This window comes from Perca flavescens, chromosome 24 (genome assembly GCF_004354835.1).
Source record: "Perca flavescens isolate YP-PL-M2 chromosome 24, PFLA_1.0, whole genome shotgun sequence".
NCBI classification, from domain to species: Eukaryota; Metazoa; Chordata; class Actinopteri; order Perciformes; family Percidae; genus Perca; species Perca flavescens.
Genome location: NC_041354.1, coordinates 3,977,805 through 4,107,211, shown reverse-complemented (window position 1 = coordinate 4,107,211; position 129,407 = coordinate 3,977,805). Strand labels below are relative to the sequence as shown.

The following is a 129,407-nucleotide window of genomic DNA, read 5'->3' as shown; positions in this document are numbered from 1 at the left end:
AAAAAAAAAATAAGTCCATTACACTTTACATATAGTGGCCCATACTCAAGTGTAGGCTATTTAAATATTACAATTCTATATATTGTTTTGTAGATATGTTTTATGCGTAAATAGGATGCCCTATGTTTTATTATCACCTTCAGAGTTGCATTTGCCTTTATAACACACACTTAAGTTCACTTTTTACTTATATATATATGTATATATATATATATATATATATATATGTATATATATATATATGTATATGTATATATATATATATATATATATATGAGAGAGAGAGAGCCTACACATGTTAGATAATAATTAGTATGTGTATATGTGGCTTTTTAGACGATTAAACCAACTTAAGGGTGTGTATACTCTTGAGGTAGGCCTATAAAATAAAGTAATGTACGCTTTTACTGTATCACACACTCAGTTGCTCTCCACTTGCAATGGTGATATGTGTGTCATTTAAAAAAAGGCTAATACAGGCTCAGTCTAACCTGGTGGAAAGGTTCATGTACACAATGGTTCCCCTGCTCTCATACTGTATTTACTCCACGTGTCGAACGCATGAATATGGATTATTCCGAGCTGTTCTCCGCAGGGAGCCTTCCTCTTCCACGGATTTCTCTCCGCTGCAGAAAAGACGCTCAGAAAGCTATCCTTCTGTCTGCTTGTGACTGCTGACTTCTGATCATTATTAGTACTGTTATTTTACAGTAAGTATGGCGGCTTTATTTCTTCGATCCGTGCCTTATTTGTGGTGTTGTCATCCTGGAAGCAATGTGGCTGCGATGCAAAAGTCTGCTTCACTTTATTATTATTATTATAATTTTTTTTTCTTTAGATCCTAAACGGCAGCAACACACGGATGAGAAATAAAGGTGTCTATTGGGTTCATGTAGGTCTGTATTTAATTTGATTTCAATTGAGTTAATATTATTTTTTTTGCATTTTTATTTCGGTCAACACATTCAGTTGAGGCGTGTTGGGGCCTATATACACATCCATTGGCTATTCTTGTGTTTAACCTGTAATGTATAGGCCTAATTATCATTATTATTATTATTATTATTATTATTATTATTATTATGCAGGCTTATATATAAATATAGAAGATAGAATTGCATTACATACGGGACACAGAATATAACCAATAACTATTAAGGGCAGTATTTGAAGAACCAACAACATCACAAGCCTACATGTAAATGATCTTCTCGAGTCGTTTGGTGGCATCAGAAGAAGAAGAAGAAGAAGAAGAGGAGGAGGACGTTATAAAAGATGACGTGACTCTCGGGGGTTTCCTCTCTATAAATTGTGAAGGTCATGGTTTTGTGAGCAGCGGGATGGATAGGTAGAGGAGAAGGGGGGGCTCAGCCACACAGAGGTAGAATGTGCCCCAGTATCTCATCTGCCTGTCTGCATTTTCCAAAAGCACATAAAGCCTGCTGGAGCTTTCTTTTCCTCCCTCTTCCCTCCGTCCAAATGCGGATTTAACGCCTTTAATTCAACAACATGACTTATTAGATTTCATTTACACTTTCATAACTGACAGTCTTCTTCTTAAACGTCGCTCATTGTCTGCTTAGACAGGCCTATTTAAAGTCAAGTGAGAATAAACCTTTCAACTTAAATCCCTTTAAGAGGAGGACCCCTATAATAGTCCTAGTCCTAGTGTTTATAACATCTGTTGTTCTCATAATGTTGTTTTTTCTTTGTAGTGACGTTACGCCGTTTATAAACCCGATAATTTTCCTATAATATTCACAATATTATTATAATAGCTAATAATAATCTAATTTTCCTATCATTCCGATAAATGCGTTTAAGTAAAAGTACTATTATCTACACTGTAACACTCATAAATGCCTCTATAAACTCATAACATATATAACATTCACAATTTCCATATAACTGTACTATTCTACTCCAATTGCTGTGTTTTAGTAAACTAATATTACCTTAACTTTAACACAGTAATACACAATATTTTTGTAAACTTATAATATTGCTATAATATTCATTTTTGGAACTTGCTCACTTTATGTTTGTTTTATATACTTTACTCTTAGTATATAGTGAATACTATACTGTACTTTATTAGCACCCCACACACACACGCATGTATTATAAGTGTATACGTTTTTATTATAAAGTTCTATAGGGGAAGTTTTTTGGAGAAATAATCCTGGCTGGGTCAGTGTGCCGTGATCGACGCTGATCACGGCACACTGACCCACGAATAAATAAAAACTTAGAATAAAATAAATAAATCAAGTAGCCTACATATACTTATCTGTGTGTTTTCTCAGCAGATTTTGAGTGGTTTAGCTCGGTTTCTAATTGAACTCAGTCGTGTTGAAATCCGTCTTCAGTACAAATTTGGTGGAAAAGGTGCAGCAGCAGTAATAAGCAGGCCCACACTGAGCCACTGACTATAGGCTAATACATCTCTATAGTAGGCCTACAGAATCCGTGTCAGGGGGGCGACATTGGCTTTATTTCCTGCTCACAGAAATCTTCGCCTTCTCACAAAGGAACAGGACACAATTTAGTATTTGTTTGTTGCAGTATGTGGCAGAAAATAAATCAGCTTTAATAAAGGAATCGCTTCAATAAACGCATTTAAAGCAGCGTATTCATGTAGTTTTCAATTATTTTCAAAACGCTTTAAAACAATAATCCCTTAATGATTGCATTAATATTATTATTTCCACAATAAAATACTGCCATAATCCAGACATTTTCCCCCTCCTTGTTTGATGAAACGCACAGGAGTAGCGCTTCCCTGACCTTACAGCGCCACCCAGTGGCCGGTTAACCGACTCCACCAGCCAACCGCTCCTGTCCTTTATCTCCACTGGAATCAGCTGCTTTAATCTAAGTTTATAATAATATTACCAATGATGCTTTTTATTTATATTGCGCTTTTTGTAACACTCAAAGACACTTTGCAGAGTTTTTAAAAAGAAAATACACATGCCGCGAAAATGCACACACTAAAATGCACACATTAATCAAACATTAACAAGCAGTTTTGACTTGGGATTTGAAGATGGCATGTTGATGTAGTTTGGATCGGTAATATTTCAATTTTTAATTCTGCACAGAGTGTTGGCCACTGTACATGTTTTAAGGCCCTTTAAGGGTCTGTATGCATAAAACATATTCAGTCCTGAATGGAAATAGCTAAGTCTGTTTCGGTTAAACAATGCAGACAATTTTAGAGTTCCAACTTTTTCTACTTCCAACCAAGTGGATCAATAGCATGTCTTGTTTATTTTTATATCTTCTTTTATTCCAGTTGTTGTTCCCCACTGTTTCCACTTTTCACTGTGTCCAAATTGTGACATTTCAGATGATTTTGTGTGTGTGTGTTTTAAATGTGTCCTTCAAACTGAAGAAGTGAAAGAAAACCCACTTCAATCATATCAATTTATGTGATGAATTTAAGATCACAACTTTTGGAAGTGCAGGGTTTTCACAGGTTGGTGATGATATGTTGCATTTTGGGAAGTCATTTTATAGCATTGTCCTCTGTATCCTCTGGCTCACATGGGCTTTGGAGCATATCTCTGTTTCTTTTAAATGATGCTGGAGAGGCAATTTTACTTTCTTTTGTTGCAATTTTATATTCTGTTAAGATACATTCAGATTTCTGTGCTTTTTTTCCTTTTTAAAACACATCATAAACATTGTCCATCTCTATCTATCTATCTAAAGTATCTCTCTATCTATAGATAAAGATAGATAGATAGATAGCTATAGTATCACTTTATCTATCTATCTACATCTCTCTATCTATTTTTATATCTATATCTACAGTATATATCCATCCATCTATATCTATTGCTATCTATCTTTCTATCTATCTATCTCTCTGAAACAAAGTTAGAAAAACCATACACGTAAATAAGAACAGGTGTTTCATGGCTCAGGGAATGACATGCAAATGAAGTGAGGTCAAGTCCTGCCATGTTGTTCTCGTATATGTACATACAGTATGTGCGTTGGAGCCTCCATAACATTAGTTACACTATTCTACACAAACTGTACTCACTGTAGCTGTCCAGGGAAAAATCATGTAGCCTATTGCTAAATGTGGGGAGTTTGCATTCTTCAGACTGAGGACTCAGTGTTCCTTTATGGCTTTCCTAGGACAGAGTCACAATTCTCACTATTTCTGAAGTCATGTTTCCACCTTCACTGGTTGCCTGCGGACTGTTGTGTAATGCTTCAGTTTCTGTCTGAGCATGTTTTATTCATCTTCACACACACACACACACACACACACGCACACACACACGGTATATCTTGTTTCAGCCAGTCAATCCGCCGGGTTGCTTCACCCGTGCTGATAATCCCCACAAAAGACGGCTGGCCCTGCTTTATTGGTTGCCATGGGAACCAGGAAGCTAGTTAGTGATCTTTCACATTTACTCTTGTTGTTTATTCGTGTGACACGAGAGACAGCTTTTCTGTCAGAGCACATGTGTTTTGGAAAGCATTGTACATAAGACCTAATGCAGTTTGAGGATTATTGTGAGTAAAGGCCACTTTGTTGGTGCTGATGCTATCATAATCCCAGTTTGATAGAGCGGGTGCAACATTTTCTCTAGAAATGCAGTGCAAAAAAATGCATTATGTAAAACATTCCCCTTCCCGGGACCTAGTGGCATGTGTCCATAAAGTTCTCATCGAACACATTGCCTCATGATAGTAAGTGCGGCCTGTGATGTCAAACTTCTTGGTCCCTACCCATAGTCCCTCTCCCCCAAGAATTTGATCCCTGCATCCAGCCGGGTCCCGCATCTCGCAGCGAGAGCTCGGCTGCTTCCAAAGCCTTGTGTCAAAAAGCTGGTCAGCGTTTCAAAGAACTCCCAACGTTCGTGGAGAGACTGACGCCCTCAGCCGCCGATGGGCCAGTGCCAACAACCGCTTGTGTTGGCTCCGAGAACGACCGTACACAGAGAGGGATTCAGAAGTTGCCAAGAAATGACTTGGTAACCTCGAAAAAGTAGAAAAGAAGAAGCATTTCTACAAAGATGTGCCAGGACTTTTCTGGACGTCTTTCTTCAGCAGAGATAGAGTCTGAGGCAGATACAGTTTAGGCTTTGAGGAAGTGCTTTTGGGGACTTTTATGGCATTTTGTTGTCGAGTTGGATTTCAGGACACTCACATTTTATCACCTAAACGAGAAAACAATCTTTTTTTTGGCTTCCTGGGAGAGTTCCTTCGTCACAGTAAAGCATATATGTGTGTTTACAAGTACATGTGTGAATATGATTCTACATTAATGCCTGTCTGAGTGGATTTTGTCTTCTTCTGTCTGTCTGTGTGTGTGTGCCCTGTTCTATCCCAGAGAGCGTCCCGGGTGGTGACGGATCTCAACAGCAGACGGATCGATGGTCGGGGACAGAAGCAGGGGTCGTTGGTCCTCAGGGGTCCGCCGGTGACATCTCCTGCCGTCCGGCCAGCAGTTCGGGTCAGCTTTCCCAGCAGGCCGTTCGCTCTGGCAGCAGTTACCAAGGTGACAGCATGTCAGCACAGCCCCGCAGCGCCGCTGAGGGCGGGAGGGTGCGCAGGGAGCCCAATGCATCACCAGCTCTGATGGGTTTGTCAATACTGCTTAGATCCAGTGGGAGCCGGGCCCGTCGTGACACACACGGGGCCCCTCCAGAGAGCTAGCGCACACACACATACACACACACACACACACACACACACACACACGCATCCACAAATGCATATAATGTAAGCAAAATATGCATTTTGGCTTAGAAACAGACTTACACGAATCCCAGAATACACCCATCCATTTTAAATTGTGGCCTTATTTTCACACCAGCATTTAGGCACAAACATACTGTAAGAAAGACATGTAAAAATATCACCTGCATTTGATCATGATCATGAAGAGACTTGTACACAAACTTGTTTTTGTCATTTAGAAGGACATCGTAGTGACTTTTTGTCCCTAAAGGGACAATGAGCCACCATTATGTGTGAATATGTGAGTTTTGTCCCTACGAAGTACCCCTGCAAAGACACAGGCTGTACAATACATTCACATACACATTCACAAGTGTGCAACGTGTGTATTTTGGCTAAGAAACACACGCCATATACTTGCACATACGTACATACCCACAGTGCAGGATACACACACATATGGTGTTGTGGTTTTATTTGCATATCAACAGATTCACTTTTTGGCACAAAAATACAAAAAAGACTTTGGGGGTCGGGATCACATGTGTTCACTTACATGCATGATCAAACAGATACAAGCACATTGCACTCTTTTACATTAATTCCCTAGAGACTTACCCTAACCATAACCTAAAGCCAGAGATATGTCCCAATTCCATACTACATCTAAGCAGCTTTTGAGTATGCAGTATGTTCACACAGGCAAGGTGAAATAATTAGGGATACCTACTTAAAAAATCTTCAGCATGCAAACTAAAAACAGTACTGTTGATTGTACCTAAAAGCAGTGCACACAGAAATAGAAGTTTTACTCACACTCACAATTCTGGTGGGACAGAAATATCTCAGAAAGCATAACAACCATTGGGCTTTTATTTGTGAAATTTCATTGCCGTCAGACCGTGCACGCATTGCATTATTTCCATTCAGTGTAAAACAGTCATTTATTTCTTGCACACTACCTGCATAAACAGGATACTATAAAGATTAGTGTACATTCATGGAATTGGGACACCGATCTAAAGTACAGGTCTTAACCCTGAAATGTAATGGTTGACCCTGTGGGGACCTGGTGTTTGTGCACAAATGGAAAGCGTGTCCCCACAATGTCATTTAGAGAGGTACCCCTTCAAACACACATTGGCATGCACGTTGGCATACTGCATGTACATTTAGGCTTAGAGACACACCGTACACTCGCACGTACACATCGAAACTTGAGCAAAAGAAAAAGAAAGACATGAAAAACAAGTACATTCTCTCATTAGCATCAACACACACACACATAGCCATACAGTCCTGACAGACTGATTGTTGGAGGAGACGGCGTGGATTAAGCTTTTGGTGCAGGAGTCGAGAGTGAGCTGGCAGATAAAAAAAATGACTGTAGTGTGTGCTGCAGCGCCAGAGAGAAAAGAGAGAGAAGGAAAGTGAGGTGAAGGAAGAGAGAGCACACATCGGGTCGTCTGACTCTGTATCTCATTAACCAAAGCGAGAGGGGGCTTGGAAAAGCAACATCAGCCACGTTTGGCTCAGAGGGGTTTGCAGTGTAACCATTGCTAGGCCCGTGGATTTAATAGATTACTAATGATCGGCCACAGGTATTTCCAAGTTAGACATTAGACGCGGGTGCCCGAAATAAGATCACTTGCTAATCCGTACATTTTCACCTCTGCGATTCTTAAAAGAAAAAACACTTTGATATGTGAATAAAAGCAGGGTGTTTGTTAGGATGTATAGGGGGGGAAGGAGAGGTTTACAGCAAATCTTGTGCTGCTATCTCAGTGTGGCGAGGTGTTGTAAGTACTGAAGGAGAAAGTGTGAGGATATACAGAGCGCTCATGATTCCTCCTAGGCTCTATATCCAATCTGACCAATCCTCTTAGCAAGAGAGAGTTGAGCTCTGCCTCCCCAGAGAAGTCTCTTTCTTTTTTTTTCATTCCACCTATTATGTCAATGTTTAATGCCTAAGGATGGAGAGGTAAAAACACTATGAGTGGAGCCTTGGCAGAGCATGTTTACAGCCACTGTCACTTTCTCATGGTTGTTTTAAAAACTACAACCGCATCCGCAGCACCTTCCCCCTTCTTACCACAATAAACCTCAGCGTCTCAGCAAATGCCTGATTTAAACAATTTAACGTGCGGCGCCTGGATGCTCATCTCTGCGAGCGTCAGAACATGACTTACACATTAGCAAACACGGAGGTTGCTTGCACTCAAACACGGGCGCCATTCGAATGGCTTCCGCTGCCGTTTAAAAGCTTTGCTCGCTGAAATAAAAGTAATTAATTGGTGTTATACACCAAGGACATAATTATCTTTTCCAGTAACTGGCACATATTTAATTACCAGTAATTGTTCCCCGAGCCTTGTTCAAAAGTGTTGCGCGCCAGACAGTTCTGATATATTATACACTAATCCTGCACTTGATACTCAGTCAATTAGGATATGTGTGTCAAAGAGCAATCATGTAAACAGCACTGTGGAACACACACACACACGCACACATCCTTCTGAGACATGGCGCCTATGTGGGCCTTTCGTCAGTGTCCGCACACACACACATCTGCTCTGCTCCTTGTTTTCCTCCTCAGGGTACAAATCCCTACCTATCCCATTCCTTCTCAAGGTGTTAATGCCTGCCAGATTGGAGGAAAGTAATTTGAGATCATTTCGCAACAAAGGCCGCAGATACTGATTAACACGGGGGCTACTTTCTAGCCAATTGGCACGGCCCCATTTAAAAAGCGTCAGGAGCTAAACTTACTCCCCTGTGCCTTGGGGGTGTATGGGGCCAGAGGCTGCAGTGGGGCCCTTGAACATGAGAACAGGGTTTAATAAGTAAACAGAAGAGGCAGAGAACAGTGCTTCTGATCAGGGCTTATTTGCCCAGCCGAGCCCCTGGTACGCGCTACTAGCTGATTAGCCCTGCCAATTGTACCTTGTAATTGCAGTGCCTTGACCCCCTCTAGGCAAATATTAGATTTTAGTGGTTTAACCTTTCCAGTCGTCAGAGTAAATTGCCCAACCAGATGTTAAGGAGCCCAGCGGTAGTCTGCAGCCCTTCTGATCAGCAGGGGTGGAAAAAAAAACTTGCAGATTGAACCTTTTTCTTTTTAATATTGTCTCAATTTCCTCTGGCCTTTCAAGCTGATTTCTCTCAGCGGTTTCCTTCTCCGAGAAATGCTCATACTCCCACCCTCATCTCCTCCTCTGATGTCAGGTTACAAGCGAGACATATTATTTAAAATCAGTCCAGTCGCAGTCATTAGTGGGGGGCAAATGATCAATGAAAAGATCAATGGGAGATATTAACCCAGCAACTAGTCCCTTGGTTCAATCACTCCAGCAATTTGTCACCTGGCGAGGTACAGTCCACGTCCACTTAAACAGGTCTATCATAAAATGCTAATTATTTAGTTTACATGTAATGCATCTTATTCACTGCCCTTAAAATGCTCAAAATGTGTATGCAGTTTGTCATTGTGCATAATTAGAAGAAAACAGCAACTGCTACTGTTGTTATTAGAGTCCTTTGCTCATCTAAAATAGTTACATTTTTACCAATCTACGTTGCAACAGACTTTTGTGGTTTAGTTTTGGATGCAACCACTTTCTCCAAAAGCCAATTAACAACCTTTTTTCCTTCAGTAGCACGGGGAGAAGATTTCTTTCTAAGTATGCTACAATGCAGCGTATAGAGAACAACAAATTGCTGACAAAACAATGGGGTGTAGATGTCGTCAAACTGCCTAACATGCCCGCACGAGGTCAAACAAGCAGCAATCATACAGTCCCGTTCCTCGGATAAAAAACATTATTTTCCGCAAACTCCCTCTCTGTAATAAGCCAGTGATTGATGTGCGACTGCATGCGAGAACTCACTCCAAGTGTCTGTCCAGATGAAATGGGAACAATATGAAAACGTTCTCTGAACGATGGAATTTCCCTGACTTTTTAGATCCAGCCCGGCATTTAAAAAATCCACCCAGATATGCAAATCTCCCTCCACCGCAAGCCCAACAGCTGTGCCTGGTTTCCATCATTCTTTTGCAAACCTGTAGGTGTCAGTGAAGCCAAAACAGGAATTTGAGGAAGTCACAGACACTGCAGGACAGATTACCATAGACCTCCATCCCTGCTTCACAATATAAGCTTCTAATTGATTAACTTATATGCGGTATAACCTCAGAACTTAATTACTGCAGGGAAAGTGAATATGTGCGTGTTCCCCTGGGTGGTTTCTGTGTATTCATGCTTTCACACATGCTTGTTTGAGTCTGTGGGCCTTTAGGGATCCCCTGCCGCCTGTGCAGACTGAGACCATTATGGGAAACACTTTGGGACAGGACAGGACGAGGATGGTGGAGGGGTGGCGGCGGAAGTTTTTCTTGGGTCATTCCCAGCCATTTCCAGAGATCTCAGGTTTCTCTCCCGTCCAGTGTCGGATCCAGATCCTCTTCCTCCCCGACGGGCCGGGCAGGTCTGGCAGCTGCGTCTCCAGGCCCCGGCTCACCCCGCGCGTAATAGTTTCCTTCCTCCCCAAGCCTCTCACCTGAAAAAAGAGTTGGATGGAAATGGAAGAAGGGGAGGGAAAGAGTCATCTTTTCATCCCTGAGATGGACTGAAGTAACCCTTCAGCTGGAGAGGAAACCCAATACTGCCTCCAGCTCGCTGTCTGAGAGGACAGAAAGGAGAGGGCAAGGGGAAAAGTGTGTGTGTGTGTAGGGGGGGGGTAACCAAAGTGGTTCCATGTGAGAGATGGAAGTGAAGTCTGGGAAAGACGGGGATCGACACCGCGAACACCCCTTGCCTTTTACTCCCCCTCCTTCCCTACTCAAAAACCACCTTACAGAGTCCCATCCCTCTGATCACCAGCATCGCTCGGGTGCATTTCCTTCCACTCAGTTATGTTCTGTTCATATGTGATTGAGGAGTATCAACCCATCAGGTCCCTTAGACCTTTAGGAAGCAGTCCGCTAGTTTTACCTTGAATCAGAACCAAGCCCGGTGACGCTGCATTTACGCTGCACACAGATACAACTTCCCGGTTATATTCATTTTGCCTCAAGTTCTACCACTTTCCTATCTAAAGTAAACCTTAACTTTTAAGCCATAAGTGCTCAAACTGGAAATTTTAACATCAAAAATTTCTATGACAACTCTACATGCTGAGGAAGATCTTATGATACAATCAAAAGCTCCAGAAAAGCTACTAAATGGGCCTTGTGTTATTCTCAGCTGATTTTAAAGATGGGTCAACTTATTATGATACTTTGACTGAACCACATCTGTATATTGTTGTATTATGGTATTTCAATTAATTTTATTTGACCTAAATGCATTTTTTTCTGTTAACTTTGTATTTAAATTCATGTATTTGGCTAATTTGAAGCACTTTAAATTGCTTTTTCTGTTTTCTAATCTGTGCTTCGTCTTCTTTTGTGTCCTTGTTTTTATTCTATATTCACTTGTTCTTTGGTACTGTTTTCTTTTCTACTCTACTTTTTTTTCATTACCAAGTCTATTACATTTTCATCTGCCCTATTCTATTCTGCTCTACTCTACTTTTTCCTTTCTCTGCTGTTCTGTTCTTTTATTTCTTTCCATCCTCTGCTGTCGATCTGTTCTGCACTTTCCTTCTCATGTGATCTTTCTTTTGTTTCATCTTTAAAGTCTATTTATGTCTTCGTGCACTTTGCACGTGCTGTTCTGTGTTATTCAAACTTTTTTATGGTAAAGTCTTTCTTTTCTATTTTATTCTAATTCTGTGCCCCCTTTTTTAGTCTATTCAAGACTGTGCACGTCTATTAGATTCAGTCACAGTCAGCTCTGTTGTGACTGTTTTCTGTGTTTAATATGAAAGCCTCTCCGACTGCCTGGTGAACCTGCTGGTGCAGCAGCAGCTCCAGTCTGTTCAGGTAGTTTTCTCCCCTGTGGAGCCACTCTGAGGGGGAGGCGGCCTAATATCTGCAGACATCTATGGCCGCCGCCCAATCTGTTGCACGCTCCATTCATTTCACGCACTGCCAGAAGTGCTTTGTAATTATCCTGATATTGATGAAGGCTGATTCCAGCAGGTAATTGCTGGCAGTTCAGCTGTTTTTACGCATCTCAGCAAAATGTCTCTATCCATTACCACTTGCAAATTAATTTCCACTCAATGGCCATACTTGTTGATAATCTACAAATGTGAGTGTGTGTTTGTGTGCGCGTGCGTGTGCATGTGTGTGTGTGCGTGTGTGTGTGTGTGTGTGTGTGTGTTGTTTGAAAGGAGATGAGTAATCCCTGACAGAGCTCTGAACCATAGCATATAACTTGGTTTACCTCACACAAAGATAACTGTGGGTGTTAGCTTGACACTGCACAGTGGACCGTAGCACACTGCTGCACGTGCTGCAGTGTTACTCCATATGCATTTACTGTTTATTGAATTAATAGTAGTAGTGGCAGCACTCTATACTATAGTAACAACATAGTAGCATTAGAAATTATAACATTACTATATTATTACACTAAAGTAGCAGAATATTCGTAAAATAACCGCAAAGTTGCAAGAGGAAATGGGAAAAGGTATGGGAATATAGATTCACATGTAGATCTATGAAATGTAAGAAAAGGAAAGGAAATGGGAGTAGGAATAAGAAGAGAATGGGAACAGGAATTGGAGCGAGAGTAGAGTTGAAACAGTAATGGGAATAGAAATTGGAATAATGGGAATGATGTTATGAATAGACATGGGGAAAGAAATAGGAATGCAATGTAAAAGAAGTGGAAGTAGAGAGAGGAATAAGAGTAAAAATGGGAAGAGAAATGCGTATGAAAATGGAAAAAGGAGTAGTAGTAAAAATGGGAATAGGAATAACAAATGGGGAAATGAATATCCATAAGAAAGGAATGGGAATGATAAAAGGAAGAGGGATACAAATAGAAATGGAAATAGAAATGTGAATAATAATAAATAGGAATACAAATAGATACGGGAATTACATGACATTAAATAGATTTTGAATCACATTTGCGTGTCTCACCTCATGAAGGCACCAAGGTTATACATATATCAGTGGATGTTGTGTTTTACACTAGAGCAGTTGTGACGTTTGCAGAAGGGGTGACTCCTGAAGAAATTGAACCCCTTGTCAGTGTTTGTGTTTTTCTCTTCACTGACCCGCAGAGGGGATGGATCTCCTAAAACTGGCAGAGGTAGGACAACGCTCAATCACTGACAAGAACAGTACCATTCCTTTTTATGACAGACATTCTGCAGGGAAATGGTGCACTACAGACAACACTAACTACAACTATTACAAACGAATGAAAAGCCCAATTCCGCTTTTGATAACGTATCCTGATGAAAAGATGATTCATAAAGGAGTATGTCTATATATGTTGTGTACTGCAAGATCAACAGATGGTTCATAAATGCAGCTAAGTATACTAAAGATGTGATTCATGGTATAAATGACCACTTATACTTAAGTACACCATTTCTACATCCTGCTGTGATGTATTGTGGGGCGTATTTGAGATCCCTCACAGTGCCATGGGTAAATAAATACGCTTTAAAAGAGTAAATGAGCTTGAGCAAAGTGGCCCTTTGAGTCCCCATGTTTGTGGAGCAACCATAATGGATTCTTTAGAGCCGTGAACGGTTTATAGGCATGACAGCCATGTTTCGGCACGATGGGCTTATCCCTACGCAAGGCGCTAAGGATATTAGGGAATCAGCGTAAAGCAGCATGGAAATGATGACTGGAGCAAAGCCTCGGCTCGTTGGTATTATAAGCCTTCAATTCTCCAGCACTCCATCCTTGGGAAAGAGGGGGAAGGAGCGGACTTGGCACAGCTCCACGGTGCAACATCCTCTTTTATTTCTTGCTCCATCTCTGTTTTAGCCAGACAATTAAAAGGATGTCACTCAATCTGGGGATGGGGCAAATTGAGAGGAGGTCAATGCCGCCTATTGTGGTCTTTCCTTTTTCAAGACGGTGCTGGAATCCCTGTTGTCCATATGGAGAGCTGATGGAACAGTTGGATGAGAGCCAGCTCTCTAATGCCTGGCACTGAGGTACAGCCTCATATAAAGCATTGATGCCAAGCATGAAAACAGACGCCCGTAAGGTTCCCTAAATTAAATCCTTTTACTTTCGCATCATAGCACTGTTTTCAGTGCAAGTTCATCATTTTCACAGCAACTGCCAATGTTTGGTTCTCATTAACAAGGTGAATGCTTTCATTAACCAAAAAGGGGAATACATTGTGCAGTTTGCAGATCACAGTGTCAATCTACTAAGGCTGCACAATATATAGGCTGCGACACTCACATTTTTTGGTGTTAGTTGAAAGAAAATATCGGTAGACAACTGCACTTTAAAGTGGAACTGTCATTCTTTTTTTAATGTTGCCTTTTATATTCAATTCAATATTCAATTAGTTCAATAAAAGAAAGTTGGAAATGATTTCCTTTCATTTGTTTAGAATTCAACAAGCAATTTGTTGTATTTTAGCAGAACACACTTTAATTTATTTATTGCAAGTAATATCGTTATTGCGATATTCAATGTTATTGAATATGTTATTTTCCTCATATCGTGCCGCCCTACAAGCTACAACAGTAAGTTGCATCCAAGTCCATGGTGTGCTCACCAAACGAATATCTCCACCCTATCCACCCACGGTGGCTCACCTGTCAGAGACGGGCCACAGCAGAAGGATGATTAATGTCCCACCTCTCACCCCCCACTGTAAATTAGAGAGCATGGGTCGAAACTATTTTTCTTGGTGAGCAGCACGCTTGTGGCTAAAAAACGGGGCAAACACTGTTTATCATCTGCCTGACGACAGCCCTCCTCGGGGCAAATTAACCACGCGGCCATATCGACTGGCACGTGCCGGGAGTCAGTGCCCCTTCACTTTGATTAATTTCCTTGTGTTCCTGTTCCAACTCTATCAAAGTAATCTAAGTGAAGACACACAGCATTGATCAGTAAACACAGCATACTGTGCAGAATACACACTGAGAGGGAAGGAGGCCCCGATTACCGGAGTTTCTCCTCAAGTTTTGACAAAGAAAGTCCTATTTGCATGAATTATAATTGGCAAACATATATTTAATCGTAAATTAACTACAATTCAAAAGGACCTGATTTGGGGATACAGTGTAAGTTTGTGTCTTGAAATGTAGCTCACAACCGATAACTTTTCATTTCAAATGTTACAAAATTTCTGTTGCAAGACACAGGATAGTGTTTTTGACATCATACTCTATGATTCAAAAGTGATTAAGAAGTCAAATAGGTCAAACAGATCTCCATTAGAAAATATCCTAATTCTGCAGGCACATAGAAAGCCTACATAGATAAAAAAAAAATGTCTGGACAGTTTTATGATTTTGCTAATTCTGAGTTTATTCTTTCCGTCAGTATGAAGTGTTGTACATCACATGACTCAGGGAACCTACCCTTTCTTTCTGGTGCAGTGTAAAGTCACCATCAAGCATTACCTTTGTGTGAGCATGCAATTTGTGGAACTTCATGTGAAATTTGGTGCAAATACACTTATTCCTCAGTGAGTTACAGACATGTACTGGATATTGGCCTGGGCTTTTTTCTGGTACACAGACACACGTGAACATGTGTTGTTAAGCAAGGCACTTGACCTCCTGCTGCAGCATTAAGAATGGGAAAACTGTGGCTGGGTTAGCTCAGTTGGTAGAGCAGGCGCATATATATAGAGGCTTACTCCTCGACCCAGCAGCCGTGGGTTCTATTCAGACCTGTGGCCCTTTGCTGCATGTCATTCCCTCTCTCTCCCCTTTTAAGTCTTCAGCTTTTGTGTGAAAATAAAGACCTAAAAATGCCCAAAAAATAATCTTCAAGAAAAGCCCTGAATCATCGCTCCATGGAGGAATGAAGAGAAGTTTGGCAAAGGTGGCAGCTTGTGCTCATCTATTTAAGGAATCCACACAAAATGCTGTGTTAATCCATTTTTGCACTGCCCAGCACCGACTGCACCACATATGCAAAACAATCTGTTTTATGTGTAGCCTTGCCAGCGTGTTTGGCAGATGGTGACTGAGCATTTTTCATTGTGTTATTTCTGACAACTCATGTGGATCCGCTGCTTTAAATCCTGTGTTCCATTTACAGTACCCCTCCTATTGTCATTGATTTTTACATGTAAGACAGATGGTGCTCACATGCAGTTCGCATTAAACCGGACAGGGCATCAGAGCCTCACAAATGCAATATTGTTAGGTCTCTGGAGTCAAAGTGGTTTCACATAGTTGTGTGTTATTAGGAATTGCTTGTATGCAAAAAAAAAAGAACCTGGCGCCTGATATGGTGATCGTGCGGTGTCAACGTCTGAAATGTTGGGAGTAAAACACCAAATTATCATTGAACGTCTAACATCTAAATAAAGTCAATGGTCTCTGAATAATGCAATATCAATTAAACAGTCAACATACTTTTGTTAAGTGATCTTTTTTTGCACATTTCTGATAGTAAAGTAGTGAAAATGGCAGGTGAATTTAGTCATTTTCAACCTGCACGCAAATACGTTTTAAGTAGTTTTAGCATTCAAGATTGAGGCAATGGATGGTGTTGACTGACAACCTCAAAAGAAAAGGACATGAGGAATAGTTTAAGTATAGATTTAGCTTTCAACTGCACCATGTGGCCAGCATGTTTTGAATTTCCATAATCATGCTGAACAACACAAGTTTTCAATGAGCTGTGACATTGGGATGCATTGTGGACTGATGTCTAAGAGATGATAAAAAAAAGTTGCGTAATTGAAGCAGCCAAAGCACGTGACTATACTCAATTCTTTGATAATGTTCTGTCCTTTACACATTTTCTATTTCCTCATTTGTCTTTTGAGGCAGATTTTTAAAATTGTGTGGTCTGTTGTCATGTGGCTTAGATTATCCTTCTCTTCTTTTTCTTGTCATTTTTTACGGTTTCTTCTCTTTGTTTTTGTGTTTAAAGAGAGGTTTTTATAAAGAATACTCTTTAAAACACTTTCAAGCCCCTGGCCATATAGTGGCATACTGGAAGTGGATGTGTAAAAACTTTGTTTATGATGGTGTGGGTTTGGAATGAGTCCATTTTCTATTGTCATTAAAGATCACTTACTGTAAAAACATACAGCATTGTATAAGATAATACTAATACTGTGATACTTAGTGTTGTCTGTATTAATATAGCAAAATAGAAATATAATATAGTTTATTAGTTTAGTGCAGCAGTATAACTATAGACTGTAAATATTAATAATATTAAGAGTCTATGAGTATAACATTAACTACTAAACACAGATGTCAAAGCTGTTTTGCTTTATTTTAAAAAGCTGTGAAAACATTTCATTTTGGTGCATTTTGTATTACATGAATAATAACAGTTTTAATAAATCAATAAAAAAATAGTTACTAGGTTATGAACAATGATTGTCTGGAGAATTCTGGCTATATTTTCAAAATATTTGTTTTAATTTGTATTTTACAATTCATGTCTGTGACGTCTGAGAACTTCCGCCGGCGACGTCATCGTCGTCAGTAATCATGGCGGCGTCCTGTGTGCGAACCGTGGGATCGATTTTCGGAAAATGTAGGAATTGCAGCTCGAGTTTAAACACAGTCACGTCGAAGTTAAGCCGACAGGTAACGTCCGATTTTGACTTCGGTAAACTAACTTTTATATATATGTTAAACAAACGTGAGCGCATGGAAATTGACTACCATTCACAAACAGTGACGTCCTTGAGTTAGCATCCTCTCGCAGCTTCTGCTAGCCGAACCTGCTCGACGGATAAGTGAAATAACAGTCAACCAACGTTGTATTTAGCTTTATTATGATGCTATAGACTTTAAATGATCTTAATTGGAATAAGTGAACTCCTAACCAAAGTTCGGCTGGCTGCTGCTCCACATATTTAGCAAGTAAGCACAGTTTGCGTAATGTTCCATATTTCCTAACCGCTCCGGCTGTCCTCCTCCTCCTCAGGTCGTGAGCAGGCAGATATGTGGGAGCTCTGCCCTCCACAGAAAGAACCTGGCGGCTGCAGGACCAGAGAAGTTCACCATGGAGTTCATCCAGAAGCAGGTGGAGGAGTTTAACATTGGGAAACGGCACCTGGCAAACATGATGGGAGAAGACCCCGAGAACTTCACCCAGGAGGACATAGATGTAAGAGACAAGAGTGCATTGTGCTTTGTTATCTCTGAGTGTGTCTTTCACGTATCCACTGGCTTGTCTGGCTTCAGTTAGAGGGATAAGTGGCTTCTGTATGAATTAAGAACTTTTTAAGCATATGGAACTTATTTTAAATCAGGGGTGTCAAACTCAGTTTCACAAAGGGCCACACTGGAATATAAGAATCACATCAAGGGCCAGACATTTAGTTTATTCACATGCTTTTATTTCATCAAAAAAGTCAAGGATCTTTGACTGTATTATTGCATGTCTCATATAGCCTTCACACAGTTTTAGTCAACATAAAGACCCAAAAAAGTCAGCAATAAAATAACTTAGCCATCAAAGAAAAAAAGCTACAAAAAAGGTAGAACGGCGGAATATGACCCAAAATAGAGTCGGCAAAAGTGACAAAAACTTCAGAAAGAGCAACAAAACATTGCAAAAGCTACAAAAAACTAGGTGGGCCAAAATTAATTTCGAACCTAAATTGATATGCTGGACGGATCAAAATCTGCGAGGGGCCGGATTTGGCCTGCGGTCCTTAAGTTTGACACGTGTTAAATCAACAGTAAAGTTTCAAAAGTCAATGCAATTGATCTGTAAGTGAGGCTGTTTGATATTTGGGTAAGATGCAAGTTTTGGGTTGGGCTATTTTGGGGAGGACAACCTACCAATAATTCATAGGGTTAGGCCTGTGAAGGATACTTGAGGGAATTTAAAGACAAATCTATTATGAAAGCAATACAACAGTTTTTTTAGGGAATAGACAGTTGGGGGAGATACATCAAGAAACTCTAGATTACTAATATTGTGTAATTTGTTCTGCATTCAGGGTTGTATTGTTTCTGACAGCCTTGCAAAATTTAATCATTCTTGGGTAGCTTTTCTAAATAATATTTCAAGGTATTAAGTGCAATATCTGTTTTGATTGTGATTTTAAGCGTAAACATGGGCAAAAAAAATCCATATTGAATTGTGCACACCTAGAAAAGACCAAAACTAACCCAACCATTGTTTTTCAAAAACCTATTAAAAACACATCACTGAACCATGCTGTGTCACTGGGTGACATGTTCCTTCATTACGGAGCGCACACACACACACACACACACACACACACACACACTCTCTGTAGTTTATTTTGATCTCACATACACTGTCCTGCTGCTGGAAATACTCACTAAAGCACCACATGTGGATTGATCCGCCACTGAAAATAGTCCCCAAGAAATGCACTATTTACTCCTGTTTGAGTAAAGCTTTTCCAAATACAACAGTGCCCTGCTTTTTTAGTCTTTTTTAAACTATATATTCCTGGCCTATTCATATTTACTGTAGTAACCAATGGGTTTGTGGCTGAATACATGACAGCATGTGGAAGTTTGGAAGTATTTAGACATGAACTGATGCATTGTTGGTCTTTTCATGGAAATTGTTGACATTAAAAAACATTTTTATGGTGAGCAGGATTTGTTTCTATTGTTGAATTAGAGACGCGCCAAAAGTCTGACAGAGCCCATTTGTTTGTTGACCTCCTGAGCAGTTGTTGACAGGCAGGAATTACAATTTTCAGTCCCAGACAAACAGGTCTACAAACAGTTTTTACAACTGTTTTGGTGGACAGTCAGACAGACGGACCACCCCCCAGATAGCCTCCTCTGATGAGACAGAGTTTAAAAGCCACAAGTAGTTAAAGCATTTTAAACAATGATTAGGCTGCCTCTTTCAGGCTGGAGAGGTGTTGTGTTTTAAAGCCCTGTGGTCTCTTCACATCATCATCTTCATTAGCAATCGGTGCTCCACCAGCAGCCGGCAGGTGGGGCCACCTCTGGCTAATGTGCTGCATCAGGGATATTAGCAACGCCCTCAAACACACACCCTCATGCTTATTCCAGATTTTGGCAAACACATAAGCTCTCACCGCTCCAACCATTTAGCTTGATTTCTCACTTTCCCTCACCCAGTCCCCAGTGTCCCTCATAAATAATGAAGAGAGCTGTCGGCGCCAGGCTGTGAAAGCCAAAGCGACGGCTAGCAGCCCAAACTTAGATGTGTGGAGGGAAAAGGGAACATTTGGGGGGACTGGAGAGGTGCAGAGAGAGGCACCTGATAAATCCCCCAGCCCAGGTTTGGAGTCCAGACTCTTTAGGTGTGACGGTGCTAAAGACCCAGAAAAACTCAAGAGGATGTTTAAAAATGAATTATGAATGAAAAAATGAATTTAAAAATGAAGACCGAGGCCGATAAATATCTCTTATGACTGAAATATATTTGAAATTTTTTTTTTGAATTATACAGGACTTTAAAACATTTCTATTTTATTAAGCCTTTTTCAAAAAATCTATATTAAAATACCCTTTGGTGGGACTGCTAGTACCCAATGATTAGTTTGAGCCACAGTTAGACTTCCAGTCAGCTTTCTTTCAAAAACCATTGTGCAAAAGAAACCTTTAAGTTTTTTACAATTGGTTGATTAACTGATCAGTTCATTGACAGAAAATAAATCAACAACAGTTTTGATGATTGATTAATTATTTCCGTCCTTTCTGTCCAATGTCATTGTAAATGAAATATCTTTTGGGTTTAGGACTAGGGCTGCACAATTAGTATATATTTTTTTTTAATAATTTTCAAAGAAAATGAGCATAATGATACAACAGTTATTTCCTCTAATATGGTGAATCATATCGCAATATCAGTCAAAATAATCGCCATTAGATATCTTCCTCATATCCTGCAGCCCTATTTTGGACTGCTGGTCAAAACTAAACAGGACATTTCAAGACACCAGCTTGACTCTAGAAAATACTGTCTGACATTTTTCACTTTTTTATGACCTTCTCTAAAGTAAAAAATGAATTAACGGAAACAGTACTTGACAGAATAGTCGGCATTGACACTAATCGTTAGTTGTGCGCTATTATAAACTATCTTGTATCAGACTCAAAGGACAGCAACATCTGAATGAACACCGGAATTTAGGGTTGCAACTAAAGTGACATTGGAGCCCTGATGTGTGCAGGCTATTTATTTGTTCATTTCAATATTTGCTCACTTTCGACTCGGCACCTTCCCTCTGTGGTTTGAATGTGCATGCTTACTCCTACCTGCCGCTAAAGATTGTCATCATTCATTAGTCATTTGACTATTATTGAGATTATTAATTAATCGTTCTGTTTGTAAAATGTCAGAAAGTAGACAAACCAAAAATGTCTGTCATGATTTTACAGAGCCCAAGGTGAAACCAATTGTTTTTCTCTTAATTTGATCTGATTTAAAACTATTAACTGATTATTTCATAAGTCAATCAAGAAAAAAATTAATTCTCAACAATTCTAAGAATTATTTGAATCCTTCATCAAGTGAAAATAGGATTTTCTGCTTGTCTGTCTTGCTCTGTCGATGAAGTAATAATCGACCAATCAGTTCAGCACTTCTGGAAAGAAAAATGTGGTTTTGTAGCTTTTTAAAAAGCTCCTCAGGCCATCTAGCTTGATTTTTGTTGCTGGCCTGTTGAGGCTTTGTATCCCACTTCATTTGGTCACGGGTGACGGTTTTGATTTTGTCCCTGGGCTTGTTCAAAATTTGGCACGATTGACTTCACCATGTCTTTTGAAATTTGTAAAAATTCGACACCCTCCTGAGACGTGGCGCTGCTCGGTTTCCACAGGAGGCGGTTGGACTCTTTCTGCCTCTGTCACTCCGTCTCTGCTCCCTCTGGGATCTCTGTCGTACTGGGCTGAGGCTCGGGGGACACACACACGGGTGTCTTCAACTGTTCCCTGCGTCTCTCTGCCTGTCTTTCCCTTTTCCTCTTTTACTTTTTACCCTTTAACTCCTCTTCCTGTCCCTCCCACCTTTTTTTACACACACACACACACACAATCACACACTCACACACACTTCTCTCGACCAGCCCTTTTCTTCCTGCTTTCCGTCGTTTTGACAACCTTAAAGGCAGCAACCTGCTCCCTCCGTGCAGCACCTGCTGCCTCACTAATTGAACCGACAGAGAGGAGGAAAAGGAGGAAAATGAGTGGAGAGATGGCGGGATGGAGGAAGAGAGAGATGAACAGACTGTCTCAATAAGTGTGGCGGGGCCAGCACACTTTCTGTCTCCCTCTCTTCTCTCTCACACACACAAACTTACAGTGCCATCTGTAGCCCTGCTAATCACACACACACACACACACACACACACACACACACACACAGCAGAGGATGAACTTGGAGTGAACTGTTGGATGTCCACAGTGTCCTCTGCTCACTGTCACCCAGGCCAGAAACTTGTGCCTTTTTTCTGCTTGTTTTCTCCTCTAACTCTACAGCAAAACACACACACACTTACCCACATCACGCTCGCCTTTCATTGAACCCGCAAGCAGCTTGCGTGCCTCTTCCTCTGTCACTTTCACTGTCGTCCGTTGGTGTGACCTCCGTTGTTTGGACATGTCAGCGTTGTCATGAACTGCCATCTCTCAAACTGCCATTTCCTTTCCTGTTAGTTATTTATTTATTCATTTATTTTCTTCTCTCCCCCACAGAGGAGTATAGCCTACCTCTTCCCCTCCGGCCTGTTTGAGAAGAAAGCCCGGCCCCTAATGAAGGTAAAGTATTTCTGTGTGGGTTAGACTCGTATAAACTTCACTTTCCTACCATGTGTATGGCTGACATGGAAGTTTAAAGGCTGTAGATTCTTAGTTTCTAACGATATAAAGTCCTATCAAACTGATATTACTTTTATTGGCCGGTGTAACATTCGGCGACTTTCTCACATCATATGTCGTTTCCATTCACTTCCATAATAAGACAAGAAAATTCCACGTTGGTTCCCAACCTGGGTGTCGGAACCCACCAAAGAGTCCGAAGATAAATCTGAAGGGTTCACAAACAAACTACTTTTTCTGCTTTAGGTGCCAAATAATATTGAAACTAATTGTATGTACCACACTATGTTTTACTTTGCATGTAAATCAGTGTAGAAGAATAGCTTGAAAAGTGGAGATGGATTGGTCCAGTTTATGCTCATATTTAACGTTTTTACTCAGCAAATATAAAAATTACAAATAAAACACCATGAAATGGGCAGGGAGTTGAATTACATAAATACATGAATGCTGGATATTAAATAGGGCATACATTTCATAAATATTTGGGATATCTATGCCATTATTTGCATATATATCAGCTGGACCTGCTGACCTAAAATGACATACATTTCCATGCTTAAAGAGAGCAAAATATTTGTATCGTATTCTCTTTACATAATCCCCAGCAAAATGTCTATAATGTAATAATCTGCTGTTTTTATTTCCAGCATCCAGAGGAAATATTTCCGAGGCAGAGAGGTATGTCATCCGTGCCCTTGATTACTTTTTATTTTTATTATTCTAAATGTTTCCAGAATGGTGAGTATTGTGTAAACTGATTGACTGTCCCGTCTTTAAAGCTATCCAGTGGGGAGCAGACGGGCGGCCGTTCCACTTCCTGTTTTACACCGGCAAACAGTCCTACTACTCCCTGATGCATGTGAGTACCGCGGCACGGTCTGGTTTTTATGTGAGGTGGAGGTAAATCTTCATCCAGCTCAAGTCCCTGGTTCTTCCTCACCTGCCCGCCCCCTCCCCTCCCCCTGCACCCTCGGGTCGTATATGCTATTCCGACAGAGTGAGTTGAGGGAAGGCTGCGCGGTCCCTGAGGAGATTCAACGTTAGATCCTCTTTTCCACACGGAGAGCTGCAGCTGAATAGAACCGGGGTGAAAGAGAGGTGGGAGATTAGAGGAAGGTGTGGCGGAGGGAGGGAGGGAGGGAGGGAGGGAGGTGTCAAAGGTAGTCCGGTTTAAAGGCTGATTCTCTCAGGAATACCTGCATCTGCGTGTGCTCCAGCGCCAGTCTACAGTGAGCTGAACTTATTTAATATTCCAAAATCAGGCATGACCAATATTATGGGCCAATTCAAGGAGAACTCAAAACCTTGCCAGACAGAGCCAAAACTCCCTGCATCGCTCGTGCAGGAATATGTATTTTAAATGTTTTAAAGTATCTCTAATAGCCCGACTGATACTGGATTTTTCAGGTGTATATACTGTACACATTGGGCAATTTAAAAAATCCAATAACAATATATCAACCGATGGTAACGTCTTGACATAAATCATTATCTTTATATATCATAACATGAAAGACCCCTTGCCACCCACTCACACTCGATAGATCAAAGATATGTCTTGTCTCTGCCTCGGAAAAATTAGGTATTCGCTAAGAGGATCGGAACAGCAATTTTTTAAGTTGTGGCTCTCTTTTATTGAATATGTTAAGTCTGTTTAAATAATGCCACTACTATGGACATTTTATTTTTTTATTATTTCTATTTATTAAATTTTTCTTTTTTATTCTTCTATGTATGTATTTGTTGTGTTTGGTTGGAGGTTAATGTTTGTTTGTATACTCGGTTCTTACAATTCTATTTTGATTTAATGGACAGTATGGACGCTATTCTAAGGGGTGGGGGACTGTGAATGTGATTTATGTTAAAAACAATAAAAGCAAACTTTGAACCTATATATCATAACATGAGAGATAAATGGAAAGAAGGGTAAAAGAGAGAACATGAGGCAGCTGATAGGAAAAAGGGGTTATTTGTAAGATTACATATTGTTTTTGCATTTAAAGAAAAAAAATGTCTGTAGTGCTTTTAAAACAAAAAGAACCAACAGGGGGCAACACTGGCCCTCTTACTTTGTTGAGAGTATTTAATTTTGCTATTTGAATGTATAAATAAGAAATGAAAAAGGGAATTGAACAGAAAATTAATTTAAGGTCCCAAAACCTTTTCGATGTTCCATTAATAAAACCTATAAATAAAAACCATGCAGTGAGGTTTTGGGTGAGATGGAGAAAAATCAACAATGTGCAGTGTTTTTGTGTCCGGATTTAAAATAGTGTTTGAGGTGTGGCACGTCTGGCTCGTCAGGCTTTGTCCCGCCACGGGGAGCGACTCCTCCATGGGGGATTTTGGGTGGGGAGGCAGGGTGGGGCACAGAGGGTCCTTGACGGGAGGAGGAGGAGGGGGAAGCTGCTTCACCATTCACCTCTGAGCAGACCTCCTCCACCTTTTGTTGTCTCCACACGCTCAACTGTTACCTTCCCGTCTGCTGCTCACCTTGTTCAAAGACATTTCACGGATGAGAGACGCGTGTCTGTATCTACAACGCACAGAGAGGTGTGAGATTTCTGAATATTGGGCCAAGCTCACACTTCTTACACACACACAGTTTTGCCCTGCAGCAGCAATCTGCACCCCCTGCTGTTGGTTTAAATAGGTATGTCAGACATGTCTGAGAGCTCGTGCTGCCTGTCGGCATGATCGCAGGCTCAATAACTCCCTTTTACCCTTGTTTTTTTTCCTCTTTGCTGTCTTGTTTCTTCCACTGTTCCTCTTCTTTTCTTAATTCCTTCCATACCATCATTTCAGCAACCAACACACACACACCCCTACCTTTCAGCAGTGTTGCCAGGAGGGGGCAGTGGCGTGAAAAGCAGCCTTCCTGCTCGGCTGCTCTCCTCTGGCTGTTGTTGGGCTCAGCCAGCGTGGCACATTAACCTGCTCACTGCTCCACTGAGCCCTTTATGGCCATAACCCTGGGGGACCTGCAAACACACCTTCCACCTTCACTTTAACCCCCATCTACACCTGCATACCGAACAAACACACAACCGTCAGGAGTAGATATCGTACCAGAGAGCTGCTTCATTGTTACCTTTTGGTTGAATTTAAATGTCTTCCTTTCATAGCCTCAAACTTGAAGGCCTTTCTGTGCATATAAAGACCACTTATTGAATAGGAGTCGAGCTAGCTGTCAGTCTCTGTAACAACTTTGACTTAAATGAATCCAGATACTGGCCTCTTTCATCTGGCCAATCCATGCAAATTATTCCTCGCCATTGTCGGGCCCAGTGTTTGCAAACTTGTAGTGCAAGCCCTCCTCCTGCCTCCTTTTTTTCAGATTTTCTATTACACTTTTTTTTGCAAAGAAAATTGGATTTTGCTTAATGCTTTTTTTTTTGGGTACACCCCTCCCTCCTGCCCCTCTGTCGCTGGTCGGTGTGGCAGCGGATTAGGCACACTCTATCAAGAAGGAATTAAAAAAAACATCTGGTGAATAATTGACAGGGAAATTAGTTCTCACCCAGGCACTGGGTGGCTGAGGTGGGGGTGCCTGCCTCAGGGACGTGACTGGCGTCTCCCCCACACACACAGTCTCTCTGCACCCATCACCTCGACACTCTCCCCTCAGGTTATTCCCAACACCAGAGTGATCCTGTCCTGTCATTTATTTCCATGTTTTTTTTGCTTTTCTTTCCAGCTTTGCTTCAGGCCAAATCCAGACACAGGAGTCTGGGTCAATTTAGTCCAGAAACTGAACCCATGAATGGAGGAAGTTTTTATAATTGAGTCATGTCATGACACAAGACACCATAAGACCGATCCAGATGATGCTCCATAAAGTCTCTGGAACTTCAGTGTGTACAACTAAATTCATTACTCTGTCCCAGCAACTATTCGCTGTAGAATATTGGAGAAATCTGAAGAAATATTAATTGAATAATCCATCTTGCCTTCTTTCCAGGCTTTAGAGACAAAGTTAACTCTAAAACACAAGGACATGAAGCCTCTGTACACCAGGATGTCAGGATTTTCTGTCATGCCATTTCATGGATATCTCTTAAATCATAATTTGTACAGTACAAACTGTCATATTCCATCAGATCTGACAAACAACTGTAATTTAGGGCTGCACAATATTTTGGTTTCTTTAGAAAAATATGTAATCGAGGCATGGTTTACTTCTTAGGCTGTGTACTGGTGTTATATTATCTGGGTCACATGACTGATCAAAACATGTATCCTGGAATTCACTCAAAACTTTAATTTGTTTAAAAAAAAGTAATTGTTTTTAAATTTGGGAGACAATTGTACAGCAAAATTTTTTTGGTGCATTTTAGGAAACTTACGGCAAAACCCTGAAGATCGAGAAATACCAAGATCGTCTGAGAACCAAGGGCCTCTTCTCCCAGGACACCAAGCAGATGTAAGTAGGGGAACACTGATATGTAGGAAAACACTCCTGGGGAAACTCATTAAGATTTTACAAACTGGCATTTTAGTGACGTTTAGAGCAGTTTTGTTTGTCAGTCCACACGCACTAGTACTACAGTCAGTTTTGATGAATGTTAAAAGGTCTGCTGGAGCTGCTCCCCCCGCGACCCGACAAGCGGACAAAGATGGATGGATCGTTAAAATGTCTTAGCTAATATGAAAAAAGAATGTTAAACACCAAAGGTTTGACACCAGGGAAATCTCAAGAAATAAGCTTTTAACTGTAAACTGATCAGTCTTCCTCAGCACTTTTGATTTTGGACTGGAAAATGTAACTGAGTGTGTGTGGGTCTGTCTCCATCAGCTCTCTGGGCACAAGCAGGTGGCTAACAAAGGAGGAGCTGGAAGCGTTGCTGGTTGAGACGATCTCCACTCCCGATGTAAGGAGTGGATTTATTTTCTTGCGCCCTCTTCAGGATTTTCACATGCAGTCCGTGGCATTGGGCAGACTGACCCTTTTGTTCTTTTCTTCAGTACGATCGCTTCATCCGGCTGATGGAGCGCCTGCTGTCCATGCCCTACTGCGCCACTGAGCAGGACTTTGTCCTGCGGCACCGCCGGCAGCTCGAGGCCCTGTCAAGCAAGCAAATGGTGCCGACGCTGGAGCGAGATGACCGGGGCGTGGCCTTCAGCACCGCCGAAGGTAAATTTGCTTGTTTGTCTAAAATTTGGAAGATAAAAAAAAAGTGCATGGTTTTTTGCCTGTTGACGTTTCCAGATACCAGCTGAAATTGATGATGGCCAAATCTATAAAATACAAAAATGTATTCTTAATCTCTTAGCCAAGAAATCCAGGTCTAAGGCACAATGGGTTTACTGATATCTTTTTAAAAATACTCCTATGCTTACTGGCTTTTCCCCTTACCATAGTTATATCTATTTTGTGCAAGTTATAAGTTTACAAAGTGAAAAAGTCCACCCCAAAGGGACTTACCATCTCCAACAGAAAACACTGTTCACAAACTGCTCCAAACAGCTCTGTTGAGACAAACGTGGTCACTTTGTAACCCACGTTATAGTGCTCGATTAGCTGCTAACGTGGCACGCCCTCATACTCTGCTTCTGACTGGCTAGTAGTCCTTATCTAAGTACTGCACATGTGCAACTGCCATCAAAGATGGTACAGAAGTGAGATGCCTCACTGTAGCTAAAACAGAGAGCTCAACACACAGGGTGAAAAGAGGAGCTGCAGCAATGTGCAGTACAACAAAAATATGGTGTTTTTTGAAAATTAAACCATGTAAACCTATTCTGGTACAACCTCTAAATACAATTCTGAACCAGAAAAGGAGCATAATGTGAGCACTTTAAGATCTTACCTCCTTGTTACAATTTCTGGCCACCAAAGTTCAGGGTTACAACCTTTAAGTTTATGTAACAATGTTTACCCAAAACTGCAAAGGCAAGAATAACCAGAACACCAATAAACCAACTGTCGAGACACATAAAGGTAGTGTAACAATTTTTAAGTTTATTTTACAGCAAACAAAAATGACAAGAAATGTGTCAATCCACTAAAAGTAGAAGCTGAAAAACAGCAGGGTCTCAAAGGCCAAAACAACAAAGAAAAACCCACGCTACATTAAACAGAACCAATAACTACAGACTCAAATAAAAATACACAGTACTGACCTCCCTGCAAGCTTCCAATAACTGGAATGCATGAACAAAGAACAGCCACCAACACGGAGTAGTTTTCCCTACTGCAACCAGCATGACGGGCAGCTCTGTGGCCAGAGGAAAGGCTGGGCCCTTGGATCTGGGAGCTTATATGCAGCGTCTCTGATGACCTGATGAGGAACAGGTGTGGATGATCCAGCCAATCAGACACAAGCAGCCCTCTTCCAAAAAGAGGCCAGAGTAACATTAGGGAATGTAACATTCAGCTTTAATGTAAAACATTTGACAAAGGTCTGCATAAATACCCAATTAAACACATTTCTAAGTGGTTTTGGAGTCTGTTTCCTCCTCTGTTTGTAATCGATGATAAGAAAATGGAGACAAAGGTGTGTTTTTTTTTTTTTTTTTTTTTTTTTTCCTCTCAGGTCGGAGGAAGACGTCGAACTCCTCTGTGGTTCTTCGAGACTGCGGCTCCGGACGCATAACCATCAACGGTGCAGATTACCTGCACTACTTCCCCGTACTGCAAGACAGGTAGGACAGCTCTGGGAGTGTTTCCACTGAGAACAAATAGACGCTTTTCCACATCGCAGGCAACTGCAGCGTCATTCATAGATAAGTACCATTTTCCTTAAAATGCAAGACCCGATGTGTTTTACTTCCTCCCCTTCAGGGGAAAAAAAGCAAAAATTAAAAAGCAGCTTTTTCGCTCTTCACAGCATCGCCTCGTTTTTTTTTTAATTTATCTCCTTGTAGTGAGTTAATTACACAGTTGAGTGGTTGTGTGTCAGTGTGTGTGTTGATTGCGTGCGTGCGTGCGTGCGTGCGTGCGTGCGTGCCGTGTGTGTGTGTGTGTGTGTGTGTGAGTGTGCGAGAGTGAATGTCCAGAGCTGGTGTTGTCACGCAGTGTGAGGACGGGCTGTAATTGGAGCAGAGAGGTGACAATTGACTTTGTCAGCAGCCATAGGCCATTCAGCCGAAGACACCATCCATAACACAGACACTTTCTTTTCTCACACACACACACACACACACACACACACACACAAAATCTTATCCTTTTCCTGCTGAGTCAGAAGTTAGTCTGTAATATGCAATGGTGAGATTGTAAATGAAAGCTTTTCACAGTGCCGGGATCCTCAATGCTTGTCTGAAAAGTCATCCAACCAGACATTAAATTAGCTAAGCCTCTGCCGTTTGATACCACTATCTGTTAAATAGCACACACTCTCTGCTCTGCCCATTCAACCACGCTTCATTCTTCCACCTCTTTTTATTATCTCCTGGTCATTTTCTTCTTTTGCTCTTTTTATTCCGCTCTCAGAGAGCAGCTGATGTTCCCGCTTCAGTTCATGGGCATGCTGGGACGCTTCGAGCTGGAGTGCACGGTGAGCAGCGGCGGGCGGTCCAGCCAGGCGGGGGCGCTGCGGCTCGCTGTGTCTAGAGCCCTGCTCAGCTTCCTGTCTGAGGGGGAGGTTGAGACCATGAGACAAGGTGAGTTATTATTTGCAGAGTTTTTTTTTTAAATCACTTCTTAAATATAATTTTAAAGGAAAGCCTTTGTGCTAGAGCTGGGCAATATATCGATATTATATCGATATCGTGATATGAGACTAGATATCGTCTTAGATTTTGGATATCGTAATATGGCATAAGTGGTGTCTTTTCCTGGTTTTAAAGGCTGCATTACAGTAAAGTGATCTCATTTTCTGAACTTACCAGACTGTTGTAACTGTTCTATTACTTGCCTTTACCCACTTAGTCATTATATCCACATTACTGATGATTATTTATCAAAAATCTCATTGTGTAAATATTTTGTGAAAGCACCATAGTCAACACTACAATGTCATTGCAGTATCGATATCGAGGTATTTGGTCGAAAATATCATGATATTTGATTTTCTCCATATCGCCCAGCCCTACTTTGTGCACATTAAATGTTTTTTTTCATAACATAATTTTTATGTCCCTGTGTTTTATGATTCCATTTGTTTTTACTTTGCCTTAATACTTTGAAAGCACTTTTATAACTTTGTTTATAAAAGTGCTATACAAATATATATTTTTATTGTAAGTGATTATTTTCCATAATAAGTATTTCCTACCTTCTAAGTAACCATTAGGTTCTGATTGTGGTGTGAAATACAACTCGCAGACACTTACAACTTGTTTGTAACAGAGTAATCCATCACAATAAGCTTTAAGTTATTAATTGTGTGAAGAATTGATTACCATTGCAAGGGGAGGTGGCATCAAGCAGCAACTGTTTTGCTTGTTTATGGAAAGGTCAAAGTACAACATTCTCACTGTTGTAATAAATCCATGTTTGTGAACTGATTTCCTGATTTTTGACTGAACAAAAATAGTTCATTAATACAGCCAAACAGTCCAATCTCAGATGTTGGTCAACACTGAAATCATATGAAATCAATCACTGACTTGATTTAACCACATTGCAAGTTAAAAACTTAGATTCAAAAAGTAACCCAGCGGTGAATATTGACATTAAGGTGCACTTTGTCTCATGATTCCCTCCTCTTTCCATCCTGTTTTTTCTCCTATTTGATGTATTTTTGTGATGCCAGCAAATCTTTCTACGTCGTCATAGTTCCATCCGTGGCATCCTGAAACTGTGTGCGGTTATGATTTTGTATTGTTCCATCAGCTGGCATGTATTGTCTGTTCTCTGCACCTCACTGCTGCACAGTGTGTTCCCTGTTTGAGTTATTGCTCGGTTGACGATAATATAGATGCGTTAGGAAAATTCTGCAGCTAGAGTTCAGTTTTGTGTGAGGATTTATGTTATAAAATAACACAATGACAGACTAAGGTGCAGATGAACAGAACATTGAAACAAAGAATATTAAAACTCATTTATCCAAAAAGTAACCCAGCGGTGAATATTGACATTAAGGTGCAATATGGGTGCAATAAGGTGCAAGGTCTCATGATTCCCTCCCCTTTCCATCCTGTTTAATTGGTCTCTTGTTTTTATTTCCAGCCGGTCTGCTGACCCCCGACCCGAGAGTGAGGGAGAGGAAGAAGCCGGGTCAGGAGGGAGCACGAAAGAAGTTCACCTGGAAGAAACGCTGAGGAGGAGAAACCGCCTCCCCCTGAACTTAAATCTGGAACATTCACACTGACTTCTGGTGTTAATATTTCCCCCGGTTGAACTATTCCCTCCTCTGTTTCCCAGAGGCTGTATCACTTCAGTTGTCCTCAGTTTATTTAAGCTCTTGGAAGAACGCAACCCGAGATGAACAGGCTGCCATGTTTCAATATGCAGCATCGACTCAACAAGCTGCAGTGAGCCTTTTCAGCCTCCAGATGGAAGTGTGTGTCAAGGAATAAATGATAAAGATGAATGTGTATCAATGTATTAAACAATAAATGAGGTTTTATATTTAAAAAAAATCTTATTTCTTTTTAATTTTTTTCTATTTTTGCTTGCAGATTTAATCAATTTTAGATGTTTTTTACACCTTTTTTTCAGCATTTCACTAAATTTGTTCATGATAAATCTACATACTGGTTTAAAGTTCCTTACATTTCAGAAGCTGGTACAAGCAAAGGTTTTTTGCTTGATAAATTACTTAATTATTTTCATTGGCCAAACTTTTCCAAATCTGCTGATACATACTGTATTTTCCTTCTCGTGTCATTGCCATCTTCAGCCACAAGATGCCGCCAAATGCACATACATGTTTAGCAGACGTGCTTCTGCTAATTATAACCTAGTTTTATACAGTCTCTGATTAGAAGCCATATTTATCTGTTCAGAACAATTAAGCCATCAACTAAACGGATGCTGACTAATAACAGGTGTGGGCGCAAATGTGCTTGAAACAATGTCTTAGAAACAATTCGATTATTGGCTTTTCGTACTCTTATTTTGTATACTAGCTCATCATTTATTTTGCGACAGGTGCAATGTGTACCTGTAGTCAGTGCAGTGAGTTCGGGAGGCGGAGGGTGGGGTGTGCCGGAGGGGCGGAGTCATATATAGTCTCACATTGGGTAACCGTCCAGACAGGCTCACGAGACAGATCACTACGCTACAGGAATACAGAAAACCGGTCTGAGGGCGACGGGTGAGCCATTTCTCATCTCATTTGGAGGTGGAGTAGCGGCTAGAATAGCTTTATTTCTTTTTGTTCTGCTCCAATGGAGGCAGCGGTACTGAACCACGCGATAATGACCGAGGTCGACTGCAACAGCAACACCTTGAACGCCGAGTTGGAGGTGAAGAAGCTGCAGGAGCTGGTCCGGAAGCTGGAGCGCCAGAATGAGCAGCTGCGGACCCGGGCGAGTAGCTGCTCCGGCGGCCCGCAGGTGCTGCCTCCATCCTCGGCGTGCGTGCTCGGCAGCGCCGGGGGATACCGCCTCCCCAGCCCGCTGCCCACCTTGCTGTGTCAGTCGTCCTTAGAGGCATTCGTGCCCCCGGAGGAGCCTTTCGACTATTTCCAGCCGCACTCCGGTGGAGATGGAGCGACGGCGGCGGCGGCGGCGACTGCTGCTGCTGCTGCTGCTGCGGGGGAGGCGGAGGACGGATCCGAGCCGTCGCTTCTGGACGAGCTGGAACTTTTGGATTTTGATTCTCTGTGCTGCTCAGACGAGTCTGATGAAACATGGTAACTGTTTTAAATTTCCCAACCATTTGTTGCTTTATGCAGTACTTAAATCATGTCCCCTGCATGCAGAGGCCACATGTGTGATGATGCTTCTCCTGTTATTTACGCCTGGTTTTCTCATTGTGTCTGGATGTAACCAGCCCGTCCAGCCCACTGCAGGACAAAGCCACGCAAATTGGCACTGAATTAGCTGAGAAAGAGAGAGAGAGAGACCACTTGTTATCAGGCCTGTCATCGGGGCTGCACCGTGCTGCCATTCTTCCTCTGTGCAGGAGACAAATTAATATCAAAATGCCATTGGCTGAATGCTTAACAGTATTTGCCATAATTTCCAACAGATAGTGTAGCCTAACTGTTGCTGCTGCTGCCATTTCTTCCAAAAAATCTGCAGGGAAAAAAAAACTATTACCTGTCATTTATTGCCTGCTTCCAGTAAAACATGACATGTGAGGTTGTTGCAAAGAGACCAAATCAAGATCAGGAACTCTCATTTGGCTGACCATGTTGCATCTTGCAGAGTGAACTGACCATCTCATGCAAATAAACCAATAGGAGGCCAGTTTGTAGACTGTTATAGGGCTGCAACTAACTAAGTTGTTTTCATAAGTAACCAATTGATTTAGCTTTTTCAGTTAATCAATACAGTTGGCTATTAGAAAGTGGCATTAAACAGCAGTCCTGCAATAAATCCCTACTTTTAAGATTTGTAGAGAGGTGTTGATTCACCATGTTGGAGGATGTAGTTTATGGTTACACTGAGAGGTGTTTCTAATATTTTGTCTACCCCTATCAGTAAGGTCAGAGTGCATGGTAGAAACCCAAGAGATCAAAGTTATCTTTGAAGAGTAAAGAGTACTGCTGATTCTGCACTGCAGCACATTTGCATTCATATTTTGTTTTTGTGTTTGGTGTGTTAACATTGCAGGCATGTCCCCTCCTCGTGTCTCGGAATAGTAACCAAGATGTTTTTGTGTGTCCCCTTCCACCTCTCACCTGATGTCAGTGAAGGTTTTAATCTATAATTCAGCTCCCTCCATGTTGCCCGCAGAGCAAAAGAAAATCGTGGAGAATGAGTTCAGGGCTGTCAGAATAATCTGATCCACTCCGTTTGAACAGAGCGGCTCCTCTTCCTCATATCGGAAAAGCTTAGCATCACCTTAAGACAGGGAAGAGATTGATTGGTGGCACAAAAGAAAGATCTCTCAGGGACTACATGAAGAAATAATCCCAACAGGGCAATTTTTATAATACTTTAATAACATTCAAATCCTACAAACAATGCAAAAGAAACCACAGTGATGTTGGTACTACATTTGCATAGAAATGGCACCTGCTACTTTTCATCTCTGATTGTGTTTCTATGGAAAAAAACAATAATGTACGTTCAGCAATGAGTTATTTTAAAATAGTAAGAATCAATGTTGCAATCTTTCATTTTTGTTGCGTTTTCAACTTGGATGCCATCACGTCTCTGGCAATAAATAGTTATGTTTCCATCCAATGAGCAACTGAAATGAAACTGTTGCTGCTTTTCTCTGATTTATATCATAGTAATTCAAATATCTTTGAGTTTTGGACTGTTATTTGGGCAAAAAACCTTTGACTCTGAGAAACTAGGATCGGCATTCTTTCAGTATTTTCTGGCCTATTATAGTTAAAAAAGAAAAACTCATGGCTGAAAATAATCATTAGTTGCAGCCCCACCGTTGTAAATACCTGCAGAACTAATGACCTTCCCATCAGCCTCACCTGCGCTTGTGTTAGTGCTAATAAGCATGCTAAATTGAGATGATCAGCATGGTAAACATTATACCTGCTGAACATCCACATGTTGGCGTTCAAACAGATCGCAGAGCTGCTAGCATGGCTGCAGGCTCTTGAATAAACTTGTTTCTTTCTCAGGTGCTTTTTAAATAGTAGCCTATGTTGTCCTGGGACAGTTCAGGTGATTGTTTGACTCTCAGCATTTCAATCTGTGACTCTCTCCAGGTTGTACGTGCCATCAAAAGCCAGAGAGCCCACAGCTGGCTCCATCACACCTCTGCAGTGGTGCCGGCAGGTTCTGGACAAATCAGAGGTGGAGGTCGCCAGGAGATCGCTGTCCCTCCGCCTGGAACAAGGTACCAAATGACACCCCGTTTGTGTGTGGAAAGAAAATGAGTGATTGGCCCTGGGGCAGGGTTGTGTTGCACAGCTAAAGATTTGGCAGTGCAAGAGACTGTTGTAATAGGGTGTTGTTACATTAGAAGTTATTGTGTGTAACCACGCATGGATGTGTGTCTGCAACGAGCTAAGTCAGTGACATCACACCTTGCTTGCAAGAAAGGGGACAGCAAGAAGATGTCAAATGTGCAGACAAAAACAAGGGCCATCACCATGTCGGGGCTCTGGTTGCTTACTGTAGTTCCATTATCCCCTGCTCGCCACTTTCTCACTGGGGGATGCCCACTACAACCAGTTTAGTTAAGTTGATTGGTTTACACATATACAAATACTACAGATTAATATACACATAATCAATAAAAGATGTGATGGAGAGGTGAAAAAATGTTGTCATTACTCGCTGAACGGAAGAAAATACCATGGCTAGTAATAAGAAGGTGCTGGCGTCGTCAGCTCCGTTTTTTCTCGTGCACTGATTCACTAGTCAAGGGCTAGCACTCCACCGATCAGATTGGTCATTGAGTCCGACTGCCCACCGGCCGATTCAACAAGTCAAATTTGGCTAAAATGAAGGCCTGGTTTCTTTGGCGTGCGGAGGTCTGAGGGGTGAAGTCTGTCTAATGAACAATGCTGGAAATGTCTTCGTGGAGTTCAGCTTGAGTTCAATCTCAGGTTGTTTAATCATTTCAGGTTTGTCACTTTTCCTTAAATAAAGATGCGCATTGTAAGAGTATTTCATGTTGTAGATGATTTTACACTTCATCTAGGCCTAGTTGGCATCTCCAGATGTGGCTCTGTTTAGGGTTATTAGGGCCCGAGCACAAAAGTGCATGAGTGCAAGGCCCCAATGGGGTTATTATGATTTATTTTCCTTGTTTATTACTTATGTTACTTTCATTTGTGTTCAGTCTTTTTTTTTTGTCTTCCTTTTATTTTCATAAGATCTCTTAGCAGATTAGTTTGCAGGATGCTGCTCTCCTTCAGGCTGTTTTTAAACTGATGTACACAGCTTTTAGCTGTCTTGCCAGAAGGAACTTGACTGAGCGAAAGCTCAATGACTCACACAACACAAATGTTGGCCAGGAAGAACTGTTAAATTGTTTCTCATCCAGACTTTATAGCTAGATGCTCTCGCTGACTTGTGTAGGAGGCAGTCTGGCACTGAAAATAATGTCATTTTCAGGAGTTTCAGATGGAAGTGATCAGATAAAATGAGGGCTTGTTCATGTTAAGCTTGCATTTATCTTGTCAGCCTCAGGCACAGATGAGGATGTATAGTACACATCAGTGGAGTTCCCCTGTTTAAGTCCAATTTTGAATTACTTTGAGTATTTCCATTTTGTGCTTCTTGATACTTTAGAGCTGCCACTAACAATTATATTGTCTTGATTCATTGATTAAGCGTTTGTGATGTCAGAAAGTTGTCAAAAATGTATAAAAAGTGACTAGATCCACAGGGAACACGCTCCAGGTTGAAGTGCAGTCACCTTCACTGTGACTAATGGGACTCAGCAGGACAGTAGACTTCACAGACTATAATCTGTCCAAACCTTGTAGCATTAAGCAGATCAGTCCCGGGTCACCTGACCTGCATGTCTTGGCATCACCTAATTATATTATGCACCACTGAAGAAGAGGAAGAACAACGTGTTGAGCAGGAAGAGCTGAGCTTCCCTAAAAAACAAACCAGCTGTCATGGTTACTTCAAGATCTGAAAAGTCAAGACCTGAGAATCAATAGTGGTGTCTTAGTTTGCATTCAGCGTTGTCATGGTTACCGCAGGCGCCTGAATCGACTTTTTAAAAATAGATTTAATGTCTTGAGCTTATCGACAAAGAGACCTGGAAAAAGGTGTGTGTGTGTGTGTGTGTGTGTGTGTGTGTGTGTGTGTGTGTGTGTGTGTGTGTGTGTGTGTGTGTGTGTGTGTGTGTGTGTGTGTGTGTGTGTGTGTGTGTGTGTGTGTGTGTGTGTGTGTGTGTGTGTGTGTGTGTGTGTGTGTGTGATGGTGCTTTGGCTCACATGCGTGGGTGCATTTTTGTAATTGTGTAATTTTGGATATTGTAATATCATGATATGACACAAGTGGTGTCTTTTCCTGGTTTAAAGGCTGCATTACAGTAAAGTGATGTCATTTTCTAAACTTACCAGACTTACTAGCTGTTGTATTATTTGCCTTTACCATCCATTTTGCTCAGCTCTAGCTGGACTGCTCTTTTTGTCAGTGGCCGGTTCATGAAAGCTCCTACATTCACTGTTGAGGTCCAGCAGCACTGATGTTGAGGCAAAAAATTACTCAAACTGAATGGACTATCAAAATAGTTAATAATTAATTTAATAGTTGACCATTAACTGTAGCAGCTCTATCCCACACCAAACAGGGGGAAACCATGCCTTTAAAGACCTTGTAGTATCAGCATTGTGTTGTCTGCTGTCCACATACTTTTGGCTAGCTCTGATACTGTATTAATATTTGGGTCACAGCGTGGACCCTTGACTTGGCTCAGTGCTCTGAAGTTGCACCAGCTGGGCAGCTGGTTGCATCAGAGGCGCTGGTCCTTTGCATCGCTGTGTTAGCAGGCCGAGGGATCCGCGCAACAACTCGACCCTGCTATCTCTCTCCGACTCTCAGTACAGTGAAAATGGGGGAGCTGTTGCCATGGAGACCATTTACATGAAAGGGATACATCCCCCCCCGTAGCTTTAAATGGCTTACATTTGACAGGTAGCGGAGAGAAATCTTCCTCCTGCATCTTAGGCTTCAATAACACATACACACACACAGCACATTTTGATTCATCCTTAGTCCCAAAATATTTCTGTCACTGGTGCTTCAAACCAGCCAAAAGTGTGTGTGCGTGCGTGCGTGCGTGCGTGCGTGCGTGCGTGCGTGCGTGCGTGCGTGCGTGCGTGCGTGTGTGCGTGTGTGCGTGTGTGCGTTGAATACAGCTTTGTCCTTTTGTTTGAAGCTGTTGAATAGAGCGGTTGGTGACAGTCACAGTGCTGCTGAGGTAACCGCTGCACAGTGCTGCCCTCTCTTCAGACATCTTTTGTCTGTGTGTACTTTCCTGTCTTTGCATTATTGTTGTTAGAGCCAGTTAAGGTTTTGGAGCTTTGAGGTGAGAAAGGGCTGTTTTTGGGGGGGGCATTTTTATTTTATTTTACGAACTGTGTTCTGAATGAAGGGTCACGTTTGTCCTGTACTGGTGATGGTTCCTGATGTAAAGAATAAATATAGTCTGCATAAACTTTGAGCTTCCATCCATGGGATTATCTAGATATCCCTGATTATGTGACTTTAATTTAGCAGGAAAGCAAATGTGTGCTTCAATAGCTGCAGAAAAATAAAATAAAACTGTCATCTGCTTTTCTAGATAGAACAATACCTCATTTCAAATGACTTGCTCCATCATCAAATAAAAACCTGGTTGGACACATGAATAATGAGGCATTTATATAGGTTGTAGTTGTTCATCAAATACTGACAAAGCATTAACACATTATTTTAAAGTCTTAACTAAAAGAAAGAAATGTGGTCGTATGCAAGCACATTCTGCCAGAGATCTGGTGTACTGCTTTAGCACCGTGGAAGACGACAAGAAGCAAGGTGGTGTATGGGAAGTGTAGTCTTAATACTGAGAGAGGCAGACTTGAGCTGCAAGTTCAAACCTGAATAAATGAGTGGAGAAACCGAACAAATGCACAACAACTTTTAACAAAACACAGTAAAGGGGAATATGTTTTGGAAGAATGCTATTTGTGTGATCTATGGCTATGTGAATGGAGGAAAATATTTAACAGAATTTTCTTACCAATGTTTCTTTTAAATGTGATAAAATGTCCCATGACATGGTGCTCTTTGGATGCTTTTATATAGGCTTTAGTGGTCCACTAATACTGTATCTGAAGTCTCTTTTATATAGACCTTAGTGGTCCCCTAATACTGTATCTGAAGTCTCTTTTATATAGACCTTAGTGGTCCCCTAATACTGTATCTGAAGTCTCTTTTATATAGACCTTAGTGGTCCCCTAATACTGTATCTGAAGTCTCTTTTATATAGACCTTAGTGGAATTACAGCCACTAGAGCCAGTCCCACAATGAGCTTTCCTTAGGATGTGCCATTTCTGTGTCTGTAGTTATTGAGGAGGAGAGAGGGGGGGTAAGGTCTTGAAAAACTGCCACTTCGCTCGTTTGAAAGCCATGATGTCTCTCTCTCTCCCATGGGTGGGCCAAATTCTCTGGGTGGGCAAAGCAGAGAAAGGGGAGGTAACCTTGCTCCTTATGACCTCATAAGGAGAAGATTCCAGATTGGTCCATCTGAGCTTTCGTTTTCTCAAAGGCAGAGCAGGATACCCAGGGCTCGGTTTACACCTATCACCATTTCTAGCCACTGGGGGACCATAGGCAGGCTGGGGGAACGCATATTAATGTTAAAAAACCTCAAAGTGAAATTTTCATGACATGGGACCTTTTTAAACTTCAGGTATCGGACAGGTTTGTACCAAGCGTAGTCCAACTTTGTATTTAATAATATGGGAAGCAAACAGCCGGTTGTCTTTACTGCTGGAATCTAAAGTTTTTACAGCTAAGACATTAATGATGTAAATTAATATTCAACTTAAGAGAATGACTTTGTCTCAGTGACTAGCTACGTTTACATGCACATAATATTCCGGTTTTTGCCCTTGTTCCGAAAAAGACGATATTCCAACTAAGCTGTTAACATGGCTAATGAATGTGAATATTCCACTAATTTTCCCGTTTACATGTAGCCGGGCAAAATACAATTTGTTGGACCGTGTGAAGACGGCGTCCCTCTTCTTTCAATCTCTCTTCAGCCAGCTTCTTGTAAAGATCGAAGTAGCGATGTGTGCACATATCCAAAAACCTGTTGATATCCAAGTCTTTGATAGTGTCTAAAAGTATTTCTCCTTCTTATCGGGTCTGCAGCCTTGAAAACTGTTGGCTGGTTGGTTTGTGTACAGAAACCATAGCAACGTGCAGAGCTGGCCGTAGTAGCTTGCAGTAAAAACCCAGATTAAGACGCATATTCCGAATCCACTGTATACATGTCCACAGAATGCCTCTAAAACCGAATAATACCAGAATATCCCTCAGGTCTTAATCGGAAAATGCTATATTCGGGGGGAAAAAAGGCCTCATTTGGAATATCCAACCGGAATATGCTGTTTACATGGCCTGTATCAAATTCTGAATATTTTTCATATTCGGAATAATAGTGGAATATTGGTGTGCATATAAACCTACTCATTGATTGGGTATCTTCATATTTGATATGCACTTCTGATGCATAAAGGTTTTTATGATTTGTTGTATTAATAACATCCCCACTGCTTGTTTCTCTTCCTGCAAACCCACCCTCCTTAGTGTCCAGGTGGCGTAGCTCCCTTTCCAGCCCCTCTCCCACCTCCTCCCCCGGCCCTCCCCTGAGTCGAGTGGCCGGAGTGTCACCCATCAGTTCTTCCCCGTCGGCCAAACCCTGCTCCACTCCCCAGTCGGCTGAAAGACACGGTAACTCAGGACTTGGCTGTTTTCATTTGAAAGCCTTTTTTTTTACCTCTGGAGCAGCTCTGACAAACATTTGTATTATTAAACTCCAAATTTCTCCCTTAGTTCCAGCCCTCTCCTCCCCGCTCCACCCGGTCCTCCATCGGACGCTGAGTCCTGTAGGGAAGGATCTCTCCCCTGTTTCGGAGAGGACTCCCACCTTCTTCCCCGCCAACCGCAGTAAGCCCCGATGCTCCTGCTTTACACACATCTTACTTCCTGCTTTCCTTGTCTCATATGGCACAGAACATCAAACTGAATACCAACTCTGCTTTTTATCGCAATCAGAATATTAATGTGCAGGTAGGTGCAAGACGCTCTGCGTAGAACTGGGTCGGCCACCCACGACTGTGTTGTAATGCAAGTCGTGGGAGTAAAGGAATAGATTTCCGCTGCGGCTTCAAGCAACATTTCAGTTGCAGAGATCCCACTGTGCCAAAGCCATTTGTGCATTATTCGTGATGGAAAGAAAGAATGTTCCAGACGCAGCAGTGAGGGCAAGGCTGCAGGGAACGAGAGAGCCCACATTGGAGTACTGTTCAGGGTTTTTGTAGTAACTGACTGCCACCGGGGCTCACTGTTGGCTTTTTTAGCCCGAGGCTCAGTTCCATGACAGTGCTCATCCAAACAATATTAAAAAACCATGGCTTACTCCTTGATTTTCTTTTTCATTTTCTTTTGTTCCAAAAATAAAACGCACTTTCATCTATCTGTGCATCACCAATATGATATTATGTTATTCACGGACATAGCCAGGATTGCCAGGAGTCCAAATTCAACGAACCAAACTGTAAAAAAAAAATGTATTATATTTTTTGGTTTTTAAAGACCATAAATATGTAATGCAGTCATATAAAATTATATCTTTTGTAAATTTAAGCTTTTTTTGCCTTCCCACAAATACAATAGAGGTGAATGATTTTCAATTTATTTACGTAGTTTTGAAAAAATCCATAGAAATTCAGCAGCAACATGTCCAAACTACTGAGGATACTAAAAGATATTGCTGTGAGATGTTTTAATGCTGTAGGGACTATTTCAGTAGTTCCAGTAAACTACCATTAGAATTAAGTGAGAAAATATGTAAAGTGTGAGTGAAAGATGAGCCAGAAAGCCTCAAAGTCTGAAAACTTTACCACATTAGAGCAAATGTAAAAAAAAAAGTAATTGGAATAACCCCAATGATGGGAAGGATTATTTTAGAGAGACGTCACAGTGCGCAGATATCAGGAATATCATTAACCTTAACAATATTTCCGCCTCGCTGGTACTTAATAGATTCTAATTCTCAGAGCCAAGCATGAGCCTTCATTAGTTTGGATCCTTCATCTTTATGTAGAGGACACTACGAGGACTCGAGGGCTTTTCTCATTACTGAACGTTGTTGAGCCGCAGTGACCGTCTCGTTTGTCTAACACCGTGTCAGAAAACCACTGGAAAAGGTAAGATAAGGAGAAGTGGCACGAGTCAAACTCCGTTCTCTGACGCTGGTTCTATTTTTGTTTTGCAGGCCGCAGCCTCCGGCGCTGCGCCCTCAGTCTCCAGTCGTCCGTGGACCGTGACCTCGGTTCTTCGGAGGTGGAGGACGACTCCATCACCCTGGGATACAAACTGCAAGACCTCACCGACGTCCAGGTTATGGCCCGACTGCAGGAGGAGAGTAAGTTATCGACTCTGTTCGGATTTAAACAACAGACACCCAACACTAGGCAAGAAAACATGCAGTAGATTGGCTCTTCAACATGCCTAATGACAGTATTTCTGTCCCCAGAACCGCTCCTGCTCTGAGAAATGGTGTATAATTTAAATCTCCAAATTGCAGGCTGGCTGTTCTTTATTTTAAGTCGGTGATTCCCTGAGACATTGCATGGAGTAAATTTAGGGTTGAATAAACCTTTTTTTTTTTTTTTAAACTCATGTTTAATCTTAAACATACGTGCATTTTAAGCTAAATCTAGTCCAAATGATTTCTGAACAGTATTGGTAAAATGTATTTTGTATTTTATTTTAGTGTGTCTGTGTTTTTGTGCGCCAACTGACTTGTTCTGCTGTTCATCCGTCTCTATTGTTCCCTCCTTTCTAATATTTTAACATATGGCACCAGATCTCAGAGCTCATCGCTACTTCAGCTTCATTAATCCCAGGAGGTGTGTGTGTCTGTGTGTCTGTGTGTCTGTGTGTCTGTGTGTGTGTCTGTCACGCTGGTCCTCATAATCTCGCTCCCCCAGGTCTAAGACAGGACTACGCCAGCACGTCGTCCGTCCTGGCCAACCGCCGCAGCCAGAGCTTCACCTTCCAGCTCAGCGCCGGCCTCGACCTGGAGGAGGAAGACGAGGACGACGAAGACTACGGCCTCCTGCCCCCGCCGCAGCCGCGCCTCACCCGCCTCCCGCACTCCCACACTTTCTCCAGCATCCGAGACTGGCGAAGAAGCACCAGCTCCCTGTCCACCCCGCCTTCCACCCCCTCCACTCCCCCTTACCCGTCCGCAGGGTTCGCCTTCCAACCCCAGCCCCAGGCCCAGCCTCAGGGCCTGGGGCTGGGCCTGGGGCTGGGCAGCCCCTGCGCAGCCGAGCTGCACGGCTTCCGACCAGGATCAGGTGAGAAATGACTCTGATGTACCTGCACCGAATGGCAGACAACCAAAGTTTGGAGGGGTCAAAATGAGCACTATCTACCAGCCAAATGCTGGTAAAGAAATGCAAGTGGCTGGTAGATTTGCTTCACTCACCAGCCATAAAAACAATGGTGATCTATTGAGTGGCTGGTGGACCAAAAATGTAAAAAAAAAATTAAGAACTAAGCCTGAATGTTAGTAAGAAAAGATAAGGGGACTTTATCCCACACTGGGGAAATTCCCTTGTGACAGCAGCTCAAAAATTCACATTAAATAGAAATTTAGTAGGAAAAAAAATAGATGAACAACAGGAGTAATAATAAAAATAACATGTACACTATAAACACTTTTTATGTATAGACAGGTAAACTAAATATATATAGATAGATGAGAGAATTTAATATAAATAGTAACTAGCTGGTGTGGCATTTAGCAGCAGAGGAGCCAGATATTTTCCTAAGATGGCGGAGACCAAAACAGCTAAAAGGATATCAAATATTGGACTTGCCTTCATTGGATGGCGGAAAAACACGACTCCAAAAAGTCAAATGATATACTCAGGCATTCTAGTATTGCACTTCCATAAAGTTGGGGGAGCCAAGTACAGACAAGTAGAAGTAGCATGTAGCAGTGGCTGAAATACCCATAAACCATGAAGCCTACACTTCCCATAATGCAACCTCAAAACTCAAGTCTTCTGATTCTCACTTTAAATTTTCTAGTCAGAAAAGCGAGGTAGAACATGATTGCTTAGACTTTTTAACTTTGAAATATACTGCTCTCATTGCTGTCAATAGTACTAATCAGTTATCTCTCTGTTTATATGTTTTGTACGTGTAATATTTCTGTGTGTATTTGTATATATGTGTACGCTGTTGCACGTATTGCTTTGGGGGAAATGATCATGGCGTCCAGCCGAATATGAGAGTAAGTCAACATTGTTTTTCACTAAATCCAAAGTGAAATGTAAGTCTCCTAACCTCCTAAACCTTTAAACAATATTCAAACTTTTAACGTTAAACCCATTAATTCATTACCTGTAACTGTGCTTTCTTACAATTTGTCTCATTTTGAGATCCCATCTTCGCTCTCTAACCATGTGTGGACGCCCCGGGCTGACCCCCCACTGATGTCCTCACTGTACCACTTAATAATAACTCTGGTTAAGCCTCTTGTACAGTACAACCCACTGTTAAAGCCCTCAGACAGGCGCGTGTTCCCGTTTCTGAGGCGGAGACGAGAGAGAGTTTGATGGGATTAGAGTTAGGAGAGTATATGTGACTGAGGAGGCTGGAAGCTGTTGTTACAGGAGAGATCACCTCCTCAACATAGAGCTTTATGTGGCCTCTTAAGGGATGGAGTTGGAATAAAAGAACACGCTGACCAACAGCTCCCAAAAAAGCAACCAGAGGTGGAAAGCGTACCAAAATATTCAAGTTAAGAAAAGTATGATTACTTTGATGAACTTTTACTTAAGTACAAATATAATTACTGGCATAAAATTCTACTCAAGTAAAAGTTAAAAGTAGTTCATTTAAAATGTACTCAGGGTACAAGTTACTTTTTAACAGAGATGGAGATATACTTTTTTACATTTATACCTATTTTAATATCTTATTTATACTTATTTAATTCAATCACAGTCTTTTGTGATTTGTTAAGGGCACAGAGCCAAAAAAGTAAAAAAATAAGCAATAAAAACCTTGAAAAAAGCGATTTTTGATTGATTGACATTTTTGATTTGAGTTTGTTGACAGATATTTGGCCATAACAATGGATTTGATTTAAAATGTAGCAACGTGCAATACTTAAAACAAAACACACCTAACAGATTTTAAAAACTACTCTAAAGAGCAATAGTACACAAAAAAACTACTCCATTATAGTAACGCGAGTAATTGTAATTTGTTACTTTCAACCTCTGAAAGCAAATAATGGTTTATTGTATTTATTTGTATCTTTGAGACGTTAAGGCCAGTAAGACAGCTCTGTTGTTACATCAGTCTGCCCTAATGCAGTTATTAACTTCATTTCTTTATGTTTGTGTCTCTTTCAGATAAGCTGCGGAGGAGCATGCCTAACCTTGTCAGAGCTCCCAGCATGCCTAGTGTGCCCATTCCAACCAATCCTAGTGCTTCCCCTTCTTTGCTTCGTAACAGCCAGAGTTTTGATTCGTCCAGTGGGCTGGCTCGACTGCAGTCCTTCAGTAAGATACAGATTCTCTCATATACAAGTGCATTTGTATTTTACATTACATTAAATTTTTTTTAACTTTATTATTATCTTGGAAACAAAGGAACAAATCTGGCACTCTGCTCTTGCTATAGCGTCACCGTTTATTTACAACAACAACAACAAATCTCTCAAATGTTGTAAATAAATGGCGATGCTATTGCAAGAGCAGAGTACAGCATTTGTTCCTTTGTTTCCAAGTTATGTTCTTTTCCAATGCACCTGCACAGAAGAAATTTTGGGAGTTGTTTCTTCATAAACTTTTATTATTTTAAACCCACATACAGTAGGATCTCATTTAATCTTGTATCTGTTATCTCCACTCCAGTCCCCTCCCCAGGCCAGCTGCAGAACAGGGTCCAGAGCGTCGGGAACTTCTCCACGTTGTCACGGCAGCCGCTGAAGGCCACCGCCTACGTCAGTCCCACCATCAAGGGCTCGGCCCCCACTCCGGCCTCCACCAGCCTCCAGTGTCTGAATGTCAGCAGCGGGGGGAGCAGCGGGGTCATCACTGGCATCCCTATGCTCAGTAAACCTCCGTGTGGAGCAGGGGCGCCGACTTCCACCCCAAACACGCCACGCAGCGGCCTGCCCCGCCCCGCCTCCTTTGTTGGCACCCCAAGCTCCACCCCCCGCAGCAAGGGCCAACCAGCGCGGAGGTAAAGCCTTTATTTTATTACTAGTAGAGCTGCAGCGATTAATCGATTAGTTGTCAACTATCAAATTAATCGCCAACTATTTTGATTATCAATTAATCGGTTTAAGCATAGGCGTAATTTACAAGTATTTCCAAATATCTAATAATATGATATATAATATTTGAACCCAAAGTTATGCCCTTGGATCATTTTCTATGAAAAAAAAGTAATAGTTCTCTGATTCTGGCTTGTTGAATGTGAATGTTTTCTGGTTTCTTCACTCCTCTGTGAAGTAAACTGAATATATTTTAGCTGTGGACAAAACAAAGGCACTTGAGGATGTCATTTTTCACTATTTTCTGACATTTTATATCAACTAATCGAGAAAATAATCGACAGATTAATGGAAAATAATAATCGTTAAGTTTCAGCCCTAATTGCTAGATTAGAAAATGTTTGTGCTCTCTTATAAAGGTTGTCAAATATGCCTAATTGACGGTTCCTTTATGATTTTCTGCAGTTTATTGACGCCTCCAAAGAGCCTGTCCACCCTCAGTGCCCTTCGGGACAGCAGCTGGAGGGACGGCTGCTACTGATGGATGGATGGACTGGTGGACACCCCGCTGGCTCGGGTAACTCGCCACACCTCAACATAAAGCTTTTCCTTGGGGATGTTTTGAATGGTGTTGACCAAAAAGTAACTGTAACCTTAAATCTGCTTAAGTCCTGCATACAAGGGTTCTCCAAAAGGGCCACAAGTGAACTGATCTCTCATGTCATCCATTGAATTCTATGCAGAATTTCTTCGGGGAAGACGGGATGTCTTTTTTTTCCTTTTTTTTTCTGGATTTGAGTGGATGCAGATCAGGTCTAATTTTACCGACAGCTTGACGCTCCTGAGTTTGGTCCGTGCCAAGGGGGCGTTGTTCCCTGTTGCTCTTGTGCAATAAACCACTGGCTGTAGGGTACCAGTAGAACTAACCTGCTAAAGAGGCCTGCCACTTTTTATAAAAAAAAAAAAAGAGCCTCACAATACTGTATGTATTTATATATTTATTTTAAATACCTTTTTTAAACTAATCAGGTGTTTTCCCTCTGGCAACAAGCGCCAACGATGCTGCTAAAATGAATCCGTCCCTGTTGGTTTGGGCACATTTGGTCTCATTTTTACAAGGTTGACTGTATGTATCTGTGTACAAAGCTTACTATTAAATGGCTATTTATATAAATATATATTGATGCAATATTATTGAATTTTAAATGTGACCAAAAGGAAAAAGGTGTGAATGTGTTTACAAAATTGTCTCACCATGGTATCACTAAACTGTGCATATTAACTCTCTGAAATAGTTTAAGGCCCTGTAAGGGATCTGTTCTTGTTGCACTTTGTATAAATCTCTGAACTTCTTATCTTCTGTTTACTAATGGTTGCACTTCCTTTTACATTTCATCTTCTGGATTTTTATTTTTTGTGGGAAGATTTCGGTTCTACACGGCATAATGTAGCACTGTTTCTTTGTAATATTTGGCTTGTGTTTTTAAATGGCCGTCACTATGGCGCATTTCACAAAATCCTGAGCCTTTTGTTCCTGTGATGAGCTGAATGAGTGAAACGTTTTAATAAAACCCACTGAATCAAATGTGACTTTTTTTCCTCAGTACTTTATGTTGAATTTAAACCTGCAACTTTGAACTAAATAGTAAACCAGTTTAAATATGCACTGCCTATGCTTTAAAAGTACTTTATTCAGTATGCACCGAGCTGTGGTAATAATTCATAATTAATATTAACAGTCTATGGTGGTAATAGTAGCACAGACATGTTGCCGCCTAGTGGTAGAATTAGGGAAATCTAGACTCATAGCCCCAAAAGGTACAAGTTCACTTTGAACCCTATGATTTGTAATGAAAGATCTCAGCAGTTTGAACCTAAAATAAAATGTATACTAAGAACTTACATATTAAATATTTATTTGAAAAAAACTCGTACAACAGCAGGTGCATGTAACGCTTTGAGACCAAGCTCTCACACGTGTATGTAATTAGTATAAATAAGAATTCCTGAATGGAGGACCAAATTACGTTCTAATCAATAAATACATGCTGGAAGATGACCAAATAAATAAAAGCAAACTTTAATTGAAAAAACACATGAATTGAATTCATACAAAAAATGCATATATTAATTGATAAATAAAATAATACACAAAGAAAAAGGCTTGAATAAATATGGAAATATTCAAATGCATACATAAATGAAAACATACAAAAAAAATACACGACTTCTGGTAATTATTTGAGACATACATTTCTATACATGCAAATAAAGAATAAAATAAATGCTATATAGACATAAGTGTATGTAGAAATGTAGAAGTACAGTACTAAAATTAAAAATGTAAAATACCAAAAAAAACAAATGCTGATTTTTAGAGTTACAGATTTTATTTTTTTTTATGCATGTATTCATTTTCAAATCCATGTGTTACTTGTATGTTTTCAGCATTCATTTCACTATTGATGAAGTCACTTTTTGTCTTCCATATTTAGGAAGTGTTTAACTTCTTTTATACACATCCAGCAAGTTGTAGCCACGTACCAGGATTGTAGGGGGTGACCACCAGCAGAATCTAATGTAATAATGATAGACAAGAAAGAAATAAGTCTGCAAATAATCACTCCCGACTGCAGCTGCAGAAATGGATAAATAGAGTAATAGAGTAGAGGGTCAAGCCTGAAAAGTATTTGTGCTCCTAACTTGTACAGGTTGAGAGAACAACTAAAAGCATGCTGTGTTTTTGCTCAGTGAGATGAACAGATGCTTGAGATGGGACCTGGAGTGTGTCCTAAATGTTGAAGTCAGCCAGAGGCTGGACGGTAAGTCCCTTCTTCTATATTGTCTATGGTAAGTCCCACACAGCAGTCTCCTTCCTTCGGGTTAGGCAATAATCATCCGGGGCACTATCCACTCGCCGTAGGCGGATACACAAACACACACACGGTTCCGGCGTCCCGTTGCTAACTTACAGCTAGCTTATGCTAACGTCTGTACTGTTGCTACTTTGGCTGTTTGGGGGCGAACAAACAAACGACCCCGCGGTCACATTCACCGGAATGACGCTAGGAGAAAACTACGCATCGCTGTGAGAAGGAATATGGCGTTTGATATCGGTTTTGTTTGTGTTTCTGCTAATAGACGGTTGCAGGTGGACTGGTGTTTACATGGTCCGTGGGAGCTGGAAGTCCGCAGGTTGGTCTTTGCCCATTGTATTCATGAACATTTCCACATTCCGGTGCTAATGCAAACTATAAATGTAACTATAACTATACATTACATAACCGTTGATTATTGTTGTATGCTTTTTACTTTGACAGTCAGCTGTGTGGCGGCTGCAGTGCTTTGATTAGTCTCCTAGCTGCAGATCTGCAGCCTCAATAGATGTCATCTGGGAAGAAGAAGAAGAAGAAGAAGAAGAAGAAGAAGAAGAGGAGCCTTGTAGAGACCAGCTGAAGGAACATCTTCTCTGAGCTGAAGCTCTGAGGTAGGACATGCTTTCTCTCCGGATTAACAGCTGCTGGCTGTAATGTTGACGGATTGAGTTGATTTGAAAGGGTCAGGTCACACAGAGTCCAGAATCTCAAGGTCAGTGGTTAAGTGTTTGCAGGAGCTTGTGGTAGAGATATTTCCAGTGGCAGAACTGTTACCTTGTGTACGTTAGAGCCAGGCTGTGTTGTGTTGTTTCTGCTGAAGAACTATAATCCGACTATGTAGTGATAGAGCAGAGTGTAAACTGCTGTCCTCCCTGTGTTCCATCTTCTAAAACCTGCTGGTCAGGTGGCTGCCTCGGTGTTGAGAAGGTTGGAGTTTGAAGCCCTCGGCAGGTCTGCTGGGTTTGAAGGAGTAAACACACAAAGCAGTGTGTGAAATGTTTGAGAGAACGTGTGCTGAAGCTGAATGTTGTGTCAGCTCCTGACACCGATGGCAGCGTTAGTTTTAGAGTTGTCGGTAAGCTGTCAGAGAGGACGTGTGAGTGTGGTAGGCTTGGTGGTGTAGTGCTGTTGTTAGTTCTCATCAGTCTCTGACAACGTTTAGCCGGCTCCATCTTCTCCACTCAGAGGGGTTTAGAGTTTGACGTTTTGTAGACAAAACACTGAAAATAATGCAGCCGAGTGTGAAAGTAGATTTTCGAAGTTCTTTCTGGTACTTGTAACCCCAACCTTCATCGCTTAGTATTGTTCTCCTCCCGCCCTCAGCTTCACGCATCCCTGAACACACACGTTGCATTTTTTTTTTACTGTATGGCATAGAAATAAATTAAAAATACTTGGCATCATGTATATAAAATCCTTTATTTAAATTGGGAAAGTTCCACAGAATGGTTTGTGAAGGTTGACAGATCTTTTAAACCCACACCACTTTGCTGGTAATTTGTCAGCCAACCACAAAACAGTTTGGAATTGACCGGTGCAGATGACATCATTTGTGTGGTTTGGTCGTCGAAACATTAAATACTGGATCATTAAATCAAACGCACCCTTCCAATCGCTGTGTGTGTGTTTAGTGAGTAAAGAAGTGCGGTCGCCCACCATTATTACGCCAGAGTTCCAGAAGTAGCGGAGCTTGTTGGACCTGCCGTCCGTGGTGTTGGAATAAACCGAAGATCAGGAAACGTGACAACTTATTTTGTCGGTCATTTTATTTGGGAGATTTTTGCCATAAACGACCCACAGCACTGAATATCAGGCAGTCAGCTGTAGGAGAAGTTGACGTTAGCCAGCAGTAACTAAACAGCTTTGGACAGGCGGTTCCTCCAGCATGGATTAAAAACCCACAGGTCAACCACTGACCCTGGAACAGTTTAGAAGCAGTTGATAAGAAAACTACCTGTTGTTTATCTCAGCAGATGTCTTTTCTTGTTGGAAGTGTGATGGTGACTGGTTGTTGTGTGTGGGTTTTGGCAGGCGGCTGCTGTTCCCACTTCCTGCGTACCGGGACTGAGTCGTTTAGCGGTACGGGGTATCGGAGCCCTTTGCCCCCTGGTTTATTTATTTATTTAATTAGTTTATTTGTCAGGGACAATGTACAAAATACATTAAACTTACAAAAAGATGTTTTGTACCAGAGTTAGCTAATGCTAGTTTCCATCTGCAGTCCCCATGATAGGACCAGCTAACGGTTGCAGCCCTAATATTAATACGTATCACAGCTTTCATCATTTCCGGTCTTTGTTGACCTTAGGGTGCAGCTCAGACACTAAATGATGTTAACAAGACAGGGCCCGTCCTCTGCTTGGGAGCTACAGTTCTCAGCACTAGTAGCTAGTGTATTCCTCCTTAAGGAAAAGAAATGGACCCAGATGTATTGAAGCAGAACAATCCAATAAACTCTTACTTTCTCTTGTTTTCTCCCCAGATGAGTGCAGAGTTTCCGGACCACAACGGAGAAGTTCCTTCAATCCATTCATGCCGCCTTCTCTCCGTACTCACTGTATACTCATAGTATTGTATGTCATGAAATAATTTAATAAAAAAGTAAGTAATAGTACGTATTATGTCAAAAAAAAAGCTCAGAAAAGTCATACATGTCAAAAAGTGTTATTACATTACATAATTATTACATAATACATATTGTATTATGACAAAAAGCTATCACAAAGTTAAAAAAGTGTCAAAAAGGGTTATTACATAGTTATTACATTGTTATAACACTGTTATTACATGTATTAATGACAAAAAAATCTGTTAAAAAGTGCTATTACACAGTTGTACACAGTACATGCCATGAAAGTGGAGGTAAATAATTTTTTTGTCCATAAAAAAAAAAATCAATTTTTTTTCTTTTCTTAAATTAGAATCTTCTCTTCCTCTGAGATGTCCTACTCTGGTCTCTCCCTGTCGCTGAGGTGTCCTACTCTGGTCTGTTCCTGTCTCTGAGGTGTCCTACTCTGGTCTGTTCCTGTCTCTGAGGTGTCCTACTCTGTTCTCTCCCGCTCGCTGAGGTGTCTTACTCTGTTCTCTCCCGGTCTCTGAGGTGTCCTACTCTGTTCTCTCAGGTGTCCTACTCTGTTCTCTCCCGGTCTCTGAGGTGTCCTACTCTGGTCTCGCCCTGTCTCTGAGGTGTCCTACTGTGGTCTGTTCCTCTCCTTCCCTGGTCTCTTACCTGTCCTTCTCTCCCGCTCTCTGAGGTGTCCTGCCTGTCCTTGTCTCTAAGGTGTCCTACTCTCTTCTGTTCCTGCCTTCCCTGGTCTCTGCCTGTCCTTGTCTTAATCTGGGGGCCTATCTAAGGTTTCTACCTGTCCTTGTCTTAATACTCTCCTACTCTGGTCTCTGCCTGTCCTTGTCTTGAGCACAAACCAACTCTCTTCTTGCCTGCCTGCACTTGGATAGTTCTCCGGGGTGTAGCCTCTCTTTCTATCTGGGGGCCTCAAAATAAATGTTTGTTCATGTGTTGGAACCCATAACCTTGAACACTTCCCAACCAGCGTTCCATCAGAGTTGAGCTATCAAACCAAATTTGCACCAAGCAAATGGTTAGTTCTCCGGGTGTATTTGTCTTTGTCATTCTGGGTGTAAAGCTCAAAATAAATTGTCTATTCCTGTATTGGAACCCATAACCTTTGTGTCTCCCACCCAGCATCTCATCACACTGAGCTATCAGATCTGTTAACAAGTGGCATGTGTTTAGTTGTGTATTTGACTTCTTCATTTTGAGTGTTGGACCTTAAAATTTAGTTTGTCATCAAAGAATTGAACCCACAACCTCCTGAACAGATCATGTGGGTATTATCATGCTGAGCTATCTATGACACTGGGAGCTTTCTGGTTGGAGGTTGTATTTAACGTTCACATCACTGAGGTGAAAAATTAAAACATTCTTCTGACTGAACCGGGATTCGATCCCTCAACCTCATCCTGTCACATCACCGTCTTATCCTGGTGAGCTATTCCTCAGGCTGGAATTTTTTTTCCGTTCTGTTATTTGTTCTTCACACACATCTTTTAGCCAGATAGGGGAACCGGGGTGAGGGGAGGGGGAGTTCTGATCTGATCTGATCTGATGCTAGATCACATCCACTAGACGTGTCCATGTAAAAAGGACGAGCCTGGTGGCCTGCCTTATATTGCCTGCCTTATATTGCCTCTGATTACCTTGTCAAGCAGTGGTGTGGGGTCCTTTGTTACCAGCCAAACAAGGCGTTTCCACTGTTAAAAAAACTTAGCCTCCACAGGATGGTTTATTTAAAATCCCACTGGTCCCTTCTGCACAGCAATACAACAAAACATTACTAAAAAAGACTAAAAAAACACAACTCTCTTGCAACAGGTCACAGCCCCGACTTGTCTTTCTTTGTCCTCCTGTTTGTCTACCCACACACCTGTTTCCCGTCCACCTTTAACAACCACATCATTAGATCCTGTGGCCAATCATGAGCTGTGGGGGGGGGGGGGATGTGTTCCAGGCAATCACAGCTGCTTCTCATAATCCCAGTCTAGGGGTAGATGCTAGATCAGATGAACTAGACGTGTCCATGTCGAAGGACGTGCCTGGTGGCCTGCCTTATATTGCCTCTGATTTGGCCCGAACCTAACGACAACACATCTAGTGGATGTGATCTAGCATTTACCGGGAAGCATCAGCCTGTCTTGCTGACCCACTTCTCTCTATAATGAACATTAAAAGCACCATGCAAGAGTGCCAATTCGGACCATGTGGTCAGAGCTTGTTAATAAACAGCTGAATGCTGTGTTCAAAGGATGTGGAGCCTCTTTTAACCCCTGGGGCACGTCCTTTCATTCATTCACTCATTAATTCAGTCATTCAGCCCTCCCCCCTCCTGAAAGTTTTCATTATAAGACCTAACTGGCTCAGCAAGACAGGCTGATGCCTTTGTCCCACAGCAATGCTAGATCACATCCACTAGACGTGTCCATGTCAGAGGATGTGCCTGGTGGCCTGCATTATATTGCCTCTGATTTGGCCCGAACCTTACCATTCTAACACGTCAACACGTCTAGTGTATGTTATCTAGCATTTACCTGGAGGCATCAGCCTGTCTTGCTGACCCACTTCTCTCTCTATAATGAACATTAAAAGCACCATGCAAGAGTGCCAATTCGGACCATGTGGTCAGAGCTTGTTAATAAGCAGTTGAATGCTGTGGGACAAAAGGATCACATCCACCAGACGTGTTGACGTCGTTAGGTTCAGGCATGGAGGGGAGGGAGGGGGGGGGTAGATGCCAGATCAGATCCACTAGATGTGTCCATGTCAAAGGACGTGCCCTGTTATCCTTACCCTCCTCACCCCTGAACCGACATTCAACTGCTTATTAACAAGCTCTGACCACATGGTCCGAATTGGCACTCTTGCATGGTGCTTTTAATGTTCATTATAGAGAGAGAAGTGGGTCAGCAAGACAGGCTGATGCTTCCCGGTAAATGCTAGATCACATCCACTAGATGTGTTGTCGTTAGGTTCGGGCCAAATCAGAGGCAATATAAGGCAGGCCACCAGGCACGTCCTTCGACATGGACACGTCTAGTTCATCTGATCTAGCATCTACCCCTAGACTGGGATTATGAGAAGCAGCTGTGATTGCCTGGAACACATCCCCCCGCCCCCCCCCACAGCTCATGATTGGCCACAGGATCTAATGATGTGGTTGTTAAAGGTGGACGGGAAACAGGTGTGTGGGTAGACAAACAGGAGGACAAAGAAAGACAAGTCGGGGCTGTGACCTGTTGCAAGAGAGTTGTGTTTTTTTAGTCTTTTTTAGTAATGTTTTGTTGTGTTGCTGTGCAGAAGGGACCAGTGGGATTTTAAATAAACCATCCTGTGGAGGCTAAGTTTTTTTAACAGTGGAAACGCCTTGTTTGGCTGGTAACAAAGGACCGCACACCACTGCTTGACAAGGTAATCAGAGGCAATATAAGGCAGGCAATATAAGGCAGGCCACCAGGCTCGTCCTTTTTACATGGACACGTCTAGTGGATGTGATCTAGCATCAGATCAGATCAGATCAGAACTCCCCCTCCCCTCACCCCGGTTCCCCTATCTGGCTAAAAGATGTGTGTGAAGAACAAATAACAGAACGGAAAAAAAATTCCAGCCTGAGGAATAGCTCACCAGGATAAGACGGTGATGTGACAGGATGAGGTTGAGGGATCGAATCCCGGTTCAGTCAGAAGAATGTTTTAATTTTTCACCTCAGTGATGTGAACGTTAAATACAACCTCCAACCAGAAAGCTCCCAGTGTCATAGATAGCTCAGCATGATAATACCCACATGATCTGTTCAGGAGGTTGTGGGTTCAATTCTTTGATGACAAACTAAATTTTAAGGTCCAACACTCAAAATGAAGAAGTCAAATACACAACTAAACACATGCCACTTGTTAACAGATCTGATAGCTCAGTGTGATGAGATGCTGGGTGGGAGACACAAAGGTTATGGGTTCCAATACAGGAATAGACAATTTATTTTGAGTTTTACACCCAGAATGACAAAGACAAATATACAACTAACCATTTGCTTGCTGATTAGATCTGATAGCTCAATGTGATGGAACGCTGGTTGGGAAACACAAAGGTTATGGGTTCCAACACAGGAATGTTCAATTTACCGAGCTTTACACCCAGAATGTACAAACACAAATATAGGAACCCCAGATAGGAAAGAGGTAGCAAAGTTGGTTTGTGCTCAACAAGGCAGGGTCAAGAAGTTTCAAGACCGAGTATTAAGACAAGGACAGGCAGAGACCAGAGATAGGAAAGAGAGGCTAAGACAAGGACAGGCAGAGACCAGAGTAGGAGAGTATTAAGACAAGGACAGGCAGAGACCAGGGAAGGAGAGGAACAGACCACAGTAGGACACCTCAGAGACAGGGCGAGACCAGAGTAGGACACCTCAGAGAGCGGGAGAGAACACAGTAAGACACCTCAGCGACCGGGAGAGAACAGAGTAAGACACCTCAGCGACCGGGAGAGAACAGAGTAGGACACCTCAGCGAGCGGGAGAGAACAGAGTAGGACACCTCAGCGACCGGGAGAGAACAGAGTAGGACACCTCAGAGACAGGAACAGACCAGAGTAGGACACCTCAGAAAGAGGGAAAGACCAGAGTAGGACATCTCAGAGGAAGAGAAGATTCTAATTTAAGAAAAAAAATTGATTTTTTTTTTTTATGGACAAAAAAATTATTTACCTCCACTTTCATGGCATGTACTGTGTAATAGCACTTTTTAACAGATTTTTTTGTCATTAATACATGTAATAACAGTGTTATAACAATGTAATAACTATGTAATAACCCTTTTTGACACTTTTTTAACTTTGTGATAGCTTTTTGTCATAATACAATATGTATTATGTAATAATTATGTAATGTAATAACACTTTTTGACATGTATGACTTTTCTGAGCTTTTTTTTTTGACATAATACGTACTATTACTTACTTTTTTATTAAATTATTTCATGACATACAATACTATGAGTATACAGTGAGTACGGAGAGAAGGCGGCATGAATGGATTGAAGGAACTTCTCCGTTGTGGTCCGGAAACTGGGCACTCATCTGGGGAGAAAACAAGAGAAAGTAAGAGTTTATTGGATTGTTCTGCTTCAATACATCTGGGTCCATTTCTTTTCCTTAAGGAGGAATACACTAGCTACTAGTGCTGAGAACTGTAGCTCCCAAGCAGAGGACGGGCCCTCTTTGTTAACATCATTTAGTGTCTGAGCTGCACCCTAAGGTCAACAAAGACCGGAAATGATGAAAGCTGTGATACGTATTAATATTAGGGCTGCAACCGTTAGCTGGTCCTATCATGGGGACTGCAGATGGAAACTAGCATTAGCTAACTCTGGTACAAAACATCTTTTTGTAAGTTTAATGTATTTTGTACATTGTCCCTGACAAATAAACTAATTAAATAAATAAATAAACCAGGGGGCAAAGGGCTCCGATACCCGCACCGCTAAAACGACTCAGTCCCGCACGCAGGAAGTGGGAACAGCAGCCGCCTGCCAAAACCCACACACAACAACCAGTCACCATCACACTTCCAACAAGAAAAGACATCTGCTGAGATAAACAACAGGTAGTTTTCTTATCAACTGCTTCTAAACTGTTCCAGGGTCAGTGGTTGACCTGTGGGTTTTAATCCATGCTGGAGGAACCGCCTGTCCAAAGCTGTTTAGTTACTGCTGGCTAACGTCAACTTCTCCTACAGCTGACTGCCTGATATTCAGTGCTGTGGGTCGTTTATGGCAAAAATCTCCCAAATAAAATGACCGACAAAATAAGTTGTCACGTTTCCTGATCTTCGGTTTATTCCAACACCACGGACGGCAGGTCCAACAAGCTCCGCTACTTCTGGAACTCTGGCGTAATAATGGTGGGCGACCGCACTTCTTTACTCACTAAACACACACACAGCGATTGGAAGGGTGCGTTTGATTTAATGATCCAGTATTTAATGTTTCGACGACCAAACCACACAAATGATGTCATCTGCACCGGTCAATTCCAAACTGTTTTGTGGTTGGCTGACAAATTACCAGCAAAGTGGTGTGGGTTTAAAAGATCTGTCAACCTTCACAAACCATTCTGTGGAACTTTCCCAATTTAAATAAAGGATTTTATATACATGATGCCAAGTATTTTTAATTTATTTCTATGCCATACAGGCGTAAAAAAATGCAACGTGTGTGTTCAGGGATGCGTGAAGCTGAGGGCGGGAGGAGAACAATACTAAGCGATGAAGGTTGGGGTTACAAGTACCAGAAAGAACTTCGAAAATCTACTTTCACACTCGGCTGCATTATTTTCAGTGTTTTGTCTACAAAACGTCAAACTCTAAACCCCTCTGAGTGGAGAAGATGGAGCCAAGCAACGTTGTCAGAGACTGATGAGAACTAACAACAGCACTACACCACCAAGCCTACCACACTCACACGTCCTCTCTGACAGCTTACCGACAACTCTAAAACTAACGCTGCCATCGGTGTCAGGAGCTGACACAACATTCAGCTTCAGCACACGTTCTCTCAAACATTTCACACACTGCTTTGTGTGTTTACTCCTTCAAACCCAGCAGACCTGCCGAGGGCTTCAAACTCCAACCTTCTCAACACCGAGGCAGCCACCTGACCAGCAGGTTTTAGAAGATGGAACACAGGGAGGACAGCAGTTTACACTCTGCTCTATCACTACATAGTCGGATTATAGTTCTTCAGCAGAAACAACACAACACAGCCTGGCTCTAACGTACACAAGGTAACAGTTCTGCCACTGGAAATATCTCTACCACAAGCTCCTGCAAACACTTAACCACTGACCTTGAGATTCTGGACTCTGTGTGACCTGACCCTTTCAAATCAACTCAATCCGTCAACATTACAGCCAGCAGCTGTTAATCCGGAGAGAAAGCATGTCCTACCTCAGAGCTTCAGCTCAGAGAAGATGTTCCTTCAGCTGGTCTCTACAAGGCTCCTCTTCTTCTTCTTCTTCTTCTTCTTCTTCTTCTTCTTCTTCCCAGATGACATCTATTGAGGCTGCAGATCTGCAGCTAGGAGACTAATCAAAGCACTGCAGCCGCCACACAGCTGACTGTCAAAGTAAAAAGCATACAACAATAATCAACGGTTATGTAATGTATAGTTATAGTTACATTTATAGTTTGCATTAGCACCGGAATGTGGAAATGTTCATGAATACAATGGGCAAAGACCAACCTGCGGACTTCCAGCTCCCACGGACCATGTAAACACCAGTCCACCTGCAACCGTCTATTAGCAGAAACACAAACAAAACCGATATCAAACGCCATATTCCTTCTCACAGCGATGCGTAGTTTTCTCCTAGCGTCATTCCGGTGAATGTGACCGCGGGGTCGTTTGTTTGTTCGCCCCAAACAGCCAAAGTAGCAACAGGACAGACGTTAGCATAAGCTAGCTGTAAGTTAGCAACGGACGCCGGAACCGTGTGTGTGTTTGTGTATCCGCCTACGGCGAGTGGATAGTGCCCCGGATGATTATTGCCTAACCCGAAGGAAGGAGACTGCTGTGTGGGACTTACCATAGACAGTATAGAAGAAGGGACTTACCGTCCAGCCTCTGACTGACTTCAACATTTAGGACACACTCCAGGTCCCATCTCAAGCATCTGTTCATCTCACTGAGCAAAAACACAGCATGCTTTTAGTTGTTCTCTCAACCTGTACAAGTTAGGAGCACAAATACTTTTCAGGCTTGACCCTCTACTCTATTACTCTATTTATCCATTTCTGCAGCTGCAGTCGGGAGTGATTATTTGCAGACTTATTTCTTTCTTGTCTATCATTATTACATTAGATTCTGCTGGTGGTCACCCCCTACAATCCTGGTACGTGGCTACAACTTGCTGGATGTGTATAAAAGAAGTTAAACACTTCCTAAATATGGAAGACAAAAAGTGACTTCATCAATAGTGAAATGAATGCTGAAAACATACAAGTAACACATGGATTTGAAAATGAATACATGCATAAAAAAATAAAATCTGTAACTCTAAAAATCAGCATTTGTTTTTTTTGGTATTTTACATTTTTAATTTTAGTACTGTACTTCTACATTTCTACATACACTTATGTCTATATAGCATTTATTTTATTCTTTATTTGCATGTATAGAAATGTATGTCTCAAATAATTACCAGAAGTCGTGTATTTTTTTGTATGTTTTCATTTATGTATGCATTTGAATATTTCCATATTTATTCAAGCCTTTTTCTTTGTGTATTATTTTATTTATCAATTAATATATGCATTTTTTGTATGAATTCAATTCATGTGTTTTTTCAATTAAAGTTTGCTTTTATTTATTTGGTCATCTTCCAGCATGTATTTATTGATTAGAACGTAATTTGGTCCTCCATTCAGGAATTCTTATTTATACTAATTACATACACGCAGGAGAGCTTGGTCTCAAAGCGTTACATGCACCTGCTGTTGTACGAGTTTTTTTTCAAATAAATATTTAATATGTAAGTTCTTAGTATACATTTTATTTTAGGTTCAAACTGCTGAGATCTTTCATTACAAATCATAGGGTTCAAAGTGAACTTGTACCTTTTGGGGCTATGAGTCTAGATTTCCCTAATTCTACCACTAGGCGGCAACATGTCTGTGCTACTATTACCACCATAGACTGTTAATATTAATTATGAATTATTACCACAGCTCGGTGCATACTGAATAAAGTACTTTTAAAGCATAGGCAGTGCATATTTAAACTGGTTTACTATTTAGTTCAAAGTTGCAGGTTTAAATTCAACATAAAGTACTGAGGAAAAAAAGTCATATTTGATTCAGTGGGTTTTATTAAAACGTTTCACTCATTCAGCTCATCACAGGAACAAAAGGCTCAGGATTTTGTGAAATGCGCCATAGTGACGGCCATTTAAAAACACAAGCCAAATATTACAAAGAAACAGTGCTACATTATGCCGTGTAGAACTGAAATCTTCCCACAAAAAAAAAAAAACAATCCAGAAGATGAAATGTAAAAGGAAGTGCAACCATTAGTAAACAGAAGATAAGAAGTTCAGAGATTTATACAAAGTGCAACAAGAACAGATCCCTTACAGGGCCTTAAACTATTTCAGAGAGTTAATATGCACAGTTTAGTGACACCATGGTGAGACTAGTTTGTAAACAGATTCACACTTTTTTCCTTTTGCTCACATTTAAAATACAAGGGGAAACCAGACTGTAGGGGTAAAGTTTGGTTGTCAGGACAAACCATAATGGTATTACAGTAGGAGGAATGTTTCAACTTTTTTTTTCTGCTTTATTGTTTTTAGATTGAAATGTTGTATGTATATATCCATTCAGGGAAGATCAGTTGCCCAATAGACTACTTTTAACAATCTGTAGATCTGTCTCTATGACTTTAAACATGTTTGTTTTCATTGTAAACTGAAAACGTTGTAACCTGAATATCTTTCAACTATTGTTGTTTCTGTATATTTACAAGTTGACTTGACAAATAATCACAGCACAAAAAAAACGTGATTCTTCTATTTAGCCTATATTTTTCAGACTTCTTGTGTGATTTGAAGGGTGGACTTTTACATTTTGTCAAAGCAGGGGAGATAAAAATAGGCAACCAGGATCTCAAGTTACCGGCAGAGGGCCACGCAGACCCCAATGATGTAACAGCATCTTCTGTCTTACCAAAGATAATCAGGACAGAAAGACCTCTCACTCTGTAGCCTTTTTTCGTAGTACGGCAATGGTAATTACACTCTCTTGTAGCCTATTTCTAATTACATTAGAAAATAAATATTCCGTTTACAATGTCAAAAAGCAGAACATTTTCACATTATCACTGATCATCAAAATGATCTGCCATTGACTACAGGCTGCTTGTTTCAGCACATATGCGCATATAGGTATGCATTATTGGACCGAAATACACACAAGGAATATATTTAGATGTGACATTTTAGGATATAATTATGGTGATGAACCTGTGCTGTATTTTCTTTTCTTTACCGTGTGACACATCTTTCCCATTATAAACGATCTTCGACCACACACGCCCAGCCTCAGCACCAGCGCATCCTTTCTCCACGGGGTTTGGGTTGTCCCCCCCTCTGTCCGCACCAACATTACAAGAAACCATGAGAGGGACGAGGCCTTCGTGATAAGGACAAACCCTACTGGACCTCGTTCTTCTACTCCTCCCCGAACCTCTCGCGGTTCGTTATGTCTTTGAGCCTGCTCCCCCTCTCGCCATGCCCGCAGCTGAACGCTCCGTGCTGCCGCCGCCGCTGCTGCTGCTCTTTCTGCCGTCGTTGCTTTTGATTCCGTGCCTGGATGGGGCGCTGAGAGCAGCGGAGGAGGGCGGCGGCCTGCCCTCCTCCTCGCCCGGGGACAATGGCCTCACCATTGCGGTCGGAGACCAGTCTGTCACCGACCCGAGCGCCCCGGGGCGACTCCTCAGCCCCTCCGCTGCGATAGAAGGTAAACAAAAAACACATATTAGGTCTCCATCGGTCCGTCATTGTTAGACAAAATGGAAATGAGCTGCAACAGAGGGAGCCGTGGGACTCAGAACACAATCAGGTAGCAGTGCATGCTATGTAAATAGGCTGTTTGTTTCTGTGGAACTGACGAAAAGAACTGGCTTTTAAATCGCACCTTGCTTTAGTTTTTACAGCCTAGCTCTGTTTAGGATATATACATTCAAATTAGGTTTGCTGCAGCTTTCTGTGATTGTTGTGAGGCAAATGCTGCAAGCTATGTCTATAAATACATTTTAAATTGTGCCACAGATTGCAACATTTTATTAAATCGGACACTTTTAATTCATTTTGAGTGGCAAAATAGTAGATTAACTTGCATATATGAAGGTAAAGCTGGTCAAATATGTGCCATTTTGTGCAGAAACAATAATCAGATTGTTTTTTAACAGAGTATCTTTAATACTGTATTCTGAATTATACAAAGCTGTGTAGCAATATGCTCAATAGGAAGGAGCTCCTGTTATTACAGTAAAGACGTCTTCACTAAAACCATCCTAAATGCCAAGGTATTTGTCTGAATGATCAGCTATTTCTATTGATAAGTTTCTGGATGTATTCACAGGCAGTCTGGCCAACAAGCTAATAGGGTTAAGATATATAATGTGGAGGTTTGGGGGATTAAGGTTTTATCTTTTTGATGTTTTAATGGGGAGCATGGTGATCCTGAGCTGCTCTGCTGATACAGCAGGTGAGCCTTCGCACATTGATGGCCTCTGTGTATTTTCTATGATTTCATGTGACGTATAAAATTGATTGATTGGTTGTGTACAACTGGTCTGGGCATAGATGGTGGGTTTACATACTGTAAAAAAAGGACTCCAGCAGCTATTTTAGTGCTAGTTTTACAGACCACAACATATTGTGGGATGAGATGTCATTAAGCTTAATACATCCATCAGTTATACTGCTAACGATTATAGTACATTACAAAAAGTTAGGTTTTCAACCCCACTAACTAAACTCTGATCAAGATTTTTTTTTAAAAGACCGAAAAAGGTTGAAAACTAGAGTAAAACTGTCTCTCAACTACAGCGTGATATTGACAACTGGCTAAATATCAACTATACATGCTTCGGAGTGCATATGTATGCGACAGTGTTGGGAGGGAAGAAACGTCTTAACATGGCACTTGGTTTTGATGTATTTTTCATTCTCCCACTGGTTCAGCTGTGCCTGCCTCATCACTTTTTCATGGGAAGAGAAAGGTTACAGAGTACTGCTGAGAGAGGAAGTGGTTGAGGCTGGTCTGCATACAGATCAGAACACATGCAGAGACACATGAATTACCACAATCAAACTCTTGGATGTCTTACGCTATAGGAATAGCTTACCAAATCCAAACTAAAAATACAATTGGGTTTTCCCTACCATTGTAAGACTTCGGTGCAGTACCCAAGTGGTTTTTGGCAGCACATAAGCCAAATAAAATCAATCTGAGCATCAAAACTAATGAAATTACACTCCGATACTCCGAAATACTAAGATCTAAAAATTGTAGTTGGTTCCCTGTGGACTTCTTTGAGTTTTTTTAGTGTTATTTATTTATCTGCTTTAGCTTTTCCAACGTTTTAGACACAGATATGGCAATAATTATGGTCCAAAATGATGTCAAATTGCATTTTTTTAAATTGAAAAACATCAAAACATTTTGAACCTTTAAATTTGCTTGTGTGATTTTGATCATTTCACAGAACGTGGACATTATGAAAGTCTATATCATTACACCTTCTGGCTTTTTCTCTCCAGAGCCCCAGTTTGCCCTGAAGGTGCTGGTGAGGGACCTAGTGACCCGTCAGGCGCTGCTGGGTGCTTCAGTGGACGTTTACGTAAACCACACCCTGAGGAGTTCTGCCCAAACAGACGAGAAGGGTGAGGTTCTGCTCTGGGTGACGTACAGTCCCGGCCTCAGTCTGACTCTGCTGGGCACCATGGAGGGCTACGCCCCCAGACCCGTGCCCTGGAGCACCGCCAAGAGGCCAAGTGAGTGACACACACAACAACTTCTTTTTAAACCTTTGGCTAATCCAAGAAACACTAACTGACTCCTCATTGTCTCTTTATGTCCACAAATCCAAACAATAATTGTTAAGTCAGGGGTACCATCTTGGTAGTTTCTGAGGAAAACATTAATTTGCTTGGCCCAAATCAGCCACGGACTGTTGGATCCCTTATGGACGTTAACATCCGCTCTGCTGAAATGCAGTATCCTGACCAGCTCCAGGGTCACAGCTGACCCTGGCCCCCCCTTAAAGGGACACAAGTAATCAACAAGGATCGATCCAACCATAGAGAAAAAAAACACAATTAAGGCATTTAGCCCACACCTACTGAAATAAAAAGTGCTTTGCTGAAGGATGCATTTCTCTCACACAAACACTATTTTAGCTATGTAAATATTATTTGTGCATTATAGGCCGTGCAGCCATTTGTGAGTACCCTTTCCTGTACTGCCAGCCACAGTGTTCACACAACTGCATTATTCATGGTCATCACAGATTAATGAAGTGTCCACGACAACATCCAACTCGTCACTGAGGTTTGTTCATGATGAAGCATTTTATGTTCCCGGCGTACAGTCAAGTGTAACTGAACGGCGTCATCGTATCGATTGTCTCTACAGCAGCGCGTCGAGTCGAGATGTCTGACTCAAGCCTGGGGGAAACATATCCCTGCCTCAGCAAACTCTCTTTGTCCTGCACCCAATCAAATGCAGAGGGGGGTGGGGGCTTTTTAGTCACACCAATCTCATGTTCAAAAACATGACTCTATTGTCTGTGTATCCACTTCCTCTTACTGGTCTGTCTCAGCCAGAAAAGAAGCAGGGAAGCTGTTTTTCAAAGCAAAGATGGAGCAGGTGTTATGAGGGATACAAAGCAGATGGGATGATGAAATTGTGTCATCTGTCGAGACCTGCCTTGCTCTGCGTTATCAGAGGCGCCTCCCTTTTGTGCTGCTGAGCCAGACAGCTGAACCCTAAAAAGAGGATTGAGGTAGTATTGCCACCTGCTGGTGGTATTACAGTTCTACAAGAAGGCACCATAAACAGCTTGTGTTGTGTTAAAAAAAACATCTCTATCTCTTGTCACATATTTAAAACTAAATGTTTGTAGTAATTTCTCTCTTATTTATAAATAAAGTTTAACTTTGTCAGTTCTATAATGGTGACCTTTATCTATTGGAAAGAACTTGGACATTTTGTAGTTGTGATAGTTGGAAAAAACAAGTGCTATTAGTATGTGTGTTTTGTCTTCCTGCAGTTTTCTCTGCTGTGACGTTGCTGCTGCTCCCTCACAGTCAGGGGAACATCTGGCTGTTTGAAGACTCAGTACTCATCACAGGGAAGTTACCTGGTAGGTTCACACACTTTGTAGAGGTCAGAAACAAATCAGCTTCACAACCTTCATTTGTAGAACACTTTCCTGCATCAGAAAAAATAGAAGATTTTTTTTCCTGAAATGACTGAGCTAAAACGTGACAACTTTAACTGGTTCCTCTGGGTAGCTTTTAAGTTTTCAACTTGCACAGATTAAAGTATAAAATTAAGAAGGGATTGAGTGTCAAGATGCAAGAATACAACAGAGTAACTGCAGAAATATCTACTGTATTGCAATATTAAAATGTGAATAGGACAAAGTCACCACTGACATAAGTGTAGAGGTAAACTATGATACTGTTTTTGTCCCTCAGATCAATTAGGTGCATTTAAGCCTCCAACAATAATCATTTCAATAAATGCCAGATAAAGTAGGCACCTCTACTAGGGCTGGGTAATAATTCAATATGATAATCTATCGTCTTTCAATGGAATTATATCGTGATAAAATCATATGTCGAGATATTGTGATATTTGTCTAAATTGATAATAACAAGCACATACTAACTCAATTCTCTCTGTTTTGAAACATTCTGAGTGAATATCATTTGAAGAATTGCAGATTTGTTTTAACATCACACTGTTTTTGTACATGCATGTAAACATAGTCAGTATATAGCTGAAAAAAATGATTTATTTGTTCTCTATAATTTCCCTTGGAACGGTTTAAAACATCATTGATGATTATCTAAAATCTCATTGTAAAAAATATTTTGTGAAAGCACCAGTTGTCAAGCCTACAATATCGTCGCAATATCGACATCAATGTATTTGGTCAAGAATATCGTGATATCTGATTTTCTCCATATCGCCCAGCCCTAACCTCTACTGTAAAATAAAGAAAGCCTTGTTACCACTTCTCTTTCATCTTTTCTGTCAAAGCACAATCACTTGTAGCTTCATATACACATTTAAAACATCATGTCTCTAGATTTACTTATCGGATGCCATCTTGTCTTTACAGACAGCTCATCCCAACCCAAGGTTAAGTTCCCCAAGAACCTCCTCACAATGTCTGATAAGAGCAACGTCTCCTCGGTGACAGCGTACCTGACTGTACCACAGCACCACCTAGCGAAAGACTGTGCCAACTGCACTCCAGGCATCATCAGCAAAAAATCATGTGAGTGGTAACTAAGACCCTCATTAGTGTTTTAAGCGGACACATTTCTCAAAATTGCACTAAATAAGTTTTACAAACAATTACCACTTTGTTGGGCATGAACGGTCAGCATCTTTAAATCAAGCAGATCTTGCAGCTTGTTTCATTGTTTTACGATAATTCTTTACAAAATGGATAAAGCTAATGTTTAAACTACAAAAGTTGTTAAACATAAGAATTCACTTTACCATTTAAATGTCTGAGATTGACTCCTCTGACTGGATTACTCCTCCGTGTGTCTGAAGTGGTCCAAATCGTCGAGCTGAAGGCGCTGGCGGCCGTCAATGTCCTGCTGTACTCTGGCGGTGAGGAGCTCCAGGTTCGAGGGCCCATTCAAATCAGCCTTCCCCTGGGACATGGCACGCACCTCAGGGCCTCCGACACTGTGCCAGCCTGGGCCTTTAACCTAAAGACAGGTAAGTATAAAAGATTACAGGTTTCATTAGAAAATGAAAACGCATGAAAAACGCATGAAAAACGCATGTAAAATAAAGTTGGTACTGTACATCGTTACAGAGATCTAACATTTGGAAGAACAACATCTGCAGGGTTTTCCCTGCCATTTTAAAATTAAGGTGCAGCATCCGAGCTGTTGAGGGCAGCACCTAATCCGAATGAATGTAACTACACTTTTCTCAGATCTAATGATTGGACTTCTTTAGCAAGTTTTGTCTTGTTATTTATTATCTGCTCTAGCTTTTCCAACGTTTCAGACACAGATATGGTTAGAATAATGGTTTAAAGTAATGTGAAAAAGAGTAATAAAACTACCACAAAGGGACACAAACCGACGCACAAACCCAGAGACAAAATGTATGGGGATATTGCATTAAATTGAAAAAACATTTTCTCAAGAAAGTAAGCCTAAACCCCTTTTTGTATTGTGTGTGTATTTTGTCAAATACGCGCACCTAAGTCTTCCACAAACCGAGTGAAACGATTTTGATAAATGCAGGGATACTTTAATGTGCAATAACAACAGGTGCCTGGGAGAACCAGGGTCTGGGGATAGTGAAAACGGTTGGCGATGAGCTGGTTTGGACCTACACCGCTTCCCATCTGGGCTACTGGATCGCTGCCCCTCTTCCCTCATCACACGGTACAGAACTCATATACCCTCATTAACTTATGAAATTTGTATTGGTAAGTGTTTCATGCCCATCTATGAATTTGACCATTTAGATAACCTGGGACATGGAAGCTCCATTGATTTCATATCACACCACACCTACCTGTTGATGGGAATACTGGGAGCCATGCTGGCTATAGTGATTGGACTTCTTTCCTTGCTGCTGTGTCACTGCGGGTAAGAAAGCTGCTCAGATATGTTATCGCTCAATTTCAATTTACAGTATATAAAACATATACTTACTTATTTTCAGTTTAAAGTTGAAACACATTTTTAAGTGTAACTCTTTAAGAATAAAACCTATGTTAGATCTTTGAATAAGCAACTTTTGTTGTTGTTTATTTAGACATGAATATTTATGTGATATATATATATATATATATATATATATATATATAAATATAAAAATTACATAAGTTACTGAAATATCCTTAACATTTCCAGCCAAGTGTGTGTCAGGGGCTTCAAACAAGGTAAAGAAAAGTCCACTGACTATGGTACTATATCAAATAAATGCTTACAGTGCATTCGATAACACCTTCTTAAAGAAGACACCAAATAGAAATAAGTGGTAGGTTAACAATATCAGCTTAAAATAAAAAAATAAAATAAAAAAGTGTCCATTTAACTTGCCCTTAACATTTGGAATGCAACCCTATAATTTCATTCCGTTTCCTCTGTATAGGAGAAGTTCTTATCGAGAGCCCAGGAGGGGGAGGGGAGCACGCTTTTCCAAACTCACAGTGGTGAAAAAAGACCAAACCACCTCCACCCACATGGAAGAGGGTTTGTTGTTCCGTTCTGGCGACAACGGCCTCGCTTCCTGCAGCGTCCAGTGTGAACCGTCGTCCACGCCGAGGCACAAAGCCAACTACAACATCTATGTGGAGGATCCAGGGAGTCGCCCCGCGGCTCCTCTTTATGAGAACATTGCTCTGGATCGGATCAAAGGGCCCCAGCCGACGTCTCACTACATTAACAGCGAAGAGGTGGCCCGGCTTCGGGAGAAGTCAGAGCAGATTCGGGTCAACATAAACTCTGACAACTTCTTTCCAGATAAGCTGCTTCATATTTACAACCAGCCAGTGGCTATTATTCAGGCGCCGGAGCTTTTCGGTGCTCAGGAGCAGCAACTATCAGGCTGCAAGTCTGCTACTTTCCCCCGCAATGGAGTTGACTATGATGCTCACTCAGAGCCTGCAAGTAAAGACAGCTACACCCAGACACTACCCAAAGTCCCTCACCACCACTCCCAAGGAGGGAGCAGCCCACAGCAGAGCAGCCAAGATGAGCCCCAGCCTCTGGAGACTCCTCCGCAAGGCCAAGGCCCTAACGCTGTCGTGTGGGGACGCTACAGTAACCTCCTGGAATCCTCCGTCTCAGTCCCTGGGACTCTTAATGAGGCGGCTGGTATGGAGGCCTTCAGCAGTGGGCATGGTGTACCCAGCGAGCTGCAGGGGATTTCAGAGCGCACCTTGCTAGAGCTGACCCGGGGCAAGTCTCACCCCAGGGCCTGGTTTGTCTCCTTAGACGGGAAGCCGGCCGCCCAGGTCCGCCACTCCATTATCGAGCTCCAGAGCCGCCACCGCCCGCCGAGCAGCAACGACACCAGCCTGGACTCTGGGGTGGACATGAACGAGCCTCAGCATAACATCCGCGAGACGGAGCGCGACAGGCGCTCCATCAGGGCCTCTTCCCTGCCGCACCACAGCCGAGGAGGGCGTTATGGTGAGGAGCAGGACCTGAGCAGTAGCGAGAGTGGCACGACAGCCACCTGTACGCCAGAGGACCCTTCCCTGAGGAACATTTTAGACGGTAGCAGCGGGGCTATTCCTAACATTCCTGAAGAGCGAGACGGGATGGATACGTCCAGCGCTCAGGAGGACAGCGAGTCCAGAGGTACGCCGCCTCCGCGGCGCCTGAGGAAGGTCAGAGAGAAAAGCAAGACTGAAAAGAGGAGTGCCAAGCATGTCCGCGAGGGGAGACCTCTGACCAAGCGCAGTTAGGGCACAGCTTGTTGCAAACATCAAGCCTTTTTTCATCAGTGCTTAATTTAAGTGTCCCATTAACCATTTCACCCACACTGAGCTATTTTCATCACATGGCGTCATCAGTGCTGAGTGATCCAAATTAGTTTTCACCACTTGTGCTCACGCAGGCATCGTTGTTGTTGAGTTATGTGATTGTACAACTTTGCCAAAGAATGCATACGCTCCAAAAAATAAAGCAGGATCTATTGTCGTGTTGAAGCATCATGTAACTGCTGTTAAGACACGTTTGTGTGCACCATGTTGTTTCATTCTCCAGAATCTAAAGATCACCAGCGAGATTCTTCACATGAAAATGTCCGTGTGAATACGATGTCCCATAGTCCCCAGTGCTGGCATTATAAAGGGTGCCTTCTTACTGCCTGTAATCATTAAATATGGTCACAGTATTTGACTATATTTTGTCAAATCTGGTGAGTTTGCAGGATGGACACAGACACAGGTCTGTGCGTAATGCACTTATCCTCATCATAAATGCCTGCTGTAAAATTAAATAAGATATAGAAGCTTTCCCAGTTTGCAGTACTGACATCTCGTTTCGATCATTCTGCCTCATTTATATCGGAATCAGCTTTGTCCGAACAATGAATGACTGATCGTCTTAACTTTCTGCCTGTCACAGACTCCAATGGATTTTTGGAGTTAAAACACTGATGTACATTGTAAAGCTAAGTTTCCATTTACATACCTGATATTCAAGGTTTTAAGCCTACGATTATTTTAGAATGCATGAAAATGAATGTTTCCTTGTGTGTATGAAAATCGTTTTTGCATTTCACTGTAGAGCTAACATTACGTCACTGTAGCGGTTATATTACTTGGGGACTGAATGGTTTATTTCATTGTCTAGTCTTGGAAGGAGACTCTGTGTTGTGCTGCCAACTGTAATTACTGTAACTACAACAATAATAATACCCCCGGGCTAATCTAGAAGCCCAGTAATGGCTCAGATTGCTTGTCTGAAGCAATTCATGGTACAACCAGCCACAGCCTGAGGAAGTGCTGTTAAAGTTATTACATTACATTAATTTGCAAATAAGTTATGGAGATCAGCACCTTCTGCTTAGCCCCCCTCTGATAATAACAAACTATAAGCCCTTGTAATTATTTTATTTATAGCATTAATTCGGTGCCTTGGAGTTTTACTTTCACAACCTGTATTCCTGTATTTACTTCCTGACCATGGGATACTTTGGTTTAACCAATTCATAAACAAATAAGTGTACAGCAGTATAACAAAGTCCCAGGTACGCCTGCCTTTTACGTCTGTCCTCTAATGGACATGGCAGCTTTAGTCTCGATCTTGTCACATAAAGCACACTTCACTTTAATATGTGCCCATTTGTTCCACTGGCACACAGCATTCCCAGAAACATATTCAACTTTGAGTGTAAATACTACCACAGCATCCTGAACACTGACATCATTGGCCATCAATGATAAGGTTTGGCAAAAGGTTTACCAAGAATACCACAAAGCTGTTTTACTAGCAATATTTACCATGAATTCAAATTTAAAATGAACTTTGCAGCGACAATTTTGCCATATTCAGTCTTCCGTCATACTGTAAAAGTTTTTCCTGTTGAGTTTGTATGTATATTCACACATTTGTGTGTTCTTTTGTATGTATATACTAAAGCAACATTTTATGTATTATGTGGCTGTGATTTCAGTTATTTTGTGCCGTTTTTCTTTCAGCTACAAGTCTGAGAGGTGCATCAGTGTGTTCCAGTGAACGGATGAATGACAAGGTTTTTGAACCAGAGTCATATGACACGTTATAGATATGTTTTTTTTTTTTTAGTTAGCCTAAAGAGCGAGCCTTTTAAAAGGGAGTGTAAAACTGAGCTTTGTAATTTTTAAATGTAGCAACAAGTTGAGCACTTAATCATTCAGTATGCTTACAAATGGAAGTACTTTTTCCTGCTAGTCATCAGCTTGAAAACACAGCACACCCCAGCTTACGCAACAACATGAGGAGTAGTTGGTGAAAACTTTCTGCTGACAATTCTTGACGAGCAAATCAAACCTACTGCCACTCCTGTTTTAAAGTGATCTCGCTGAATGTATTTGTATTGATTTTAATGTGTTCTATACGCTCCTTTTGTGTCTAAACGTTGAACCTTATGGGGATTTAGTTTCTTCCAAAATGGGCACCTCTTGTGTTTACCTCTGTAATGATGGTAGTGTTATTAGTCTTGCCTTTTTGTGCACTAAATTAATAAAGTTACTTGATACAGTTTATTGTTCAAAAGCTTTTGTCATTTTTTTTCTAACTGTGAAGTGCATATTTAATTATGTATAAAATAGATTTCAGCAAAATGACACAAACACTACATTTCAAACATATTTCAAATTTACATGTTATTGTAATGATCATGTTTTTTGATTTCTTTCACTGCGTTAACAGTACAGTTAAGTCTTCTTCTGTTGCTGTGTGTTTATTAAAACTCCAGTCATTGTTAGCTCTGAAATGAGTCTGTTGTTTGTTTCTTTGATGGTTAGCGTGCCTGTCCTCTTGGGTTGCAGTCTAGTTCGCCTGGCAGAAGAGGCCACAGTAGCTGTGTGGTCTGACTCAGGTCTCTGCAAACCTACAAAAAGGTTCAACTGGGGTTGCGCTCTGATTTTTCTCACTGCGGGTGAAGCAGGGCTGTGTTCTGCCGCTGTCTTTTTTGAGTCAGATTTACTTTGGTGATCAAAAGATGAGCTGCTTTCAGGATTAAAAGGAGTTTGTTTTCTCTGCAACTCTCTTTCTCTTTCTTTCACAGTGGCTGTATCTACGCACAAGCCTTGAAAACGGTCAGTTATTAACTTTTGTGTGGTGTTTAAAGTTACTGCAGAACCCGTTAGCACCTCTAAGTTCAGAGAACCGTGTGAGGGAGTGACTTTAGTGTTCCTGTCCCGCAGTGCCACTCCTGGAATAAAAAGGTCCTTTAAGTTATTTTCTGGTCGTTTGGCACAGTCACTGGAAAAGCAGGAGGCCAACTTAGGGGAGGTCTTCCTTTCACTGGCTGTCCAAGTCAAAGGGTTATAAATGACATATCCATCCAAGGGGCAGGAGTTTGATTTCCGCAGGATCCCATCCACACAGTCGGTGTGCAACTGAAGGGTGTGAACATGCGAGGAGAGAGAGAGGAAGGGACTTTGTGAAGTTTTTTTGCATTACATTTGTTTAAATCACTGATTATATAGTTTTATATTTGATAGTCTCAGCAGATTGGGTTCTGATATGCTTTAAGTAACTTGATGCACCTCACAGATTCAGAATAAAGGGAAGTCACAATCAATGTTCACTAAAAGTTATATTTAAATTTTTCTCTGATTTAGTATTGAGCTTTGCCCACTTTTTTTGGTATACCAAAACAGAATCTGTAACTATGTGATGAACATAAATGTGAGTTGAAGTGATTTTAAATACTTTGTATTATACAGACGTTAAGATAATGCGAGCACACAGCGAAAAGTTTTACCTTGTGATGGCAGGGCAGAGTTCGGACACGTTGGCCCAGGCTGAAATCCAGCAGACAGATCCGACACTGCTGTCCCACATCCAGGAACCGGGACCCCAATCTCACCTTGACCGTAGGTAGACACCCCAACACATTTTCAGGTAAAGGGTCTGCAGCTAGAGGGATGATGCTGAGTAGTGAGATGGGAAAGAGTCAGCATAAATTAGCATATCATCAGTAATAGCAACAGTTGTTTGCCTAACTAAGGAATATTTTGTACTTCCTGTATGAGTGACCATTTTTTTTGTTTCAGCAATATTATAAACTGCAAAGTCACTGCCAATGTGGTCACAGGTGTGAGGTATTTAACAGCAGCTTTGGGACTCAGTAATTAGATGTGTGGACATTTTATATCATCCTCATGAAGCCATCAGGGTTCAGCGTTAATCTGTCCATCTTCATACACAAAAAGACAGAATACATTTTCTGGATGCATTCAATAACTCACCTGTCATTTGGAGGGTGAGAGGTCGCTCCCCTCGGTTCATCACTGGGGTCCTTGGCCACAAGGTGCCACTTTTCTCTCCTTTTCTGTTTGAGGTTTAGTGAGAGTTTTTATTTTCTTCAGGTGTTCCATGATAAGCCCCTTATTATGCAAGTTATACTATCAGACAGACATTCTTGTTCATTAAAACCTCTCACAACCAAGAAATATGACAATTCACTTGACAATTGCCAGTTTCATTAGGTGTTTGCAGTATATTACTGTGATGTATGGCCTTAAGACCACTGCAAAGTTAAGTGTTATCTGAATCATTGGGTTTTTCAAGACTGAGGTGGGAGATTAGCCAATGCAGCATGAGTATTGTTTTAAAGTTGAGTACAAATAGCTTACTTTTCGTGACACAAATGGATGCTGTGGGTGGCAGCCCTTCTTTGAGCAGTCCTCGCATAGATATAAGTACCTGCAGACTGTGCATCTGAAAAGATGATAACAGGGATTAAAGAAGACTTGGCATGACACGTTATGACTAGGAAATTATAGTTTACTGAATTGATCCAGCAACACAAAACCTAAAATGTTAAAATACACTTTCATATGCTCATTACAGCAGACTGCTAATTGCCATACTGGGAATACCGTGATTAAACGATGGTTTATGACTGCCACTTGCTTACTTAAAACACCTGCCAGTGACAGGGCCGACCCGGCAGCTGTGGCAGAGGACTCCCAGGTGTCTGTCTGGCTTCTCTCTCTCAGCAGCAGTGAAGAGCTTCGCTGCATTTTTCACCTGCTCCTGCAGCAACTTCAAGGAGCTGAAGTCCTCCCTGCACAGAGGGCACTTCACGGTTTCTTCACTGTCTAAAAGTTTCTGGTGATCCGCCCACACCTTCATGCAAGAGATGTGGACATTGTTGCCACAACCGAACCTGGGAGAGACAGGGTTGGCACATGAGAGCGCAGAGCATCCGTTAGCACAATAATGCAAGTAACATTTTCCACATCACGTCTTTGTGTTTGAATGAAACGTCCTCTTCTGTGATTATCAGGGGAGATTGAATCTAATTTTATAACATCCGAAAATCTGTGCTGGTGGTTTCCGCTAAACATTCTGTATGTCAACAGCTGGATGTGCTGTATTGGGACTGATAATGCTTTATGGGGTCATGTTCTGGCCAGTAGTGCAACAAAAGTTGACTGGAACATCTTACATTATTCTGAAACATGACTGAACTGAAATAATAACCGACCCACACAGCAGCCTACACACCTGCAGTAAGACACGGGCTGTTTTTTCTCCAGCAGCTCTTCTTGACAGATAGGACACACATCCTGGGCTTGGATCACTTTCCGGCAGACACTTCCAGCCTCCTGGCCAGTGGCTGGCTGGCTCGGGGTCCCAGCAGCAGTAGAAGAATCATTTTCCGTCCGGTGGTCTTTGGTTTGGTGTAAACCATGGAGCACCTCCAAGATCTGTCTCTCCACAAGTCCATGCTGAAATGAATCTAGAGGAGAGTTTATTTTTAACGTTGCAGGTCAACAGGAGAACATGTGCAACGTTGGGTCAGTTATTTGAAATTGATTACAACAATCAGCAAATGTGTGAACACATACTACAGGTTCAGAAGGAATTGTTAAATGTTTATAGGGGTTTATAAGTGTCATGAACCAATCAAATCAAACATTTTAACAATGTAACTGAATTGAAAGGTACAGTATTATGCAATCAGTGTAAGAAGAAATTAACAATTCATCAAAACAACTTACATTCATGTTCTCTGGGCAGTCTGAATTTCCGCAGTAAAACCCTGTAACGATAAAGATTAGGTTCATTCTAGTTAGCAGTGTTCATATGATGAAAGTGAATATCACTGATATTTACACATAAATTCAGTCATTAGTATCTCATATTCAGTCTGAATATCATCATTTAAAAAAAATATATTTCAGAAAAGCCAAACATCCAAAAAAACGATTTACCATTTAAAGTTGTAAAGTTTAAACAGCCACCCCAGAATATTGCCTACATAAAATACAGTAAATAAAGTAACAACATTTGATTCAAATGAGGCGATATCTTATCAAAAAAGTAACTAAGAAAACAAATACTAAGAATCCAACTTATTTTACAGTTTTATACTTTGTACTACAGACACAATTTGGTATGTGGCAAAAAAGTTTAAATACCCAACCCCAGTTATTAGGTTCTGCAAAAACTTCAAAATACAATGGTTTTCAAAAACAACTACTTGTTTTGCATCAACTGCAAGACATTTTAAGGATAAGCTTTCTTCCTAAACTGTTTTACATGCTACCCAGTCTAAATAGAATCATCAGTTCACCTCACAATGCTGCACATACATAAAAAAGGGACCTTGGGAAAACTAAAACCTTGAGGTGTGTTGATTTGTGTGTGTGTGTGTGTGTGTGTATTGATACCAGCAGATGTGTTTGCATGGCTCCTGCTCCCTGGTGAACACAGGGCAAGTGCAGGTATGTGGGTCACCCAAGTACACCTGAACAACATGGACACGACTGGAGTAAGGATACAAACATGGTTTGTGGAGTTTGAGCAATATACATCTTGAATCACATATTCATTCACCTTGAAGTTTCTAGTCTCTCCCTCCTCTCTGAGCAGAAACCCTGTTGGGCCAAAGGAGTTCAGGAGGAATATGGTTGTGTTGAGGGCTTGGTCTTGGTGGAAACTCACTGCATCACTGACTGTGTTCCTCCACGCAGTTTTCCTAAACATCCTGCCGCTGCAGAATAAAGATATGGATCAGTCAGTCAATCTACCCGGTAGCAATGATTGTTTTGGGTCTTGGCTTAGCGTTCTCAAGTTTCTATTTATCTTCATCCCTACCTTACGGTTCACTGTGTACAAATGTTTACATGCAAAGCCCAAAGCTATACTTGTACTTGAGCAAAGACCTTCGGGATTACCCCCTTTAAGCAGAAACCAGGAAACACATTGTATGGGGCTTTTAACAGATAGCGTTACACACGAGAAGGTTTTTTTAGGTAACGATAACTACCCGGGGACAAAGTTAGCTAACGTTAGCAAAGTAAACGTTACAGTAGTTATACTTCAAAACTTGTATGACTAGCTAATTAAATACTGAATATTACTGTACCTGGAAGTAGGTCGGAACTCTCAGCTATCACATAGGCACACGTTATCCCATTTTAAGACATAAAAAAAACGGTTAGCTTAAAGCTAACCCGTAACATTAATTAACATTAGGCTAATTTACAAGCACCTTTGGACAAACGTTACTTCCGGTCAATTTTCGTTAAAGAAACTAAACTAACAAACTGCAACGCTTTCCTTTTAAATGATAAACTTAGCTCAGGATGGGGACACATCTCAAAAAATACTCATTTGTCGATAAGTTCACAAAAAACAAGCCGAAACTTACCCGAGTTACTTCGCAGTTAAGGTACCAAAACGCCGTGGTCATGGTAACCAACCTGGCTGTTGCCAAGGAGGAGGATTTCACCTACAGAGGGCGCCGTTGCTAAGGAATAGAAGCCCTCTTGCTGATTGGTCAGTTTTGTGTTTCCAGATTTAAAGCAGTTATGTAGTGAAAATGATCTTTTTTTAATTAATGAATACATTGTATATGTCTAACACAGGGGTTCTCAACCTTTTGCAAGCTGGGCCCCCAAAGCTGGTTCATTGCAGTTGGGCCCCCCTCAATTTCTTGGCGAAATGTCTGATAAACGTAGCCTCAAATCTTCCTCGATTTGTGCACGATTGCGGTATTTCGTTTTGAGTGCAGTCATTTCTGAGAATCCTGCCTCACACAAATATGCCGACGTGAAAGGGAGGAGAATCTTCAAGGTGAGAGTTGAGAGTATTCCTGCATCAATGCTGCCCAGAATGACGAAAGAGGGCAGGAGGTCAGTGGCGTAACGAGCCAACACCGGGCCCCTATGCAGGATTATCAAGGCGGGCCCCCCTACTAAAGCACGTGATGATGGCGCAATGTCCACGAGTAGGCTACCATGAATAGGACAGGATAGGATCATAGAGACACAGCATATAAGGGATGGGATGACTGACAAAATCAGGAGTAGCCTATGTGCACCACAACAACAACATAACACTGGTGAATGTGCATCATAACACATGAAAAAACACACAAGGGCACTCCCTCCAGGATTTCACAGCCTTTTTTGAGATTGTTGTGGCCCAAAATGCCTGATTTCACAGGAGCTTTTGTTAAAAATTGCGCTAAAAGTTGTGGTGTCTTTTGTATGTGTGTTGCAATGAAGTTGCAGAAAACAGTGAAAGGTGCAAAAAAAAGTTGCAATTTCTTTTTATAGTTCTTTAAAAATAAAAAGGAAACTTGTTTTTGGGTATTAGTACTATTAATTAATTACTCTGGGCTGAGATTTCCTAGGGAACCTTAAAAGGCTCAGGATGCTGCAAATGTTGGTATAATAGGAAAATGGCTGGTGGATTTAGGACAAAAAATAATAATTTATTGAATGAATCAAATATGAACATATCTGTCACTGTCAGTGGCTTGTTGATCTTTACCTATCCTAGCCACACACACACACACACACACACACACACACACACACACACACACACACACACACACACACGGTTTGATAAAGTACTTATTGGACTTTAACTTATCATTGCACTTACAATAACGAGCATAGCTGTCCTCAATTTAGGTCATATGCGTTTTTTCCTGCATCCACCGTGTGTGATTGTGTGTGTGTGTGTGTGTGTGTGTGCCCGCGTCAGTCGCGGGGGAAATGGAGCAGCAGCCCCGCCCGCTGCAGAGAGCAGACAGTACTAAAACAGCAGCCGCTTCAGTGACTATATAATGAAAAAACGTTACAGCGTACATTGATGTTAAAATGTACACACGTTGGCAGTACAGTCTGAAATGTTTTGCGCGGTCTTTCGCTGTACGTTTTGTTGGTAAATGTGAGATGTTCGAGTCACACACACAGGATCATCTTCATTACAGAAACAAGGAAATTAATTTGACCCGTTCTCACTCCCGCTGAGTGAGTTCTCACTCAGTGGCTGTTCTGTCATTGCTGACAGGTGCTCAGACGCTGATTGAAATAGAGAGAAGTCGTGTGACGTGCCTGCATCAGTGATGAAGTCTGCGAGGCTGGGGAACATGTCGCAGTTCCCTCAACTGATGCGGCCATGCCAGAGGTCAAGTTTTTGTGTGAAGGCGTCCACTATGTCTGCAAGGAGCAAAATCTGAGTTTATATGAGGAGTGGTGTGTGTCTCCTCTCTGCTCCGACTGCAGGCTGGGACTGCTGTGCGAGGCTACTGAGAGACTGACCGCCTGGGAGTGCTTTTGGTCGGGGAGGAGCTCACGGCTGCACCCACTGCTCGTTGAGCACAGTAGCTGCAGAGTGATACGTGCTTTTGAGTCTCCAAACACCACAAAAGTCTCCAATAACACCAGTAGAAGTTGCTAGATTAGTTTTTGACAAAAAAGTCGCCAGGAGGATGATTTGTTTGTGTGTTATAGTCCAACCACTTGCATTTCAACATGGGGGGAATTTCTTTTCCTGAATTCTTTTTTTTTGTTTTTCTCCCATCCTGTAGCCTACTCGCGCCCCCACGGGACAGTGTCCGCGCCCCCCCAGGGGGGCGGGCCCCACCGGTTGAGAACCACTGGTCTAACACATTTAACAGACAGCCTATAATCTTTGAGGTCCATGGGTCAGGCACTCTTTGACCTAATAGGATTATTAGTCATCTTTGTTTTTATTTTTTATTTAACCTTTATTTAACCAGGTAGGCTGTTGAGAACAGGTTCTCATTTACAACGGCGACCTGGCCAAGAAAAGCATATAAGCGTGCAGGACAACATACAGTTTCACATTCAATACAATACAGGAATACAGAATACAATAGGCTACATAAAGTGCAGAATAAGTAAGCATTACAAAGCTGGTGCAAAGTGAGGTGTAAGTAAGACGTAAATCAATATTCCCCATTTGCAATAGTATTCATCACTGAAACAGCCAAAAGAATCTCCCCCAGGGGTCCTTGATGGAGTTCCATGGGCGTCCAGCAAAAATGTGAATAATTTATTTTCACTATAATTCCATCCATAAGTAACACAGTGACAGAATATATTATATATATTGGTATACACTTTTTGTAATAAAACACCTAAAATCAAAAAATTCAATCAGATGGGGGGCCATTTCAATTTTTTTTTCAATTTCTTTATTTTTGAAAGGGGACAGTGAACATTAATCAACATTGAAACAATGTAAATGTTCCCGAGTTAGCTCAAAAGTGCTAATTTTCATCGGTAGTCCCCCAGCAAGATGTAAAACAAGCAGCCTTTAAAATAATGACAGGTATACAATCACAACATAAAATTACATACAACACATTATGGTTAATAAATACAATTCCAGTAAAATACTTATATAACATTTAAATGCACACAGATAACATTAGTGCCCACAAGTTTGGCTCTCAACCAGCCATTTTTTTGCATTCTTTTTGAATGAAAAGAATGACAAAGACATGGAAGAATGACAAAGACATGGAACAAAAACTAATCAAATGGGGGTCCATGGTGTAATTTGTGTCAGTTTAGGGGTCCTTGATATGAAAACATTTGGTAACCACTGCTCTATGCAATAAAGTAAATTCATTAATTACTCATGACAAAACTCAGACTCTAAAGATTGACCTGTTGACAACCAGGACATTAAAGTTGCCTTTACATCAGAAATGACACATCATGCATAATATAAATTATGCAGTGTAATGGGTATCAATTATATCAACACTTTGTATTGCTCAATACGCTGTAGGGATGTCCCTCTGTCTGCCTCCACAAAAGGCAAGCATGATGTCATTCACAGCCCTAGTCAGTTCTTATCAGGACAGCTCAGTGTCGCCTCTGCCTCTGCTGCGAAAACACACACGCTGACGGACTACTCTTAAAGAAATCTGGAAAACAGTTGTCTTTCTTTTTCTACAAAGGTAAACTCTCAGACTGAAGGATTACTCTTCAAGAGGTGGCAACCACTGTGCTTTTTTAAAGATATTTCTTTCTGCTCCTGCAAAGGTAAGTTTCTTTAATAGTTACAGTTTTTCAGCATGTAGACAGACTGTTGTGTGGTTACTGTTGTTTACAGTTCTGAAAATAGGTTAAATGTCCCATTGAACTGCGAAATGTTATACTTTAGGATTTACGTTGCCGGGCCCGTGGAACAGGGGTACACACATGCACATTAAAGTGTTAAGGGGTAGATAAACAATACAAAAAAAGCACAAACTTTATCTCTTCAATTTGCTGTTGGCAGGGGAAAATGTGATGAAACACATGAGTAGAGATTAGAGAAGGCTACTTGGTGTGTAACAGAAGAGTCAACCCCTCTTTGGATGACTGTTTCTCACATTTAAACACAACATATTAAGGTTATATCAAGTGGTGTTTCTGGAATGGGATTTCCTAGACCTAATTTAGGGTACTTCACATGGAGCACTGTGAAAGTCTTCGTGTTCTGGTACAGATGGCTCACACAATAAGGGAGTTACTTTACTGTCACTTATTGAGTGTCTCTGTAGGCCATTAGAGAGATAAACAGTACGTTTTTGGGTGTGTTCAAGAAGATATTAATCTTATAAACTGACAAAGATTTCCCGGATTAGCAGTCGGGGGAGTTGGAAATTAAAAAAAGGTTTGTTGGTCTGTCTTATTCCAAATAAAAAGACCATGATTTGGGAAAAGTATTATTGTAAAACTAAATTTGTTAACTTCATTTAAAAATAATTAAAAATATTAAATGTATCCATAAATAGTATCCTAATGTTTCACTGTATTTTGTGTTGTTAGGTAGTGTTTACTTGTTGAGTTTTTCTTGTATTTTATTTGCAGACTGCCTAAAATCTAGATAATGAGATAAGAAAATATCATCAGGAGAGGCCAAGTTGCTTACACTACAGACGAACAACAACAAAAAGGAAAAAAAGATGAAAAAAAGAAAACTAAGCCAACATGATTTAGAAAAATATGACAAAAAGTGAATGACAAGTTGTGTGTTTTTGTATTTAGAGCTATAGGGACGGGTGTCGCAAACTACCTTTCGGTTTAAATACTGTGGACATAGGTCCCTGGTGTACACTTAATATCTATTAAAAAACATCAGATACCCTAATAAATATTATATCTTAAAACATTTACCCATTGAAAACATATAAGGGTTGGTTAGTGCGTAGCTCATTATGGATCACACATTTTCCCCAAAATAAAACAATTGATCTTGATTTTATATTCTGTGCAGCAACTAAATGAGAAGAAGAGTGACAGGGATGGTTTTCTGTCACTAGAAAATAGTCCAATACGCTTAGATTCCAACACTGACAGATGCTCGTGCCAACACAACCTCTATCACTACTACTGTCACTTCTTTTACTATTTTTATCACCATTAGAACTGTCATCGTTTCCACTGTAACACCACACATTTGGATCAGCATGTGACGCATTTAGTTAGCTGGTGAAAACATCTGTGTCAGTTTGCAGCACATGCTCTTACTCCATTTGCCACATTGATGTCTTTTGGCTAAACCTTAGTCAGACTTGCTCAACATGCTTAATAAGCATGCAGGAAGGAAGCTGCGGGGAACAGAGGAAGCCAAAGGCCAAATCCGCAACCCTAACATCCAAAAAGGGGAGACCTGCCTTTGCAAATTAAAAACATGTTGGAGAGTTGTACTGTTAGTATTGTTTACATGACTTTTGAATAGAGAAAAGGTCACATCATTGTGTGTGTCTATTGTTTTCTTGTACAGAAACAGAGTACAGATTACAAACTCTAATATGCTTTCCTTTTCTCAGTTAGAAACGTTCCTCAGAACCCCCACAGTGACCAGAGCACAAATGGACCTTAGCGGCTTCATGTATCTCCTGGTCATGTGCGCTCTCAATAAGGTAGCTGTTGTATCCGAACTGTGCAGTTGCCTGATAATACACAGTTTTCTGCTAAATTTGTCACCTTCACATGATTGTCTTAAACGTTTTTACAGCTTCACTGTTGATTTTTAGATCATCCATTCAATTTTGAAGTTGTTTTAGATATTCTATTGTATTGCATATTTCTTTAGTTGTTAGGGTTTCTGTATTTCATGTATTTTGGCCATGCATTGGTGACATTAGATCAAATATGATCCCCTGTGTATAATCTGTCTAATTAACAAATTAATAATTAATGTGTTTTTAGAATACTAACTAAAATTATTTGCTTCTAAAAAGCATCAGTGCCTTGCTGTCATTCAAAATTCTTTATTTGATTGGCTTTATTCACTACTCTTGCTGATGCACTCCCTAAAAGGCGTACTCCAGTGATTTAGTATTGTACTTCCGTAAAGTTGAGGGACTTGTGAGAGACAGATTAAAAGAAGAATGGCCAAAATTGAAGCAGCGGAGGCTGAGATGTACTTACCTTTAAGTCCTGATATGGGTCAAACTTCATCCTACACTTCCCATAATGCAACTTGAGAGATTTTAGCTCCCCCAGAGCTCCAGAAGAAATTATACTTTCGCTTGTGACTTTGTTGTTTCAGTACAATGATCTATTTCATGTATTTTATCTACTAAAATTCTTGTTTCCTAGTGCTTGCTTGACAGATGCACTCTAATTTCTGTGTATGTGTGTATTTGTGTGTGTTTCTCTTTTAAGCTGCTTGTGGAGGCAAGCCTTAAAGATGATGACCAGCAGCATCTGAACCATTGGGGACAACAACAGTCGACGCGGAACCAAATCGCCACGGCCCAGTACGAATGTTTCCAGAAGATTTTGAAAAAATCGCACCGCAAAACAAAAACAATAGGTGAGAGGATGATTTTAAAAAGGGGATTCTGGTGTTACTATTTTCCATTTTAAGTCACTCCAATGAGTGATGGAGTACTCAAGTACTCGAGTCGCTATTCTCTGGACTCGTGACTCGACTTGGACTCGAGGATTTATGAAAACGGACTAGAGCATTCATAAAATAGGACTCTGAAGTTGGATGAAGTTTCTGCTAATTTTATGTGTAATAGGCAGTGATGGAGTACTCGAGTCCTGGACTCGGACTCAAGTCCAGGTATTGGCGACTCGACTCGGACTTGACTCAGACTTTGCTTTGGTGACTCGGACTTGGACTTAAACACTGGGGACTTGAGACTCTGACTCGACAGTTGGTGTCTTGACTCCAACACTGACTAACACATCACTGCATGTCCTTTGTGGTCAGCAGGGCCCGTGTGCAACGCCACATGGGATGGGTGGCTGTGCTGGGACGAAACTGAAGCCGGGCCGACAGAGCAGAGCTGTCCTGACTACTTTAAAAATTTTGATCCTCATGGTAAATAAAACCCCCCAAAAAATGATGTCAAATTGGACATTTGGCATGCTGTATTTCATTTGTTCCATCCATACACAAACTTGTGGTTGCACATTTGTCGACAGCGATGGCGTCCAAAGTGTGCTCAGAGAGAGGCGAGTGGGGACGCCACCCCGAGAGCAACAGGACATGGACAAACTTCACGAACTGCCAAGCCAACACAACACATCATGGGACAGTAAGCAGGAATAAAGACAATATAATAAATATATGGAGAAGCTTTGGCTGTGAAGTTGTATTAATTTTGTTTTATAGCAGGCGGCAATGACTCACTTCTACTTGGTCATGATTGGTCACGGCCTGTCGCTGGTCTCATTGCTCATATCATTGGGAATATTCTTCCATTTTAAGTAAGTAAGCTTTCTTTATTTCCCTTTTTTTTTGTAAATGCACTTAAGCCAATTGCCTTTTAATGTAATGTGTATGGAAAGCATCTGAGTGGGTAAAATGATTTATTGCTACTTCAATGATCCAGGATCATTAAAGCTGATGAAATATGTGAAAGCCTGTGTGTCTCCTCTTTCACTAACCTCAGGAGTCTGAGCTGCCAGAGGATAACGCTCCACAAAAACCTCTTCTTCTCATTTGTGCTTAACTCCATCATCACCGTTGTCTGGCTTACAACAGTGGTAATGAAACAGGGACACGCGTATAACGATTCTGTGAGTGATTTGACTTCTTTTTACATTAAACCAGAAATCTTCAACAGGGGGAGGGGGGGTCCTCAGAATTGCTGCAGGGGTCTGCCAAATTATTGGTTATTATTTGAAAGTTTAAAATCCAACATATCAGCCATTAGTAGCCATCCACAAATACAATTCATCCTAAGGATTCACTGTGCCACATTTATGTTCAGCATTAAAACAACAATTATTATTTTAATAGCTTAATATGCACTATAAAGGTATGTATAAAGGCTTTAGGCAGCCCACACGTTATTGTTGGCTCAGTTTAATATGCAACTTAATTTTATACAATATATGCAGTAGGGGGTCCCTGCTCCGTCTCTCTTAAGTGGTCCTTGGCTTAAAAGACGTTAAAGACTCCTGCATTTAACCACATACTGCTTGACTCTCTCTCTCTATATATATATATATATATATATATATATATATATATATATATATATATTGCTTTTTCCCTTCTAGGCAAGCTGCAAGCTGCTCATGTTTATCCACCTGTATCTGCTGAGCTGTAACTACTTCTGGATGCTCTGCGAGGGCATCTACCTGCACACTCTGATCGTTGTGGCAGTGTTTGCAGAAAAACAACATCTCATGTGGTATTACCTGCTCGGCTGGGGTAAGTAAGGAGGACTTGTGCATGTATTTCATTATGCACATTTCACTCAAATGTCATTAATGTTCTAATTTGATTTTGCAGGTTTTCCACTTGTGCCCACGGTGATACATTCAATAGCACGCCACTGCTACTACAATGACAAGTGAGTCTCCATCACGGCCATTTCTAAATATCATTGTACCTCAATCATGTTTTTTCGACTGGGCTGCAACTATTATTTCAACGATTATTTTCATTGTCGATTCTTTTCTGTTGATTCTATTCTTGATTAATGGATTAGTTGTTTGGTTTATAAAATGTCAGAAAATGGCTGTCACAGAGGACTGAAGACACTAGAAAACATTCACATTTAACAAGCTGAATTCAGAATTTATTTGACTTTGTTTTCATAAGAAATAACTCAAACCGATTAATCGATTATCAAAATAGTTGGCAATTAATGTAATAGTTGACAACTAATGGTTTAATCTTTGCAGCTCCAGTTTCCATTTACTGTATAACATGATGATCTGATTCATGCATTCATAGATGTTGGGTCAGCTCCGATACTTCCTTGCTGTACATTATCCACGGCCCCATCTGCGCCGCTTTGGTGGTAAGCACTGAGACCCTTACTTCCCTGGTACCTACCCCACCCCCCCCCCTCTAAACCCTACAGCACACATGCACACATGCTCACATCCATGACTCTCTTACCTATCCAGATCTCACCCAGATCTCTCCCCTCTGCCCCTTCCTCCTCCTGTTACTACACTTTAATATATACTATGCAATTTGCACAAGTACATTTACAAAAATGTGCATGTTTATAATATAATGTAATTTTGAATAATTCGGAGTCTGTAAATAATGTTGATAGTTTTAATAATATGTTTGTTGTTTTATATGTATACTGTATATTCTTTATACTGTATATGTGCACTATGTTTGTTGGAAAGCATTGACCTACATTTCACTACATCTGTGCCTGCACCTTGTGTCATTGACAATAAAATTGAATTGAATTGAATTGGTGCTCGGCCACGACTTCACTTCTTGCTTGTTTTCAGTCTGGTCATCATGAAAGTGATGTGTCAAAGTTTATTCTAATACAGGCATTTCCTCTTGTCTCTGTATGTAATGTAATGTCTTCTTTGATTCCAGGTGAATCTGTTCTTTCTGCTTAACATCGTTCGGGTTCTGATCACCAAGCTGAGAGTGACGCACCAGGCCGAGTCCAGCCTCTACATGAGGGCGGTGAGAGCCACCCTCATCCTCATCCCTCTACTCGGCATCCAGTTTGTCCTGCTGCCCTACAAGCCCCAGGATCACTGGGTCTCTGAGATCTACCTGTACGTCATGGAAATCCTCATGCACTACCAGGTCAGCGCGTATACTATCTAACACTGACGATAAAGAATTGTTCCGCTGCACAAAAACATTGCAAAAAATGCTTTCACTCCAAAACAATCCCTAGTTCATGATATTAAAAGCTCTGCTGTAGGAACAGACGTGTTGCTTAACTGTCAAATAATAATTTTGTGGTTTACAACTACAAATATTTCTAGAATAAGAGCATGAACATGTGACAGCTGTTTGAGCTTAAGGGATTTCCGAACATGTGTATTTCTCTCAAGAAACTTTTTTTTTTCTCATGCAGGGTCTCTTGGTTTCTACAATATTCTGCTTCTTCAACGGGGAGGTGAGTAATGAGTCAGCATTTTATGACTAACAACATCTCATATTTAAAGCATAGATTTTGAATTTGCGACCCATTTACGAGTTTTTAAATTTGCAATTTTAAAGTTTTTAAAAAGTTTTTAAATCATTAGGCTACCAATTCTAAACTTCTCAAGATAGGGACAGAGGGCGTCTTTCTGAGGGACAGTTTGAGAGTTCACATGGCTGGTAATGGTAACAATGGCCCTGTTCACGCTTGGCTCTAAAATGCAGCATGAATCACAGATGGACACAGGGCCAGGATTTTAAAAATATTGAAGTTATGAGCCCCCCCAACCCTCCCAGAAACCAAAAAGAAGGTCAATGCAAAATTCTGTTTAAAAGCCCTTTCCTTGCTCTCGGTAATATACCTCCATGTGTTCACCTGAGTTCTTATTATTTTATTGGCCTAAGAGAAGTCAAATTTACATTTACAAATCAGAAAATATAAGATCAGTTTATAGAATATCCACTATGCGTAAGTTTTCAATTTCAAAACTCCCAAATTCAGAAGCAAATAGAGAGCACATGACCTGGTGGCTACAGCCCTGGATGGACAACTTTAAAGATGGATATGGATGCACCAAAAATAGCATTAAAGATGTCCTTTAGTTGTAGATGTACGAGAAGGACTCGGTGTGATTGTATTGTGTACTGACTGTATTGTTCTTATATATTATGTCTAGTTTGGATGACAGATGAAACATGGACACCGATAGGAGATAGCTGGGGGCGAAAAAGTGTATATGTATGTGTGTATGCATGTGTATATGTGTGTGTAAGTATGTATATATGCATGTATGTGTATGTACATATATAAATAGGTGAAGAATCAAATTGGTACAAAAGTAGAAAAAGGGGGTAGGAGCAGAAAAGTTTTTTTTTAACTTCTTCCTACTTCCTTTTGAACATGGGAATCCTTATTTGAATCATTTACAATTATTTTTGAAAGATATGTTTGCTGAATATTTTGTTTTTGTTGTTTTTTTCTTGCTTGTACTGACATGTACATGTTCTTATTCATCTTTTATCTTTTTATTTTGAACATGTTCTAAGTGAACTAAACTCACCATAGATGAAATGCAAATGGTGCCATCTCTGCCATCCTTCTTACATCCAGGCGCGGGGCTAGAAGGGGGGCACAGGGTGGCAATGAATGTGATGTTTTATTTAGCACAATTACAGATTTTCTATGCTGTATTCTGATAAAAATGATTGGTGTCCCCTGTGCCACCCCTACTTAAAAAATCCTGGAATCGCCCCTGCTTACATCCTCTTTGTGTCTCTTCCTGCAGGTCCAGACTGTTCTGCGGAGAAACTGGAACCAGCAGCGGATGCAGTTCGCTGGCACGTTTGCCAACGCCGACTTCTTCCGCTCGGCCTCCTACGTGGCGTCGTCGCTCACAGAGGTCCACCGCTGCTACAGCATCGAAAGCCACACTGAGCACATGAACGGCAAGAGCTACTCAGACATCTTCAGATCGGACAGCCCTTTCGTGTGAAGCTCGCACTATAGATTCTTTGACTTCTCCCAAGATTGATGTCTTCTTGGAGTTTTACTACTGTTCATGGCAACTGAGTACAAACTTTGTTCTTCTTTGACATTTTTTCTCCATCTCCTAGCTGCAAAAAACTCACATATTTTACTTTTTCTTTAAACTATTTTCACATGATTATTACCAGAACAGAATGAACTTGAGGCCAAAGAAACGGTTTCTTTGTCATTATTTACATCCCTTGAGGGGCTGTTGCCGGACAGAAGGAAGCATTAACACAAGGAATTATTAATGCTTTTTTTGTTTTGCCTCACGTGGAATAAGCTTGAAGAGACCTCGGTGAACAAGAAGCTGTTCTGTTGAGCTCACTGATACAATCTTGCAAAGAGAGAGTTTTTTTCTGGGCATTTTGAGGATATTAATGCAATTTAGAAATGGGTAGTTATGCCATGTAGTTGCTGGGAGTTAGCCTAATGGCAAGCTCAAATAGCAAAGAAGGAAATGGAAAGGCAAACTGTATGCCTTTAACAAAGCGAAATAACAAAGTATCATGATGTCTGTGGTGAAAAAAAGTACACAAAAAAGAAGAAACAATCAGCTAGCTTGCTTTGCTAAAAGTCATCCCTGCTTCAACTTTGGAATTGAACTCAGAATATAGGGTGAGGAGAGTTTACTATTTATGTATTATTTCCTTTAGTTAAGTTCAAAACAAACAATGAGGTCACAAAAAGCCTACGTCGTCTTATCATGTCATATTAATGCTCCGTTAGGCTCACTTTTATTCATGCTTTATATCTGATAATTCCAAAATGCTGGAGATATTGTGAGAGTCCAAAAGGAAAATATGACTGCATGAGTGCATGTGTTTGTACATATACATGTGTGTATGAATATGATAAATATCAAGGCACAAAATATGAAGTGTACTTTGTATATTTTTTCAGATAGAAACACGCCAGTGTGTATTACTTATGTTACATTTTTTAAGTCCAGAAAACTGCAGCTGGTTAATTAGTAGTAGTTGTTAAATGTTTTGGATGAATTCCCTAAAGATTTGAGTGTCCAGGAAACAAGTTCAGCAGGAACTGACTCTTGTTGATTTGCTGATAAGATGAAGTTAGTCCGTCTCCTCCAGCCTGAGGTAGTGGGGAACTTTCCTGACGAGTGATGAGCTGCTGGTTTCAGCCCTGCAAAAACAGGAAATACACTTATTCCCTTCTTTGCTGAGGGTCATGTGAGAAGATCGATACCATTCTCGCATGTTCAATATGAAGCCAGGAGATGGTTAGCTTAGCTTAGCATAAAGACAGGGAGGAAAAAAAAAACAGCTAGCCTGGCAAGATGGATAACGCTCGGCGAAAATGTGGAACTATTCCTTTAAACGTGCAACACTGAAGCCTTAAATCAAAGTGGCTAAAATGCTTCAAACTGTCTTCCTCTGTATAACAGAATATTTATGTTTATGTGTACTATAACATTTATGACATGATTTCTACAGTGATTTCTGAGCTGATTTTTAGAGATAGAAGAAAAACTCTAATGATGTCACATGTATTGTATTTTACTATATAAGAAACCCTAAATACAGTATCTGGATGTACTTAATAGTGGGCACACAGTCAGATATTTATAATATGTAATGTTACACTGGACACAGTTAAAAAGCCTGTATGTTGTCTTGGCTCTAATGTATGATTGATGGCATTCAGTTCTTAAAGCAATAGTTTCACTTTTCGGAAAATGTGCTTTCTTGCTGAGCGTCAGATGAGAACATTGATACCACACTCGTGTATGTTAGGAACTCACTGCCAGCAGCTGGTTAGCTTAGCTTAGCATAAAGCCAGGCTAGCTGTTTCCCTCCATTCTCCGGTCTTCATGTTATGCTAAGCTAACCAGCTGTTGACAGTAGCTATATGTGCCCTACAGACATTCTTCTTATCTAACATCCAAAATATTTGTAATGTAACTATTGCTTTAAAGAAAAAAAAAAGTCTAACTTGGGTTTGTAGATATCTGTATTATTTTGCAACACACAGAGTATCAATAATAATAGTATTGCTATTAACACAGGCTGCATTAGAAAAGAAAGAAAATGTATATCTGTACTAAAATATCCTAAACTCAAAGTTCAATTACCAGCTTTCTCTGGAGCTTTCAACTATATTCTAAGACCATGGGATTGGTCGAAAACCCAGCAAAAAGCTAGTAAGTGAACCTTGAGTTTAGAGAATTTTATCACAGATGTATCAAGAATAGATTTCTTATATATATATATATATATATATATATGTGTTTTAATATGTTGAAGGGGTTAAACAAGATCATTTTAGTCACAGTCTGAATCCCATTTTCATTTTTGTAACATAATTGTGTCAATAAATGCTTGTTTATACTAAAGTAATAATGCTGTAAATTAAAAAAAGCTTTTTTTTAAACAGAAAAACAGAGACGTCGTGTTTTGTTTCCTTAATGTCTTTTCTCCCGTTCCACTCAAGGACAAATGAAAGAAAATATGCAAGTGTATTTTCTTTCCCACATGTTAAGGGTGGGATTTCCTTGTCTGACCTTAGAAAACGTTTCCCACTGAAACGAATATTGTTTCCAGACAAAGCAGGGCGTGTTGCTGTCTGTTCCTCGTCCAGAAACGTATATGTGACCAGGTGCAATTAGGAAGTCTCAAAGGAAAAAGTGCTATATCTGTTCTGTCATTGCATTATTCATCTAAATCAGATCAGAGACACTGTTAAAGCACTTAACATGCCACTTTTCTTTCATCTGTCTGATAATCAAAAGCACGTGTGCGTGACGGTTTATCACTGCACGTAATATTTACGAGCTACTTGCATGCCTCTCATAGTCATGACCTCAATCCACAAAGGATTCGGTGGTTTTTTGGGAACAATACATGAGGCCAAGGGTGTAGCAGACACGGGGTACGCAGAAGACATGTCCCCCTGCACTTTCCTTGTCAGTCCCCTTTGTCCCCCACACTTGCCGCACAACACGCCTGAGTTGATTTGAACGCACCATAAGTGGGCGACATGCACGTTACTCAGGTAGTGTCAGTTGATTGATAGACTTATAAAGATATAGGCATTGATAAAATAATATATAATGAAACTACACACAAAAAATGTAGGGAGAAAAACTAATTGAAATATGCAATAATTGGCGCCTGGGTAGTGTGCCCATATACAGAGGCTTAGTCCTTGACGTAGCGGTCGCGGGTTCGATTTCGACCCGCAACCCTTTGTTGCATTTCGTTCCCCCTCTCTCTCCCTTTTCATGTCTAAAGCTGTCCTAGCTGGCCTAAAAATGCCACACCAAATCTTTGAAAAAAGAAATAAATATGCAATAATTAAGATCAGTGTCTTTTTGCATATTAATGACCGCAGTACCACATATTTGGTTCATTGACATGCTCCACCTCCGTGTGGCTAGTGGAAATGTTAGCAGGTCTCCCATTGGGCAAGATGCAGGCAGTAAAACAGTATGGAACGGTTTATGGAAATGTCTGTTTCCATCAATCATAAATGAAATGTAAGCTGCTTGAAATCTTTTGAGAGACAAATGGGAGAGGATCAATCAACAAAACTCCTCCTCCTGAACAATCTGTCCCCCTCACTTCGGAAATGATGGCTACGCCCCTGCATGGGCCACCGCAGAAACCATGAGCCCGTCCACTCCCATGTGGAAAAAAACTTGTGACATTTTTACATTTAAGCACAAGTTTTAATTTTCAACATCCTGTTGAGAGACAGTATCCTGTGTGGTTTTCTGATGGCTCACATTTCCTTCAAAATGGAGATCGGAATGATGTCAACTTGAAACATGCACATGTGAGGGATCACAGCAAGGTTGTTGTTTAAGTATCACAACACCAGTCCCCCCTCCCTGTATTTACCTCAGTGGAAATCAGACCAGTAGATGTATTGCAGGCTTCCTGTTTCTAAGAATACATTGCCATTGAACTCTTGGTCCATTGGTTCTTGTGTGCTGGTAGCAAACACTTCCTCAGTCTCATGACTAACACTTGTTTACTGTCTTCACTTCCGCACGCCTCTACTAAAAATTAAAGCATTTAGCCGATGTTTTGCATGCATTTCCAGTTTGTGGCAGTTCTGGGTAATTACAGTATCAGGGACATTTCCAGAGAACACGACTGAATGGCGACAGAATACGCTCTCCTGCACATGTAGCTGCAGAAATGTTTTAGACGTAATAAAAAATAAAGACCCATCGCATTAATCTGCTCCACATTGTCGGGACCACAATTAACTTTAATTTGACTGATGCACTAGTCGGGACTAATTTCCCCTGAGTGAGAAACAAACCATTATGACCTTATGTAACACATAGGGAATCAATATTTAATTTGACCTAAGGACATTCCTCAGAACCTCCCAATAACAGGGACAGATACACTGCTTCAGTTTAAGTTTAAGTTTATTTCTTTCAAAAAGGGACATATATATTATATATTAATGAACATTTTGAAGAATGTAATTAATTTCCACCCTTAGTCCCTGACAGGTTGATGGTCCCAATAAATTAAGTTAAATAAATAAAACACTTTAAGCTGAGAAATACTTGTGTGCCAATGTTAAACACCTCCATTGTTAAAGGCACTCTCTGCTGTGGGACAGATTAGGAGACAGATTTTAAAAAGCAGCAGGCCCGAGGTCTCAAAACTAATGACACAAACGAATTAAGGTCCAAACCAATATCCATCTATCCGGCTAAGAGGCTACATCTTAGCTGAAACAACTTCCTCTTTTTCATGTATTAGCAACCGAAGGACCTAGAGAAAAGCCCCAACATGCTGCGTGCTTGCTTCCTCATTTGTTCATATATTGCAATTATTCATGTCATGTCACAGAACAACATGCTCGAGAAACTGGAGCTCAGGGGAGTTTGTCAGACTTTCAAACGGCCCTTTCCTTCCCGCAAGAAGGAAATTTCCCATTAATCATGAGTTTGAGTGCATCCTTAAAAAAAACCATTGATGCAGGATTTAACCTTCCCAGTGACAGCAAAACTGGTATGTTAGGAATGCAAAGCGTTAAGAAAAGTACAGCCAAACACCATTAGATACTTTGAAGAAGATGTCGTTACAATTGTGACGTGGTTTGATTTACTGGTGATTTCTGGGAAAGTGCAGCGGAGAATCTTTACACCCATCACAAAAGACAACATATTTTGCATCACAGCTTTACAATCATGTCTTTAATCAGAAACACTGCTTATACTAGTGATGAACATATTCTCTTTTCAAAGGAAGCATGACTCAAACTTGAAACAATACGCTGCAGATGTTTCCAGTAAATTAACTGGTTAAACCAAACTGCCAGGCACAAAGAGACACATACCACACACACACACACACACACACACACACACACACACACACACACACACATCTGGCCCATAGAGCGTGATCTGGATCTGACCACTTGTGCATGGGGATGTTTCATTCTTGAGAACAATGGAATGAGTTCTTGGCTGTGTCTCAGGGTGTGGAGGGCGTACAGTATAGACTACAGGGGTTGGGGTGAGCAATGCGGCCCGGCCGTATGGATGTGACCCCGGGTCTGGGTGGGATCGCAGGAAGTCTGCCGCTCGCTGCCTCGCTCCTTTCAGACCGCTGCCACAGGGTTAGGAATTATCTGAGCAGATCATCACGGAGTGATGTCAACACTTGGTTGTCTGCTTTGGTGTTACTGGAGGGGACGTCATGATCCAAAGTGTGAGTACATCATGTGGAGAGTTCATTTCCACAGTTCTAGCCAGGGTTGCAGTGCTACTACTACTTCTTTGTTTTGGTCCTTTGCAGCTGTGGGCCTCCATAGATGTCATCACCTTTCACCCCAGCTGCAGCAGCAAAAAAGTAAAGAAAAACCCTGCTGGATTTCTATTACATCAGAGATTTAAATGTTTTAAATTGCTTACGTTTTAGCAGCCTTTCTGGGATTTGGGTTGCACCACGTTCCCAGAACTCAAAAAACTAACTAGTTGACTACAGTATGTTTACTGTTGCATCGATAAAAACAATGGCCGGACCTATGAAAATATTATCCAAGTTTTAATAGACCACAGTTATCATTGAAAGAGCTGATACGTATTCCTTGGTCGGGTTCAGATGGACTCTGGTGGGTTTCCCTGTTCTGTTCATTTAGGCTCGTATGAAAGATGAACTCTGGTGGGAACCAACGAAACCAAGACCGCCTGAAAAGGAGGACTAGCACTAATAGGCAAAAATATGAACTACAGGTAGGAGAGTGACCTAGGGAATAATGATGAAGGTTATTATATTTGCTTTGCAAGCAACTTTGTTCTGCAGCAGGACATCTAAGACATCCCGCCCGTCAGACATTTGGAATCAAAACTCTTCAAAAACATCTCAAACAATAAGCTTATTACAGTTTTAAAGAGCCCAGTTCCTACAGCCCAGGGCGGCGGCACAGTATCCACTTGAACGAGGCGCGTCGCCGCTTTCGTCTTCAGCATGGTCCTGCCAACAGGAACTCCCTCGCTCCTCTCCCAGTTTCCTGCCATTGTTCTCTCCCCTGCCACCAGCCACACGCTCCTCCCAGGATTTGGGAAAAGGTGGGATGTTAAAGCGGCCCATTTCCCTTTCGGGCAGCTTCGACATCAGCCGGTGGAGGAGGTGGGGTTGTGTGTGTGTGTGAGCGTGTCTGTGTGAGCATGTGCACGTATATGTGTGTGTGTGATTTGAATTTTCTATTCATTTCACTTTTTATCATGTGGGATGAACTTACAAACAACATGGGACACACACACACACACACACACATTGTAACCGTGGGTGTGGGTGTCCTCCCCCATAACATTTTTAGCATCAAACACTTAATTTCCTGATTTTTGGTGAATTTTAATGCAACAATTTATCGTGCAAATGTTCATAAACTTTCTGCATTTTCATAACATCCCAACGTATTTCAGGATGTTTTTTTTTTTAGGAATCATGTATATGTCAACAACAAATCTGTTAGAGAATGAGACCTTGTAAAAGCCACAAGCTCCAATGTTTAAATCTACAGAAAGCACAGATCACAAGTAATCACATTTTCACTTTTCACGCTCCCGTCTTTCTTTCTTTTCTTCATCCTGTAGAGCTGACCTGTTTCCTATTTAACAGTTCGCCAACTGACTTCATCTTTCTTTCTTTCTAGCAAAGTAGACACAGGTCTTGTTTTCCATACATGTTTTGAGCCCCCTGGACATATCCCCTGCATCCCCCCTCAAAATCTACGCCTATGGGAGAAACCACCAATCACCATTCAAATTTCAGTCTGAAAATCCTACATTGTACAAATGTATTCAACACCCCAGACGGGCACACACTACAGCAACATTTAATCTCACACTAGTAGTAGGAGTCTTAATGGAATGGGTTCCAGACTGTTATGAGAGAAGAGTCAACGGTACGCGCATCTTTTGAAATAAACTGTGGGACTGTACTGTCCCGTCAGCAACCAAGCTAACGAGCTACCCCGAAGAGCTTTTATCCCCAAGCTCTTTATTACATTGAATGGTGTATAATCTTGAGAACAAAAGATTCAGAGTCAGAATTCTTTATGTAAATTGAATAAAAAAAAATCTATCTAGAAATGCTAAAAATCTACTAAATCTGTATAATAAACTAATACATGCAAAACCATCAATTAGCGGCTACCATACGTGTTTTTAGAGAATCGGACAGCATACTCTCTGTAACCTGCAAATGTATCACATTGATGACAGAGAAAACTCTTCATACTTTCCCTTGCGTGCTTTTTTCAGTCCAGTGTTTTCATGCCTGCGAGGTTCATTTAGGCCAACATTTTGATCCTTTCCCAGTGTTCTTTAACTGTTTTGGATGTGTGTGTGTGTGTGTGTGTGTGTGTGTGTGTGTGTGTGTGTGTGTGTGTGTGTATGTGGGGGGGGGGTCGTCAGTGAGGTGGGGTTGGAGGGCGCACAGGAAGGAAAAGGAGCAGCTGGGAAATCTCATCGAGGCTCCTCGGCGAACGAGAGACACCCCAGTCAGGATCTGGGCGTCGCTGCCAAGTCATCTCAGGGTCGCAGACTCCAACGGTCCACGTTTGGGTGAAGCAGGCACAAACAACACGTGGAACACACTCGCTTTCTCACAGAACTTGACCCAAACTAAATCAGGCTTACAGAGACACTTTAAAGTATACATGCAAGCAAGCGGGAGCAGATGAATATATCATATGTACACTAATAACTTTTTGGTAATCCCCCTGACCTGTCATTCTGCACCATCACCTCTTAATTCGTCAAAAAAACTCAAAAATGAAGTGGTTTAATGGGCAAAAAGCAAGATAAACCGTGAGAATAAAACAGGTTGAATACTAAATTGAGGATGGAGAATTAAATTCTAATAATACACGAGGCTTAGTGGAGGTAGCCAGCGCCACACAAGTGACATGGATATTTTAACATAAATCGCCTTGAGCAACGTTGAAAAAAAAAAATAGATCTTGCGGTTTAGATTCTTTCACCCACACTTGTACCTACTCTGCCCAAATTTTCCGTGCACGAAATGAAAATAGCAGCCATGGCTAAAAATGACCACCTCGACAGATGTGGAGCGAGCCCGGGCTGCAGGAAACGGTGAGAGTGTCACGTCTTTCAGCGAGCGCAGAGAGGAGAGGTCGACCCAGAAACATGTGCTGCCTGAACTTTGGCTCTTTTTCTTCCTGTAAGGACGCCTTCTCTCTCCCTCTCTCTGGCTCCTTTTTCATCTCATTCGATCACACCCATATGCCTGCAGCCAGGACACAGTTCAGGCTGACATTACAGTAGGCTTTTGTGTTGCTTAGTATATCAATAAACCAGTGTTGTTGTATTTTAAGAGATAAGCACTAATGCACGGTGGGTACAGCATAAATCCAGGTCTGATATGTAAGTTGACACTACAATTTGTATTGATGTATTATAAGACACATGATTACTAGTTCTCTACCCCCAGAGCCCTTCTGCTTTTTCATTTCAAAGTCCATCTAATGAAGAAGGGCTCCATCTGGGATGGCAGGTGAAAGCAGTCAATTCTGATTTGATGACTGAAGAAAAGCTTGGTCTCCCTCTGGTGGTGAGATGGTTTAGTTTGGGATCATTTCTGAGCTCATTTAAAACTCTAAATATTGCTACTCTTGAGGGGGGGACCGAGTGTTTATTCAACTTTCCTGCTTTGGTTTGACCACGGTCATTCCAAAGAAAGACATTTATTCCACATCCATAGTCAACAACAAACAAATCATTTGCAATTTACAGTCATATGTTGCATTTACAGCTGATGTTAAAAAAAAAAAAAAAGAGATAAAAAGATTTTCGGTTTAAAGCGTAAATAGGTTCCTGCACAGAACTTAATAATTTAGGTTCAAGCATAATTTTCAGTTTTTATTCCATTAAAATTAAGAACTAGTCATTGCTATATTAACACTTGCCATATCCCGGCTTCTGGACGTGCATGTACTGGAAAAAAAAAAAGCCCAAATGAAAAGGTTTTTATTGGCTATAAACAGCTCTTATGCAATCTGCTCTGAGACCACATCTCTTTAAGCTTTAATATTATTGGCTCTTTTTCCAGTTTATGTAAGTTTACAATCCATCTAAACTCCTCGTTTTCATTAACGTTTCATGTTAGCACCTCAGACTTTATCTTTTCCACCCACATGCATTTCCCTGTAGAGTACTGGTGCTCCAGACTGTACATCTATTGACAAGGTGAATAAATGATGTCCTACCGGTCACACAGCTCTCGCAGACACAGCAGGTACTTTAACAGCTTATGGGAAATGCAGCCAGCATGTGTAGAAAAATCTAACCTTCATCGACTTGTATGCTCACAGAAAGAGGAGTCCGTATGCTATAATTTTCTGATGATGATGTTACTCCTCGAAAAAAAGGGCTGTTTCTGTCCATCTTGCGTTTGTTTTAGGAGAAGCACACAGGGCCAATGTCCAGGCCGAACTCCTGATCAGGCTTTCCAATGTCCATGGGGGCCACGTCCACGACGGGCAGCCTGGCCGAAGTTTGAGCCCTGTACTCAATCACTGTCTTGCCCCACTCTCCGTTTGAGATCTGAGAGTAAAGAAAGCCAGATTAATCAGTAAAAGTGTCTTCCAATCCCTAGGGTTGGGCATCGTTTTGACTTTATCAATTTGGATTCTGATTCTTCCTTTCCATTCCGGTTCTTATGGATTCTTTGAGAGGTGGAGTTGAAACGGGTCACATGCTTATTTCACAGATAAGAGGAACAATTTATTTTGAGTCAATAGTGGTTTACAGTTTTACCGGGCTTTTTCAATGTAAAATAAAGCCACACTTTACTGGCTGCAACACAACAAGTGCCTGGAAGTACGGTGGCCGCTATGGGATCCAAAACTTGCACGCGTTCTTGGAACCGATGATCGCATTCAAAACGATTACAAACTATATCCATAAAGAAACGATTCCAACGGAATCGTAATTTTTAAAACAATTCCAAGTTGGAACTGGTTCCTGATGCCCAATCCTACCAATGGCTCTCGGTTGAATCGCAGTATTCTGTGAGGACTTACCGTGCAGCCGTCCTGGATGACGGTGTATCGGAGGCGGTTGGTCCCTTGCGCTCTCAGCTCCTGGCCGTTGAAGCCTCGGAGGACCAGAGCTTTCTTCAGGTTGGTGCTCTTCGTGTCTTTATAAGCCACGCTGTTCCTGCAGTGGTAGGTGATGCTCTGGTGAGACTCTTTGGACAAAAGCTGCAGCAGCTTCAGCTGAACCGCCACCGCATTGGGCTGCTCCTCTGTATTTCCATAGCGGAACTGAAATCAGATGTCAATTTGGCATGATTACACCCAGGGCAGATTTCAGACTTCTAGATACTCATTTTTTTTTGGGAATAAAACAACCCCAATAAAGATTTTAAAGCTTCCAAAGAATGGATACGTCTTCATTTCTTACTCTGGTTCCACTGCTCATGTCCGCTCCATACCAGACGGGTTTGTTGGCGCTGGGAATGGATTTCGTCCACCAGGCTTTGCGGGGAATGTTGGCCGGATTGGCGGAGATGCAGGTCTCACCACTTTCCATATTACAGAAAACTCTGATGGCATCTTTTGTGCTTCCTTGATTTGGATCAATCCAGTACTCACCTATATCAAATGTGCAAGGGTAAATCAATAAATAAATCAATAGGTCTGGGTACATGTGTGGCACTGGTGTAAAAAACATAAGAAGCAGAAAAGCGAAGAAAAAACAGGACCCCCCACCGCTCGGTTTCTGAGGGTAGCACTGCTTGATGTCCTGGCAGGTTTTGGCGGGGTTCATCTTGCTGCCGTCAGGACTGCGGAGGTTCTGCAGATGTCCGCTGAGGGTCTTCAGCGTGGCGTGGACTCCTGTGTCTGCATGCAGGAGGACAGAGTTCTTATTGGGAAGGGCTTCATCTTTATTCATCTCTGGAAGTGGAGGCGGATCGGCAGCCACATCGTCCTCGACAAACTCCACAGCTTCTGGCACAGCGCCTGTCCCGTCGTAATCGTAAGGGGCAGCGAAGAGCTCTTCCATAACTGCGGAGGGTGGTCCGGGGGGGCCTGGGGGGCCGGCCGGCCCGTCGTCGCCAGGCGGACCCTGACAAAGAAAACAGGAATATGAATTATTGCTTTCAACTTAATTTGTGTCAGGAAACAAAAAAACTCCCATCTGCTCCAACTAATGAGATTTAAGTCATCTCAAAATGATGTTTCCAAGTGAGCCTTTAACAATAATTAACCTATCTCAGCCGAGTCGCTTTAATAACAACCATCTCAGCGAAAACTCAAACTCAGCGAGTTTTCTGATATCTAAATATTGAAGTCACTCTCAGGATAATATCAATAGGCTGATTGTTTAAAATGTAAAAAGTAATCTTGTGTCACATGTGCGCCGATGTCCCCGATGGAGCCTCTGCTTCCGGGAGCGCCCATTGGTCCAGGCTGACCGATGTTTCCTTCCTTTCCAGGGGGACCAGACACTCCTGGAGGACCCTAGACAGTAAAAGAGGGAGACATCCCCACTGTAAAATAAGGCAGAGCTGCACGTAGATGGATTGTAAAATTCCCAGCACGGTGATATTTTAGACCTACCCTCGGCCCAGCTGGTCCAACAATACCTGTTGCTCCTGGCTCCCCTTGTTGGCCCTGAAATAGAAGAGAATACGTCAGTGTTTTCAGTATCAATGTTTCCCTGAACCAACTAGACTTGAAACTAACTAGACATGGTAGTATCTGAAGTATTTTGAGTAGTCTAATTTATAAACATTTTGCTTACAGTTGTTCCTGGCAAACCATGGAGCCCAGTAAAACCTCTGTGTCCTTTCTGTCCCCTCTCTCCTTGTTCTCCAGTTGCTCCTTTCTCTCCCTGTGGTCCTTGAGGGCCCTAAAGTGAGACACAGGACAATTAACACACATCAGTGGAAAACACATTGTTTTACACTGACTACAAATTGTGAAATTGTTGTTTTTGGGGTATTAACAAGGTCAACAATTCACTCATTCTCATGCTTACCACTTTTCCCCGTACTCCAGGTGGTCCTTGGGGTCCAGAGGAGCCTCTGGCACCCTAAACTCAAAACAAGCAAAAATATATGACAGAGCCGACATGGCAATTGTGATAGGATCGACAGACAGATACGTGGTTGACATTTAATTGAATTGAGTTGTATTTTTGTTTGAGGAACTCACGTTATCGCCTCTCTGTCCTGGACCGCCCGTCAACCCCACAGGACCATCTGTTCCTGGAGACCCGGGTGCTCCAGCCAGACCCTCTGGACCAGGGTTACCCTTGTCTCCCTGAGAAAACACACAAAAACACACACACACACAAGTGAATAGTACACGCAGCTGTACACAAGGTACCGTTAGTGTAGGGGACTAAATGTGCCACGTATTTGATCTTACCCTTTCCCCTATGAGACCGTCCTTCCCAGGAGGCCCCTCTGCTCCAGCGATTCCCTGATAAAACACAGATAATAACTTGATTAACTTCCCACAGGAAGACTTAAAGTTCAGAAGTGTGACATAAAAGCTGAGTCATCAGCAAAGAAACTATTTATGAGTTACAGAACAGGTGGTTCCATTGATGTTCAAGTGTTGATGAGATTATCTATCTTAATTTAGTTTGTATTCAATTGTCCCGTTGTTATCACCAATAGTTGTTTGCCTTGAAGCAAGTGTTCACATGTTGCAGCCATATTAAGACTATAAAACCTGTAAAGATGTTTTGGACTTGCAGCAGGAAAAAGGTTACCTGCACATGTGAAAAACAATCTGATATATTATTGCAATTTTTGAGATACTTTGGCTTTGATATACTATATTTTGAAATGAGTAAATACCAAAATAGTCAGAAAGTCTGTTTTTGGAGCTGAAATCAGAAACCCAATGTCTTTTTTCAAAGTCATACAGTGGTTAATGTTTTCAAAAATAAGCAGCACTGACTGAAAGTGACATCAGATTTTTTTTTTTTTAAATCAGCTAAATGCTTGACAAACCTCAGGGCCGGGCTCTCCTCTTGGTCCTGTGGCTCCCGGTAAACCAACTCCACCAGCAGGCCCTTTGCCACCCTGAACTCCAGCAGCTCCGGCTTTACCAGGTGGACCCTGAAGAATAGAGAAATATAAATAATGAATCAATGTTTCATCACCAAAAGCTCAAAGCCAGACATAGTCTTGCTCTGTGTGAACAGTCAATGCTGTCAGAAGGAAGACATACAGCAGGACCGGGCAGTCCCAGCATGCCCGCCTCTCCTCTGAGTCCAGGCTGACCCACAATCCCTCGCTGGCCTGCGGTGCCAGCAGGTCCTGGAGGCCCATCAGGTCCCTGACAGAGAAACACACCAACAGACAAGGAAAGAAAAACTTTGTCTGTTACAAGTGACAAAAATTTGTCTTTGACAGGGCAAGCTCAAATGAAATAAAATAAATACAAGAACATAGAAGATACATATAGAAACAGTGTCAAAACATTGACTGTACAAACGGGTGCAAAACGCAAAAACAGAAGAAGAAGCCTGAATGGAGATGTTGGATGCTGTTGTACCAGGCAGAGATATTAAAAGTGAGTATGGATTCAATGAGGGACCGGTAAACCACAGTTACAATGTCCTCGCTGACACTGAAAGCCATTGAAACTTCTCAGGATCTGTGTGTACGACACAGCCCAAACTTAAAGACAATCATCTTACCGGAGCGCCGTCCTCTCCAGATTCTCCCTTCTCTCCAGGGCTGCCCGGTGCACCCGGAGGTCCGCTCTCTCCCTGACGTCCTGTAGATCCGTTCTCCCCAATAATCCCAGGAGGTCCCTGCTTTCCTGGAGCACCTATAGGCCCGTCGGCGCCAACAGCACCCTGACACACACACACACACACACACACACACGTTCTTCCCTCAATCCAAACTTTGAAAATACAAAATGTGACTTAATGAACCCAGTGCAGGTATGAGACTGACACACTGGGAAGAGTCTCATTAATATCATGCAGATTGGTGAACTTTTAGAACCAATTAACTCACAACAGAGCCAACTGGTCCAACTCCTCCAGGCAACCCAGGGAAACCAGCAGAGCCCTATGGGAAGGAAACACTTCTAGTGAGATAGATACAGATTTGTTTTTGTCCCCAAGGAAATTTGTCTTGGACAAACAAACAGTATGTGCCGTTTAAAGAATTCAACACAACATATTGCATACATACATAGATAAATAGAGTACAAAGACAGACTGTTGCATCACTCTGCATGGACATGACCATGTTGCATGCAGAGACTGCCACTAGCCAACAGAACAGCACGCTGCCCGTTGTACAACACCTAACAGTCGTCAGGATATGTGCAGTAAGGGTAAGCTGCCTTATCAACATAAAATCCTGGTAAATGAAAAGAAAAAAGGACAATTGTGTGTTTAAGATAAAAGCAGCATTTCAGGGTTTAGGCTGGCTTGCCATTTAGGGCTTTGATGGACAGGGGGGACAAACATAAGACCTAGTTTGATGATAATAACAAATACCGTTGACACACCAAAGTCATGAACTAAGAAACGGCACATGTTAAAATATGGAGTCCAACTCACCGTCACACCTTGTGTTCCTCTAGCACCTTTCAGTCCAGTCACACCAACTGGTCCCTAGAAACACACACACACACACACACACACACACACACACACACACACACACACACACACACACACACACACACACACACACACACACACACACACACACACACACACACACACACACACACACACACACACACACACACACACACACACACACACACACACAGCAATGGAAGGGGGCGGATCCAATGTAATCAACTGACTCGTTTGACATGTTTTTGACAGTGCGTTTACCGGTCCTCCAGCTTTCCCAGCCATCCCCTGGGGTCCAGGTAACCCTCCCTCTCCCTTCAGTCCGGGCTCGCCCGTTTCGCCTTTAACCCCAGGCTGACCATCAGGACCCTGGGACCCAAACGGGAAGGTAATTAAGCCTTTTATTGGTTTATTCATGGCTATATTTTGGACATGACTGCCCTGTCTTTAGCGGCCACTTACAGAAGTCCCAGGGAAGCCGACAGCACCGGTTGGACCGGGCTCACCAGAAGAACCCTGTTCATATCGTCACACACACACACACACACGCACACACACACACACACACACACACACACTTTATCAAGAAGAAAATGGATGTACAGCCAATCAAAGAAAACCACATTCCTTTCCAATTTAATTGTAAAATAAAATGTTCCACTGACCGGGATTCCTCTTGTGCCTCGGCGTCCTGCAGGTCCTTGTGGGCCTGTTTCTCCCTGAAATAAAGGAGCAAATAAATTCAGTAAAATGTAAACAATACTTTACTAAAACATGGCAAAAAGTTCCTCACATGCATCTTTTATTCAAACCTGGATTGAACAAAGTCATTTTACAGATTGAAGGTTTTAAAGAGCTTCAGAGTCATGGTCCTACCACGCATCCAGCGCTCATTCAACTTTTAATACAAAAGTGGACTCCTTTAGCTCCGACACATACACTGTTCTTTTTCTCAATTTCGGTCAAATATTTAGTTGACATTTTTAGTGATTTTGTGGTTTGTTTTTTCACCTTCTCTCCGTTGGGTCCACTGGGACCGACAGGTCCAACAGAACCAGGAAGACCCTTTGAATAAAAAGAAAAACGTATATTAGAATATGACTCATTACACAAATTAATATCAACTGATACTGGACACATTCAAAACACCTCTTCAGATTATCCTTCCACCTACAACAGTCTCTAATAATATCCCGTTAGCTTTCAATATGCTTGTTTTATGCGTTTTATTGCATCATGTTTTTAATGTGCAGGTTTTACTGTAAAGTGTCTTTAAGTACCATGTAAAGTGCTATATAAATAAAAAATAAATGTATTATTACACAAAAGAAAACTCAATTGTATGTGAATGTTTTTAGTCTTAGTGCCGTCAGGGGAAACATTTCTTCTTCTGCAGCATAATCTGTGTCCTGACGACTCACCCGTGCTCCGTCAGTTCCAACTTTCCCCTCGGCTCCGCTCTCTCCAACAGAGCCCTGTTAGGAGAAATCAACCTTATCAGTGCCTCAGGTTCAACACACAAGAAACTCTTCCTCTCTTTCCTACATTTCCCAGAATTACTTTTGACAAGCCCCCAAAGACCTGGCTCAGACTTGATGCATCAAACACATGAGGACAGAGAAATTGGGACATGAGTAGCAGATATGTTGCTCTACTCATGGTCATGTCAGCGGAGAAATCTTTAACTTACTGCATCTCCTTTCGGGCCTGAAGGTCCTGATAAGCCTCTCTCTCCTGGCATCCCCTGGAGTCCTGGACCACCGGGTTCTCCGGCAGCGCCCTTTGGACCAATGCTACCCTAAAATGTACGGGGGGGAAAGTATCACAGATACGTTTTATTGTAAACAGGATTTACAACTGTTTAAATATTAAATCTTGAAGAGTCAGGGTTGGTATGGTTCCAATACCTTGGGCCCATCTGGTCCTGGTCCACCTGGACTACCTTTGGGTCCCTGCAGCCCATTGGGCCCGATTTCACCCCTCTCTCCTGGAGCGCCTCGTTCTCCCTGCAAGGACAACCACGATTCAAGAGGCTTATTGTCACATGCACAGTAAAGACAACTTACACCGCGCAATGAAAAGCTTACTTCATTACACAAAAAATACAATAAGCAGAATAATACAAGAAAGCTAATACAAATACGAAAACAGTTATATTAAAGCTATAGTGCATAGTTCTGTCTCCCCCTTGAGGAATTTTAAGTAATGACAACAACACTGTCGCAGCGTCCACATGATAGAAGGTCATCTTCACTCGAGTTTCTGCGCGGGAAAGTCGCCAGACGACACAATCTTCACACTGAGAAAATCCATGGAGAGTTGTGTGGAGCTGATATTCTTAATTAGCTTTCTAGCAACTCATTTGGCAACGGCTTGAATGTAACAGACGTTCATTAATATCAAAAAGTTACACACTAAAGCTTTAAATGGTTTTAAAAAGGGGCAGGAATAAAAAACAAACGATGGGAATCCGTGCAATAAAGTCATGCACCAATTCCTTATTGCACTAAATAACGTTGAATATTGCGATAACAATGTTCCTTGTAACTAATAAACAGATATCAGAGTGTACCCAGTTCTGCATTTCCGCTGCTTTCGCTATTCTGCTAATAACAAATTGCTTGTTGAATTTAAAACAAAAGAAAGGAAATAATTTCCAACATTTTATTTAACAAAGTGAACATTGAATTGGATATAAAAAGGCACCACTAAAAAAAGAATGAATGAATTAAACATTATGACGTGTAGTTTCCTACTGAGATTTACTTTCAACTCACACAAAATGTCTAATGAGTGTCTTTCCCAATATGTTGCAGCTTTTCGCGATGTGTTTATTGCACCAGTTGATAAAACCCGATATGTTGTGCAGCCCAAGTGAGAATGGTAATGGACTTACCCTCGGACCTGTAGCTCCAGCTGCACCTGCCTCTCCAGCAAGCCCCTGGGAAAAACACAGTATGCTTAATGTAATATGCTGAAAGGAACTGCTGAGTATCCTGATGACACATTATTGTTCGATATAGAATTTGACAGCTAATCAAAACTAATTCAAGTGTAATCTCAACAGAAATGTCGTACCTCAGCCCCTGGTTTTCCTGACTCTCCAGGTGGTCCGGGCGTTCCGGGCAAACCCTAAAAAATTTTTTTTATTTAATGCTAATAAGAATTACATATGCATCTATATGCTGAAATAAAATAATGTTTATAATTATGAGATGTACCTGGAAACCATGCAGCCCCTGTGGTCCCTGCTCTCCTCTCTTTCCTGCAGGACCCTGGAGAAAAGAAAACCGAAGGTAAAAACCTGTTGATCGTGATCGTCTTATCAGATCACTGACGATAGATTCTTACCGCTGGACCGGCTACGCCAGCAGCGCCTTCCTCTCCGTCTTTCCCATTCACCCCCTAGAAGACACAAACAGCACCTATCAGGACATTTGATGATTGTAGGATTTAGTATGAAGTAGAGATGCTCAGATACCATTTTTCCTTCCCGATAGCGATTTCCCATATCTGAACTTGTGTATCGGCCGATACAGAGTACCGATCCGATACCAGTGGCTCATATATTTGATTATGTTGTAACAGCTGTATACTACTATCCCTGTACGGATGCAATATGATTTATATCATTGTTGTTAAACTCTTTGTGAAACATGAACAAACAACGATGAACGCCGTAGAACTTTCTTGTATTATCCAGTTTGTCAGTCAGTCATAACAGAAAAAGAACATAAATAAACTACTTTAAAGTAGATTTTCTTTGGGACTAAATTAGGTGGTATCGGATCGATGCATAAACTCCAGTTCTTTCCGATACCAGTATTTCAGGCAGCATCAGAGGCTTTTCTCATACTTTGTTATTGGAACATCTCTAGTATGAATTTGATTGTATATAAATAGTGAAAACAACTTGCCCTTTGACCTGGAGGCCCTGAGCTGCCAGCTTCTCCGATCTTCCCAGCATCACCCTAAAAACCAGAAACCACAGAAGTCATCATCTGATGCTGCACAGTATCTTTCCATTTATTTATGTTACAGTACATAAAACATATACTGACAGCGAAGCCTTTAGGGCCCGGCAGACCCATGGGTCCGGCTGAACCTCGGTTTCCAGTAGAACCAGCTGGGCCTGGCTTGCCATCGTCTCCTGCTGAGCCCTGGAGAGACCGAAGCAAATTTTAATACACGCACATGGAAGGAATTCATTCCTATTTCATTGTTTTGGTATGCGGTGAAACGTAAAGGAAAAAAGTTTGGCGTACCATTGGTCCCTGCTTTCCCTCTGATCCCTGGGCGCCAATCAGTCCCGTCAGACCCTGGGAATGAGACGGTTACAGAACAACATTAGATATCCGTCTCTGAAGCCGCACCTTATTCTGAAAAGGTAATATTCAATAAATATTGTATAGTAATTTAACATGGAACAGTATTCCTGATATTTGTCTTGTTTTATTTAATGTAGATTTGATGTGGTGTAAGGCCTGTTTGGTCAGCTATCGGTCAGGATTTGTCACGTGAAGCTTGAAATAAACAAAGTGCTGTATGTTCCTACTCAGCCAACATTCACCCAGGAGGGAGGGGATTGAAAACCATGTGAGAATTTACCAAAAACTAGACGTAATTTAAAGAAGAGTTGTTTTGTGAGTGTCTTAACACCGGGCTGAAAAGCAGCGTCTCACAGTTTTGGCAGGACCACGCCCAACAGTGACATCATGGCGTACTGACGCACCCAGGAGTACACTTCTACATCACTGTATCAAGGTGAAAAATTAAACCACTCGACGACTCAAAGACTTTCTGCTGGTGTCAAGTTGCTCAAACTGCCCGTCTACAACACGGGAAGTTTATTACTGCCAAAACTGACAATGAATGACAACATTGGATATGTCTGCTTTACCCGAGCTCCTGTTAAACCTGGCTCCCCACTACGTCCTGGATCTCCATCTAAACCTTTGGCGCCGGCCGACCCGGGCAGTCCTCTTTCCCCTTGGGCTCCCTGATGGAACCAATGGCACGGTTGAGAATAATCACAATTAACAATAGAGGTTCAATTCTGCCATTGTATGCATTTTGATGGGAAGTCAACTCACCTTTTGGCCTGGTAATCCATCTGCACCGGGGAAACCTCGGTTTCCTGGAGCGCCCTACAACAAACAAACAAATGTTTCCAGGTTGGAGTTTCAGGCCGGAAGTAAGATCATGAAACTTACTCTCTGCTAAAAAGGATGGAAAAGAAGAAGTCAAAGTTGACTCACTGATTCCCCTGGAGATCCTGGAGGCCCGATGGATCCAGCATCACCTCGGGGGCCACGCTTCCCGTCCTCTCCCATCGGGCCCAACGGACCCGGAGCACCATGGTCACCCTAACCCAGCAACCAATAGTCAGTCAGTCTCCTCCAATCAATGTTCATGGTCTTTGTTTTTAGGGTGGTAAAGGGACTTACTCTTTCTCCCTTAATTCCAGCTTCTCCTTTGAATCCAGGCAATCCAGCTTCGCCCTGTAAAAGAGGATCAAAACATTAGAGCTCCCGGTGCATCAGACTACAAACAGAGATGGAAATGGAGACAGAGTCCTACTACAGGGCTAGAAAGGTACCAATTGGCCCTTAGGTCCTGGTGCTCCTGTCATTCCCTGGGGGCCGGGGGGGCCGGGTGGCCCCAACTGCCCTGCTGGACCCTGGACACCTGCTAGACCCTGGGGAGAAGATATACATTTCATAAAAACATTCATTAAAAGAAAGGTACTATATGTAACTTTTGAATGTTTCTGAAACATTGTGATTTTTAATCTGATGATCATAAATGACCTGTAACAGCAAACAAAACTATAAGTGAAGAGAACGCTATTTGTATTTAGTTTTTATTAATGCCTTTGCCCAGGTCAGATTTTTCCCACAAAGTCACAACATGATTTACGAGACATCCAAAGTAGTAAGTTAAGTAAGTTACCATATGCAAAACTTGAAATGCAACGATGCATCTGTAACGTATTCTCTTATTGTAAATGAAGGATTTTCTGTCTGAGCAAAATATTCATCGCAACTACATGACCTGCCCGTAACGCTAACTCTGTTATCTACAGTGGGCCATACAGCACCGTAAAGAAAAGAGCTTTCTGACAGCAGGAGTGGTAAAAACACTACCACCGCTAGAATCAACACAAACTGAGTTACATATCTTTGATTCTACATTGTCATGGTCTGATCACATCAACAAAGTTGTTGCTAAAATGGGCAGAGCTGTTGCAGTAATGCGTAAATGTGCACAATTTTTAAATTCACGGTTGTTTAGTCGTGTTGTTTGTACATTGGTTTTGGATTACTGTTCTGTTGTATGGTCTGCTGCATCATGCAGTCATTTAAAAAAATTACAAGTGGCTCAAAATAAGGCTGCAAGACTGGTCCTTGGTTGTTCTTCGAGAACTAGTGTTGCAGAGATGCATGAACGTCTTGCTTGGCTGGTGGTCAAGCACAGACTATCTGCTAATATGTTAGGATATTTTCATAGAATTATTAACACTCTGATTCCAAAATTTCTTTATGACAATATAATTTACTATTCAGATATGCATTCACATTACACAAGAAGGGCGAATAGTCGACAGATTTCTTTACCCCTACCTAAATCTGACTCTATGAAGAGGACCGTGTTTTATAGGTCAATTGTGTTTTGGAACAATCTTCCAGTTGGGGTTCGGGAAATCAAGGGAAAAACTGGTTTTAAAAAAAGACTAAGACTGTATTTGTTTTCAACATCATAATATCGTCTGGATTGGCTGAGAGTGGTTGTATCATGTGCTATGTTGTTTTGTATTATTTTACTATTATTCTAATCAGCACTTTTTGTATTGTTATTTTTTCTTGTTCTTTTATGTGTATTAATATATGATATTTTTGTGAGTAATTGTGATTGTAATTAATCACATACACGTTTTGTATGTATTGTTTGGACCCCAGGAAGACTAGCTGTCGTCTCGGCGGCAGCTAATGGGGATCCTTTTAAATAAACAAATAAACATATAGCCACTTTCACAACATAGTTCTACTTACTGCTTGGCCGCGACTACCTTGAGCTCCATCAGGTCCTGAGGCACCCTGTTAAAAACAAAATATGAAATCATCATTAATAGTCTAAAGCCTAATACAGTCCAGCAGGATGTGCTCACTTTCACAAATTTGAAAGAAACTGCAACAAAAGACAAGAGTGATGAGATTGTAACACACCTGCTGCCCCTGTGGCCCAGGGGGGCCTACGTGACCGGCGTCTCCTCTGGGTCCCTGCTGTCCTGGACTTCCTCGGACCCCCGCCGGCCCTGCTTCTCCCTGCACCAGAGCTCAGATTCAGGACTTTTTTTAAAAGGTCTTTTATTAAAATTTAGGGGCTCAGATTTTGGCATGCTTTCTTCTACTACTGATCCTCAACATGTTGCTTTATCATTAACACAGTTATCTGTTCCGGCTTTCATCCATCAGCCCTGCAGTATATCGTGGGGTGTAATGAACTGAAGTAAGGGTCAATGTGTGTTTATGTTTTGCAACCGTCACAGTATTGGTTTGGCAGTTCTGCCAGGATCTGAAATTTCAAGAGAATTCAAGATTTCTTCGTAAGATAAATAAGCTAAAAATGGGTTCATGTTACAGAAAACATCTCCAAGCATTTAATTTATAGTCTACAGTTCTACAACATTGTCAATAATCTCACCTTCATTCCTGGGTTCCCGGGAAATCCTGCAACACCGGGGATTCCCATTGGACCCTGTAGTGAAAGGAACTTTCTTTAAATATTCAAAACTAGTGACCGGTTTAGCTCAGTTGGTAGAGCAGGCGGCCAAATGATCTAAGTACATTTCTACAGTAGAGGGAAGTCCTTACCAGAGGACCGGGTTTGCCCACATGGCCGGCTGCACCCCGTTTACCCTACAAGAGAAAGAAAATGTTTTAATCCTGCAACATAATTTTTGCACTTTTTTCCAAAATGAATAAAGAGGTTTTGCTTTTCTTACCACAGGACCGGTTGGTCCGGCTCGGCCTCTTTCTCCCTGCATGCCCGCTGGTCCCTGAAACGGAACACTAGCTCAGCATCTGTATGAATGACATCTGTATGACATGCTGTGGTGATCAGTTGTGATGTAGGTCTTGCCTACCTGTGGGCCTGGAGCACCCATTGCACCCGGAGTGCCAGATTTACCCTGCAGAATGCAAAGCCACAAACAACGCAGGTTGGAAATGTGCAGTTTAAAGAAAGAAAAAGAAAGAAACAGCGGATAAAAGCTTCCATTTGACATAAGGAAAAGGTCATTATGTGAAACCATTTTCGATTCTTAGCATTTTTCACATTCACACACAACTCTTTATAATAATCTTAATATATTAATAATACAAAGAATCGTCCACTTTGAGAACCACAACATTAGATGACAAATATACACCTTGGCTCCAGCAGATCCAGGCTCGCCTTTTGGCCCAAGAAGACCGGCAATTCCCTGTTGGGGAGATTTAAATACAAAAACATATACGTTTGTGATGAGTCTTACATAAAAGCATGAAACATAGGTCTGGAAACGTGAGGACTTGCACCACTTTTGACCAGGGAGCATGCATTGCTAGGCAACAATGTGACTTACCTTGTGGCCTTTCAGTCCTGGGTGACCTGGAAGTCCTGGGAACCCTCTTGAACCCTGAATTGAAACAAACAAAAACACACTGGGTGAGAAACATGTCTATAGGTCATAATAAGTGGTGACTGTTCATACGTTTATAGATTATATTACAAATACAGTGTCCACAGATTTAACTACACCCCCTCTGTTTCCTCAGAAAATCAACCAGAAAAGGTTTTATTGCCACAATAAGTACACTTATATGGAATTTTCCTTGGCACATACATGAACAAACCAACAAGCATATTAAACAATAATATGAAATAAACAATAAAATACAGAAAAACAAATATATACATACAAAGTAACTGTTGCGTGAGAAAAAAGGCTGAATGGGTTGAGTGCATATTTTGCAAAGAATATATAGTATGTGCAATGGGCAGATGTGAAGTCCAGGGCTTGAGTGTGCTACTTGGTTATGATTATTGATATTATAATTCATGCAATGTTGGTATGAATGCTGGGAGACGATTGGTTACCACTGATCCTGGAAATCCCGGTTCTCCTGTAGCACCGTCAGGTCCAGGTTCGCCCTGAGCAGGAGAAGTGAGATGGCTCTTTAAAACGGATCATTACTGATATACAATTACTGAGAATATGAAAAGTATAATCTGCATTTTCATTAGGACGCATATATGCTCAACTCACATCAGGACCAGTTTTTCCCGGAGGCCCATCTTGTCCTCGATGACCCGGCTCACCCTGGGGACCAACACAAGGAAACCTCACTTCACTTTAACAAAATTTAACTCACTCAAATGTTATTCTAACATTGCAGGTTTAGAAACACGTTTCCAATGGCGCTTGATGTTGATATATGAGCATTAGATATAACAAAAAATATGGAGAAGCAGAAATGTTCCTACCATTGGTCCTGGATCTCCACCCTCTCCTGGGGTTCCCTGAACTCCAGGTGGACCCTGAACAGGAGATTAATGATAGCCACTTATGATACATGGAGATGTACATTGTTCCTACATCAAGTCTGATGACAGAAGGTGAAAATCAAATCAAAATTAAGCCTTTAAATATTTGCTAGGAAGCCAAAACTTACTTGACTTCCAGGCGAGCCTGGAGGTCCTCTTGGTCCCGTTTCACCCTGAAATAACATTTCATAGAGCGTGCTTTAAAATCGTTCATTATAGCATACTTCCAAACTCTGCATATATGTTGTGTGTGCAGCACTCACCCTTGTTCCTGATACCATCCCAGCCAGACTAGACTTCTCACCGAAACCTGAAGCCATCTGGGACACCAGGTTGCCCTTTTGGAAATAAAATTAATTTAGGATAAATGTTCAAAGCGCTGTAGAGGAGTGCTTTTTCTTTTCTATGAACCATGCAAATTTGGTCATCGACTCCAAGCTAAACTCACCCCAGGGTGGGAGGGATGGCCTGGGGCTCCTGGCTCTCCTGGATTTCCTGGCACACCGGGCTCGCCGTCAAATCCTGGAGGCCCTGCGTATCCCTGCAGGGGGTATGGGGCAATATCATCAATGACAGGCAACATGTTAGTACATTAATTAAGAATCAGATCTCTGGCAGCCATATTGGCAGGATTCCCTTCTTTCATCCGTTAACACTTGACTGTTGGACAGTAAAGAACGTGTACAGTTAATTTGCATACGGATCTTCTTTTTTTTAAGAAAACTTGCAGAATGAACCGTGCAAATGGAGATGGTTGGCCGTTTCCACTGGCAGATTAGCTTGTAGAAAATACTGACCCGTCTGCCTTTAAAGCCTCTTTGTCCAGTGGATCCCTGAGCTCCTGGAGGACCCTGAACCAGAAACACAAGTATGAGAGATACATATTTTACACATGAGATTTACTGTATACAACCACACAACCCATCATCTTCAGAGTGCTGTTAGAAGTGTGCTACGTTACAGTCATGATAAACTATGATTATTCCAAATATAGGCCCATCAATCTTTGCACAGAATATTGCATTTATATTTTTATTTATTTCGCTTTTCTAAAAACAGGTCGGCAAACAATACTGCAGCTATTGCACTCAAACATGAACCAGGTGTTTTCCAATTATAATGACCATTATGACATTCTTTAGTGCCCTCTAGTGTCAAAATGAGTGCATAGAGATTATTATAAGGGAGATCATTCCTGAGAGCCTTCTGCCAGCTATTCCTATTCATTCTTTAACCCCATTTATTATATATATTATCAAATTATACACATTGACAACTCTCAGAGTAAACATAAAAACAATGAAGAGGGTAAAAGCAAGAAAAACCCACCGGGGGGCCTGTAGGTCCAGGGAGCCCCACAACCTGAGAGTACAAACAAAACAGCTTTAAGACCTTGTAGACAAAATACATAATACATAACAAAATGTATTAATTGAAAGATAGGTTTTTATTTTTTTATTATTGCATGCAATTACTTACATATGGGATATCACCCGGTTCACCTTTCTGTCCCTGTAAAGAAAACATTAACAATTTGTTTTATATTAAGAACAACCATTGGTTAACTCTTTTTAATTATTAATCCATGTCAGAATGAATCATGACTTACCTTGTAGCCCATAATTTCTTGGGGAAAACACAAGAAAGATAAGTTAGTTACATTCATACTTAATCTGTACAGTGATATACACACCTAATCCTAAATGATTATTTAGTAGCCTTCTATGGCTCTCAACTCGTTTTAGCTCATTTTAGGGTGATCTACCTGGCCTAACGCCTCGGGATCCCCCAGTCGGAGCTGGTTAATGTTGCTCGGGAAAGGGAAGTTTGGGGTCCCCTGCTGGAGCTGCTCCCCCGCGACCCGACACGGATAAGCGGACGAAGATGGATGGATGGATCTTCTTTTTTAAGAAAACTTGCAGAATGAACCGTGCAAATGGAGATGGTTGGTCCCACTGGCAGATTAGATGTAAAAATACTGACCCGCCTCCTTTAAAGCCTCTTTGTCCAGTGGATCCCTGAGCTCCTGGAGGACCCTGAACCAGAAACACAAGTATGAGAGATATATTTTATTATTAGATTTACTGTATACAACCACACAACCCATCATCTTCAGAGTGCTGTTAGAATAAATACAGTCATGATAAACTATGATTATTCAAATATTTCTTTGCACAGAATATTGCATTTATATTTTTATTTATTTCGCTTTTCTAAAAACAATGGTCGGCAAACAATACTGCAGCTATTGCACTCAAACATGAACCAGGTGTTTTCCAATTATAATGACCATTATGACATTCTTTAGTGCCCTCTAGTGTCAAAATGAGTGCATAGAGATTATTATAAGGGAGATCATTCCTGAGAGCCTTCTGCCAGCTATTCCTATTCATTCTTTAACCCCATTTATTATATATATTATCAAATTATACACATTGACAACTCTCAGAGTAAACATAAAAACAATGAAGAGGGTAAAAGCAAGAAAAACCCACGGAACTCCAGGGAGCCCCACAACCTGAGAAAACAAAACAGCTTTAAGACCTTGTAGACAAAATACATAATACATAACAAAATGTATTAATTGAAAGATAGGTTTTTATTTTTTTATTATTGCATGCAATTACTTACATATGGGATATCACCCGGTTCACCTTTCTGTCCCTGTAAAGAAAACATTAACAATTTGTTTTATATTAAGAACAACCATTGGTTAACTCTTTTTAATTATTAATCCATGTCAGAATGAATCATGACTTACCTTGTAGCCCATAATTTCTTGGGGAAAACACAAGAAAGATAAGTTAGTTACATTCATACTTAATCTGTACAGTGATATACACACCTAATCCTAAATGATTATTTAGTAGCCTTCTATGGCTCTCAACTCGTTTTAGCTCATTTTAGGGTGATCTCTTAACACCAGTCCACAGACAGCGGATGTAAAATAGCCTCCAGGCTAATTCTGGCACATTTTACTTATATGTATTATTAGTGTGCCTTGTCCCTGAAATAAATAAATTACTGCATTTCTCATTTAGCGTGAAAGATAGTTGTTTAACTAATGATTAAAATGATAATTGTCATAACTCCCCCTGAAAATCTTGCTGCGGTAATGTGAAAGTGTACTCCGAGTTGTGTCAGTACACTGTGACATGACTGCTTTTCAGCCTAGTGGCTCTTAAAAAAAAGGACTACACAATAAATAACTTGGATAACGTCCAACTTCGTCTCACCTATCCTCCTGCTTGCGCTGGCGAAGCTGTCACACACGGGGCAGCACTCCCCCTCGGGTGTGGCGACCTTCTCGCAGTTTGACAGCAGTTCACACTGCACCTCGTCACAGATGGCGACACCATTGTCACAAACGCACATGCGACAAGGCTCAGGTTTCCAGATGTCGTTGTGCTGGTAGACCTCCCCATCCACCGTGCAGCTATCCCCTTTCTTCTCATCTGCAGCTGCAAATGAGGACAGATGTTTTAAAAGAAGCACGTACTACTCCCTCAATAATATGATTATAAATATAATTTACCTGTTATAGGGTCTGCACTGGGAGTTGATGTGGAAGCTGCAGTTAGGCACACAGGGCAGCACTCGCCCTCTGGGGTCACAGTTTGACAGTCGCCGAGGTCCTCGCAAACCACATTTTCACACACAGCGGCTCCCATATCACACACACAGATCCGACACGGCTCCGGGTTCCACATGTCATTGTGGGCGTAGACTTTTCCATTTTCTGTGCAAGAATCTTTATAAAAACAGAAACAGAGAAATTAAAGTTAATATCAGGGGTGGTTTTCATTTTCTTTAGTGCAAGAAATTGTTGACCATGTACCTGAAATTCAACAGTCAAAGTTCTTCTTGCCAAGAGTTATGAGAAGATCGTTACCACGCTCATGCCTATAAGCTAAATAAGTTACCTTTATGCTAAGGTAACCAGCTGGAGCTTCTAAATGTGGCTTCCAGAAGTTAAGAGTGGTATTGATCTTGTCATCCAACTCTTGGTAAAGAAATAAAAAATAAAAAAAGTGTATTTCCCAAAATGTCTAACTTTTTCTTTAAATACTAACTTATAGATTCTAATGGCATACTCTAACATGCTGAACCTTCATGCCAGAAATTATTCTAAAATAGGTCAAAGTAGTCCTTAAAGCCCCTATGTGGAGATTTGTTGTGATTTTAGCATCCTCCAAATTACTCCGTAAGCAGAAGCTTTTGTTTGAGATTAGTGGGCTGCACCAGCATTGTACCATTTTTCTACAGTGTGTAGAGGGGTTGTTATGGAGTCTCCAAAGTCACACATTAAATACAACACATAAGGGCTTGAAACAGTGAATCAAAGAAAAAAACAATTCATTTAAATACTTAATGCCATAATTGGTGCTGAAATAGAAAGCAACTCACAATAAGCACAAAGACCAATAAATGTGGCTTTTGATTACTTAATCAAAAGTGCATATAAAAAAAGGCAATGGACACCATGGCATCGGACATGGTGAAGGAGACAGCAATTTCCCTGAGGAATACACCTTATTTGGTACACAAGTTACTCTCAACTACCTTTTGTGTAGCAGTAAATTGCAACCAATGTTTTTGCTGCACAAAAGTTGAGAAGTGATCTTATCGGACAAAAAGTAATGTATTCCTTTTGCAAACTGACAGCACAGTCAAAGGGAAACTCCAAACATAATATTGTAGCATTAAAAAGAACATAATGTGAAGGTTGTGTGCAGAGGATGGAGCCTGAAGAAGAGGGCTTCAGGCTGGGAGAGATGACAAAGTGCACCAGCAGTCCTGACACAGACGGGGAAGACTGTCCCTGTCCCGTGCTGAAGTTGAGGGAAGTCAACCCAAACACTGTAAGAACATATCCATGATGCATCAGCAGTTACCAGTTTCAGTGTAAGGCTGCCGCGCGGCAGCCAAGCACACGGGGCAGCACTCGCCCTCTGGGGTCTCAGTGGTCTCGCAGTCACCTACATCCTCACACACCATGTCCTCACAAACCACCATCCCCATATCACATATACAGACTCGACAGGGCTCTGGGCTCCATATCTGATCGTTGGAGTAGACTTTGCTGTCCTCTGTACAGGAATCTTTATGAAAAAGAACAGCAACTGACATCAGTACCCAGGGTCGCTCTTTGACATCTTAATATGGCTTAGTTTATGGTTTAGTTGTTAAGGGGGGGAGGGTTCAGTTTCCAGAAGGTTAATTTCTTGCAGGAAATAAATACCACTTATAAAAAATAGGGATCTTTAGTACATTATGGGAAATGTGCTATACAAATAAATAAAATAAATTAATCTTTCCCTGGTTTAAAAGGCCGCATTACAGTAATTTAATTTAAGTGATTTAATTTTCTGAACTTACCAGACTGTTCTAGCTGTTCTATTATTTGCCTTATGACCACATTATTGATGATTATCTAAAATCTCATCGTGAAGATATTTTGCGAAAGCACCAAATGTCGACCCTACAATATCTTCGCAATATCGATAATGAGGTTTTTGGTCAAGAATATCGTGATATCTGATTTTCTCCATATCTCCCAGCTCGATAAGCAAGTACTTTCACAATTCAGATGGTATTCAGTAACTGATTTCAGTAAAGACGGCTTAAAATGTGCATAACATATTTTTTTTAACTATGTCATGCTTGTTGTGACACCGCAGCAGTACAGATTAAAAACATGTAAGAGAGGAAAATAATGGGATGAAAAGAAGAAAAAAAACACAAAAATCATGACGAAATGGGTGGACTTTTGGGTTTTGACAAACAAGAAAAACATTGACAAGTGATGGGGAGGGATTTGAAAGAGGTAAAAACATTCATCTGATCACATCTTGCACTGTGATCATTCCAGAAGATATAGAAGTCTATTTTTTAACCACATACAAATCCACATAAATACCCCCCAAGGTGGAATTTGTAAAACCTGATATTTTATGGAACATACAGACCCACATCTAAATCTGCTCTGCCAAATATCAAATATTTATTACCAGTTTCATTGTCCGTGCTAGGAGGAGGATGTGGTGCTGCAGTGGAGCACACAGGGCAACACTCGCCCTCTGGGGCCTCGGTTGTTTGGCAGTGACTGAGCTCCTCACACACCACTTCCTCACACTCCGCAGTCCCTGTGTCGCACACACAGATCAGACACGGCTCTGGGCTCCATATCTGATGGTGGGAGTAGGTTTTTCCATTTTCTGTGCAGGTAACTTCATGAGACAGAAGAGCAATCAGTAATGTGGGCGATTCCCTTTCAGCTGGCAGCGATGGCGTGCATCATTATGGGGTTTTCAATCATGAGACCTACAGCAGAATCCACATGTGTGCAAATTGTCCTCAGCTATATTGCATCAAAACTTCCAGAATGTCCAGAAAAACTTTTTCATTCAACAAACTAGATCTACTCCCCTTTCCTCACTAAAAATATATGGAAATTCTATCTATTTTAGCTTTGTCTAAACTTCTGCTCCAGTGGAGCTAATCCAGACTCCACAAGTTTAAACCAAGAGAAAACAATCATCATTCTTGTGGGCCTGCAACTGCTCAAAAGCCTGTAAACACAGTAAGGGGAAAACTGGTTCACTCAGCTTGACTTGTGGAGCCTGTGGTGAAAGCAAGCAGCACAAGTAACACCACAGAAAACCAGTGTCACCAACCAAAGGTTGGCTTACGTGCAGTTTAGTGTCACCAATTATTTTCCAAAAACTGAGTGTCCCAAATGATGAGAGTCTTATTTGAGACAGGTTAAGGTTTGGGGTAGGGTTAGGGTAGCAGGTTCCAGGGTTCATACGCATTTTAACCAATACTTTTCCATGACTTTTTCGACAAATTTCCATGACTATGCGTTCCTGAAAATGTCAGTCGACATTATACAATAAGAATAAAAATCAGTGTTAAAGTGTAACCTCAGTAACTATAAAATTAATGACAATTTATGTGGTTCATAGTGGGATTCATAATATTGCTCCCCGAATACAACGCTGAGGTTAAGAAAACGTGAAAATACATTTATTAATGAAATGTTATTATGCGGTGTTAAAAAGAAATTCCATGACTTTTCCAAAACTTTCTGGGTCTTTGTTTCCAAAACCTTTCCATGCCTGGAATTTGCATTTTTCAAATTCCTTAACTTTTCCAGGTTTTTTCAAAACGATGTACGACGTACGTACCCTGAGGTTCATAGTTAATTAAAAAGGACATCGTATGGGTAATTTGGGACACTAAACTGCACGTAGGACATTGTATGGGGAATTTGGGACACTAAACTGCAGGTATACCGGCCCACTGGGATGAAGTTTGATTACACCCACCGATTCCATCTCCAGCCGTGTTTCCTGTTTAAAGACTCAGTTTTACCAACGTGTAGGCAGAGCTCACTGAAAGCAAAACTTATCTTGTCTAACCTCAACAGACAAAGCTTAAGAACCAAGTGTTTTCACCACAGACAGTATATATTTTCACTCACTAGTATTTAGAGTTCAGCCTCCAGAGGAACATTACGTGTAGTCTGCATCTAGACGTCTCGTTGTAAACTCACAGGTGTTTCAGGTATTCTAGTTAATTAGAACCAGGTCGACGTTGGGTGGAGCTCTACATTTTACCAAACTTTTTGGAACTTGGTTTCTACTCAATTTCAATTTGGCCAACAGTATCATAAACAACACAGAATACTAAATGCATATATCATATGGTTTGTCTTACTGTCTCCGCCAACACTTCGAAGATGAAAAGATTCTATAAAAGTTGACAACAGCACCTGCTGCTGTCCTAATTTCCGCAACAGTCTGAACACTGACCAATCAGAACACTGAAAACACCGAGTCATCATTCCTACAGGATCCTCACAGGGACAAAAGAGTTTGAAGTGACAAATATTAAAAAGCAACAGATATTATGCTGCTCCAGGTTTTGAGTGCGTTTCCTGTGCAGTTAAAACTGTATATTTTTATGTTTCTTTCCTAGGTTTTAAAACTTTCTTTTTCTTTTCACACACACACACACACACACTTTTGACAATCATTTTTATTATAAAACTGGGTTGCTGCTCTACTCTTGGGTGCACACTTTTGCACCACTATTAATATTGTTATTATGGTATATGGCATTGTTTGTGTTTTAGTATATTTATTTACTTGTCAGAACTACTCGTCATGCTTTTAAATTGCTCCTAGGGGATGAATTTCAATTATTTGAATTGAAATGAATTGGGAAAAAAAACCCACAATGACTTATTGCACCAACTAAAAGGAAACTGAAGGTGTTGAGTATAACCAGTGTTTCCTGTAGGAGGGAATGTAAGTGCAACAGCAGTAATGTCCATTTACCTGCTTTAGTGTGTGTATCGTGAGTTGGTGCTGCAGTCGAGCACACAGGGCAACACTGGCCCTCTGGGGTCGCAGCTGTGCGGCAGTTACTGAGCTCCTCACACACCTCATCCTCACACACTACAGTCCCCATGTAACACACACAGATTCGACACGACTCTGGGCTCCATATCTGATTGTTTGAGTAGACGTTTCCATTTTCTGTGCAGCTGTCTGAGTCAAACAGAGCAGCAGTGAACATCTGGACCTTGACTTGCATGTGAAGCATACACACCACTTTAAAGCACTCCAAAGATCATGAAACATCCGCTGTGTGTAGGAGACATTAGTATTAGAGTATATTAAATGTGAAAATAAATAAGAGATTTCTTGAAGGACAGATCCAGTATCCTTCAAATAAAACCAAAGCAGTAGAATATAGGTTGGCAAAAGTGAACCAAAAAGGCTATAACTCAAAAAAAAGTAGACTTTTATGGTATTGTTTGATTTAAGATTATAGAATTCTACATAAAAACCTTTAAAAACATGCTTAAATATATTACAAAAAGCTAATGTAGCCTGTAGCCAAAACTGTAATGTCCACATTTGGCCAATAGGTTGCAGTCGTCACCAAGCAATGCAGTTCATCAGTTGTATGAATTGATTCATTCATTTTGCATGCAGAGAAAAAGACATAAAGTACACTCAAGGCCAATAAACTCTATAACTGTATGACATGAAGCCTCATAATTACGACCCACTAAATTTAAAGGGAAATTCAACAGATTATACCCATCTGAGTCACTTCACTTAAACTGTTCTATAAAACAGTCTGTGGCTCTGGAGGGTGAAAATAACCCTCATGTCATCATACCATCTCGAGACGACACGGGCTTGTACTAGGCAAGAAAATTTCCTATTGCATTATGGGGATTGTAGTATCCATCTGCTTTAGGAGCTTGACCTTGACTTAAAAATAATGGTATGTCAGCCTATGCTGCCTCTCACAAGTCACATAACTTTATAGAAATGAAGGCAACACTAAATTGATGTATCCAAGCAACAAGTCAATTGCATATCTACCAAGGTATCAGTCATGTGCAACAGTCTGAAAACTAGGCCTATATGTTTTTATTTCTTATGTGCACCAAAACACTATATGAAGGGATCTTGTTTTGCATATTTGAAACATCTTAGTAGTGAAGTGAATGCTTGACGTAAATCTGACATCAGGGGAAGGCTGACAGCTTATTGATATATATGAAAAACCCAAACACCCTCTCAGACACTTTCAGGCAAATTGCCACTGAGCTGCACTTGAGCAAGGCACTTAGGCAGTCAGTGACTAGACTGTGGTTGGACGTGACAGCTCCTGGCTGTGAATGTGCCTGTATGCAAGTATGTAATCATCTTTGCACCAACAATGTCTGCAACTGTAAACATAAAACAAGATGATACCTATAGTTTTCATGTTCGCACATTATGGAACACAAGATTATAGTTACCTCTTTTCAAGAGGTAACTATAATGGGTCTATGGTGTCCTTTCATTTAGTTACTTTTTGTGTGTGAGTGCAATTATATCAATAAAAAAAGGAAAATATGAATGTTTTTCAAGAAACATAAAATTTAGACACTCAATAAATGCCATCAATTCCATCTGATTTAAAGGAAAAGAAAGACTATCTGGAATGCTAAAACAGTAAAGAACTCAAACTCAAACTCAAACTCAAACTCAAACTCAAACTCGACTTTTCTACAAACAAGTAGAATTTTCTCAACTTGTTTTAATATACTGACACCTTTTTTTTCAAACAGAGAAAAAGAAATGTCCAGTAGGGGAATTGAGATTTAGCACATTTCTTTCTTGCTTTATAAGGTTTAAAGCCAAGTAAAACCAAAAGTAGATACGTTTTTGCTTTGCATTTTCTTTTTTGGCAGTGTGTGCCCTGCTGGTCAAGGATCAAAATCCTGAAAAAGAAAGAAAAGTATCAGGAAAAAAGTGCAAAACTAAAGAAGAAGATGGGGGAAAAAAGCAAAAAAAAAAAAAAAAAAAATGGCCACCTGCTACGAGCTCTGTGAGCATATTTGAATCCTGGCAGTTTAGTGACGTCCTAAGTACTAATTATGTGGTGGAGCCTCTCCCCGTGAGAGAGGCTGGTTTTCAAAAGCTGGAGTTATTTCAGGGGAAACCACAGAGGCTGTATTATACGTTGGGCTTGTATAGAACTTGTGGCTTGCCTTTATTTGGAGAGCACAGAGGTGCCACACCCGGAGAACCCTCCTGCTGCAGCATGTCCAACATCAATGAGCTGGAGGTTTATTCAGCAGGTTGTTTAGGCCACAGAGGTTTTATTACAAGTTTTAGAGCATTTTCTAGCCTTCTGCAACTGCCTTGTTTTGGGAATATTGCTCTTGGTCTCTATACTTTTATCCTGCGAAAGAAATGCAGATAATGTATATTATTATTGAAGCTTTGCAGAAGGTTCAGATGATCTCCTAGGGTCAAAAACTGTACTTTTTAGGCATTTAAATGTGATTATGGCTCGGAAATACAGCATGACAGCAATTATCATGACTAACTGTGGACCTCCTTTAAAGTGGAAACTGTCCGTGCAGGTCTCTGACATTGCGGTTTGCAGACGCCTAAACCTCCTCAGCTCAGGTTTATTATTAAACCATATTCACATAAACTGTACCTTAGGCCAGTGGTTCCCAAGCTGGGGGTTGGGACTCCTCAAGGGGTGCTGTGATAAATCACAAGATGATTAATATCTATTTTTGTCATCTTCTTTATCTTATTTTTTTTATAATTTTTGCAACCAGGTAACTAAGACAGTCACGCACTAGTTAATTATGTTTCCATCGAGACAAAAAGCAGTTTTCTTGTAAAATACTTGATACTTTCAGCTCTCCAGGCCTCAACTCTTTTAAATGAAACTATTTAGGAAGGAACATACATTTATTTACATTCATTATATTCTTACTAAGATCATAAGGGCCACAACTAAAAAGTATGGGAACCACTGCCCATAGGTGTACACTGAGGTCATTTCCCAGTGAATAGCCAATTCAATCCAATATTGACTCTTAAAATTTGCCTTGAAACCTGTGAAAGAATGTGTGGAGAGAGATACAAATAAACTTAAGCCTGCTGATGTTGGGTCCTCTCATTTGAAGTCAAACAAAATCAAACATTCACATCCACCAAGCCAAGAAGAACAGCACACTAAAATGTTAAATGGCCATGTCAAGGTCTGAACAAGCTGACTGCCAGTATCATAAATCTCAGTGTTCAACAACAACAACAACAACAACAGCTGACATACCTGGCTCTGAAACAAATGACACTTGAACTGCACTTGATCTCTGAGTTCTTGAAGATGTTTAATGAAGGTGAAACAGTATTAATTTACTTCATAACAGCAACTTATTAAGGCTTAATTGTTACTGTTTCTATACACCTGGGGGAAAGACAGTGGCCTGCAAACGCAGGGTCTCACTGGGAACACCACAAGTGGTTGAAACATGATTCTAAATGCATTTATGCAACAAAACATTGCGCTTATTTTTCAGACTTTCCTCTAATATCCGCGTTCTTTCTTGTGAATTGCTGAATAATTTTACTCTCATCTGTTTCCCCCCAGTTGTTATGCTAAGCTAAGCTAAGCTAAGCAGCTGCTGGCTGTATATACTGTAGGTTCATATAGAGACATAAGAGTGGTACGAATCTTTACATTCAACTCTTAGAAAAGCAAATAAGCTTATTTCCCAAAATGTCAAACTACTTCATTAATCACACTGACCAGAAGTTCTTAGCCACATAGCCCCCTGTGTTTATGGCTGTGCATTTACTTTTATTTGTTATGTACATTTTTGTAATTAGAATAGTAGCTTTAAGGTGGTCGTAATTACAGCAGCAGCAATCTAAGTAGTGTAAAGCCAGGTTAGGCAAGACCATAAGTTAGGACTTAATTATCTCAGATGTACAGTAGGTGGACATGTATTATCCCTTTTCAGCTTCAGTGAGGCACATTTCATAGCCATCCATCCATCCTCTCACTCTGGGTGTGTCTTGTCTGCCTCTGGCCCAAAGTCTGACCAAAATTAGTGGCCTGCATTTGTCCATCCCATCTGCAAGGCCACATCATTATAGCTATGGCACTCAAAACCCCATCATTCAGCCTCGACCTCGCACTGAAATAGCCCAGTACTGCAGCCTGTCGGGGGGAGGACATTTTTGACCCAGGATCACATCCACTGGGATGTTTTATTTTAGATTTTTCTTTTTGCCACATCTCCATCTTTGAGATCTTGATTTCGAGATTTTGTTTCAGCAGTGTGAGGCCAGTTAACCCTCAAAATCAATGCCACTTTCCTACCAAGAGGATGGAGCTTTCTAGCACTTTCTCCATCTCTAACTGATCCCTTAAAAGTTAGCAGCTGTCACAGGACATTTTGTGTCGAGAAACACTCTTTATCATCCCTTAGTGGCTTCTCGAACAGCAAAACGGTGTCTCATTAAGGTATAATAAGCCTTTCTGGTCGGGTTGTGTCTGGCTTGTGGGTGTGATTTTAATCTTCAGTTCTCAAAACCACAAGTGTGGTCCGCTTGCTGGGAGGCAGAGTGGCCCAGTTTCACTTAGATAGTAAAACACAAAAATCTGCAAGAGATGAGCAACTTCTCAAACCACTTCCTACATTTTCAAAAATCATAGACCAGGAACATAATGGGAAAGACACACACAGCTGTCCCTTTCATAAAAAAAAAAACAGGGGTAAATGTTTTCACAGGGATTGGTTACACAATCGTGAATCATTAGAAGACAGCGAATCAAGAATGAATGAAGAAACATTGAGGAAACATGGTGTATATTCAGCATTTGGAGCATTGTAAATAAAGCCCTATATGTGTGTTGGAGCAAATGTAACTCTATGTATCTCTAAAGTTTATATTTTTGCATGACACAGATGTCTATTTCAGCACAGATGCCGACAGAAGTGGAAGAATATGTCATTAAAAGCATTTTTTAGAACTTATGATCCATTTTCGCACAAACCTGTGAGCAACTGAAACATATCAGGTATCAACAAAGACAACCAATCAGAGGACAGGAGGAGCAGACATATCTGGGTGGCTGTCACTCACCTTTCTTGGTATCTTCTTGGCAGGTTACGGCGATCACCTGAGCCAAGGTGATGAGCAGGCAGACGGTAATCCTAGAGCGTAACGAGGGGCCCATGTCTGCATGCCAGACATGCAGCGTCCTCACACACAGACACACACACACACAGACAGACAAGGAAGTCAGAGAGAGAGAGAGAGAGAGTGAGAGAAAGAGAGTCCAACCCCGAGCTACAGCATCCAGACTGAAAAATCCAAAAATCCCTGAGTGGAACAGGCTCCTGGATGAGCGATTACTGAAAACTGGAACAAGCTCCCTCTTTACCCCCCTCGCTGCCTCCCTCCCATCTCTCACTCTCCTCCTCCTCTCTCATCATTTTGTCTTGCTTTATTTTCAAGGCCAACCTCCTCCTCGGGCTCTCACATGTTGCCTTGGAGATGCGACTAATTAGAGACTGTATGAAATTTGTCCATGATGAAAGAATATGGGATGATGAATGATGCTTTAAAAAAAGACTTTTGGACGCTCAACTTGAGCGTTTCTTTTCAGGACATTATTTAAGAGCTAAAAAAAAAACAAATCCACTTGCAGGATTTACAGTTTCCTGCCGACCTTTCACCTTTCACTTGCTTTGCGGTTCAAGAATAATGTCTATTTGACTTAAACAACCAAATGTTTCATGTCTTGAGGTTTTTTTTCCTGCTACACCAATGGAGGTCTGAGATGCATGTCAGTAATCCACTTTTTTCCACTTTTTGTTTTCACTGTCATGTACATCTGCTTCATTATAAATGAATGGGTAACTTTTTTCCATGACATAATAAAGGGGTTGAGATGTCTAGATCTTGGGCTCCAATCCTCTATGTCTGCTGCTGGAAAAGATCATTTCCTCCTCCTCTCATTTTAAGTTTTTCTACCGGCTTTAATTAAAGCTGCTTTAATCCATTTGTTGTTGTTTTTTACATTAACTATGGATCAAATGACAATATGCAATGTGAAAGGAGTTCCCCGTAGTGAAAATGATCACCCACTCTGCAGCATTTAAGCATCTTTTGGCTAATTATTTGGGGCGTTTTTATACATTTTTCTTAGATTTCTTTTTTTGGTTCATTGTCACAGCTCTCATCAGCCTTGTTTCCAGCAGCAGTGGGGGGCTGTTTTTAGTGAAAAATGTGTGATACTTCTACCAGCCCAGCACCGAATGGCAGACAGACAAAGTTAGCCACTAGCTAAGAAAAAGCAATGACTGCTACTAGCCAGATATTTCACTCAGGAGCCAAAAATAGGGCTAAAAGAAGGGTGAACTGCATTATCCAGATCACTGAGATGACTTCAAATAGCTGCTAATTGCCTGATAACACATTAGCCAGTAACTGTATAAAGTGATATGTCAGTGTTGTGTTTACAGCTTGTTGTGCTGCCCTCAAGTGGCCAAAAAACAAATGTATGCACCCCAAGATAAAAATTTAAGTTCGTCTAATAATAAGGTAGCCTATAATTTAAATTATAAAGGAAGTGTTTGTTTATACATCATGGCACAAAACCAAAGCTGAATGAACTCCAATATCAATGAATTGTTGGTATCTGTACTGTATCCATTGTACCTGTGACAATGTGTTGAAAATAAAGCAACCTTCAGACAAAAATAAAGATCTTTTTTCGTTTTGTTTATTTTGCCATCTTCCTGAAATTCCTGCTGAGCTTAATCTGTGTGCTCCAGCTTGAGCGGTTTACAATGTGCGTGTTACATTCATCTGATGGGTTTTCCAGGGCAATGTCCTGCCAAGTCGGAGCGTCGAGCAGACCGCCGGTCCCTTAGGTGATGTCCCAGAGGTAGAGAACAAAACAAACAAGACTTCTTTGCCGTGGTCTCGTACACAGAAATACTCTTAACCAGTGACTTTCTCTTGAACTGAGCTATCAAAGCCTTCCTAAAGTCGCATTTATGTGAGTGGATGAGGTGGATTTCACTTGTTTCCTTTGCTGTAACAACTTCTGGTCAGGAAGCGTTTTCAGGTGCTTCAAGAACAGACTGGTTTAACATTACAGAGTCAGAGAGCCA

General features: G+C 41.2%; 6 protein-coding genes and 3 long non-coding RNA genes across 17 annotated transcripts; 5 read left to right on the top strand and 4 right to left on the bottom strand.

Annotated features, from left to right (window-relative positions):
• The first annotated feature begins 17,248 nt into the window (after positions 1–17,248).
• On the top strand, positions 17,249–32,097 carry mrps9 (mitochondrial ribosomal protein S9). The gene is made up of 11 exons (XM_028572364.1): positions 17,249–17,370; positions 17,714–17,896; positions 22,450–22,512; positions 23,223–23,253; positions 23,355–23,434; positions 26,913–26,998; positions 27,371–27,446; positions 27,541–27,709; positions 29,112–29,220; positions 30,011–30,180; positions 31,691–32,097. The coding sequence occupies exons 1-11, from the start codon at positions 17,272–17,274 to the stop codon at positions 31,780–31,782; spliced, it is 1,158 nt and encodes a 385-aa protein (XP_028428165.1). The 5' UTR covers positions 17,249–17,271; the 3' UTR covers positions 31,783–32,097.
• LOC114551200 (uncharacterized) lies at positions 27,048–28,826 on the bottom strand. The gene is made up of 2 exons (XR_003691864.1): positions 28,699–28,826; positions 27,048–27,727 (listed from the first exon to the last, which is right to left on the bottom strand). It is a non-coding gene; the product is annotated as an uncharacterized LOC114551200 (long non-coding RNA).
• Positions 32,098–32,702: 605 nt separating the features above from the next.
• LOC114551264 (SLAIN motif-containing protein 1-like) lies at positions 32,703–48,182 on the top strand. Its single transcript, XM_028572433.1, has 9 exons — positions 32,703–33,320; positions 35,310–35,440; positions 40,871–41,014; positions 41,117–41,230; positions 42,561–42,710; positions 43,279–43,650; positions 45,724–45,873; positions 46,228–46,558; positions 47,058–48,182. The coding sequence occupies exons 1-9, from the start codon at positions 32,854–32,856 to the stop codon at positions 47,131–47,133; spliced, it is 1,935 nt and encodes a 644-aa protein (XP_028428234.1). The 5' UTR covers positions 32,703–32,853; the 3' UTR covers positions 47,134–48,182.
• A 1,271-nt stretch (positions 48,183–49,453) lies between these two features.
• LOC114551042 (uncharacterized) lies at positions 49,454–52,176 on the top strand. The gene is made up of 3 exons (XR_003691806.1): positions 49,454–49,787; positions 49,913–50,079; positions 51,951–52,176. It is a non-coding gene; the product is annotated as an uncharacterized LOC114551042 (long non-coding RNA).
• Positions 52,177–56,886: 4,710 nt separating this feature from the next.
• On the bottom strand, positions 56,887–59,458 carry LOC114551041 (uncharacterized). The gene is made up of 3 exons (XR_003691805.1): positions 59,276–59,458; positions 58,981–59,150; positions 56,887–57,113 (listed from the first exon to the last, which is right to left on the bottom strand). It is a non-coding gene; the product is annotated as an uncharacterized LOC114551041 (long non-coding RNA).
• Positions 59,459–62,101: 2,643 nt separating this feature from the next.
• On the top strand, positions 62,102–71,083 carry fam171b (family with sequence similarity 171 member B). The gene is made up of 8 exons (XM_028572033.1): positions 62,102–62,547; positions 64,356–64,589; positions 65,867–65,959; positions 66,947–67,105; positions 67,390–67,560; positions 68,127–68,243; positions 68,327–68,450; positions 68,959–71,083. Exons 1-8 carry the CDS (start codon positions 62,319–62,321, stop codon positions 70,277–70,279), a joined length of 2,448 nt encoding a protein of 815 aa, XP_028427834.1. The 5' UTR covers positions 62,102–62,318; the 3' UTR covers positions 70,280–71,083.
• On the bottom strand, positions 70,171–77,786 carry zswim2 (zinc finger, SWIM-type containing 2). 3 transcript variants are annotated; one of them, XM_028572048.1, is made up of 10 exons: positions 77,695–77,786; positions 76,878–77,034; positions 76,712–76,788; positions 76,040–76,080; positions 75,543–75,777; positions 74,950–75,201; positions 74,666–74,750; positions 74,279–74,361; positions 73,792–73,960; positions 70,171–73,423 (listed from the first exon to the last, which is right to left on the bottom strand). In XM_028572048.1, exons 2-10 carry the CDS (start codon positions 77,025–77,027, stop codon positions 72,737–72,739), a joined length of 1,779 nt encoding a protein of 592 aa, XP_028427849.1. In that variant the 5' UTR covers positions 77,028–77,034; positions 77,695–77,786; the 3' UTR covers positions 70,171–72,736. The 3 variants fall into 3 exon arrangements, with proteins under 3 accessions (XP_028427849.1, XP_028427848.1, XP_028427850.1); XM_028572047.1 differs by lacking the exon at positions 77,695–77,786 and adding an exon at positions 77,410–77,658; XM_028572049.1 differs by lacking the exon at positions 77,695–77,786 and adding an exon at positions 77,139–77,317.
• Positions 77,787–81,173: 3,387 nt separating this feature from the next.
• LOC114551003 (calcitonin gene-related peptide type 1 receptor) lies at positions 81,174–91,568 on the top strand. Its single transcript, XM_028572076.1, has 13 exons — positions 81,174–81,358; positions 83,134–83,226; positions 83,975–84,125; positions 84,534–84,641; positions 84,746–84,858; positions 84,936–85,030; positions 85,216–85,342; positions 85,829–85,982; positions 86,064–86,124; positions 86,511–86,577; positions 87,126–87,344; positions 87,622–87,663; positions 88,976–91,568. The coding sequence occupies exons 2-13, from the start codon at positions 83,176–83,178 to the stop codon at positions 89,180–89,182; spliced, it is 1,395 nt and encodes a 464-aa protein (XP_028427877.1). The 5' UTR covers positions 81,174–81,358; positions 83,134–83,175; the 3' UTR covers positions 89,183–91,568.
• Positions 91,569–98,365: 6,797 nt separating this feature from the next.
• col5a2b (collagen, type V, alpha 2b) lies at positions 98,366–127,594 on the bottom strand. 7 transcript variants are annotated; one of them, XM_028571981.1, is made up of 56 exons: positions 121,383–121,701; positions 119,908–120,220; positions 117,432–117,647; positions 117,133–117,357; positions 116,658–116,674; positions 116,528–116,560; positions 115,226–115,258; positions 114,694–114,747; positions 114,345–114,437; positions 114,160–114,234; positions 114,025–114,069; positions 113,837–113,890; positions 113,619–113,672; positions 113,450–113,503; positions 112,935–112,988; positions 112,740–112,793; positions 112,455–112,499; positions 112,314–112,367; positions 112,183–112,227; positions 112,013–112,066; positions 111,535–111,633; positions 111,361–111,405; positions 109,908–110,006; positions 109,756–109,809; positions 109,567–109,674; positions 109,402–109,455; positions 109,209–109,307; positions 108,574–108,627; positions 108,370–108,468; positions 108,226–108,279; positions 107,660–107,713; positions 107,530–107,583; positions 107,387–107,440; positions 107,205–107,249; positions 106,216–106,314; positions 105,999–106,106; positions 105,730–105,783; positions 105,320–105,373; positions 104,974–105,027; positions 104,771–104,824; positions 104,570–104,677; positions 104,285–104,338; positions 103,731–103,784; positions 103,403–103,564; positions 102,931–103,038; positions 102,711–102,818; positions 102,118–102,171; positions 101,902–102,009; positions 101,726–101,779; positions 101,489–101,596; positions 101,305–101,358; positions 101,098–101,205; positions 100,453–100,810; positions 100,145–100,335; positions 99,763–100,005; positions 98,366–99,283 (listed from the first exon to the last, which is right to left on the bottom strand). In XM_028571981.1, the coding sequence occupies exons 3-56, from the start codon at positions 117,604–117,606 to the stop codon at positions 99,137–99,139; spliced, it is 4,632 nt and encodes a 1,543-aa protein (XP_028427782.1). In that variant the 5' UTR covers positions 117,607–117,647; positions 119,908–120,220; positions 121,383–121,701; the 3' UTR covers positions 98,366–99,136. The 7 variants fall into 7 exon arrangements, with proteins under 7 accessions (XP_028427782.1, XP_028427783.1, XP_028427785.1 ...); XM_028571982.1 differs by having other exon boundaries at positions 119,908–120,126; XM_028571984.1 differs by having other exon boundaries at positions 121,619–121,690.
• Positions 127,595–129,407: the final 1,813 nt, after the last annotated feature.

Excerpts from the sequence above, each read along its gene's own strand:
- zswim2 (XM_028572048.1), bottom strand. The coding sequence starts at position 77,027 with ATGTTTAGGAAAACTGCGTGGAGGAACACAGTCAGTGATGCAGTGAGT. Across the intron at positions 73,961-74,278 it reads TCTCACCCTCCAAATGACAG|CATCATCCCTCTAGCTGCAG; the intron begins GTGAGTTATTGA and ends CTCACTACTCAG. Across the intron at positions 73,424-73,791 it reads CTCTGCCCTGCCATCACAAG|TTGCACACCGACTGTGTGGA; the intron begins GTAAAACTTTTC and ends CACACCCTTCAG.
- col5a2b (XM_028571979.1), bottom strand. The coding sequence starts at position 127,462 with ATGGGCCCCTCGTTACGCTCTAGGATTACCGTCTGCCTGCTCATCACC. Across the intron at positions 101,780-101,901 it reads CAGGACAGAGAGGCGATAAC|GGTGCCAGAGGCTCCTCTGG; the intron begins GTGAGTTCCTCA and ends TTTTGAGTTTAG. Across the intron at positions 100,006-100,144 it reads ACATGAGCAGTGGAACCAGA|TTCCGCTATGGAAATACAGA; the intron begins GTAAGAAATGAA and ends ATCTGATTTCAG.
- LOC114551264 (XM_028572433.1), top strand. The coding sequence starts at position 32,854 with ATGGAGGCAGCGGTACTGAACCACGCGATAATGACCGAGGTCGACTGC. Across the intron at positions 42,711-43,278 it reads GGCCCGACTGCAGGAGGAGA|GTCTAAGACAGGACTACGCC; the intron begins GTAAGTTATCGA and ends TCGCTCCCCCAG. Across the intron at positions 43,651-45,723 it reads CGGCTTCCGACCAGGATCAG|ATAAGCTGCGGAGGAGCATG; the intron begins GTGAGAAATGAC and ends TGTCTCTTTCAG.
- LOC114551003 (XM_028572076.1), top strand. The coding sequence starts at position 83,176 with ATGGACCTTAGCGGCTTCATGTATCTCCTGGTCATGTGCGCTCTCAAT. Across the intron at positions 84,859-84,935 it reads ACACAACACATCATGGGACA|CAGGCGGCAATGACTCACTT; the intron begins GTAAGCAGGAAT and ends TTTGTTTTATAG. Across the intron at positions 87,345-87,621 it reads AAATCCTCATGCACTACCAG|GGTCTCTTGGTTTCTACAAT; the intron begins GTCAGCGCGTAT and ends TTTCTCATGCAG.
- mrps9 (XM_028572364.1), top strand. The coding sequence starts at position 17,272 with ATGGCGGCGTCCTGTGTGCGAACCGTGGGATCGATTTTCGGAAAATGT. Across the intron at positions 17,897-22,449 it reads TCACCCAGGAGGACATAGAT|AGGAGTATAGCCTACCTCTT; the intron begins GTAAGAGACAAG and ends TCTCCCCCACAG. Across the intron at positions 22,513-23,222 it reads AAGCCCGGCCCCTAATGAAG|CATCCAGAGGAAATATTTCC; the intron begins GTAAAGTATTTC and ends TTTTATTTCCAG.
- fam171b (XM_028572033.1), top strand. The coding sequence starts at position 62,319 with ATGCCCGCAGCTGAACGCTCCGTGCTGCCGCCGCCGCTGCTGCTGCTC. Across the intron at positions 64,590-65,866 it reads GAGCACCGCCAAGAGGCCAA|TTTTCTCTGCTGTGACGTTG; the intron begins GTGAGTGACACA and ends GTCTTCCTGCAG. Across the intron at positions 68,451-68,958 it reads TTGCTGCTGTGTCACTGCGG|GAGAAGTTCTTATCGAGAGC; the intron begins GTAAGAAAGCTG and ends TCCTCTGTATAG.